Here is a 144,179-nt window from a genome sequence, read left to right on the forward strand (position 1 = left end):
TTGCCGAGGCTGGCCTTGAACTTGTGATCCTCTTGCTTTAGCCTCCTAGTAGCCAGGATTACAGGCATGTGCCACCATACTCAGCCTAATTCTTCTTGAAAGAGCCTCTTTAACCTTTCATCTGCCAAATCATTGACAATCATTAACCTTATTAAGTCCCATTTTCTTTCACCCTTTACTGGGTGATCTGAACTGGGCTCTTTGTTAGTGTTTCACATTGATCTCTGTTTTGTTGACTTTGATCCTTTTTCTTATGTTGGAAACTCCTCAAGGTTTATTTTTCTTTATTCTAAACCATATAGGACTTCTGATCTATCTTGTACACATTATCTATCATATTACCTTTTACTAATACAAAGCACCTATTTTTCTTTTTATTACTATAGATTTGTCATTCCAAATTAATCTAAGAGAACTATTGAAGCTTAGGAAAAGATATAGAAAGAAATCCTAGAAAGAAATCCTCTCTAGGCCGGTTTACCAGATTATTAGAAAATTGATTTAAATGGGCTGAAATTACATAGAATTGTAGTTAACTTCACTGGCAGCTAACATCACCTTTTCCACACCCAAACTTTTGCAATAACAGTTGAGGAACTGGCTTGTCATACAGTCTCATATCCAGGAAGTAAGCACTACAAGAAAGGGAGTAGGGAATGTTGATTCAAATGGTGTCCTTAGGGTTTCAAGATGACTTTTTTCTTATGTATTACTGAATTTAGAACACCAATATAAATATTCTTTTTGTGGACAAGAGACTATAATTTCTATTTCGTCGTGTGTGGTATGGTCCTGGGGATCGAACCTAGGGATATTGTACCTCTGAACTACACCCCCAGACCTATTTTTTATTCTTTATTTTGAAACAGGGTCTCACTGAGTTGCAGATGGCCTAAGTATCTGAGGCTGGCCATGAACCTGTGATCCTCTTGCCTCAGCCTCCCAAGTACTGGGAGTATAAGTATGTGCCATCAGACTTATAATTTAGAATATTTCTCTAATTTAGTTAGAATGACTTCTGAGATCTCTTTACATTTGTATATTGAGAAGTAATGTAATTTATTTTTTTGAGGTACTGAGGAAGGAACCCAGGGGCATTCTACCTTTGAGTGACACCCCCAGCCCTAATTTATTTTTATTATTTATTTTTGAAACATGGTCTCACAGAGTTGCAAGGGTCCTTGCCAAGCCATGTGCCACCATGCCCGGCCATATGTCATTTTTTAATAGTTATTCATTGTAGCAAATATTTGGCACATACTATATGCTAACCACTGTTATAGATTCTTGTGATAAAAAAAAAAAAGGGGGAGCCGGGCGTGGTGGCACACTCTTGTAATCCCAGCGCTTGGGAGGCTAAGACAGGAGGATCGCACAGGTTCAGAGCCAGCCTCAGCTACTTAGTAGGCTCTCAGCAACTTAGTGAGACCCTGTCTCCAAATAAAGTATAAAATAGGTCTGGAGTGTAGCCTGGAGGTAGAGAAGTCCCTGGGTTCCACCATCAGTAACACACACACACACACAGACACACAGAGAGAGAGAAAACAAAGCTGTTATGAGAGGATTGCAGTTTGAGGATGGCCTCAGCTACTTAGGCCCTTTGCAACTTAGTGAGACCTTACTTCAAAATAAAGTATAAAAAATAAGGCTGGGGGTATAGCTCAGAGGTAGACTGCCCCGGGTTCTATCCTTAGTACTACAAAACAAAAAAAATCAGGAAAAACAAACATCTATGACACTATGACATCCACTGCTCTGCTATGGAGGATTGTCCTTGTAGAACTTCTAGTTTAGAAAGAAGTCATGTTTGTTTGTTTATTTATTTATTTATTTATTTATTTGGTGGTACTGGGGTTTCTGGAAGCCCTTCTACCTCTGGGCTACACTCCCAGACCTATTTTTTAAAATATTTTTTAAAATTTGGAAACAGGGTCTCTGAAGCCAGCGAGGCTGGCTTCGAACCTGCGTGATCCTCCTGTCTCCGCCTCCTAAGCGCGGGGATTACAAGTGTGTGCCACCACGCCCGGCTGAAGTCATGTTTAAGTAAATTACTACAAATGATCATACTTAAAATCCAGACTGGGCCACAGTTTGTGTGTAATCTGGCCCCTCCCTGCCTCTGGGTCCTACTTCTACTACTTTCTCCATACTCATTTCTTCAAAGAGGCCAGGAGTGTTCGGATCTTTGTGCTGTACTTTTTGCTAGAATGGCTCCTTCTTGTCATTAGATCTGTTTTTTTTTTTCTTTTTTTTTCTTTTGCAGTACTGGTGATTGAACCCAGGGGCATTCTACCTCTGAGCTACACCCCCAGCCCTATTATTATTATTATTTATTTTTTTGGTGGTACTGGGCTTTCTGGAAACCCTTCTACCTCCAGGCTGCACTCCCAGACCTATTTTTATACTTTATTTGGAAACAGGTTCTCTTAAGCCAGCGCTGGCTTAGAACCTGCACAATCCTCCTGTCTCCACCTCCCAAACTCGGGGATTACAAGCGTGCGCCACCATGCCCGGCTCCCAGCCCTATTTTTTATTCTTTATTTTGAAACAGGGTCTCACTAAGTTGCGGAGAGCCTCACTAAGTAGCTTAGGCTACAAACTTGAATCCTCTTGTCTTAGTCTCCCAAGTATTGGGATTTCAAGCTTATGCCACCACGCCCAGCTGGGAGTGTAGATTTTGATAAAAGTCAACAGCTTTGCCTTGCTGAAGAAGTGAGCTTTAAGCAGAGGCTAGAGGGATGGATACAAATCAGAAGACGGCTAAGGGGAAAATGAAGTTCAGAGGTAAGTTTATGCATGAAAAAACTAGAACCAGAGAAACAGTACTGCTGGATGAGAGAGTGCTTGGGGAAAAAGGTTGTTGAAAAAGAGAGACTAAAATTCATGGTTCAGATCTCACAAGGCCTGATAATAGCAAATTAGAATTTGCAGACTAAACTAAGGTTTTTGGTGGGGAACAGATAATGCATTTTTTCCCAAATGTGCATTATTTTAAAACTTCAGTTATAAAGTGAAGAATGAATTGGAGAGGGGAGTTTAGAAAGGAGGCTTCAGGCCAGGTATGGCCTAAAATGTTCACACTTGTAATCCTAGTACATGGGAGGCTGAGACAGGAGAATTATAGGTTCAAGACCAGCCTCAACAACTTAAGCAAGACTCTTAGCAACCTAGCGAGACCCTGTGTCAAAACCAAAAAATTAAAAGGGCTGGAGGTATATCTCAGAGGTAGAATGCCTCTGAGTTCAATTCCAGGTACTAAAGAAAAGAAGGAAGGAAGGGAGGAAGAGTGGGTTACAGTACAATCAAGAAGACCAATTGGACTGCTTAAGTAGTCCAGAATTGTGCAGTAAGGGTGAAGACTGGGTAGGGTAGAAAGATATTTAGGTGTTTTGGTGAAAGAATTGTCTTCCCAAACATGTCTTAGTTTTATTTTTACAAAAACATGTGTTTTTTTTCTTACCTTATAAAAAGACTCTTAGCACAGTGTGTATCGGGGAGTATGAATATCTGTGTACATGTCAGCTAAGGACAAGTGCCAGAGGAAGACATCAATATTTAGTACTGGTTTTAGGTTATTTTATTTTATTTGTTGTGGTAATGGGGATGGAACCCAGCGGCATTTTACTTTTAAGCTGTAACTCCCATCTCCAGCCCTAATTTTTTTTTTTTTTTTTTTTTTTTTTTTTGTGGTACTGAGGGTGGAACTCAGGGGCCTTCTACCTTTGGGCTGCACTCCCCGACCTGTTTTATACTTTATTTGGAAACAGGGTCTCACTAAGTTGCTGAGAGCCTCACTAAGTAGCTGAGGCTGGCTTCAAACCTGTGCCATCCTCATGTCTCAGCCTCCCAAGCGCTGGGATTATAAGCGTGTGCCATCATGTTTGGCTTCCAGCCCAATTTTTTTTATTTTATTTATTTATTTATTTTTTATTTTAATTCGGTGGTACTGGGGGTGGAACCCAGGAGCTTTTGTGTGTGTGTGAGTGTGTGTGTGTGTGTGTGTGTGTGTGTGTGTGTGTGTGTGTGGTACTGAGGGTGGAACTCAGGGGCCTACTACCTTTGGTCTGCACTCTCAGACCTATTTCATACTTTATTTGGAAACAGGGTCTCACTAAGTTGCTGAGAGCCTCACTAAGTAGCTGAGGCTGGCTTTGAACCTGTGTGATCCTCCTGTCCCAGCCTTCCAAGCGCTGGGATTACAAGTGTGCGCCACCTCACCAGGCTTTATTCTTTATTTTGAAACAGAGTCTCACTGAGTTGCAAAGGGCCTCACAGGCTATCTGTGAACTGTGATCCTCCTGTCTCAGCCTCCCAAATGCTGGAATTACAAGTGTGCTCCACTACACCTGGCTTGGTTTTAGGTTAAAAGTCACCAAATATGAAATTGTGTCAAAGAGGCAAAGATGACACTAAACAAAAGCAGCAGAGATTTGTTATAGGTATATTGGGGGAAAGATAGGTTACTGAGGATTAAGAACAAAACAGCTGGGCATGGGGCCTGGTGGCGCAGGTTTGTAGTCCAGTAGCTGGGAGGCTGAGACAGGCGGATGGCAGGTTTGTGGATACCTCAGCAATTTAACTAGGTTATCTGCAACTTAGTGAGACCTTGTTTCAAATTAAAAGGGTAAAATAGGACTGGAGGTATATGTAGAATGCCCCTGGGTTCCAGTCCTAGTAACACACACACACACACACACACACACACACACACACACGAACAAAGCATGGAAAATTGTTGACTTGGTTGTCATATCTAACAGTTTTATTCAGTTATAGTATTTGAACTCTTTGTAGTAAGATCATCCGTTTGCCTGGTGTACTTAATAGTGTGGGCACCTAGTAAGTGATGTTAAATAGATGTGACCATGCCAGAGAATGAGAAAATTGTTAATTTGACTCTTGGGTAAGTATAAGTACTAAGTACTTTAGTTAAGTGAGTATAGCCTTTTGCCTATCAGTTTTAGTTTGGGATTAATGCATTAAGCAAATTTGTCATCATATTGAAGTGGTTAAGTCCTTGGAAAGTAAGGTTTTATTTTTTTTAATTAAAAATTTTTTTGTGTGGTTCAGGGGATCTACACCCCAGCCCTGTCTTTTATTCTTTATTTTGAAACAGGGTCTCACTAAGTTGCGAGTGCCTCACTAAGTTGTGGAGGTTGGCCACGAACCTGTGATCCTCCTATCTCAGCTTCCCAAGTACTAAGATTACAAGCATGCACCACCACACCTGGCTGAAAGTGAGTTTTTATTTTTATTTTTTGGTGGTACTGGGGTTTCTGGAAGCCCTTCTACCTCCGGGCTACACTCCCAGATCTTTTTTTTTTTTGGTGGTACTGGGGTTCCTGGAAGCCCTTCTACCTCAGGGATACAATCCCACGGGCTACACTCCCAGACCTATTTTTTTTAACTTTTTTTTAATGTGGAAACAGGGTCTCTTAAGCCAGCTCTGGCTTAGAACCTGCGCAATCCTCTTGTCTCCACCTCTCAAGCTGGGGGAGGGGGATTACAAGTGTGGACTGCCACGCCCGGCTTAATGTTACACCTCTTGATTCCAACAAATAACAAAGTCTTTACATTTAAAACCTCACTTTCGCTGGGCGTGGTGGCGCACCCTTGTAATCCCTGCGCTTGGGAGGCAGAGACTGGAGGATCGCGCAGGTTCCAAGCCAGTCGAGCTGGCCTTAAGAGACCCTATTTCAAAAATACAAAATAGGTCTGGGAGTGTAGCCCGGAGGTAGAAGGGCTTCCAGGAACCCCAGTACCACAAAAAAAAAAAAAAAAAGTGCAACATTTTTAGTTAAGTCAGAAACAACTTTTATTGGGAGCTATTCTCATGTGCGTTGAAAATATCTTTTTTTTTTTTCAATATTGGGGATGGAATCCAGGGGCATTCTACCTCCGAACTACACTCCCAACCCTATTTTTTGTTTTTTATTTTGAAACAAGGTCTTGCTAAGTTGTAGAGGGCCTCACTCAGGAGCTGAGGCTGGCCCAAATCTGTGATCCTCCTGTTTTAGCCTCCCAAGAACTGGGATTACAAGCATGTGCCACCATGCCCCTCCAAAATATTTATAATTTGCTTAACAGTCTTGTATGTAGTAAAATTTCCACAGATATTAATTTTCTTCCATATTTTTGTTTGGGAGATCATTGCCTAGGAACAGAATTACCTCCCCATTTGGAAAGGCATATTTGTGGAACATAGTATCTTTGTTCTGTGTCTAGAAGTTGCTGCCCCCCCCCCTTAATTTCAGAGTGGAATATAAATAAGAGTCTGTTGATTTTTTTTTAGGCCACTTTGATTCTGTGTTTTCTTCTCACCTTGTGTTAGCTGAGGTCAGGATGAGTGTCAGCCACTTTGTAAGAGTCCTGGTGATGAGAGATGTACTGACTTTCACATAGCACACCCCTGCATGAGAAGGCCAGTAAAGTTCTGGATTATTTTTTTTCCTTTGGGTGGATTACATTTGCCTGTCTGAATAAGAATTTTATTCATTTATACAGAAAAATGTCCTGGAACTTGTGTTTTTGCAGTGTTTAATGTGAAGACTTAAAATCATCAGTATCTGTTATGTTTATTTGGTAAGAAGTTGGCAGTAACATGTAAATGCAGGATTTTTTAATACTATCTAGTTATGAACATTTAAAAAAATTGGTGTTACAATTTATGAAATATTTTCAGCAATATTACTTAAATTTTATTATTATTGTTGTTATTTTTGTGGTGCCAAGAATTGAACCCAGGGACATTCTACCTCCAAGCTACATCCCTAGCCCTATATTTTATTCTTTATTTTGAAACAGAGTCTCACTAAGTTGTGGAGAGCCTCACTAAAGTAGCTAAAGCTGGCCATGAACCTGTGATCCTCCTGTCTTAGCTTCCCAAGTCTGGGATTGCAGGCTTGTATACTTAAATTATAATAATATTTTACTATAATAATATGACCCCTTATTCCTAGACAGTTGCTGTGAATTGCAAATTTTATATTCAGATTCTCTAGTTTCAGAAAGTTCATGTTCATGTTTTTGTTAGATTGTTAAAAATCAATAGCTCAACAGATATGATGGAAAACAATATTAAATTTACTTTCTTTCCTTGTTCAGTTTGGCTTAATTTTCTAAAAAATAATTTTGCATTTATATGCATATACATATATATCCACATGTACATATCTTCATATACTTTATGTAATTTTTTTTTTGTGTGTGTATGTAGTACTGCGGATTGAATTCAGGGGGATTCTACCTCTGAGCTACACAAAAATTTTATTTTTTGTTTTGAAATGGGCTCACTAAATTGCTGATGGCTTCCCTAAGCTGTTGAGGCTGGCTGCAAGCCTAAGATCCTCCTGGCTTAGCCTCCCAAGTACTGGGATTACAGGCATACACCACCACATGCATATATGTAATATATATATATATATTATATAGTATGTATGTATATATATACACATACACATATACGTACATATGTATATATGCGTATATATGTATATATTAATAGGTAAAATTACATATATTTTAATAGGTAAAATTTGTAATAGAGCTACTTGGTTTCAGAGTTTTTCTGTTATATTTGGCACTATGTCAGTAATATAGGTAGAAAAGAATGATTTATATATTTGTAGCCTCACAGTAAAATTGCACTGACCTTTAATTCTAGGAATTGAACCCAGGGAAAGCTCTGCCGCTGAACTACTTCCCAGTCCTTTTTATTTTTTATTTTTAGACAGTGTCTTACTAAGTTGCTGAGGCTGGCCTTAAACTTGTAATCCTTCTGCCTCAACCTCCCAAATTTATGGGATTACAGGCGTGTGCCACCCTGCACAGCTAGACCTTAGCTTTTAATTTATGCTATTTTTTCTCTTCAGGGCTCATATAAATTATGGAAACTCTTAAATTAAAGCAAATCTAGCCTGCATTTGAGAAATTGAATGTTGAGGATAGATATATTCTTTTCAGATAACTAGTCCAGTACAGATTTTTTAATTATAGTCAGGCATAAAGAAATATACGTTTTACTTTTTCATGTTCTCTTCTATCCATCATGTTTCCTTCCTTTCTGGTTGTATTTATTCTTTTATGACTAGTAAAATCACATCATATGTATTGGAGTGAAGACTTTTCCCTCATCTTAAAGACCACATAGATAAAAGGGAAGGACATTTAAAACAAAAATGAAAGCAAAACAAAACCCAAGAACTTGAAAATACTGCAGTTTATTGTGAGCAGTAGAAAGCTGTAGTACATATGAGGTTGGTAGGATGGAGTCAAGTCTTTCGTCCAACAGATAAAAAGTATCTATATTCATGGTCTGTGATAGGCTCTGATGATACAGGTGAGGAACAAAACAGGTGATAGCTGTCCTCATGGAACTTATACTGTGGCTGGGAATATAGCATTAAAGAATTAATTTCAAGTTAGAAGAAGAAGGTGCTATGGGAACGCATGGTGATGGTGGTCATGTGATTGTGTGTGTGTGTGTGTGTGTATGTGTGTGTGTGTGAGAGAGAGAGAGAGAGAGAGAGAGAGAGAGAGAGAGCGCGAGCCAGCGAGAGAGAGACAGACAGACAGAAACACTAGTATTTCCAGCAGAGTCTCCAGCAGTACATTGGAGTAGAGTTCAGAGACTGTGTTATGGCCTTGCAAGAACTAAAGAAAAAAGAGAGCAGTGTGACTGAGTGGAGGGATCAAAGGTATATTGGAAGACAGTGCAGATTTGGAAGAGTTGGTAAGGCAGGTTGAAGATCTTTTTTTTTTTTTTTTTTTTTTTTTTTTTTGCGGGTCTGGGGATGGAACCCAGAGGCATTTGACCTCTGAGCTACACCCCCTGCCCAATTTTTATTTTTTATTTTGAAACAGGGTCTCACTGAGTTGCGGAGGGCCTCACTAAGTAGCTGAGGCTGTCTGCGAACCACAATCCTTCCAAATGCTGGGTTCACAAGCGTGCGCCAGCTCGCCCTGGCTCAGGTTGAAGATCTTGAGCTTTGTGCCCAAAGCATGGGAAACCTTGTAAGGGAGAGGAGGAGGAGTTAAGAGAGCAGTTATCTGACTTGCTTTGTTTACACTGTTGGTGGGAGTGCAAACTAGTTCAGCCACTATGGAGATCAGTGGAGATTCCTTAGAAAACTGGGAATAGATCCACCATATGATCCAGCTATACCACTCCTGGGTATCTTTCCAAAGGGGTTGAAATCAGAGGACTACAGCAACATATGCATACCTATGTTCACAGCAGCACAATTCTTAATAGCCAAAATATGGAACCAACCTAGGTCTCCATCAACAGATGGATGGATTGCAAAATTATGGGAAATACACACAATGGAATTCTACCCAGCTATAAAGAACAAAATCATGCCATTCGCAAGAAGTTGGAAAGACATGGAGAACATTATGTTAAGTGAGATCAGCCAAGCACAGAGAGGGAAGGCATATATGTTTTCTCTAATATGCTCAAACTAGGGCGTATTAGGGATACCAGAGGGACTCCAGAAAATGGACAGGAAACCTCAGCAAAGCTAGAATGGAAGGGTAGGAGAGGAAGAAGACTGAGGTTAATTAATGGAGGAGCTACATTAGAAAATGTGTAAAAGTATGAATGTAGCATGGTCAACCTGGACACTCATTGTAGGGGGGGAAAGTGAAGTGGAGAGGGCACCAAGCACAGTCTGAATGTATGCCATTTTCAATATGATACACATAAAAATGAAAAAATGAAAAAAATAAAAGCAAAGATCCCTTTTGAGTGCATTTAAGGCACTTTGTTTTTATTTATTTATTTATTTTTGCGGTACTGGGGTTCCTGGAAACCCTTCTACCTCTGGGTTACACTCCTAGACCTGTTTTTTTTTTTTAATTTGGAAACAGGGTCTCTTAAGCCAGCATGATCCTCCTGTCTCCGCCTCCCAAGTGCGGGGATTACAAGCGTGTGCCACCACTTCCGGCTTTAAGGCACTTTATAGGCAGTTTAAAGTAGAATAGTGCCAAAAGGTGTGGATAAAAAAATGGCTTATTTGCAGCTGGGCGTGGTGGCGCACTCTTGTAATCCCAGCATTTGGGAGGCTGAGATGAGAGGATCTGGGTTCTCTGCCAGCCTTAGCTACTTAGTGAGAGGCCCTTGCAACTCAGTGAGACCCTGTTTCAAAATAAGGAATGAAAAAATGGGGCTCCCCAGTACCGCCAAAAAAAAAAAAGGCTTAGTTGAAATATACTTAAGATATAGATTCAAAGTGGAGGATAGGGAGAGAAATGAATGAGGAAAATATTAAATGTGTCCCAGGCACAACCACTTTACATATAAGTCTCATTTAATTCTTAGAAAAATAGTGGAGTAGTAGGTTTTGTGATTACCATTGTATGGAAGAGAACACCAAGACTCATTGCCTTCCTGATTCTGGCTTGAAGTGTTGGGCCTGTGGTGCCATCTCATAATTGAGATAGAAAACTGAGGATGGCCAAGTTTAGCTTTGCACGTGTTGCAGTATCAAGTGAGCATTTGCACATAGGATTTGGAGAAAGAGAGGAAAGGGGGGAGAGATGGGAAGGAGGGTCTGGATTAGACAGAGATTTAGAATCTTTTGTAGTTACTAATCCTGGGTAGTAATTATTGAAAAGGATAAGAGAAGGGAGGTAAGTTTGGAGCACCAAGGCCACTGAAGGTCAGATGATTGAGAAGGGAGTAGATTACTGTGAAATAATTTGTATACTATGTCAAATATTTAGCTATAATAGCCAGGCGTGGTCACGCACATTTGTAATCCTGGCATTTGGGAGGCTGAGACAGGAGGATAGAGGTTTGAGGACAGCCTGAGCTACTTACTGAGGCCCTTAGCAACTCAGCGAGACCCTGTTTCAAAATCAAGAATGAAAAATAGGGCTGGGAGTGTCTTTTGGAGGTAGAATGCCCTGGGTTTCATTCCCAGTACGGGGGGGGGGGGGGGATTGACTTTACTCTGAAAAATAGTGTTTGTTATAGTCTGCGGCTTTTTGAGCTTGAGGTGTCTGTGGGATGTACAGGACAGTTGGACTGTTCTCCCTTCCTCGCTCTATGTTTTTCTAAAAATTACTTTCCACAATTCTTCATAAGAAATTCTCTAGCCTTTTCATCAACATGGTTACTTTCTACTGGTCAGTTTATAAATGGCCCTTTTCTTTCCTTTTTTTTTTTGGTACTGGGGATTGGACCCAGGAATTTTACCTCTGAGCTTCACTTCCAGCTTTTTTAAATTATTATTATTTTGAAACAAGATCTTGCTAAGTTTCTAGGACTAGCCTCGAACCTGCAATCCTCTTATCTCAGTTTCTTAAGTGCTGGGATTACACACTTGGCTTCAATGGTCCTTTTCAAATGTAGATAGAGATATGCTATGCATGACCAGTGTAGAGTGGAAAGCCTTCACTTTAGCACATTCGGGACTCTGTTTCTGTGAATGTAGGTTCAGACTGAATTGGCTTTTGAAAGGAGGAGAACGTTATTATATCATGCTTCTTTTACCAACTGAAGTGTTTTTATGCATGCTGTTGCTAAGCCTTTATCTCTTGACCTTGTGGTCTCATTCTTCTTTTCTCTCCTTGTAGTTATGGCATCACAGCTGCAGGTGTTTTCCCCCCCATCAGTGTCGTCGAGTGCCTTTTGCAGTGCGAAGAAACTGAAAATAGAGCCCTCTGGCTGGGATGTTTCAGGACAGAGCAGTAACGACAAATACTATACCCACAGCAAAACCCTCCCAGCGGCACAAGGGCAAGCCAACTCCTCTCACCAGGTAGCAAATTTCAATATTCCTGCTTACGACCAGGGTCTCCTCCTCCCAGCTCCTGCCGTTGAGCATATCGTTGTAACAGCAGCTGATAGCTCGGGCAGCGCCGCTACGTCAACCTTCCAAAACAGCCAGACCCTGACTCACAGAAGCAACGTTTCCTTGCTTGAGCCATATCAAAAATGTGGATTGAAAAGAAAAAGTGAGGAAGTTGACAGCAACGGTAGCGTGCAGATCATAGAAGAACATCCCCCTCTCATGCTGCAAAACAGGACTGTGGTGGGTGCTGCTGCCACGACCACCACTGTGACCACAAAGAGTAGCAGTTCTAGCGGAGAAGGGGATTACCAGCTGGTCCAGCATGAGATCCTTTGCTCTATGACCAATAGCTATGAAGTCTTGGAGTTCCTAGGCCGGGGGACATTTGGACAGGTGGCCAAGTGCTGGAAGCGGAGTACCAAGGAAATTGTGGCTATTAAAATTTTGAAGAACCACCCCTCCTATGCCAGACAAGGACAGATTGAAGTGAGCATCCTTTCCCGCCTAAGCAGTGAAAATGCTGACGAGTATAATTTTGTCCGTTCTTATGAGTGCTTTCAGCATAAGAATCACACCTGCCTTGTGTTTGAGATGCTGGAGCAGAACTTATATGATTTTCTAAAACAGAACAAGTTTAGCCCACTGCCACTCAAGTACATCAGACCGATCTTGCAGCAGGTGGCCACAGCCTTGATGAAGCTCAAGAGCCTTGGCCTGATTCATGCTGATCTTAAGCCTGAAAACATAATGCTCGTCGATCCAGTTCGCCAGCCCTACCGAGTGAAGGTCATTGACTTTGGTTCTGCTAGTCACGTTTCCAAAGCTGTGTGCTCAACCTATCTGCAGTCACGATACTACAGGCAAGTGGAAAATACTAAAAAGCATGTGTTAGCCTGGAGATCTGTCCTTATAATTAATGTACATTATATAGGATTAATAACAGTTTATTAACAGATTCCAAGATAGAAATAGGCTGTGTTTTAGCTCATTACATGTGTATGTGGCGTTCCTACATGTAATGTTATCTTTCTTAAATTTCATTTAGCACTAGAAAAATCAACTCAGTCTGGTTCTGAAGGTTGTCTACTAGAATAATACTAGCAGCTGACTCTTTCTTTACTACCATTATACTTAATTTTCTCACTTTAAGGAGTCTTTAAATATAAAAAGATATTTATTTGTCATGAATTTGGGCATATGTTGTTGTTTTTTTTCCAAGCTCATGTCTTGGCAGGTAAAATGCTTTGGGAATGACTCCAGGTTTAACTCTAGCAGCATTTTATCCTTTTACATTTCTCTCTCTTTTTTTTTTTTTTTGGTGGTACTGGGGATGGAACCCTTCTACCTCCAGGCTACACTCCCAGACCTATTTTATATTTGGAGACAGGGTCTCTTAAGCCAGCGAGGCTGGCTTCGAACCTGCGTGATCCTCCTATCTCCACCTCCCAAGCGCGGGGATTACAAGCATGTGCCACCACGCCCGGCTACATTTCTCTTTTTGATATTCTTTTTTTTTATATAATTGTGGGAATTAGATGATTGCTATAATCTCTTCCATTTTTAGCATTCTGTATAATATTTTGAACTTACTTACTTATTATAAGGTAGCCTTGGCCCAAGTACCTTATTTTAGTGATTTATATTTCTAGATTGATACCTCTAATGTTTCCTTAATATAATGATTTTTGGGTCAGTACTTAAGTTGGTATATATAATTTTGTCTATACCATAACTAAGGCTCTTTTTAAATGTGCTTTTAGTTCTCAGCACCTCATTTAGTTATTTAGTTATTAATTTTAAGGAATCTGATATTGTTTAATAGTATCAAACAAGTATCCAATCAAAAAATGAAGTGGGCTAGGGATATAGTTCAGTGAGAAGCACTTGCCTAGCATGCATGATACCCTGGATTCTATCTCCATCACCAAATAAACAAAACCAAAATTCTCTGTGACAAGATAGAGCATCGTGATGGGGAATGGAATGATGGAGCAAAACTGCTTGCTTTATGGCAGCTGGGAAGCAAAGAGAGAGGCAAAGGGGTTGAAGTCCCAACGTCCCCTTCAAATTGACCTAACTTCCTTTCACTAGGCCCCATGTCTTAAAGCACTAGCTTCCAACAGCTCCCTTAGCTGGGGACCAAGCTTTTACATATGAGCCTTTGGCAGAAACTTTTGATTCAAACTGTTAACAGGTTCTGCTTAGTGGTGTTAAGTAGGTTCACAATGTTGTATGACTACTACCACTGTTTATTAAATACATGACACTACTATTAACTTCCAAGATTTTTTTTTTTTTTTTGTGGTACCAGGAATTGAACCCAGGGGCATTCTACCTCCAAGCTACACCCCCAGCCCTATTTCTTATTCTTTATTTTGAAACTAGGTCTAACTAAATTGTAGAGGGCCTTACTAAGTAGTTGATACTGTCTCAACCTCCTAAGTACTGGGATTACAAGCATGCGCCACCATGCCCAGCTCCCAAGATGTTTACTTTTTTTTTCTTCTGTGGGTCTGGGGATGGAACCCAGGGGCATTCAACCTCTGGGCTACACCTCCTGCCCTATCCTGCCCTATTTTTTATTCTTTATTTTGAAACTGGGTCTCACTAAGTTGCAGAGGACCTCACTAAGTAGCTGAGGCAGTCTGTGAACCACAATCCTCTGGTCTCAGCCTCCCAAATGCTGGGATTACAAGCGTGCGCCACCACGCCCAGCTCCCAAGATGTTTTCTAAACAGAAACTCTAACCCTTAAGCAATAACTCTATTTTCCTTTCTTCCTACTCTGGTAACATCTGTTTGATTTTATGTCTCTATGTGTTGCCTGTCTGAATAGTGTATACAAGTGAAATTTTATAGTATTGTCCTTTTGTGTCTTGTTTATTGATCACATAGCACTAAGCATAAGGTTGGTAGCATTTTTTTTTTTTTTGATACTGGGGATAGAAGGAACCCTGGGGCATTCTACCTCTGAGCTATGCTCCCAGATCTATTTTATTCTTTCATTTGGAAACAGAGTTTCACTCAGTTGCTGAGGCTGGTTTCAAACCTTCTATCCTCCTCTCAGCCTCCCAAGTACTGGGAATACAAGTGTGTACCACCATGCCTGGCTCCCAGTCCTATTTTTATTTTTTATTTGGAAACAGGGTCTTGCTAAGTTGGTATGGGCCTCAGTGAGTTGTGGAGGCTAGCTTTGAGCCTGTGATCCTCCTTTCTCAGCCTCCCAGGTACTAGGATTACAGGTGTGTACCATCATGCCTGACAACTCTATTCTTTTTAATGGCAAAATAATATTCTTTTTTAAATGCAGTACTAGAGATTGAACCCAGAGGTATTCTACCTCTGAGCTATATCCTCAGCCCTATGTTTTATTCCTTATTTTGAAATGTGTTCTCACTAAATTGCATATTTTAATTTTTTTGTGCGGTACTGGGGATTGAACCCAAGGGCATTCTACCTCTGAGCTCCACCCCTACCCCTTTTAATTTTTTGTTTTGAAGCAAGTCTCGCTAGTTTGCTGTGAGTCACTATTGCTAAGGCTCTCTTGAACTTGTGGTCCTCCTGTCTCAGCCTCCCTGATGTTGGGAATACAGGTGTGAGCCACTACACTTGGTTTGATTTACATTTTTCTTAAGAGAAATTTTTCACATACTTTTTGGACATATTTGGAGAAATACGTATTCAAGTTCTTTGCTAATTTTTTGAATTAAGTTATATTTTGTTGTTGTTGAGTTAGTTGTAAGAGTTCATATATTCCAGATATTAATAGACATGATTTGTAAGTAATTTTCTTCCAAGGTTGCCTTTTTACTTGTTGATAGTGTTGTTTGATGAATAAAATTTTTGAGCCTTTTGTTTTCAGTACTGAGGATTGAACCCAGGGGTATTGTACCTCTGAGCCACACCTCCAGCCCTATTTTTTTTAGTCTTTTATTTTTGAAACAGGGACTCACTGAGTTGTGAAGGGCCTAAGTAGCTGAGGCTGTCCGCAAACCGCAATCCTCCGGTCTCAGCCTCCTGAATGCTGGGATTACAAGCGTGCGCCACCATGCCCGGCTGGCATATTATCTTTTTTATAGCTTTATAAAACTGCCAATTATAGTTGGGTATAGTTGTTCACGCCTGTAATCCAAGTATTTGGAAGGCTGAAACAGGAGGATTGCAGATTTGAGGCCAGCTTCAACAATTAAACAAGAGCCTCAGCAAGGTAGCAAGTCCCTGTTTTAAGATAAAAATAAAAAGGGCTGGGGTTATAACTTGGGGGCAAAATGCTCCTGGGTTCCATCCTCAGTACAAAAACAAAACTAAACAAAACACACACACAAAAAAAACCCCCCAAAACTTCTGCCAGTTTTTACTTGAGCAAGGTAAAGAAACTCCAGGAATTCTTGGTTTCTGGTTTTATACTGCCCTAGGCAGTACTGGCTAGTTTTGGGATTTTTTTTATCTCACCTATTTATTTATGTCTTGGAAGATTGAGATTCCAACTACAGTTGCTTTTAATGCTTTGCTCTGAGCAATTCCACCAACACCCACAGGTACAGTACAAATGTACAATACACTCTGCAGGTGCACCCGATGAGGCTCAGCTCAGCATTCCCTTCCGAGTGCTGACGAACTAAGAGGATGTTCATAGCCCAGGGATGAGGGTTCATCAGCTTCCTGAACTTGTTCTACTCAGTGCCTATAGGTGTTCTGAAACTGTGTGTGCTGTCAAAGACAGGTAACAGAGAAATTATAAAATTGAAAAATAGGAGAGCAAAAAGTTGAGAATTGTTTCATGAAATCATTTTGATGGAATTATCAGTTAAAAACTTCAAGAAATTTGAAGGATAAATAGTTCTGGCTGCTTGGCTTTCTCTAATGTATAATTCACTTGAATAATTTCTCTATTAAGCCTGGTGTGGTGGCGTATGCCTGTAATCCCAGTACTTGGGAGGCTGAGACAGGTTCAACACCACCCTCAGCAATGTAGTGAGTCTCATCAGCTTAGTGAGACCCTGTTTCAAGACACACAAAACATGACTGAGGCAAAACATGCTCCTGAGTTCAATCCCAATTCCAAAAAACAAAACAAAACATTTTTGTATTAGGTTGCTGGTCTTTGTACCTTTTCCTTATTCTTTTAATCTAAACTATCATTTGAATAATTTTGTTTTTCTTTTAACTTTTTATTGGTGCATTGTAGTCACACTTTTTTTTGTTTTGTTTTGTTTTGTAGTACTTGGGGGTAGAACCCAGGGGCTTTTCTACCTCCAGGCTATACTCCCAGACCTATTTTATATTTTATTTGGAAACAGGGTCTCACTAAGTTGCTGAGAGCCTCACTAAGCTGCTGAGGCTGGCTTCGAACCTGTGCAATCCTCCTGTCTCGGCCTCCCAAGTGCGGGATTACAAGCGTGCGCCACCACGCCCAGCCTATATTCATACTTCTTAATGCAGTATAAGATGGTAGAGGCATACATACACACATCACCCAATTAGTCCTTCCCCAATACCCGCCCCATTCTCCCCCTTCTCTTGTTTGGCTTAGTGATTGACTTTGATATGTTTGTTAATATACATCATGAACATTAGAGAATTTCCCTCTTCCTCCCCCCCTTCCATCCCCTTAGGTCACCTTATTTGCTCATCTATAGTTTCTCCTTCATCTAGAGTTCCTCCTATGACCCGTTTTCTTCCTAGCTTTTGCATATTAGGAAGAGCATATTTTTTTGTGACTAATCTCATTTAGCATAATGTCATCCAGTTCCGTCCATTTTCCTGTCAATGATGTAATTGTATTTTTCTTTATGGCCGAGTAAAATTCCATCGTGTACATATCCCATAGTTTTATAATTCATTCATCTGTTGATGGAAATCTTGGCTGGTTCCACATTTTGGCAGTAGTGCAGCTATGAACATATATACATGCATTAGTTTGGTAGTTTGGTTTCTATTCTTTTGGGTAGATACCCAGAAGGGGTATTGCTGGGTCATATGGTAAGTTTGTTTCCATTCTTCTGAGAATCCTCCATACTGTTTTCCAAAGTGGTTGCACTAATTTGCAGTCCCACCAATATTGTGTTAGGATTTCTACTTATCTACATTCTCACCAGCATTTGTTGTTGTTTGTGTTTTGAATGATTGCCATTCTAGTTGGAGTTAGGTGACATCTCTATTATCAGTTGGCAGCAATATACCACACTGCTCTCTTCACTGGACATGGGTATGGCTAAATGATTTAGGCAGTGGAAATATATTTTATTCTCTGGTCCCACAGTAAATGTAGACCAGCTTATAGAAACAGTGCTGTTCGTTGGTCTTAAGTTTTAGTTTTACTTACGAGCCCAGTGCTTTTTTGTTCTGAACAAACTAACTAGCCTTTATTTCAAGCTAAGATCACTTTATTTGTTATTTATGGAAGGACAGGTTCTAGAAAAGGAAAGTATAGCTTTAAATTTATCCTAGACAATCTAATTTCCTCTAACAATGAAGCTACAGTTATACCTAAGCTACTAAGCCACACATGCAGGAAATTAGACTTTATATAACAGTTTTGGGTGTGATGCCTCTGAGATGGGAAGAAGGAAACAAATGTTCATGAAAATGACAATAAAATGTTTAGTGATCCTAACCTCAGCTTAAGCTGGGTGCCGGTGAAATAAAGCTTTATGACTTTGGAGAAACTTTCCAATATATATAGAAGTTTAAAGTTAGAAACCAGGCGTGGTGGCACATGCTTGTAATCCCAGCATTTAGGAGGCTGAGACAGGAGAATCGTGGTTCATGGACAGTCTCAGCTACTTAGCTAGGCCCTTTGCAACTCAGTGAGTCCATGTTTCAAAATAAAGAATAAAAAAAAAATTTAGGGGTGGGGTGTAGCTCAGAGGTAGAATGCCCCTGGGTTCCATCCCCAGTAACACACACACACACACAGAAATCAAAAGGCAGGGACTGCTGTTTTTACTACTTGACTATAGTAATTAGAGCCTATATTTGTTTTATTTATTTATTTTTCAGTACTAGGATTGAACCCAGTGCTTTGCATATGCTAGACAAGCTTTATTCTTTTTTATTTTGAAACAGGGTCTCACTGGGTTGCAAATTGCCTCACTAAGTAGCTGAGGCTGTCTGTGAACTGTGATCCTCCTGTCTCAACCTCCCAAATCCTGGGATTACAAACGTGTGCCACCACGCCCGGCTTAATCTTTATTTTGAAACAGGGTCTTACGAAGTTGGCAGCTGAGGCTGGCTGAGAACCTGTGATCCTCGTCTTAGCCTCCCAACTATTGGGATTACAGGTGTGTGCCAACGCATCTGGCTTTTGCTACCTTTTCAAGGACATTAGTTACTGGGTGGCCTGACCATTCTCTCATGACCTACCTTTCGCACTTCACAGTGCCTTTCTGGTGTGGTGGGAATGGCAGAATCAGTCTGATGTTCTCCAGCTGATGCTTTGGAATGTTCTAAGCCTAGTTTTTATTTTGGCACAAAGCCTTTTGTATGCTCCCTGCCAGCTATTTTTGGCACTGTCATACTTGAAAATTAATGATTCTGCTCACTAAGAGTAGAAAATTTTGTTCCTTTACAATTTTAGAAAAGCTTTTATGTTGTTTCTGGGTACTCTACTCTCTGCTTTATTAATGCTTCTGTTGTATGCTGTCTTAAAACCATGAAACCATACCATAATGCTTGGAATTTAATTGAACTCTGAAATTTCACCAGTAGTTTGTGGGTATAGCTAACGGCAATAGGAGTGTGTGTGTGTGTGTGTGTGTGTGTGTGTGTGTGTGTGTGTGTTTTACTGGGGATTGAACACAGAGCCTTGCTCATGCTAGGCAAATGCTCTACCACTGAGCTACATCCTCAGCTCTTTTAATTTTCTTTTTTGAGACAGGGTCTTGCTAGGTTGGCCAGGCTGGCCTCAAACTTGTACTCCTCCTGACTCAGCCTCCCCAAGTAGTTGGGATTACAGATGGGTTACACTCATTGGAATATCACTTTTTTTGTGTGTGTGTGTATGGTATTGAGAGTAGAACCCAGGGGCTTTTCTACCTCCGGGCTATACTCACACGCCTGTTTTATACTTTATTTGGAAACAGGGTCTCACTAAGTTACTGAGAGCCTCACTAAGCAGCTGAGGAAGGCTTTGAACCCGTGCGATCCTCCTGTCTCAGCCTCCCAAGCGCGGGGATTACAAGCGTGCGCCACCACGCCCGGCTATATAAAACTTTTAGTTTATACATTGCCTTAATCTTTAAGGTCCCCTAGGGTTGTGTTTCTTACTTGAAACATTAATGGAAATGATTTTTTCTAAAAGTACAAAAAAGTGCCAACTTTTAAAAGTTTTAACATAGTTAAGATAGAACTTTAATTTTTTTTAACCTTCATAGCAACCCTGTGTGATGGGTACTCTTACTATCTTCATTTTATAGATAACCTGAGGCATAGAGAGATTTAAGTAAAGTACCTGTAGCTATAAGCGAAAGAAATGGGATTTAAATGCTGACAGGCTGCCGGGCATGGTGGCGCACGCTTGTAATCCCTGCGCTTGGGAGGCTGAGACAGGAGGATCTCACAGGTTCAAAACCAGCCTCAGCTACTTAGTGAGGCTCTCAGCAACCTAGTGAGACCCTGATTCCAAATAAAGTATAAAATAGGTCTGGGAGTATAGCCCAGAGGTAGAAGGCCTCTGGGTTCCACCCCCAGTACCACAAAAAAAAAAAAAAAATGCTGACAGGCTGGTTATAGAGTGTGATGACAACCATCATGTTTTTTCAGAAAACATTTTTGTCACAAAGGGGTATTTATTGACCAAGCCATTTAAACCAATCATTTTATAATAAAAAGGAAAGTATCTGTGGTTATTTATCTGTAATCAAAAAAGTTTTCAGAATTGAAAACTTTTTCCAAAGTTTGGTATAAAACCATTGTTTTATTTTATTTTCAGGTCTGGGGATGGAACCCAGGGGCATTTGACCTCTGAGCTATACTCCCCGCCCCGTTTTTATTCATTTATTTATTTATTTATTTATTTATTTATTTATTTATTTATTTATTTATTTGTGGTACTGGGGTTCCTGGAAGCCCTTCTACCTCCGGGCTACACTCCCAGACCTATTTTTACATTTTTTAAATTTGGAAACAGGGTCTCCTAAGCCAGCGCGCGCGGCTGGCTTCGAACCTGCGCGATCCTCCTGTCTCTGCCTCCCAAGCGCGGGGATTACAAGCGTGCGCCACCACGCCCGGCTTTATTCTTTATTTTGAAACCTGGTCTCACTAAGTTGCAGAGGGGCCTCACTAAGTAGCTGAGGCTGTCCGTGAACCGTGATCCTCCAGTCTTAGCCTCCACGCCCAGCTATAAAACCATTTCTTGACGACATGACATGTAAACCATAGTAAGGCCAGAGTCTTTTATTTAATCAAATTAATATGCCTGCTTAATGTTTTGTTGAAGAAATGGCAATTTGTATGATAATGGGATACTGTCCTGATGAGCTCCATTGGGATTCTTATTTAACACGTTATTTATGTTCTGCGTTAGCTTTCTGAAATTCAAGAAATTCTGAAGTCTGAGACACATATGTCCCTGAGTTTTGGATAACTTAATTGTATACCAAAGATTGTTTTCAGTTCCATTATATAAATGTATTATTTGCCGGGCGTGGTGGCGCACGCTTGTAATCCCCGTGCTTGGGAGGCAGAGACAGGAGGATCGCGCAGGTTCGAAGCCAGCCCCACGTGCTGGCTTAGGAGACCCTGTTTCCAAACAAAAATGTAAAAATAGATCTGGGAGTGTAGCCCGGAGGTAGAAGGGCTTCCAGGAACCCCAGTACCCCCCCCAAAAAAATGTATTATTAGCTGATACTAGAAGACTTTAGTTGACATAGTTAACTTTGATAAGTAGTGTTTATTTTTTTAATCTGGTATTTTTTATTTTTCTAGAGCTCCTGAAATTATTCTCGGATTACCATTTTGTGAAGCTATTGATATGTGGTCACTGGGCTGTGTAATAGCTGAGCTTTTTTTGGGGTGGCCTCTTTATCCTGGTGCTTCGGAATATGATCAGGTAAGAATGTTTATTTGGATGCACATTGAAAGCCAGGACACTTCACCCTTGAATAACATAGGTTTCAACTGCATGGTCCGCTTACTTTTTAAAAAAAATTTGTGACAACTTGAAAAATCCCACCACTGAATTGCATAACCTAAGAATGTTGAAAAATTAAGAATTATGTATGGGCCGGGCGTGGTGGCGCACGCTTGTAATCCCCGCGCTTGGGAGGCAGAGACAGGAGGATCGCGCAGGTTCGAAGCCAGCCGCGCGCGCTGGCTTAGGAGACCCTGTTTCAAAATAAAAATGTAAAAATAGGTCTGGGAGTGTAGCCCGGAGGTAGAAGGGCTTCCAGAAACCCCAGTACCACCAAAAAAAAAAAAAAAAAAAAAAAAAAAAAAAAAAAAGAATTATGTATGTCATGAATGCATAAAATACATGTAGATAAATAATTTTAGCATATACTCCCATAAATTATAAAAATCTTATGTAAAAAGTTAGAATTTATTAAAGCTTACACACAAATACATAGACCATATATGATTCCATTCAGTTAAGAGGAATGTAAACAGGAAGATTTATTATTAAATTATAGCTACATAAACTTAACTGTAGTAACTGTAATAATTTCATAGCTATGACCTGTTACTGTTGTGTTAAACTCAGGTGCAGTGAATATCTGCTTAACCTATTTTGTCCCATCATTCCAAATGTGGAACACCTATAAAAAGTTAAATGTAGTATATAGCACATCATGTAATGATAGGAAGAAAAATATAATTATTAGTATAATATATAAGCTCTAGATTATGATTTCCAACCTATTTTAATGTATCCTTGTTAATTTTGTTGAAATAGTTGCAGAATTGAAATCTTAGACTTAGTTAAAATGCTGTGTGATGCTAATCCTCTCCACATGAGCAGTTTCTTTGCAGTAAATTGTGTATAACAGGAAAAAGTGATCTCTTAAGGTTCTTGCATGTCTTTCATGTATGTGTGTATATTATGTAATAATATGTATATATATGTAAAACATGAAATTATATATATATATATATATATATTTTTTTTTAGTACCAGGGATTAAACCCAGGGGCATTCTACCTCTAAACTATGCCCCTAGCCCTATATTTTATTTTTTATCTTGAAGCAGGGTCTCACTAAGTGGCAGAGGGTCCAAGTAGCTGACGTTGGCTGCAAACCTGTGATCCTCCTGTCTCAGCCTTCTAAGTACTGGGATTATGAGCATGTGCCACCATGCCCAGCTATATATGTTTATATATTAACATGTGTTATTGATAAAGCTTCTAGTTAACAGCAGACTATCAGTAGTTAAATTTTTTGGGAGTAAATATTAGACATGGATTTCCACTCATAGTGTTGGGAATTGGTACCCAGTCTCTCAAATAGAAGAAGATACTGAAGTTTTGTCAAAGAGGTGAATTGTGAATTCTCCTTTCTTGTACTTTTTTTTTTTTTTCTAATTCTATGCTCTATACTGGGAATTCCTTGAGGGGTAGAGATTGTTTCATTTCACCAGTGTATCTTCAGCTTGACACTTTGACATAGTAGATATACAAGATTTTGTGATTTTCTTTTTGAGAAATAGTTATCTGGAATGATTAAAAAGAAAAAAATACCAAAACAGTATTTTCTTCTATTCAGTTTATAACTTTGCTCAGTCTGTTTTAGTAGATGTAGCATTTACCAACTTCCAAAAATTTAACTCTTTGAAAAAGCACAACTTTGAGTAAAATATTGGAAAAAATGGGGTCACTCAGGCTGGGATAGAGTGTTGCTTAGCTTGTGCAAGGCCTTGAGTTTGATTCCCAGGTCTACAAAAACAAACAAACAAAACCCCACTCCTAAGTAGCCATTTACATTGTGCTTTGTAAGGGTTTTTCTTTCTTGTTTTGTGGTACTGGGGATGGAACCCAGGGATTCTATCTCTGAGCTGCATCCCCAGCTCTATTTTTTATTCTTTATTTTTTGAAATAGGGTCTCAGTGAGTTGCAAAGGGCCTCACTAAGTAGTTGAGGCTGTCTTTGAATTGCGATCCTCTTGTCTTAGCCTCCCAAATGCTAGGATTACAAGTGTGTGCCACCATGCCCACCATGCTTTATAAGTTTTTTTTTTGTAAATTTTTAATTTTTCTTTTCTTTACCTCCTGGGAAACAAGCTGGCTTCCTTATTTAAAAAAAAAAAAAAAACTGAGGGAGAGTAAATAATGCAAAACCACAGTATTGGTTGAACCATGTCATTGATTTTTTTTTTTTTTTTTTTTTTTTTTGCGGGTCTGGGTTGGAACCCAGAGGCATTTGACCTCTGAGCCACACCCCCTGCCCAATTCTTTCTTTCTTTCTTTCTTTCTTTCTTTCTTTCTGTCTTTCTGTCTTTCTGTCTTTCTGTCTTTCTGTCTTTCTGTCTTTCTTTTTGGTGGTACTGGGGTTCCTGGAAGCTCTTCTACCTCTGGGCTACACTCCCAGACCTACTTTATATATTTTTTATTTGGAAACAGGGTCTCTTAAGCTAGCGAGGCTGGCTCCGAACCAGCGCGATCCTCCTGTCTCTGCCTCCCAAGAGTGGGGATTACAAGCGTGCACCACCACGCCCGGCTTATTCTTTATTTTGAAACAGGGTCTCACTAAGTTGCGGAGGGCTTCACTAAGTAGCTGAGGCTGTCTGCGAACCGCGATCTTCCAGGTCTTAGCCTCCCGAATGTCATTGATTTTTTACTCCTTTTTGAGTCTAAGCTCCTTTTCAGAATCCAATGAAAGCTGTGGATTTTTTTTCAGAACATATGCACATAATTTTTTGCTTATAACTTGAGAGGATTCATGAATTTCTGATTAACAAACCTTGCTCCAAGCAATTACACTCCAAGAGTGTTATTCCTAGACCAATTATTTTGTGACATCACTTTAATCCTAGTAGATTGGTATAAATTTCCTAGGAAGTGGAAGCAAATATGATTGGGTTTAGTAGCTGAGGTACAACTGGGGTTTTCTGTAAAGAAATGATCTGGTAGATGTGAGAATTTTTGTATAGTGTGTTGATGTGAAACTGGGTAGTAGAAAGATACAGTTTTTCCTATGTTGAATAAATAGCATGTTTCTGTTGGGGATTAAAATTGGGGATAGTTTCTTTTGGTGAATCACTGGTAATATAAAAGGATTTATATGCAGGATCCAGCTGAGTTTTTTTTTTAAATAACTATATAGATACAATTTACAAACTATACAATTCAGCCAGTAATTTTTAGTGTGTTCACAGGGTTGTGCAACCATCACTGTAGTCAGTTTCATTGTCATTACTTCATAAAGAAGCCCAATACCTATTAGCAGCTAACCCCCAGTTCTCTCCCAGCTGTTTCAGTTACTCTACCTCTAGACAACCATTAATCTACTTTTTGTGTATATAAATTTGCCTATGCTGGCATATCATATTCATCACATATAATATGTGGTTTCTAAGCTGGGCATGGTGGTGCATGCTTGTAATCCCAGTACTTGGGAGGCTGAGACAGGAGGATTGCAGGTTCTAAGCTGCTTAGTGAGGCCTTCCACAACTTATGAGACTCTATTTCAAAATAAAGAGGTTTTTCTTTCTTGTTTTGTGGTACTGGGGATGGAACCCAGGGATTCTATCTCTGAGCTGCATCCCCAGCTCTATTTTTTATTCTTTATTTTTTGAAATAGGGTCTCAGTGAGTTGCAAAGGGCAACATTAGGGTTGAGTGTGTCACTTTGAGGTAGAATGCCCCTGGGTTCAGTTCCTAGTACCAAAAAGAAATGCCTCCCCCCAAAAGTGGTTTCTTTGACTTGCTTCTTTCACTTAGTATAATGTTTTCAAGGTTCTTCCCTACTGCAACTTGTGTTAGAATGTCACTGACCTTTATAATTAATATTCCATTGCATATGTATATAATATCTTTTGGCATTCATCTATTGATAGCTACTTGGGTTATTACTGCTGTTTGGCTATTGTGAATAATGCTGCTTTGAATGTTGTACATGTTATCAGTCCCTGTTTGAATCCTTTTGGGTACATAGCTTTGAGTGAAATTGTTACATCATGTAGTGATTCTCAGTTTAACTTACGAGGAACACCAAGCCCTTTCCACAGAGGCTATACCATTTTACATCCTCAGAAGCAATGCACAAGGGTTCATATTTCTCCACACCTTAGCCAACAATTTGTTTTTTTAGTACTAGATATGGAACCCAGGGGCATTCTACCTCCAAGCTACTAAGTTGCGGAGGGCATCACTAAGTAGTTGAGGCTGGCCATGAACCTGCAGTCCTCCTGTCTCAGCCTTCCAAGTACTGGGATTACAAGTATGTGCCACAAACCCAGCTGGTTTTTTTTTTTTTTTCCTCCCCTGGGTTTTTCTAAAAATAGTAGCCATCCTAGTGAGTGTGAAATGGTATTTCATTGTGTAGAGTTTGATTTGCATTTCCCTAATGATCAGAGATGTTGAGCATCTTACTTCGTATGCTCGCTAACCATTTTTATATCTTCTTTGGAGAAATGTCTATTCAAATCCATTGCCAGTTTTTTTTTTTTAATGTGGTTGCTTTTTTATTTTATTTTATTATTTTTTTGTGGTACTGGGGGTGGAACCCAGGGGCTTTTCTACCTCCAGGCTATACTCCCAGACCTATTTTTTATACTTTATTTGGAAATAGGGTCTCACTAAGTTGCTGAGAGCCTCACTCAGTAGCTGCGGCTGAGGCTGGCTCTGAACCCGTGCGATCCTCCTGACTCAGCCTCCCAAGCGCTGGGATTACAAGTGTGTGTCACCACGCCTGGCCTAATGTGGTTGCTTTTTGTTGTTGATTTGTAGTTATTTAAGTATTCTGGAAATTAATCATATTAAACGTGCTTTCTTCCATTTTATAGGTTGCCTTTTCATTTATTGATGGTCTTGTTTGATGCCTAAATGTTTTTTACTTTGACAAAGTTCAGTTTACCTACTTTTTCTTCTTTTGTGGTACTGGGGATGAAACCCAGGGGCATTCTCCTCTGAGCTATACCCCCAGTTCTAATTTTTATTCTTTATTTTGAAAGAGGGTCTCACTAAGTTGTAGAAGCCTCACTAAGTAGCTGAGGCTGGCCATGTAACTGTGATCCTCCTGCCTCGGTCTCCCAAGTACTGGGATTACAAGTGTGCGCCACCACGACCGGCTCCTGCTTTCTTTTTCTTTGATGCTTTACTTTTGATATCATATGCAGTAAATCATCACTAAATCCATTATCATATAGCTTTCCCTCTATATAACAGTGTAGTAATCTTTACTTCCCTCTGAGTATCCTGTAACTGTCCTTATACAGGATTATACTGTTTTGATTACTGTGGCTTTGTAGGAAGTTTTGCAACCAGAAAGTATGAATCTTCAACTTTGTTCTTTTATTTCAAGATTGTTTCAACTATATGGGACCCTTTCATTTCCATATGAACTTGGAATGATTGACGTCAGTTTTCTCAATAAAGCCAACTGATATTTTGATTCAGTTTGCACTGAATCTATAGATCAGTTTGTGAAGTATCACCACCTTCTCAGTATTAAATCTTATGATCTGTAAACCTGAGATAATGTTACATTTATTTAGGTTTTCTTTAGCAGTGTTTTGTAATTTTCATAGTATGTTTTATACTTTTGTTAAACTTATTTTTAAGTTTTTTTTAATCTTAATTTTTATTTATTTATTTATTTATTTTTTTTGCGGTTCTGGGGATGGAACCCAGAGGCATTTGACCTCCTAGCTACACCCTCTGCCCTATTTTTTACTCTTTTTTTTTTTTTTTTTTGGTGGTACTGGGGTTCCTGGAAGCCCTTCTACCTCCGGGCTACACTCCCAGACCTATTCTTTATACTTTTTTATTTGGAAACAGGGTCCCATAAGCCAGCGCGCGCGGCTGGCTTCGAACCTGCGCGATCCTCCTGTCTCTGCCTCCCAAGCTCGGGGATTACAAGCGTGTGCCACCACGCCCGGCTTTACTCTTTATTTTGAAACAGGGTTTCGCTGAGTTGCGGAGGGCCTCACTAAGTAGATGAGGCCGTCTGCTAATGGCGATCCTCTGGTCTCAGCCTCCAAAATGCTGGGATTACAAACGTGCGCCACCACACCCAGCGTTATTTTATTTCTTGATGCTATAGTTAATGGAACTTTAAAATTTTCACTTTCAGATTACTTATTGCTAGTATATTGACATAAGATTGATTTTTGCAGCTGAGTTCATATCCTGTAACTTCATTGATTTTAATAGGGTTCTAATGGATTGTTAGTTCTTATAGTTTTTATGAGTTTCTTATGATTTTATGAATTTAAAGTATACCTCTCCATGTTGTAAGAACTTCTATCTTAGCTCACAGTAGGTGATCATTAAATGTTGGTAGAATGAAATACAATACCTTCCCTCTACTAATGTGGGAGTAGAGAAGCTAAGTACTAAATTTTTGGTATGTGAGGTAAGTGCTGTGTCTGTGTAGAATAGGGGAAATTGATGAGAGCTATAGTGTTCAAAGAGGAGAGAGGTTTGAGTAGACTTTTCCCTAACCTTTCAAATTAAGTAATGTGTTTAAAAAGAAAAAAATGGTAATTCATGCATAGAGTTTTTAGAAACTATTCTGGCCTGTCCTCTGGACAATCTTTTTTTTAACTTAGTATCAAAAGTCTAACAAAAAAAGCAAAAGATTATACTCAAAAATTTCAAAACTTAGTTTCCTTTTAATTAGCAGTTGTAATAACATGGTAGTTACTAACTAAATACTAGGATATTACCTGTGGATGGATTAATATATTATGTGTTTACAGATTATTTATGGATTATATTATATTATTAACAGTTATATTGATTAAAGAGTTAATTTCTTTGTTATACCTTCCTTTCTTAGATAGAGCTAGTATTTTAGTGTAAAAGTCTTCAGTAATTCCTTTTTTCAACTCCAAATTGATGTTTATGGTTTTGTTTCAGATTCGTTATATTTCGCAGACACAAGGCCTGCCAGCTGAATATCTTCTCAGTGCTGGAACCAAAACAACCAGATTTTTCAACAGAGATCCTAATTTGGGATACCCGTTGTGGAGGCTTAAGGTCTGTCTTCCCTACTGTACTACCCGTTCCTGTACTTCCTGCCCTCTACTTGGAACTCAAATTTTAGTTATTAAGTTCTTGAGGTAGAGGAAGGAAAGAAGACGAAGGAAAGAATATATATATATTGGCAGGAGAAAATATTTGGAAAAATTATTCCATTGTACCCACTTGGTACAATGCAATCTTTGCAATCTGCCTGTCTTAGCCTTCCAAGTGCTGGAATTACAAGCGTGTGGCACCACGCCCAGCTTCCTCTGCAGCCTTTGAGTGGCTACAATTCTTCGTTAAAAAAACAAAATAAGCTGTGTGTGTGCTGCTTCACACCTGTAATCCCAGTACTTGGGAGGCTGAGGCAGGAGGATTGCAGGTACCAGGTCAGCTCTGCAATTTAGTAAAGTTCTGTTTTAAAATAAAAAATAAAATAGTGCTGGGGGTGTAGTTCAGAGTTAGAATGCCCCTGGGTTCAATCCCCTGTACCAAGGGAGAGGGGACTACATGCCAGTTTAGTTAGCTGAGAGCAGTACTCATCATTAAGTAATATGAGAACTAGAGAAATTTAGCAATGACCATTTGGTAGGGAATTCTCAGTAAACATGATAAAATTTTTTTTTTTTTTTTTTCGGTACTGGGGATGGAACTCAGAGGCATTCTAACTCTGAGCTACACCCCAGCCCTATTTTTTATTCTTTATTTTGAAAAGGGCCTCCCTAAGTAGCTGATCCTCCCATCTCAGCCTTCTGAATGCGGGGATTACAAGCATATGCCACCATGCCCGGCTGATAAAAGTTTTTTAACTCTCTACATTGAGGCCTTATTGAAACAAGTATATACTTTTGAGACTACTCCTTAATTTGGGAGATCACTGAGTAACTTTTTGTGTATTTGTGTGTGTGATATTGGGGATTGAACCAGAGGCATTCTACCTCCAGCTATACTCCCAAGCACTGTTTTATTTCATATTTGGAAACAAGATTTCACTAGGTTGCTGAGGGCCTCATTTACTAAGTTGCCACACCTGAACCTGTGATCCTCCTTTCTCAGCCTCCCAAGTACTGGGATTACTAGCATGTGCCATCACACCTGGCTTCTCTGAGTAACTTTATTAGCCCTCTGCCTCTTTCTCTGCAGCCTTTTTTTTTTTTTTTTTTTGTGGTACTGGGGGTGGAACCCAGGGGCTTTTCTACCTCCGGGCTATACTCCCAGACCTATTTTTTTATACTTTATTTGGAAACAAGGTCTCACTAAGTTGCTGAGAGCCTCACTCAGTACCTGAGGCTGGCTTCGAACCTTTGCAATCTGCCTGTCTTAGCCTTCCAAGTGCTGGAATTACAAGCGTGTGGCACCACGCCCAGCTTCCTCTGCAGCCTTTGAGTGGCTAGCATTTGAGGTATCAGGTCATTTCATAATAGCTTTAATAGAACAGTAATATTCCTTCTTACCCTATGTTCTTCAGGAACTATGCCGTATCATTGCTTGCATTTTGAAAAGGTGTAGGGCTAGATATCAAGGTCACATCTCTCTCCTGGAAGGTTTTCTGGTTGTTGTCTATGCCCCCTGTGGTTGGCAAGGTGACAACACTTGTCTCTTTGTATTCTGGTTTTAATTTAGAATAAAATGTGAAAATAACATATAGAGTGGAATTTTTAAAACTTATATTTTATAGACACCGGAAGAACATGAATTGGAGACTGGAATAAAATCCAAAGAAGCTCGGAAGTACATTTTTAACTGTTTAGATGACATGGCTCAGGTAAGGCAAGTTTTATCAACCCAGACATTTATATGTTTCTTTAATCAGAGACACACTTCTCTTATACTAAAGACAAATTTAATTTGTTATCTTTTTTGTACTTGTTTTCAGTTTTTACAAAAATATTATATGTATTGAAAGAATTTTAATCCTAAGAAAGGGTACTTATAGGATTACAGCTTGAGCATCCCTAAACCAAATACCTGAAATCCGAAATGCTCTGAAATCTTGAGCTCTTTGATATGATATGACCTGATATGACCCTCAAAAAGTATTTCAGATTTTGGATTTTTGTATTAGGGATGCCCAACTGGTAAAGTGTACAAATATTCCAAAATCTAAGAAGCTTTAAAATCTGGAATATTTCTGGTTTCAAGTATTTTAATAAGGGATATTCAAGCTGTGTGCATTTCTCCTTTGCTTTTGCTTAATTGGTCCTGTTATATATCAATATTTAAAAATATTGCATAAGAAATGTTTTTCTTGTCCCATTTTCTCTCCTAAATAATTAATTACATAAGAGCTAACATTTGGGTACTTAATCTGTTTCAAACTTTGTTTACACATTTTGCACTTATGCCATTTATTATTATTATTTTTTTAACTGAAGGTTGAATTCAGAGGCAGTGTAACTCTGAGTTATATGCCCAGCTCAATTTTTTATTCTTTATTTTGAAACAGGGTCTCACTAAGTTGCAGAGGGCCTCACTAAGTAACTAAGGCTGGCCACAAACTTGCAGTCCTCAGCCTCCCAAGTACTGGGATTACAAGCATGCGCCACCATGCCTACTTGAACCTGTGATCCTTCTGTCCCAGCCTCCCAAGTACTGGCCACCATACGCAGCACCATTTAATCTTTTCAACACTAAGAAAGTTGTATATTTAAATAATAATGTTCAGTTTTCCTAACTTGTTTGTTCCAAATTTATTTTATTTTTTGACATTTGGGATTGACCCCAGGGACATTCTGTCTTTTGCTATACCCCCATCCCTTTTTGTGTGTGTGTTGGGGGGGTACTGGGGATAGAACCCAGGGGCTTTCTACCTCCGGGCTATACTCCCAGACCTATTTAATATTTTATTTGGAAACAGGGTCTCACTAAATTGCTGAGATCCTCACTAAGTAGCTAAAGCTGGCTTTGAACCTGTGCGATCCTCCTGTCTCAGTCTCCCAAATGCTGGGATTACAAGAGTGCACCACCACGCCTGGCTTACTCCCAGCCCTTTTTATTCTGGGTCTCTAAATTGCTGAGGGTCTCGAGCCGGGCGTGGCGGTGCACGCTTGTAATCCCCGTGCTTCGGAGGCTGAGACAGGAGGATCGCACAGGTTCGATGTCAGCCTCAGCTATTCAGTGAGGCTTCCAGCAACTTAGTGAGACCCTGTTTCCAAATAAAATATAAAAAAGGTCTGGGAGTATAGCCCAGAGGTAGAAAGCCCCTGGGTTCCACCCCCAGCACCACACACACAAAATAAATAAATAAATAAATAAATAAATAAATAAATAGCTGAGGGTCTCTAAATTGCTGAGGTAGGACTTGAACCAAGTACTGTGATTATAGGCATGTGCCACCATACCTGCCTATATTCCTTTTTTTTTTTTTTTTTGGGTGGTACTGGGGTTCCTGGAAACCTTCTACCTCCGGGCTACACTCCCAGACCCATTTTATGTTTTTATTTGGAAACAGGGTCTCTTAAGCCAGAGAGGCTGGTTTCGAACCTGCACAATCCTTCTGTCTCCGCCTCCCAACTGTGGGGATTACAAGCGTGCGCCACCACACCTGGCTGGCTTATATTCCAAATTTTTAATGATAATAATTTATTCAGCTTTATTCTACTCTTTTTTTTTGGTGGTACTAGGGGTGGAACCCAGAGGCTTTCTTCCTCCGGGTTATACTCCCAGACCTTTTTTTTTTATATTTTATTTGGAAACAGGGTCTCGCCAAGTTGCCAAAGGCCTCACTAAGTAGCCAAGGCTGGCTTTGAACCCATGCGATCCTCCTGTCTCAGCCTCCCAAGCGCAGGGATTACAAGCGTGCGCCACCACGCCCGGCTTTATTCTACTCTTTAGGCAGTATAAGAAGAGTCTCCTCCTGTGAAAGTTATGATATTGTAATAAGAAGAACTTCTCCCAGTTTTTCTTTTCTTTGAATGCTATCACTAAAAATCTATTTTCTCTCTTTTGGAGAGAAAAATAGATGCATTAAGTACTTAAGCTACTGTTTAACTTACATGAAGACATATCATATTTCTAAATTTTCCTTGGAAGGTGAATATGTCTACAGACTTAGAGGGAACAGACATGTTGGCAGAAAAGGCGGATCGAAGAGAATACATTGATCTGTTAAAAAAAATGCTAACGATTGACGCAGATAAGAGAGTTACTCCCCTGAAAACTCTTAACCATCAGTTTGTGACAATGACTCACCTCCTGGATTTTCCACATAGCAATCAGTGAGTATGATACACCTGGGAATCTGCCTTCTAGGGTTCTTGATTGAGTTTTCATTTTATATGGAACTGTCGGGTTAGCAGCAGCTTTGTGTTTCTGGCTCACTAATGCTCTCTTTCCTCATTGAAAACTCACGAGATTAAATGTGTTTTTTTCCCCCTCTTTATGATTATAAAAAGTTTTTTCCTGTAAATGCTTCGAAAACAACTTTGATCTTTTGAGTTATTTACTGTCTGTTTAAATTTCAGTATTCATTTAGTGGTTTTTAATCTCTTTCAGTGTTAAGTCCTGTTTCCAGAACATGGAGATCTGCAAGCGGAGGGTTCACATGTATGATACAGTGAGTCAGATCAAGAGTCCCTTCACTACACACGTTGCACCAAATACAAGCACAAATCTAACCATGAGCTTCAGCAACCAGCTCAATACGGTGCACAATCAGGTATTAAGTAGATGATTTTGGAAAATAAAACTTAAGTGAGGTAGAAACAAAAGTACAGGGTGAGGTAAAAGAAAACCAGTCTTTGCTTCGGTTATCTTGTAACTTCATAAGAATTTTCTACTTGTCAAAAGTGCTAGAAGACAGGGTAGACTGATATACCTAACAGTCACTTGCTGGCAAAAATTAAATACACTGCTGGATGTGGTGGCGTGTGCTTTTAATCCTAGTACTTGAGAGGCTGAGACAGGAGGATCGCAGGTTAGAGGACAGCTTCAGCTACTTAGTGAGGCCCTCTGCAACTTAGTGAGACCCTGTTTGAAAATAAAAAATAAAAAATAGGGCTGGAGGTATAGCTTGAAAGTAGGATGCCATTGGGTTCAATCCCTAAAAAAAAAGAAAAGAAAAGAAAAGAAAAAAAATTAAATACAAAATACAAAAGTCTTAATTCATGTCCTCATAAGTCGTAGCATAGTTAAAAAAAAAAAAAGGGGTCTGACTGTTGAACTGCTTACTACTGTTAGTTGTACTAACTTTTGCCAAACGATTTCCTTTCTCTCTATTAGAAGGATTTTGTGTGTCATCATTTTATTGAAAGGTATTTTCAGTAATTATTGTTATTATTTGTGGTATAGGGGATTGAACCCAGGGGCATTCTACCTCTGAGCTATAGCCTTAGCTCTTTATAGTTTTTTTTTTTTTGGGGGGGGGATACTGGGGATGAACCCAAGGGCATTCTACCTCTGAGCTATATCCCCCAGCCCTATGTTTTTATTTTTTATTTTGAAACAGGGTCTAACTTAGTTGCAGAGGGCCTCACTAAGTAGCTTGAGGTGAACCTCAGTCCTCCTGCCTCAGCCTCTCAAGTACTGGAATTACAAGTGTGTGTTGCCATGCTGGCTTTAGTTTTTGTTTTGAAACAGCATCTTAGTAGGTTGCGGAGGGTCTCACTAAGTTGAGGAGGCTGAACTCAAACCTGTGATCTTCCCTTCTCAGTCTCCCAAGTACTGGGATTACAGCCATGCACTACCATACCCAGCTCAATAATTAAAGTTCTGCTAACTAACTATTGATATTTACACATAAGTTTGTATTTAAAGGTATAAGCGTCCCAGTTTCTTAGCTAGATCTATTTAAAAAATTTTTTTTTTCATATTGGAGATTGCCAAGGGTATTCTACCTCTGAGCTATACCCCCACCTCTATTTTACTTTTTATTTAGAAACAGTCTTGCTAAGTTGTTGAGATCCTTGGTAAGTTGCTGAGACTGGCCTGGAACTTATCATCCTTCTGCCCCAGCCTCCTGAGTACTGGGATTATATTCATGCGCAACCACATTTGGCTAGGTATATTTTTAATTTTTATCTTATTTTTTGTGGTTCTGGGAATTGAACTCAGAGGCATTTTACCTCTGAGCTACACCCCCAGACTGATTTTATTTCTTATTTGGAAACAATATCTTAGCAGGTTGCTGAGAGCCTCACTAAATTGCTGAGGTTGTCCTTGAATGTGATTCTCCTGTCTCAGCCTTCCAAGTACTAAGATTACAAGGCTGCACCACCACACCCAACTCGATGTGCTTTTCAAATGGAAGAACTTATGAGATTTAGTGGGATCTTCTATCCAGCAGTTTTGTGTAGGAGTAGTTGAGGTTTATATAGACATAACCAGTATAGGACCAAAGAATAACTATTATTCTTTGTTTGCCTATTTGATCTTGTCTTACATTTGGGGCCTGGGAAATTTCTTAAGCTGAAAGTTATCTCGAAGATAATTAACATTACATTTTAAAACTTTATTCTAAGTTTTTCAGGGTAGAGTCTATATATGTAAAACTATTGTCATCCTTTTGTTTTTAGGCCAGTGTCCTCGCTTCCAGTTCTACTGCAGCAGCAGCTACACTCTCTCTGGCTAACTCAGATGTCTCCCTGCTAAATTACCAGTCAGCTTTGTACCCATCATCTGCTGCCCCAGTTCCTGGAGTTGCCCAGCAGGGTGTTTCCCTGCAGCCTGGAACCACCCAGATCTGTACTCAGACAGATCCATTCCAACAAACATTTATAGTATGTCCACCTGCTTTTCAAAGTAAGTGGGGAAACTCCTGTGTCCTACGGTATTTTAACGGACTTGCCTGCTCTAGGCAGATCTAGTTGTTTAGTTCTCATGTTTGACAAGTTTATACTGTCTTGGGTAATGATAACTGAAATTGAGTGATTTCACATAATTAATTTTCTCTTTTTACACTTGTTATTTGTACGATTATGATACTGTCTGACACATAGCAGCTCAATTTACGGTTCCCTATTAGAACTGCTTCTTGTCAGTTTTCTTGCCCACTGAGGCCTTGTATCAATGTCATCATATATCTTGTATCTCTCAATACATAGAATATGTACATCTTGAAAAAAATTTTGTTTTAAGTAGAATTGCTATATCTTGAGTTTAATTTCCTACATATCATTCCATTGTAAAGTAAAATTATGTCTTTATTTACTTACTTAATTTAGGGTTTTTATTCTAAAATGTTAAAACCATGTTTAAGAATATAGAAACTTATTAAATTATACTCAGTAATAAAGATGATTATTTATTGAACTGAAAAATTCTATAAACTGAGATGCTTATATGGGGAAGGCATTAAGATTATCTGCTTCAGCTAAATGAATCATTCCTGTAAACTCTATTAACAGAGAAATAGAATAGCTGAAGAAAGAGGCCAACTCCATGTGTTGCAGCAGGATTTGAATTTTCACATTCCCATCTGTCTTCATTTTCTTATTACTGTTCCATAATCCAGTCTGTCCAGTTCATTTTTTCTAAAATATGGGAAATGTGCATTTATAGATTTGGTAAGCCTTTTAGAAGGTTATATTATTTTAAGGATATTTTTTAATAATACACTTGACTTTCCCAATAGAAAGTTAGTGTCAGTACCCTGGAATGAACTAGGATTCAGGCTTGTCGTAACACTTTATGTAGAGACAGGTAGCATTTTTATCTTTTTACTTTAGTTACTTATTGACTGTGACTCTTGTGTTTGTTTGGTTTCTCAGAGTCGGAGCAAGCAGAAGGAAAAGAGGGGCTGGGGGAGACTGAGAGATTACCGGGAGGACAGGAGAGCGATAGCGGTGTAAACCAGGGAGAAACTACAGGGAGAGCGGAGGAGCAGATTCCAAATCCGTAAATGCATATTTAGCCTAATTTACCAAATTACCTTTTACATATGCTTCATAGTAGTAAAATCTATACTTGGGGTTGTCAGCCGTTGAGTGATGCTTACAGATTTAGCAAGTTAGCTGCCCCTTCCCCTCCCTTTTCCAAAGTAAGTTTCAGTGGGTCACTTTTCAGATATGAGGCCCAGAAGTCTACTGCTTCTTCTCAGATAATAAGAGATAAGCGGAAGAACTTTTAAATTCCTTTAATAAAACAAAACCTAAGATGAAGGGTAAAGGGGGAATGTGTGATAGCCCCTTTTGGTAGAATTAGGTAAGTATATGCTTTGGAATTTTTTTTTCCCTATCTAGGAAGTCTAAATAATCTGAGGAGCTAGTAGTAGAGCAAATTTCAAAAGTTTTAAGTGAACAAGAATTTTGAAATTAAAATGGTGATAATACCTGGTATGTATTCCTGTATGCCAGATATGTTCTGAGTGCTTTAACAAACATGTTTAATTTATCCTCACAAATAACCCAGGAGGTGGGTAATGTCATTATCTCCAGTTTATCAGTGAAGACATCCTCATCTGCCCAAAGTCTTATAACTGTTTGTGGCAGAACCCTGATATGAATCCAGGCAGAGAGATTCATCATGTATGTATTTTGAAGTATGATTTCATATTGCCTTTTAGTATTGAAACTCAGATAGTTGTAAAGAGTTGTCAGTTGACTTGACAGCCATCACCATATGCTAGTTTTTGCTCAACAGTTTTCTATTCTAGTTTGCCTACTTTTTTATTTTTTTGGTACTGGGCATTCTACCTCTGAGCTATACTTTCAGCCTTCATATATCTTTCTTTCTTTCTTTCTTTCTTTCTTTCTTTCTTTCTTTCTTTCTTTCTTTCTTTCTTTTTTTGTTTCTTTCTTTCTTTTCTTTCTTTTGTGGTACTGGGGATGGAACCCAGGGTCATTCTACCTCTGAGCTACACCCCCAGCCCTGTTTTTTTATTCTTTATTTTGAAACAGGGTCTCACTGAGTTGCAAAGGGCCTTACTAAGTAGCTGAGGCTGATTCTCCTGCCTCAGCCTCCCAAATGCTGGGATTACAAGCATGCGCTACCACACCTGGCTTATTCTTTTTTTGAAATGGTCTTGCTACATTCCTGAAGACTTTGCTAAGTTGCTGAGGCTAGCATCAACCTGCAATCCTGCTATTTTAGCCTTCCAAGTACTAGGATTACAGGCATGTATTACCATGCCTGACTCACCATCCATTCTTTTATAATGTGTTTATATACTTAGAGAAGGGTAGGCCTGCATGCATTAGGAAGTTTTACTCTTTTTTCCACACTTTTGATGTTCAATAAAACAAAACAATAATCCTTTTGCGGGCAGGGCTCAGGAAGAACCTTCCCGAATTGTGTTGGCTTTTGTTACTGTGTTTCCACTTTGTGGAGGAAAGAAACAGCCAGTTTGAACCTAGCTCCACTGTTGTGGCATAGCCTAAATAACTATAGCACTTTAATACTTCAGAGTCACATTTGTAGGTCAGTACTATAAATTACTTTCCATACTATTCCAGTTGACCAAAATAGATACAGATATATTTTGCTTACGAGTAACTATCCTTCTATAATTTTGTCCCCTTTTACTTTATTGCTCTCAGAGCCATAGATAGTTTCTGTAGCAAATATTTTCTCCTAAATTTTGCCTCCTCAGTTCCTACCAATTTGTAGGATGAGGCTATTACAATAGCATTGTCTTGAAGTTAGCTGTATATCCTGGGACCATACAAAAGAATTGTGTATTGCTTAGCTTTCCATTTAGAAAGCATTGTCTAAGGAAGCATGGCTGGCAACTTTTTAATTTGATAACCTGGGTTTGTTACTTTTTACTGTTACATAAACTGCATTAAAAATATCATTAGGCTATTTATTGCTTTGTTCCCTTCTATGATGTGGGTTTTTTTTTTCTTTTTTTCTTTTGTAGTACTGGGGATTGAACCCATGGGCATTCTACCTCCAGGCTACATCCCCTGCCCTGTTTTATTTTTATTTTTTTAAAATAGGGTCTTACTCAGTTGATGGAGACTTACTGCTTGCTGAGGCTGTCCAGGAACCTGTGATCTTTCTGTCTCAGCCTTCCAAGTAATGGGATTACAGGTGTGCCATGCCCAGTTTACAATGTGTTTTTCTTAATGATAGCTTATTTCTAAATCACTCATAATTTACTGAAGTGGAAAATTATAAGACTGACTTGCTAAACCTAGCAGTATTCTTATTTGTGAGATATACTCATTTGGTATCACTATAATAATATTAAGAGCAAGTAGTTGTTGATAGCTTAGAAAGTTTCACTGATGGAATCTTCCAGTTAAAATATTTGTATCCTCACTTGCCGGGCATGGTGTCACACACTTGTAATCCCAGCATTCAGGAGGCAGAGCCTGGAGGATCACTGTTCGTGGCCAGCCTTGGTACTTAGGGAGGCCATTTGCAACTCAGTGAGACCCTGTTTCAAAAATAAAAAGACTAAAAACTAGGGCTGAGGGGTGTAACTTGGAGGTACAGTGGTCCTGGGTTCCTTCCATGGTACCGCCAAAAAAAAAAAAAAAAAAAAAAAAAAATTGTATCCTCACTTAACAAAACTATAGGCATTGGTAGATTGGAGACATAACAGAAACTTAAATTCTTTACACTAAAAGTTTTGATAAAAGCCGGGCGTGGTGGCGCACGCTTGTAATCCCCTTGCTTGGGAGGCGGAGACAGGAGGATCAGGCAGGTTCGAAGCCAGCCATGCTGGCTTAAGAGACCCTGTTTCCAAAAATAAAAGAGGTCTGGGAGTGTAGCCTGGAGGTAGAATGGCTTCCAGGAACCCAGTACCACCAAAAAAAAAAAGTTTTGATAAAGTAAATTTAGAAAAAACTTTTGAGAGTTAAGCATGGTGGGGCATGCTTGTAATACCAGTTTTGGAAGCTGAGACAAGAAGATTAAGGTTCACAGACAGTCTTAGCTACTTAGTGAGATCCTCTGCAACTTAGTGAGACCTTGTTTCAAAATAAAGAATAAAGCCAGGGTGGTGGCTCACTCAGGCTTGTAATCCCCACACTTGGGAGGCTGAGACAGGAGGATTGCATAGGTTTGAAGCCAGTCTCAGCTACTTAGTGAGGCTCTCTGCAACTGAGTGGCACCCTGTTTCTAAATAAAATAGAAAATAGGTCTGGGAATGTAGCCTGAAGGTAGAAAGCCTCTAGATTCTATCCTCAGCAGCGCGCGCGCGCGCGCGCGCACACACACACACGCACACAATAAATAAATAAAAACTAAAGGATAAAAAATAAGCCAGGCGAGGTGGTACACACTTTTAATCCCTGTGATAGGGAGGCAGAGATAGGATTGTGCCAGGCTTGCTGGCTTAAGAGACCCTGTTTCCAAATAAAAAATATAAAAATAGGTCTGGGAGTGTAGCCCGGAGGTAGAAGGGTTTCCAGGAACCCCAGTACCACCAAAAAAAAAAAAAAAAAAGATAGCCGGGCATGGCGGTTCATGCTTATAATCCCAGCATTTGTGAGGCTGAGACAGGAGGATCACAGTTTGCGGACAGCCTCAGGTACTTAGGCCCTTTGCAACTCAGTGACACAGACCCTGTTACAATAGAAAGAGTAGAGCTGGACATGGTGATGCACACTTGTAATCCCAGCATTTGTGAGGCTAAGACAGGAGAACTGGAGAATTGCAATTCGCAGACAGCCTCAGCTACTTAGGCCCTTTACAATCAGTGAGACCCAGTTTCAAAATAAGGAAGAAAAAAAAAAAATAGGGCTGGGGATATTGCTTGGAGGTAATATGCCCTTGGGTTCCATCCCGGGACTGCCAAAAAAAAAAAAAAAAAAAAAAAAAAAAAGGTAACTTGGAGGTAGAATGCCCCTGTATACCGGGATCCATCCCCAATACCAAAAAAAACCAAAAACCTTTTTTAGGTCTTGGTTGGCAAAAAGCGGGAACTGTCGTAAGCTCCCTTTTTTCCCAAAATGAGATAGTCCTGTTTATAGGACACATTCATTCAGCATTTGTGCAAAGAATGTAATTAAGAAGAATATTAAGACATGGTCACTGTTTTAGAGACAGCAGAGTTCTTGATTTTTGTATCTGTACTTTAACCACAAAAGAACTATGAGAATGCTGAGATTTCTAAAATAAGTAGAAAAAAGTTTCCATAAACCAAAATGTCTACTTTTTCAATATTTTTATCCTAGCCATAATTTCTTTTTTTTCCTGCTAGTTAAAAATAAAATACGTGAGCTAGGCATGGTAATGCACGCTTGTAATCCCCGCGCTTGGGAGGCTGAGACAGGAGGATCACGCAGGTTCGAAGCCAGCCTCAGCTGGCTTAAGAGGCCCTGTGTTCATATAAAATATAAAATAGGTCTGGGAGAATATCCCAGAAGTAGAAGGCCCCTGGGTTCCATCCCCAGTACCATAAATAAATAAATAAATAAATAAATAAATAAATAAATAAAATACTTGACTGTGAACTATATTTTTGAGGAGCAAGGAGGAACATCCTTTTAAAACATTCCTGACAAGAGTAGCTTAGATTATATATTACTGAATTTTTCATAATTTTTCTTAGCTGGGCATGGTGGTATATACTTATAATCCCAGTACTTGGGAAGCTGACACAGGATGATCCCAGGTTGAGGGTATCCTCAGCAAATAGTGAGACTTGAATCAACCTACCAGATTCTGTTCTAAGTAAATCAGACCAGGGGTATAGCTTGAAGGTAGAATCCCTCTGGGTTCAATCCCTAGTACCACAGGGGGTTGAGGGGGAGTTATAACTATATTCAGGTCTTTGCTTTTAACAGATTACAGTTTTCAAAACACTTATTTCCCCCATTAAGATGATGGATTAAGAGATGAATATAACTTATTAACTAAAGAGTTTTTTTTACCTGTTAATTGGGATGATATGTGTATTGTGTTTTAAATTTTATAACATTAAAAAAATTAAGCTGGGTGTGGTGGCACACACTTGTAATCCCAGCATTTGGGAGGTTGAGCAGGAGGATCGCGGTTCGCAGACAGCCTCAGCTACTTAGTAAGGCCCTTTGCGACTCAGTGAGACCCTGTTTCCAAATAAACAAAAAATAGAGTTGAGGGTATTGCTCAGAGGTAGAATGCCCCTGGGTTCCATTCCCAGTACTGAAAAAAAAAAAAAAAAAAAAAAAAGAATTTCCTTAAAGTAGCCCTCCTTGTATCATACATCTTTGCCATAATCTAACCTGAAGTGAACTAAATCTTCCTTAACTCCCAATACTACTACTGTGAATGAGTGTCTAGAACTAAAGTCTGAGTAGTGGAAAAGCTAAAAATAAACAAGAAAAACCACCCAAATTGTACTCTCAGACTCAGCTAAGTGATGACCATGGTACTGTTTTTCACCAGCTGGGCTACAAGCAACAACAAAGCACTCTGGATTCCCTGTGAGGATGGATAACGCTGTGCCAATTGTGCCCCAGGCACCAGCTGCTCAGCCACTACAGATACAGTCAGGAGTTCTTACGCAGGTAAAACCCAGAGCCGTGTGGCTACTCAGTATTGATGAAGCGCTATTGAGAATAAGGTGTTTTGTCCTAGAAAATGGTATTTGCTTTGAATGTAAGATCTTTCTTGGTTATGATTCAGTGGTCTTAAAATGAAACATCTGTAGTAGAAAAATATACTAATTTCTAAGATTATTGCAGTTCTGCCAGTGTCTTCCTTAGATTTTCACAGATAAATAGACAGACACTGAGAAATGGACATTTCAGCAAATTCACTCTAATTTTGTGGGATAAAGTCTTACTCCCTCAATATCTTAAAGATACATTTCACATTAAACATTTTTTTACTCTAAAATATAAGGCTCCTTTAGTGTTCCTTTGCTTACTCTTAGGATCGTAACACAGTTGAGAGGCTAAGTGACATGATGATGCCTCTCCAAGTACTATATTCCTTTATTCCTTTTGTTTAAGCAAGCTGTAGAAGACTTTTAAATTGTTATAAACTTGCCATGGAACATGAAACTAAGATGACCAAGAAAATCATGAAGTGTTTACATAACAGCGGTTGCATTTTAAATTCTCTATGTAAGCGTTGTGGACCATGACACAGTGGAAATTCTGAAATCCCGATCCCTGTATTGTGAGGAGGTGGAGGAATTCTTGGTCAATGCCTTTGTTTCATAGAACTGATCCTCTGAATCTAGCTCAAGAAAGATTCCTGTACTTTTTTGTTTTAGGCCATTGACACTCGATAGTGAGCCAGTGCTATGCAGAGTTGAAGGGGGAACAGTGGTGTTTGGTACCAGCATTTTAGGTGCTATGGATGTTGATTGTTGGTATTAACCTGGGGGGGGATGAGAACCCTTCTGAATCCAGATGTCCTGCCTCGGTGTTTGTTTCACTCACCTGCCTAATCTACGTTTCAGGGAAGCTGTACACCACTAATGGTAGCAACTCTCCACCCTCAAGTAGCCACCATCACGCCGCAGTATGCGGTACCCTTTACTCTGAGCTGCGCAGCCGGCCGGCCGGCGCTGGTTGAACAGACTGCTGCTGTACTGGTAATTCCCCTCACTTGATTGTGTCACTAACGGAGTTTCTTTGGTTTCTTTTTTATTTTTCCCTATTTGTTTTGGTTCTGTTTTCTTAATTTCCAAAAAATTTTTTAGCTTAGTCTTTGCAGAGGGCATGGAAGCATGTGCCATCTTGTGGCTGTGTTCTTGCTACATCTTTAATGTCTCATTGTTTCTTCCCCAACATTTGCTGAAGCACTGTTTGATGTTCAGTGTTGGTCTGTAAGGAGCCACTTCGATTCTTCGTTGCCAGCCTTGTGTGGTAAAAGCTCTTGGTGTAACCTCAGCTATTACCTTTTTCTGCCCTATTTTTACCCTCCAATCTTTGAGAATGAAGGAAATGGCCTTTAGTTTGGCTCTACTACATACAGGTACCTGGATGGCTAAAATTTGAACTCCTTGGCAAGTTAGCTTCCTTCTTTTAAAGCTTCTCAAACTTCTGTGCATGTAGATATGCCTAAGATGCTCTTAATTTATTGCTGTACTGGTTAACATTAACCTTCCTTCTGTGAACACCTGAAGCTAGCTCTTCTTGGCACTCATGGTCAGTGGCAGCTTCTGTCTTCCATTTAGATGTTCCTTTTAGAATGTGCTTGTAGATTGCATTCTTGATTGAAATTAAAGGCGAATTCATTTTTAGGGGTTTTGGAGAAATTATTTTACAAGTAGGTCTTTATACAAAAATAAAAACATGGTTAATAAACTACGCAAATACAATACCTTTATTATTAAAGTCATGAGGAAAAAGTCATTGAATATATAGCCACAGTTTTAGTAGTATCAGGCTTAGGAAAAACAAACTTTGAGGTGCATTTTGGGATATGTAACCTTCAGAGTGATTTTTGGATGTGTTTTAGTTTATTTGGGGGAGTTAGAATTGTTTATCAGATGTCCAGCATTTCATTATTTGAAATTTAAAATTAGGTAAGCAATTGAAAACCTAATTAATACTTTCAAATCCTGGTATTTCTCTTCTTTCAAAGTAGCTTTAATTTTTTTTTGTTGTTTCTCAAGTAATTATGTAAGTGAAAACACTTCCAGAAACACATTTGGTTGGAACTTGTTTGGTTTTCAGTTTAAAAGTCTTCATCATTTCCAGATTAATATTCTCATAAACATAAACCTGAGTGCAAGGGAGTCAGATATATTTCTGGGTTGGTTGATCCAAGTCACTGGTTTCAACTTGCTCACCTGTAGTTTTGAGGTTGGGAATGTTAGTTGACACTTCTCCTTTGCTTCTTTTCTTAAGTTTGCACTAGTCATTTGCTAAGCTTTGCATATTTTTGTTCTTCCTCTGTCAAAACAGTTCGTCGCTTGGAACGCCAGATTTCTGCCTCACTGGAATGTTATTTCTTGCTTTGTATTAAACTACATGCTTTGTCTTGTGCAGGTGTTGGCTTATGGAAAGACGCATGGTGTGACTTAACATACTTCTCTTATTTTCTGTTTTGTTTTGTTTTGTTTTAAATTCTGAGTATGGTAGCAGACATGTTTGCAGTTTCTCTGCTTTAAAGGCTTCTTGTTTGGAACCAGTATTTGTAACAAGTGGATCTGTTACTTGCAGAAATATTTTTAAAAGAGTGTGTTGATGGCCTTGCAGTTTGAAATTCATGAAACAGAACCATATGTACCCAAGTATTGTAGGTAATTGTACTGCAGAATTCAAGTTTAAAAAGGAAACTTCCAAATCTGTTCCTGTTTTTTTTTTCCAGAAAATGCTAGAATTTCTGTAAGAACTACAGAAAGCATATTTGTTGTACAGTCTACTGCAAGTGACATAGCTTGTTAAAAACTAGAAATGATATATTTTCTTGTAGTGATTAGTTTTTATATTGAAGAATGTTTCTAAAAATCATACATAAATGTTTTAGTTAACTTTTTTTTTTTTTGGTGGTACTGGGGTTCTTGGAAGCCCTTCTATCTCTGGGCTATACTCCCAGACCTATTTTATATTTTTATTTGGAAACAAGGTCTCTTAAGCCAGAACGGCTAGCTTTTTTTTTTTTTTTTTTTTTTTTTTTTTTGGTGGTGGTGGTGGTACTGGGGTTCCTGGAAGCCCTTCTACTTCCGGGCTACACTCCCAGACCTATTTTATATTTTTGAAACAGGGTCTCTTACGCCAGCGCGGCTGGCTTCGAACCTGAGCGATCCTCCTGTCTCCGCCTCCAAAGCGCGGGGATTACAAGCGTGCGCCACCACGCCCGGCAAGGCTAGAACGGCTAGCTTTAAATCTGCGTGATCCTCCTGTCTCTGCCTTCCAAGTGCAAGGATTACAAACGTGCGCCACCATGCCCGGCTTTAGTTAACTATTAAAACTATGATGCAAGGCAGGCGTGGTGGTGCACGCTTGTAATCCCAGCATTTGGGAAGCGGAGACCGGAGGATCGCACGGTTTGCTGACAGCCACAGCTACTTAGCGAGGCCCTTTGGAACTCAGTGAGACCCTGTTTAAAAAAAAAAAAAAAAAACAACTAAAAAAAACCCTAATATGATGCTTTCTGCATCTATATCTTAATATTTTACTTATTGCCTTAATTTTTCTCTATCTGTGGTTATAAATGATGAAATGAGTTTTCACTTGATGGCATGAGCTTGTTTGTCAAAGGATTTGACCTTTGGTTTTCTACATCTGGCTCCTTTTTCTAAGTACTACTCTTTTTAAAAGGAAATAAATTTGCCCTCTGTCTATGAGGTGAATTGACCTGATCTCTTATCTGGCACTCTGATTTTGGAATTTCTATTTTTTTAATCCCAAGGGAATTCTCTCAGCTCTTTCTCGGGATATATATTTTGAAATTATTGCACAAATGACACTCCCATCATTTAACAGAGTTTACCTCTGAACTTTCAGATGCCTTTTCTCTCCAGTATCATAGAAAACTATTAACTGCAGGAATCTTTATTTCTTAGCACCCTGGTGGCCAGTTTATAGAGGTAGCTAAGAAAAAACAGCATGTTCCTTTTGCTTTTCATAAGATAAGCAGCCATGAGCCCTTCTACCTTTGTTTTTTAATCTCTGCAAGTTAACAATCTACAAGCAACTTTTTTTTAAGATTCTTTTTTTTTCTTTCATCTAAAAAAACAGAAGAAAAAGGCAAGAATGAGTCAAGTCTGGATTTTTTTTTTGTGTGTGTTTCCTTACAGCAAGCTTGGCCTGGAGGAACTCAACAAATTCTCCTGCCTTCAACTTGGCAACAGTTGCCTGGAGTAGCACTACACAACTCTGTCCAGCCCACAGCAGTGATTCCAGAGGCCATGGGGAGCAGCCAGCAGCTAGCAGACTGGAGGCAAGTACCCTGTTTTTCTCTAGGAGATTTGCAAGGGCAGATCTCTTAGGGTAGCAGCACTTGATGATATGGAGAGATGAGGAAGAGAATAAAGGGAAATTTAATCTCTATTTGAAATCATGTTTTAAAAGAACACAGGGTAGGAGATGGAATTGTAAGAAACATTGAAAATGGAAAAATAATAGGTCCTAAAGTTGGGAATAATTTATTCCACATTTAAAGAAAATGTTGTGAATAGAAATGATATAGAAAATCCCTAAAATCTTATAATACAGGTGCCTGACTTTAAAAATAAAGCACAGGTTTAGTTAGTTGCTGTAAACACTTTTAATACTCAACTGGAGCCGGGCATGTTGGCGCATGCTTGTAATCTCAGTATTTGGAAGGCTGAGACAGGAGAATCACGGTTCGCGGACAGCCTCATCTACTTAGTGAGGCCCTTTGTAGCTCAGTGAGACCCTGTTTCAAAATAAAGAATAAAAAATAGGGCTGGCGGTGTAAATTGGTGGTAGAATGCCCCTGGGTTCCATCCCCAGTACCACAAAACAAAACAAAAAACTTAGTTGGTTCTGATTTTCTCGTGGTTTCAGGGTTTTCTCTTCTGTTTTTTGCTGTTGGTATAGGAATGCCCACTCTCATGGCAACCAGTACAGCACCGTCATGCAGCAGCCATCCTTGCTGACTAACCACGTGACCTTGGCCACTGCTCAGCCCTTGAATGTTGGCGTTGCCCATGTTGTCAGACAGCAGTCCAGTTCCCTCCCTTCAAAGAAGAATAAGCAGTCTGCCCCAGTCTCTTCCAAGTAAGTCTGTGTTAGAGCTGATGGGTAAAACCATGCCAGTGTGAGAGACACGTTCATTGCCTGGTACTGGGAGTCTTATGTACATGCGTTTGTTATGAAGCAGCACGTACTTGAAAAATGGAGCAGGAGCTAACATTTTCATCTAGCCATGCATACCAGTATATTCTGGTTATGATCCGCCTTTCTTTCTGCTGTGTCTTTGAATCCAGGTTGCTTTTATGTTTTATTATTATTATTATTATTATTATTATTTTTTGCCCAATTTACAGAATGAAATTTAACTCTGCTATAAAGGGCACACAAAATTTCTTTTGTCTTTTGCTGTTTCTGTTCCTGGAAACTGTAGCTAGTCTAATTAATTTTTCATTAAAACTTTCATAGTTAAAGCCGGGCGTGGTGGCACATGCTTGTAATCCCAGCGCTTGGGAGGCTGAGACAGGAGGATCACGCAGGTTGGAAGCCAGCCTCAGCTACTTAGTGAAGCTCTCAGCAACTTAGTGAGACCCTGTTTCCAAATAAAGTATAAAAATAGGTCTGGGAGTATAGCCCAGAGGTAGAGAAGCCTCTGGGTTCCACCCCCAGTACCACAAAAAACAAAACAAAACAAAACTTGCATAGTTAAAGCTGGTTGCAGTGGCACATGCCTGAAATCACAGCTACTTGGAAGGCTGAGGTAAGAGGATCTCAAATTGGAGGGACCAGTCTGGGTAACTGGGTAACTTGGTCTGAGTAACTTATTTTGAAACCTTACTACAAAACAAAAGGGCTGGAGATGTACTCAGATGTAGAGTGCCCAGTGCTACGAAAAGAGAAGAGAAAGCTTTCATAATTAAGTGTATTAGCTTAATGATTACATAAAAAAAAAATGAAAAAGGAAAATGGAAGCCAGGTGTGGTGGCACATGCTTGTAATCCCAGTACTTGGGAGGCCGATCGCAGGTTCACAGCCAGCCTCAGCTATTTAGCGAGGTTCCACAACTTAGTGAGGTCCTGTTACAAAAATAAAGAATAAAAAATAGGGCAGGGGTGTAACTCAGAGGTAGGATTCAATTCCTAATACTGCAAGAAAAAAAAGCAAAATGGAGAATTTGGGGGGGCCAAGGACTGAACAGTTCTTCCTTGTGAACTTTTCCTACAGATCCTCTCTGGATGCACTGCCTTCTCAAGTCTACTCTGTGGTTGGGAGCAGTCCTCTCCGCACCACGTCTTCTTTTAATTCCTTAGTCCCTGTTCAAGATCAACATCAGCCAATCATCATCCCAGATACTCCTAGCCCTCCTGTGAGTGTCATCACTATCCGAAGTGACACTGATGAAGAGGAGGACAACAAATTCAAGCCCAGTAGGTAAGACGTGAATGGCTCCTTGCCTCTTTTGGGCTTAGACTATCAACTTCAGTCTACCCTTGGTCTTTGACTATTGGCTTCAAGTAAGTGGCCCAGTTTTAAACGAAGAAAAGGACAAAATAAGGTATTTTGGAAATGTGGCCTTAGATGTCATCCAAGTCATTTACATCCCCAAACTGAACACTGTCAAGTTTTCTGTAATGTTAGATGTGTTCATTGGTTGAATGTCTTACAGATAGATGAGAAAACATTTATACCAAGTCATTAGGCTACCCTGGCTTAGACATGCTTCCTGCTTTAAAGACTTATTTTTGAAAACAGATACCACAAGAGAAGCATCTGAACAATAGTTTGTTAGAATGAGTAGGTAGATTAGAGATTTTTTGGGACTCATGTAATTTCTTAATCTGGCCTCTTTTGAAGAGGTAGAATGTTATTAGGGCTGCCTTTTTTCCTCCCTCTGCCATTTGGTCTGAAGGTAAGGAATTTAAATACCAGCGTATTTCCTCTTATCTTAGCACCCTAGTCTTTAGGTAGTTCCCTGAGAGGGAGTGGGTAAGTTTCTTAAACTCTAAGATACACAGCTTTCTTATAGTTTTGAATGTAGCCATTGAATTCATTTAGGGGAGACTAAAAAACTTTGCAGTGAGAGAAAGTGGCATAGCATTGGCAAAAATTGTGGATGAGGTACATGCAGCAGGATTGCTTTGACTGGAGCCAAGCCTCTTGAAAAATAAGAAAAAGTTAAAGGTAGCATGTTAGTCAGCTTTTCATCACCATTGATAAAACAACTGAAGAAAATAATTTAAAAGGAGGAGAGATTTATTTTGTCCCATGGCTTCAGAGGTTTCAGTCTCTCATCAGAGGGCTGGATTGTTTCTGGGTCTCTGATGAGGCAGACCATCATGTGGGGGAGCAAAGCAGAGAGAGAAGACAAGTGCAGCCTTCCAGGGTACGACTTCAGTGACCTGCTTCCTCCATTTGCACCCCCTCCCTTTCACGTCCCAAAACCTACCTTCATCCGGGCGTGGTGGCACACGCTTGTAATGCCAGCTTGGGAGACTGAGACAGGAGGATCACACAGATCTGAAGCCAGCCTCAGCTACTGAGAGTGAGGTTCTCAGCAACTTAGTGAGACCCTATTTCCAAATGAAATATAAAATAGGTCTGGGAGTATAGCCTGGAGGTAGAAAAGCCCCTGGGTTCCACCCCCAGTACCATAAATAATTAATTAATTAATTAATTTTAAAAAAAACCACCTCCAATCATTGCTGCCCTGGGAACCAAGCCTTCAACACATGAGTCTTGGGGAACATCCAGATCTACACTCTATCAGTAAGGTAGGAGCCAGTTAAAGACCTTTTTAAAAAAAGTTTTGATTAAAGCCAGTAAGAAGCCATTCATAGTATAGGGAGGTGATTGGAAACAAAAGTGATATTCAAAGAATATTATTGAAACAACTGCATGAGAATAACTAAGCAGCACCATGGAGTAGGTGTGAACTCTAAAGTCCTTCTCTTCTGGGTCTGAGTCCTGCCTTTACCATTTATTCTTTGTGTTACCTTAGATAAATTCCTTTTTCTTCCTGTGCTTCAGTTTCTTCATTTGCTGAAGGGGATCTACTTCATAGGATTGTTGTAAGGATTCAGTGAGATGTATGTGGAGTAAGAATATTGCCTAATAGATAGTAAGCACTTAAAAGTTACCATTACTGCCATTATCATTAATTTCACAAGAGACCATCTAAAGATGTGTTGCTTAAAAGGCACTTGAGTTCTCATGTATTTTCTTCTCCTCAGCTCTGGCCTGAAGCCGAGGTCCAATGTCATCAGTTATGTCACTGTCAATGACTCTCCAGACTCTGACTCTTCCCTGAGCAGCCCATATTCCACTGATGCCTTGAGTGCTCTCCGGGGCAATAGTGGGCCACTTCTGGAGGGGCCTGGCCGAGCCGTGGCAGATGGCGCTAGCACCCGCACCATCATTGTACCTCCATTGAAAACTCAGCTGGGTGACTGTACTGTAGCAACCCAGGCCTCAGGTAAGTGATATCTTTACGACTAGAATCTAATTCTCCTTTGATATGTGATTGCTTAATATTCTGCAAATATTAGCAAATACAATGTATTTATTACATAATATATAATTGTAATATAATGTTATATATTATAAAATAATATTTGCTCGAATATTAGTATTTAGAGTTGTAGCATAGATTTTCTGTCAGATCTCTGTGATGTGAAATTATTTTTTGCCTTCAGTTTCTCTTCATTATGTTTATTTTACTTGTCTTAAAATAAAAATTAGATTTTTTTTGCCGGGCGTGGTGGCACACGGTTGTAATCCCCGCGCTTGGGAGGCTGAGACAGGAGGATCACACAGGTTTGAAGCCAGCCTCAGCTGGCTTAAGAGACCCTGTTTCCAAATAAAATACAGAATAGGTCTGGGAGTGTAGCCTGGAGGTAGAAGGCCCCTGGGTTCCATCCCCAGTACCACCAAAAAAAAAAAATTAGATTTTTTTTTTTTTTTTTTTTGGTCAGCACAGCCTTATACATATCCAGCCTCACACATGACAAGAATGTATGTTGCATGGCAGGAAGAAGTAGACCAGTAGATTCTTCACAGATGATTTGATTGTTAGAAGAGGCATTCTCGATGAGAGCAGGACTTCATGATACTGAGCATGAATACAAAAGTATTTTGGAAAACAATATGTCCTTTAGATTTTTTTCCTCACCTAATGATGATGTTTTTTTTGAGGGGTGTATTTTCAACCTAATTACCTCCTTTTATCCTCTGTTAGATACTGGGGCTTAAGTTCCCTGATTCAATTATTGTGTTAGTTGGGTAATACTAGCTGCAGTAACATATCCCATATTCCCATGATGTAACAGGATAGAAGTTTACTTTTTACTCATGTAACTTTCCGTTGGTTCCTGGTTGGTAGGCCTGCAGTGAGTTCAGGACCATGGAGTTTAAGAATCTTCCACTTCCAGTCAGAAGGAAAAACAAAATTTGGAGGAGATAAACCTCCTTTCTTAGCTTCTTCAGCCTGGAAGTAGTGAACACTACTCATGGCCCATCACCAAGCAAGGAGACCCAAGAAATGTGGTCTCAGCTAGGCATCTTCTTCCCAGTGGCAGCTTCACACCAAGGAAGGGAGGATGAATCTTGGGGTCAGCAGAGCCACCTGTTCCATGCTGGCATAACCAGGGTTCTCATTGGAGGGTATGTGTTAAACCTCAGTGTAGTTCATCTCAGAAGTAGTTGACTGTCCATTGAAGACAACAGAGAACTTCCTAATGGCCAGGCTGCCTAGTAGATAATTCGCAGGACCTCTGTCCACTCTTGGGCCCAAAGAGTCTGCCTTACAAGTCACTGAATAAATGTTCTAGTTTTCCTACTGGGAAGAAACACAGAAGAAAGTTAAACTTTGTGTTTAATTGTCCTGTAATTTCTTAGAATTTAAAGATAGTAAGTACCCAGCAAGATAGAATCCTGCCTTCCTTTAAACCCTTTTGACATTTAAATATCTTTAAAATTACCAATGTTTTTCTTAGCTCTTCATTGTCATCTCTGCATTCGTTTAATCTCATCCTACATAAAACTATAGTCTCCTTGGCAGTAGAGACTGTATCTTACTCCCCCCCCACACACACACAGTGGTTCTTTGTATATAAGAGAGATTAGATAATGTTTACTCAGGTAAACCTTTTGAGACTCTTTCATGGAGCTTTGTGGAAAGATAGAAAAAAATGGATAGTACAGTTTCTGTTCTCCTAGTGTAGATGGAATTGAGGAAGTAAGATAAACTTGAGACTTTAACTCTTCACTTGTAAACATGATGTGATGTCCTCTAAGGTTAGTACCGTTACTAAGCCCTGACTCCTGTTTAGGTCTCCTAAGCAGTAAGACCAAGCCCGTGGCCTCTGTGAGTGGGCAGTCATCTGGATGCTGTATCACCCCCACAGGGTATCGCGCTCAGCGTGGGGGGGCCAGCACAGCACAGCCGCTCAACCTGAGCCAGGTAAGCGCTAGGGGCTGCTGCCTTCTGTTTGGGACCCCTCCTGTTGTTGCTCTCTGGAGAACCCTGCTTCTGGCTGGACTGCTGAATAAAGCCAAATGAAGCTCCTTCTGTGTCCAGCAGTTTGATGTTCTGTGGCCTGCGTCGTCTCTGCATGTTCTGTGTCTTATCATTTGCTCTGTGGATGTGTTCGGGATCTGTATTCCAAGTTTTCTGGCAGACCTTCCTACTCTAGCCTGGAAGATGAGAGAAATGTATGAAATTTAGAAGGAGCTTAGGATGCTAATTTAGCCATGCCTGGTTCTGCACTACCCCTTGCTTTGAGAGCAGATTCTTTTCATTTCTCTCCCAGGCCATACTAACCTGATCCGCACACTATTTACTTGAGTCAAGATAGAAAAGCTTTTTTTGGCCACTTAACTGGTTCTAATCCTGCCTGTTTCTAGAGTCTGGACATTGCCACCCCCGCCTCCCCTCTGATCCTCAAGACGGGGTAGTGAAGGTTACTTTGCTTCTATTTGTGTTCATTCTTTTCTCAGCCAAAACTCTGGCGCTTGTGTGATGTCTCCCAGTACTGAGAAGGTATCAATATGAGGGTGTGACTGTGTGAGAGAAGAGAGCACATGCAAATGTAAGTCCGAGTAAGTGCATGTGTTTTAGGCCCCACATTTCAAGAGGAATATGAAGAACTGAGAGGAGGACAAAAGAAAACAGTGGCAAGAAAAAAAGGTTAGGAAAAGTCAAAATCACTGACTCCAGGATAGGGTGAATTAACAGTGACTGACTCACAGAAGCACCCGTAGGGCAGCCCTGTGGATTCTTGATTCTCCCCTCTGTCATACGTGAGCTGGATTAAGATCTGTTCTGCCAAGAGGCAGAGGGATGGGTGGCCGACTGCTGACAGCGTTCGTTGCCAGTCTGGAAGACTCTGTGCGTGGCAGCCCAGAAACATTACACATCAGAACCTCCGCTCTTGACTTACTTGGCTTTGGTGCCCTAAACCAGTGACCTCAAGATTCCTCATTCCCTTCTTCCTCCTTCTAGAACCAGCAGTCATCGTCAGCTCCAGCCTCGCAAGAGAGAAGCAGCAACCCAGCTCCCCGCAGGCAGCAGGCATTTGTGGCCCCGCTCTCCCAAGCCCCCTACGCCTTCCAGCATGGCAGCCCACTACACTCGACGGGGCACCCACACCTGGCCCCACCCCCTGCTCACCTGCCAAGCCAGCCGCACCTTTATACATATGCCGCCCCCACTTCTGCTGCTGCCCTGGGCTCCACCAGCTCCATTGCTCATCTCTTCTCCCCGCAGGGCTCTTCGAGGCATGCTGCAGCCTACACCACCCACCCTAGCACCCTGGTGCACCAAGTCCCTGTCAGTGTTGGGCCTAGCCTCCTCACTTCCGCCAGTGTGGCCCCTGCTCAGTACCAACACCAGTTTGCCACCCAGTCCTACATCGGGTCTTCCCGAGGCTCCACGATTTACACTGGATACCCGCTGAGTCCTACCAAGATCGGCCAGTATTCTTATTTGTAGCTGGTGAGCAGCACAAGGGGCTGGGGTTCAGGGCTGCCTGCTCCTGGCCCTGAGTTCTTAATGATGGGCTATGGTGAACGCCTCCCTGAACTTGAAACTCCTTAGCCAACAACTTGTTCTGCAGGCCCACTGAAGCAGAAGGCTTTTCTCTGGGGAACCTGTCTCAGTGTTGGCTGCATTGTTGTAGTCTCCCAGAGTTTGCCGCTTTTTAATTCTTTATTTTTGTGACAGCATTTTTTGTATTTGGAAGAGCTCAGAAGCCCATCTTCTGCTGTTGCCAAGGAAGGAGAGATCATTTTGAAGTTATCCTTTGAAAAATACTTTGTCTCTCTGACCTGATTTCTAAAAATTCTTTTTTTTTTTTAAAAATTAAACCCTTCTTTATTTAACTTTGTTTTATTATGATAGCTGGTAAGTGGGAAAATGCTAGTAGATTTGAAACATGGTCACAAATAAGAAATCATTATTTTCTTTTTAAGAACCAAGATTATCTGCCTGTTTTATTTTAAAAGCAGCTTATGCAAGTTTATATTTTACTAATTCTCCTCAAAAATTTACCTTTGTTTATGGGACATTTAAACTTATGGTTTTTGTGTTGCATTGTACTTAACAGCCAGTTTTTTATAAAACTGGTTACATATTACATATTGAGATTCTCTTAGTTGCTCCTGCATTTAATACAAAGTGCTGTTAACAAGGTAGCTCACCATTTGCTGGAACTCTTGTGAGGGAATCTGTGCCCACTGTGAAGGCACCAAGTATACTAAACTTTTAAATGAAGCACCATGAATTCTTTTTAAAATTATTTTTAAAGTCCTGTCTCCGATTCAACTTTAATTTTATTTCTTGAAAAGCCATGAAGATGGTTATTATTGTATGGTGGTTGTTTTACCATATGTAAAAATCTCTTCCTATTATGAGATACTGGCGTTGGTAAACTTTGCTTACAGGTTGTTGGCACTGGTGAATTTTGCCTCAAGATTACTATGAACTTTCAGTAATACACCTTGTGTTTTTCTCATTTCTCTCTTCTGTTTTATGTGATGTATTTGGGGAGAAAGCTAAAGAATCTGAAACCAGATAAGAGCATTGTTGTGTATAGCTTTTTATACCTTAAAGTAGCTCCTTTGTATGCCAGCAGCAAATTGAATGCTCTCTTAAGACTTATATAATAAGTGCATGTAGGAATTGCAAAAAATATTTTAAAAGTTTAATACTGAATTTAAAATATTTTAGAAGTTTTGTAATGGTGGTGTTTTAATATTTTGCATAATTAAATATGTACATATTGATTAGAAAAATATAACAAGCAATTTTTCCTGCTAACCCCAAATGTTATTTGTAATCAACTGTGTAGTGATTACACTTGAATTGTGTATTTAGTGTGTATCTGATCCTCCAGTGTTACCCCGGAGATGGAATTACTGTCTCCTTTGTATTTAAACCAAAATGAACTGATCCTTATTGGAATGTATGTGAACTAATTGCAATTCTCTTAGAGCATATTACTGTAGTGCTGAGTGAGCAGGGGCATTGCCTGCAAGGAGAGGAGACCCTGGGAACCGTTTTGCACAGGTGTGTCTGGTGAGGAGTTGTTCAGTGTGTGTCTCTTCCTTTCCTTTCTCCTCCCTTCCCTTATTGTAGTGCCTTATATGATAATGTAGTGGTGAATAGAGTTTACAGTGAGCTTGCCTTAGGATGGACCAGCAAGCCCCCATGGACCTGAGCTGTTCACTGGGATCTATCGGAACAGGATTACTAGTAGCTATGTTGTGTCAAGGCATTGTTCTCAGTCTCCCTGCCAGCATCGAAAATCAGAACAGCAGCTTTTCTTCCTACTGCCACCTCGACCCCTTTCCATTTTGGATTCTTAGCAGAGTTCTCACAGAAGCACCTTCCCCATGTGGCTCTCACTGTGCATTGCTACCTTGCTTCTGTGAGAGTTCAGGAAGCAGGCAAGAGGAGTCAAGCTAATTTTAATATGCATTTATTTTCTTTCTTTTTTTTTAAGTATGTGCAATCACTTTTAGAATGAGATTTTCTTTTCCCATGTGGCAGTCCCTCCTGCAAATAGTTGACATTGCTAGTAAAATATTTGCTTGTTGAAAAAAAAATGTAACAGATGTGTTTATACCAAAGAGCCTGTTGTATTGCCTACCATGTCCCCATACTTTTGAGGAGGAGTTTTATAGTGCTGCTGGTGACAAGAAACTCACAAAAAGTTTTCTTAGCCGGTGAAGAATATTAAGAAGGAACCAAAGCCTATTGAGGCTTCTGAGGTTTCTTTTCTTTTCTTTTCTTTTTTTTTTTTTTTAACAACTTGTACATTCTTGGGGCCCTTCAAGCTGTGAAACTGTCCTAGTACTCTCAGCTCTTCCACGGATCTGGGTCAAGTAGAAGGTACTAGGGATGGGAACTTTACTGCCCATAAAGGATTTGGGTGAAGAAGGTTGGCCCTAAGGTACAGATGTGTTCCATCTGAGTTGAAAATTATATTCGAGGGATAATTCTAGGACTGGTTCTGAAGAGAGATGGTGTCAAGGAGGTGCAGGATGGAGATGGGAGATTTCATGGGGCCTGGTCAGCAAGCTCTGTACCAGGTTGAACACCAAGGAGCTGTCAAAGTATTTGGAATTTCTTCATTGTAGGGAATAAGGGCTTCCAAGATGGGGCGGGTAGCATACAGCCTACCATGAACATGTACTTTATTTTTTTTGTTTTCTTTGTAATCATTATATCGTGTGTTTACTGTTGGTCAAAACAGTCAAGCAGTTTGTATAGTTTGTCACTAGTGTTATAGTTTTCTGGTCAGCGTGTGTGATTCTGTGTTTCCTTTTTGCCAAGCACATTCTTATTTTCTTGTTTAAATGCAGGTCTGGTTTCTAATGGAAATTTTGTTGTTGTTGTTCCTTATCTTTCCTCTACAAGGGACAAGATTTGTTGTCTTTGTAAGAAATGAGATGCAGGGGAACTAAACAAACCCCTCCCCCAGCCACCTAGTTTAATAAGTAGATAGCATTTAAGATAGGAAGCTCCATGGGGAAAGATAATACCCAAGAGCTTGTATCATTATTTGAATCACCCAACTAACAGTGTGTGGCTTTAAAAGCCTTAGAGATTTTCAGGCTTAGTCTGCGAATTGACATTTCAGATTTACCAAGATAAAAATCCACCTGTCTGCTGAATGTGTATGCGCTCAGTGTGGCTTTTGATTCTGTCCCTGGGACTTAACATTGCTGGCCCTGACAGCTTGGGGGAAGCCCGTGAATGGAGTGAGCAGCTGGCCTGGGTCACGCAGCCTGACCTCTAGCCAGTTTAAGGCTCAAGTCCTCTCTCAGAACCGCATTTCCAGCTCTCCCCTTCCAGGTGAGAGAGCAAGTGGGGAAGGTTAAGTACAGCCACAGGCTCATCAGGACACTCATCACTCCAGAGGTTTTAATACTCCCAGGAGGTGAGACCATTGTCAGTGTAGCTGAAATGCTAATCCCAGAAATCAGAACTCTTTTTAACAGTTCTGGCCATTCTGAGTCTGCTTTTGTGATTGCTCATCCACCGTCCTCCACTAGAGGGGTGAAGCTTGACTGTCCTCAGCCAGGCAAGCACAGTGATGTGTGTTTTTATTCAGCATTGTTATGCAGAAATCCACCAGTAGAGATGGCTTGTTTTAGGGTAGGAAATGAAACTGTCTCTCAGTGAAAGGAATGGCCTAAGCCTGTTTCCTATTTTAATTTGTTTTAACTGATGGATGGTGCAGCATGTCTACATGGTTGTTTGTTGCTAAACTTTATATGATGTGTGGTTTCAATTCCGCTTGAAAAATAATCTCACTACATGTAGCAGTACATTATATGTACATTATGTGTAATGTTAGTATTTCTGCTTTGAATCCTTGATACTGCAATGGAATTCCTACTTTATTAAATGTATTTGATATGCCAGTTATTGTGTGTGCGATTTAAAGGGTTTTTTTGTTTTGTTTTTTGCTTTCTCCCTTTTCTGGTTGTGCGCTTCCTTTTACAACAAGCCTCTAGAAACAGTTTCTGAGAATTACTGAGCTATGTTTGTAATGCAGATGTACTTTAGGGAGTATGTAAAATAATCATTTTAACAAAAGAAATAGATATTTAAAATTTAATACTAACTACGGGAAAAGGGTCCATTGTGTAAAACATAGTTTATCTTTGGATTCAATGTTTGTCTTTGGTTTTACAAAGTAGCTTGTATTTTCAGTATTTTCTACATAATATGGTAAAATGTAGAGCAATTGCCATGCATCAATAAAATGGGTAAATTTTCTGATTCATCTGACTTTTTATTTCTGCCATAGGGTGCAAATGGGTTCAACAATTGACATCTTTGGGGTGAATAAACACATTGTATTTAAACATCACTAAAGTTTTAGCGATCATTTCATTCTTTATACAAATCTCCACAATGAAAATGAGTAGGGCTTTGTAGGGAATACTTCACAAGAATAGAGGTCCGGGGTCTGTCCTTTAGATCATCTGAATAGGACCCTTTGAAAAGGGTACTTCTAAGGTAAGCTAAATAAACTGTCCTAGCATGTTTCACCAAACATCGAAGGCAGAAGAATGAAAACAAGAGTCCCCAAAGGAAGATTCTCGTGTTTCCCTGTTGGCGCTCCCCCATTAGAGGTGTGGTCCCCTTAGAGAAGGAGCACCTCCAGTGGATATCTCTCGATTCTGAAGTGAAGCAGACCGAGGATGTGGCTCAGTGTAGAATGCTTTTCTAGCATGTGCGAGGCCCTGGGTTTGATCCCCAGAAGTGGGGACAGAAAACCCAGAAATTCCTGATAAAGAAATAGGGATTTGTTTAATCATGACAGGGTCTCTGAAAAAATGTTGTATAGCTGACTTCTTTTGACACAGGTGTTTCAGACCAGGTCTGTCTTACAGTAGCCAATGAATCTCTTTTGGGATCTTGTAGCCTTAGTTATAATACAGAAACAAGAACATTTAGGAATACTTTTTGAACCCTAACAAGAGAAGTGATTAAGTAGCCTGTTCTCTCTTAAGTAATTGGAAGGTCAGACTATATTTGCTTTGGTTTAGACCATAGCATATGTGGTTTTCATTTATTTTTCCCCCTAAATCAATGAGTGTGAATTAGAGTGATCTCGCTGGAGTTTTGAGAGAATATACCTGGAAGGCCATGCTGTCAGTCTTCAGGTGATTGAGTTAGTTTGTGAATGACCTGTTTTTTCTTTTCCTTAGTTAATAGTCTCTTCCTTGGGCTTAATCAGAAAGATTGGCATAGCCCCCTAAAGAAACTGGGTGGCCTATAAGGAAGTCTGCATTTTAGTGACGGAGCCCTTGTAAATTCAATCCATTTGGCTTGCTTCATGGAAAATTTTCACATGGGGTGAAATCTTAAGCTCTGGTTTCCCCATTAATCATGAGAGATGGCACCAGGCGCTCAGCACAAGGTGGCGTCAGTGAGCTATAGACGTCAATTTGACCACTTGGGCCTTTTTTCCCCATCCTCCTCCCTTCAAACCTCATCTCTCCTGCTTCCAGCTTCCTCTGAAAAAGGTAGACAGTCATTTTCTTATTGCTGGTGAAGGGAAGGATTAATAAAGGACATCAGTTTCGTACGAAGTCACCACTGGAAGTGTTCTCCTGAAACAGAAACGAGTTGGCTGTGGCTTCTCTGGGCTTGCTGCCTCCTGCAGCTCACCCCTTTCCCATAAGGCTACCCAGAAGGCCTCTCTGCCTTCCGATTTCCATCCCTTTCCCCTCCTGAGGAACCCGCGGCCTAGGCGGGAGGTGGTTAAGGCTTCTGGCTGCCGTGCAAGGGGGCCATCTGTGTTTGATCAATCCGGGCGGGAAGGAGGGGGTGGGGGTTGTAAAGAGACTGTGGAAGCATTCCAGAGTAGTGAGAGAGACCCAAGATCAGAGAGAGAGAGAGAAGGCACCACCCCCACCCCGCCTCTGCGCACCCGCCAGCTCCCAGGGAAGAGGCCAACAGCGCACTCCTTCCACTCTGGCCCCACTCTCTGGGCTGCCATGGGGCCCAGCGCGCTTCTCCTCGGCCTCTTCCTTCTGTCGTGGTCTAGACCCCTTCGAGGACAGCAGCACCACCTTGTGGAGTACATGGAACGCCGACTAGCTGCCTTAGAGGTGAGCCACTCTTTTCTCTTATATCCCAGCCTGCCTGGGAGGATTCTGCATCTGCTACTGGTTCATCCAATTTGTCAGGCTTCTGGGGATGACAAGATGAAGTTCCATAAGAACCTACAGGAATCTCTGCCTTTAATAAAGAAAAGCCTTAAAATTACAAGCCCTGTTCTTTCTCCAGGTAGAGCGATTCCAAAGCAAATGGACCTTTGTATTTTACCCCTGGGATTAGATAAGATCAGAGGACAGTGGAAATGAGGGCCAGGATCCTGGGGATGTATCCCAGGAAGAGTTTGATGATCCTGTTGAAGTTGGCAGCTCCCAGAGAATCCGCAGCTTCCTGCCCCTTCCCCTTAGTAGTTTGAAGTCCAAGGCATCTTAATTCCCAGGAGGAGAATTGTCTAATGGAGCAGAGATCTCCTACCCCCATGCACTTAGACTTCCCTAGAGCCCCAGATGACCCAGTGGTACCCATCAGGGAGAACACAGTTCGAAAGACTTTGACTCCATGAGAATCTGAGCTGGGCTCTGCACATTGAGCACCCCTGAACACATGGTTTCTTTGCTGTGGGAGTGGAGGGGATGTGGAAGCCTAGTTGAGTTTCTCCTTTTCCCATTCCTGACCCCCTGGTCTGGCCTCTTCCTGCCTGGGAGCTGTAACCCTGCAGCCCTCCCTATCCCCCATCCCTTCAGGAACGGCTGGCCCAGTGCCAGGACCAGAGCAGTCGACATGCTGCCGAGCTGCGGGACTTCAAGAACAAAATGCTGCCGCTGCTGGAGGTGGCAGAGAAGGAGCGGGAGGCGCTCAGGACGGAGGCTGACAACATCTCGGGGAGAGTGGACCGCCTGGAACGGGAGGTGGACTATCTGGAGACCCAGAACCCAGCTCTGCCCTGTGTAGAGCTTGATGAGAAGGTGACTGGAGGCTCTGGGACCAAAGGCAAAGGCAGAAGAAATGAGAAGTATGACATGGTGACAGGTGAGTGCTGGCAGCCCCAACCCAGAGCATATTGTGTTAAGTGAGGTCAGCCTGGTGCAGAAAGAGAAGGGTCATGTGTTTTCTCTCACACGGGAGCTAGGGAGTAATTGGGATATAAGAGAGACTTCAGGTCATGGAGGAGAAACTCGAGGGGAGCAGGGAGGTGGGCTTTGGGGGGTCAGTGGAGGAAACGCTTCCACTGACGTGCGAGAATACCAGTGCCAATCTCAGTGTCTTTAGCGAGGGAGCCCCCCGGCGCTGTGTGCATGTATGGTATTATCACAAGGGAGTGCAGAGTGATGTGGGACCTGTAGTCTTCCAGCCTTGCTTCTCAGACTCTGTTACTCTGTGACCTAGTATACTGTGGCCCCATCTTCTGAAATCTGTTTTAGGGGAAATCTCTAATGACGAGCCATTAAGGAGAGTGTCCGGGGCCCCAGGCGTCGGTGGTGCCCTCTCCTTCTCAGTCCTTCCTGAGAGCGGAGGTATCTACAGGGCACACGCCCACTCTTCTGCAGATAGCCCCCCTGGGGGTCCCTGCTGCCGGCCCTAACTCCTGCCTCGGTTTCCTTTCCCCTTGCTTTTCTCCTTCCCCATCAGATTGCGGCTACACGATCTCTCAGGTGAGATCAATGAAGATCCTGAAGCGGTTTGGTGGCCCTGCTGGTCTATGGACGAAGGACCCACTGGGGCCAACAGAAAAGATCTACGTGTTGGATGGGACGCAGAATGACACAGCCTTCGTCTTCCCAAGGCTGCGAGATTTCACCCTGGCCATGGCTGCCCGGAAAGCTTCCCGAGTCCGGGTGCCCTTCCCGTGGGTGGGCACAGGGCAGTTGGTGTACGGGGGCTTTCTTTACTATGCCCGGAGGCCTCCTGGGGGGCCTGGAGCGGGTAGCGAGTTGGAGAACACCTTGCAGCTCATCAAGTTCCACCTGGCCAACCGAACAGTGGTGGACAGCTCAGTATTCCCTGCAGAGAGGTTGATTCCCCCCTACGGGCTGACGGCAGACACCTACATCGACCTGGCAGCTGACGAGGAGGGCATTTGGGCCGTCTATGCCACCCGAGAGGATGACAGGCACTTGTGTCTAGCCAAACTAGATCCGCAGACCCTGGACACAGAGCAGCAGTGGGACACGCCGTGTCCCAGAGAGAATGCTGAGGCTGCCTTCGTCATCTGCGGGACCCTGTATGTCGTCTATAACACCCGGCCTGCCAGTCGGGCCCGCATCCAGTGCTCCTTCGATGCCAGTGGCACGCTGAGCCCTGAACAGGCCGCGCTGTCCTACTTCCCCCGCCGCTATGGTGCCCACGCCAGCCTCCGCTATAACCCCCGCGAGCGCCAGCTCTATGCCTGGGATGACGGCTACCAGATAGTCTATAAGTTGGAGATGAGGAGGAAAGAGGAGGAAGTCTGAGGCACCAGCCTGGTTTGTTTGAATAGCTTTCATTTCCATACATTTATATCCCTCTTAGGTTTCTTGCTCCTCGTTCTTCAAATGTAAACAAGTTGTGGCTCAAATCAAAATTTTAAACCAATGGCAACCAAACTCTCACGGCCCTTTCATTTCATACAGAACTCCAGATTTTATAGTGAAAAGAATAAAACCCCTAAATCTTCTCTCTCGCTCTCCTGCCCCCTGTCTACAAAATTTAGGCCCCAAATGACACAGGCCCAGAGCCCTGACACTCTTATGGGAGGAACAGCAAGCAGCCTCTGTGAGCGGGGAGAGAGGATAGAAGGACACAGCGCTGGCCTCTCCCGCCTCGTCCCTCCAGTGTCCGAAGAATGGGGCTTTCTCCACGTCATCTTGTATTGCAATCTTTTGCATTAAAAGGAAAATCCACCGCTCCTGTCCTGTGTGTGTTTGGGGCAGCCCTGAGGTCCACGTTTCCCTGTAGCTGTTTTCTTCCTCCTGCCCATGCGCACTCCTTCAGCCATGCTGGGGACTTGGCCGGGCGCCCTCAGCTGTAGCAGGGAGGAGTGCACGCGTTCCAGATCACAGTGTGAGGCACCCATGGAGCGGCAGCAGCCTGCCACTTCAGGAGGTTGGACAGAGGCTCCCTCCACGCCCACCATCCACCATCATCTGTGGCAGCCATCCCAGAACCACCAATGGCACTGTGCCCTGGCCGTGGGACGCTGGGGCCTCGGGGCAATGCTTCTAGTTTTCAATCCTTAGAGGATTTTTAGGCAGAAAAGGGATGTTACTTACTTTGAACCAGAGTCCAGAATATATGTGCTTTTAGTGAAAACTTGAAGTCGCACCTCTCAAGTGGACTCTGCCCCTGTCTGGACCCCCACTCCCATCTCAGCACCGGGCTCTCCCCAGGGCAGCTTGCACAATCCTCAGCCCGGGCTCTCCCCAGGGCAGCTTGCATAATCCTCAGCCCAAACGCTCTGACTTTCCTGCTGCCACAGCGTCTGCGGTTTGGGCCGGGAGGAGGGGCAGTGGCCGTCCCAGATGTTGGCCTCACCAGTCACCCAGCACATCTCCTTCCCTCCAGCAGCCCCACGCCCGCCCGCCCTGGCCTGGAACCTGCCCGTGGTGAACTTAACCCCTCCTGGCCTACTACCTGGCCTCGTGCTGGACTACAGAGGCAGTCTGGGGAAGACAGAAAGCACAGGAGGAGGGGAGCTCTAGGGATCTGCTGATCTCTGCTCGCAGGAGCAGGCTGGCGGATGGCCAGAAGCCTCGGCTTTTCAGGGGAGCCCTCTGGGTTATTTACCCTAACAAGCACGGTCTCCTCTCCACGGATAGGCGGCCCTGTGGTTCTCCTTTTGTCTCCTCTGCTTCTGTCCTCAGGCAGAGCTGCCCCTGACGTAGGTTGGTGAGGAAGGAGCGAGTCAGTGGAGCTCCTCACAAAGGCGCTATTGTGGGAGCCCGGGCGGGTGGGGCTCTCTCCCATTCAGTTCTCTTCTAATGTGGGGCTGGCAGTGGTAATCACTGCCTGTCAAGTCACAGAGGAGTCTGCCCACGGAACATCTGGGCCCGGCGCACGCACGGGGCACGGGAAGGGCTGTGGAGGAGGAGCGCTCGCTGGAGGCCTGGGGAGGGGGCCAGGCAGCGAGGGGCTGGCGGTATGAGTGTATGCATGTGTGTGTGTGCAAGTGTACACACAACTCTGGGGACTGTGGGGGGCACTGTTCATGTGTGTGTGCAGGGGCAGCTTGTCTCCTCCCGGGATGACTGGCTGAGGGGCCGTGTCTGCGAGCACCCTCACAGAGCACTGGACACCAGGAGTGGCTTTTCAATGGCCCTGACGGGAGAGCACCTCTGAGGTGCTGTGTGCAGACAACATTGGTGCGAAGGACAAGTATGCAAAGTGCATTTTGGATGTCTTGGCAGTTCCATGGGGATCGGGTCCTTCTGCCTCACTCAGGGTCTCACCACGATGCCATACCTTGGCCTCAAACCTTCGATTTCGATCCTCCTGTCTCAGCTTCCCAAGTACTAGGATTACACGGGTGCAATACCATGCCCAGCTTTTTTTTTTTTTTAGGCTTCAGATTTCCTTGGAAAAGTTCACTTAGGCTTTTGAGAAAGGGTAGAGGTCTCTGGGGCCTTGTCTCACTTTTCACGCTTTCTTCTTGGCATCAGTACAATAGTCAGTGCTATTTTGGAAGCATTTTGCAAGGTGAGTGGAACTGTGTGGGCAGATCCACTGAACTGTCCAAATTCATTAGACTAGATGATCTGCTCAAGCAAACAGCCTTGGTAGCTGAGTCCTGTCCTCAAAAACAGCCTCATCGACCCTTCTCAGGCCCTCCCTGCCTGTCACTTGGCCAAAACAGGCGCCTGACTCTGACTTGGTTGAACAAAAGACAGCGAAAGGCCCTACTGGGGGAGCGGAGTCAGAAATCCACAGAGAAGTGTCACGTCTGCCCCAACCCTAGGCCCACCAGCCGGGGATGGGGCGGAGGACCAGTGTCAAGGACCGGGAATGCCTGACGCAGTCGGTCCAGCTGTAGCGTTCCCATCAGGAGGCAGGGTTGAGAAATGGCCCCTCTCATCTCACATCAGGCCCCACGTTTCCTGCCCTACTTTCTTCTTGAGTGTGTGGGTACTGGGGATTGAACCCAGGGGTACTTTGTACTACTGAGCTCTGGCCCCAGCCCTCTTTTAATGTGTGTGTGTGTGTGGGGGGGGTACTGGGGATTGAATCAGGGGCATCCTATCTCCAAGCGACACCCGCAGCCTTCTTTATTTTGACCCTCATGTTACTGAGGGTCTCTCTAAGTTGCTGAGGCTGGCCTCCAACCTGTGACCCTTCTGTCTGAGCCTTCTAAGTACAGGGATGACAGGTGTGTGTCGCCACACCCTCCTCTTTCTTCTCAGTAGCCTCACCCTCCCTGCCTTTGAGAGAAACCAAAGCATCTGCTTGTTTATTTCAATGGAGGCTCCTGAGCCCATGTGTCAGAACCCTGGATGGTGGAGGGAGAGCGGCCATGTTCAAAATGAAGTTGTCAATGCAGCTGTTACTGCTGCCTCTGGAATTCAGCCCGAGCTTAACAGGAGCCGGAGCCCTTCACTTCTCCCCCCGCCCCTGAGTTTCTGAGTCCCTTCTCAATTGCTCTCCATGCACAGGTGCCCCTTCCCCAAGGCTCCTGGGAGTGTGCCTTTCGGCTACTCCCTATTTTTCTAACTAGTTTAGGTCAAAACATGCTCATTTTGCTGGGTCCCTGTGTATACCTATAATCCCAGCTGCTTGGGAAGCTGAGAGAGGACGATCACAGGGTTGAGGCCAACACAGTAACTTAGGGAGACTCTGTTTTAAAATAACTTTTAAAAGGGCTGCAGATGTATCTCAGAACCCTGGATGGTGGAGGCTTCCATCACCAAAAATGCCCTGGGGTTCAGTCCTCAGCACAAGACACACACACACACACACACACACACACACACACACACACACACACACACACGGCTCATTTTGAAAACTGTTGAGACTACACTGGTATTTCTCCCAGCCTTCAGGGTAGGTTTCTTTAAAGCCTGCTCTCCAGCTTTCCTCTGGCTGCCTGAGCCTGTGATCCAGGAAGGACTTGTCATTTCTCACTCTGGGGGTCGGGGGGGGGGTACTGTCCTGCAGCTCAGCCCCATTAGTTGGAACCTCCTCTGCCACCCCAGCCACCAAGTTTGGTAAGTTCTTCTCCATCTGCTCTACAGCTTCTGCTCTTGCAAGGCAAGATTAAATTTTTGTTTATGGATTTAATAACTGCATAGAAGAATCAAATGTGGAAGCCATGTATTATTTTAAAGGGCAGAATGAGAAAGTAAAAAGGAGGGTTCCTAGCTGCTTTCACTAGAACCTGGGTTACAACAGAGTCTGTAGTCGAACACTTCTCCTTTAGAACCTTCCAGCCTGACTTCTAGGGGTCTGTCCTGCTGAAATATTCTCCCAGATTTGGGCGTGATGGTACACACCTGTAATCCCAGTAGCTGGGAGGCTGAGACAGGAGGATCACAGATTTGAGGACAGCCTTAGGAAGTACTGAGAATCTTATAGCCTAGTAAGACCCTGTTTCCAAATAAAAATAAAATAAGGCTGGGAGTGTAGCTCTGAGGTAGAATGCCCCTGGGTTCCATCCCCAGCACCAAAAACCAACCAAACAACACACACACACACACACACACACACACACACACACACACACACATACACACTTCTCCCAGAATAGACATCCTTGCTCTGGCCATGGTTCTGTGGCCCAAGAGAAACAAATGAGATTCTTTGTCCTGGGGGTTTAGAATTGCAGGTCAGAGAACTGGGTGTGGTGGCACAGGCCTGTAACGCCAGTACTTGGGAGGCTAAGACAGGAGGATAGTGGGTTTGAGACCAGCCTCATCAACTTATCAAGACCCTGTTTCAAAAAATAAGAAGTAGGCTGGGCGTGGTGGCGCACGCTTGTAATCCCCGTACTTGGGAGGGGGAGACAGGAGGATCGCGCAGGTTCGAAGCCAGCCGCGCTGACTTAAGAGACCCCGTTTCAAAAAATATAAAATAGGTCTGGGAGTGTAGCCCGGAGGTAGAAGGGCTTCCAGGAACCCCAGTACCACAAAAAAAAAAAAGTAAAAAGGGCTCAGAGGTAGAATGTGTGTGTGTGTTTATATATTAATAATATCTACCCAAAAGGATCGTTGTGAGGATTAAATATGTGAAAACTTTGTAGTGGCACAGACAGAATGTGGCGGCTGTGAACCTGCATTTCCTTTAGGAAGCTTTTCTGGCCCTTTCTCCTTTGCCAGAAATAATTGAAATAATTGAGAGAGAGAGAGTGTGTGTGAGTGTGAGTGTGTGTGTGTGTGTGACATAGTGCTCCCAAGCTGGCTTTTCACCTCCACTACCTATTCTCCTACAGATATTGGGCTGCTCAGCGTGTGTCCCCAGTAGCCATCACTACTGGCGTCTTTGACTTCCTCTTGCTGTTGAGATTCTTCGACACCATTTTGATTGTGCTTCATCTTCCAGATATTTATTATTGTCCAGTTGCACATGATTTTTGTTTTATAGTTGCTGTGTGTTTCAGACCTGTAAATCCATGCAGTTGTCAAATGCATGAGCTTCTCTGCATCGACTCTCACTGCCCTTTGGCAGGAGGGAGAATGTGGGGAGAGCGCGGGGTCGGGGGAGAGGGCCCTTCTATTTCCATGCGATGGACGGAGCGCCTGAGGGTCCTGGCTCTGCTCCTCATTATGACCTTAGGTACGATGCCAATCCCTCTGGGCCTCAGTTTGCACACGAGCAAAATAGGATTGTATTCCTGGGATTTCCATCTCTTGAGATTGTTAATGCTTAATGCATAAAGCATTCAGAACTTCGAAGGAAGGACTCTTAGAAATCATCTACTTTAATTTCCTCATCTTCCCATTGTAGAAATTGAAGTTTAGAAGCCTTATCCCCAAGATCCAGAGAGTCAGGCACATACTTGATGTTCAATAAATATTTTGTAAATGAGTTGAGTGCCCAGTGCCCAGTGACATGTCTGTAATTTAACTTCTCTTGGCAACTCAGTTATCAACATCAATTACTATACTCTGCTGGGACACCATGATGCCTTCAGAATCAATTATCCATGGAGAATGTGGCTATTTATGCTTTTGCTTTTTCCACTTAGTGTTTCTTGTCTTTTCTCTCTGTGTGTCACCTGTCAGTTCTCCTTGTAGCCACCAGGTCCACTTGGAGGAATCTCCATCACGGTTTCTAATCACCTGTCCACTCTGGTCTGCTATAGGGCAGAAGCAAAAGGGCTTTGGGAGCCTTTAAGTCAGCCTGTGTGCCAGGTTCCTTTACTGGAGTCAGAAGAAGTGTAGCACCGTGTTCCACAGAGCAGAAGCATTGCCTGTTTAAGTTGGAAGAACCCTTCCAGTCATCTGTTCCAGCCCCTTTAAGTCAGACTCATGTACCCTAACCCTCTTGGGTTCAGTTCCTGCTGTACTTGGTGTTGGTTTACTCAGGATCTACAAAGCAGGCACACATTTTATGCTAGTAATGGCTGAGCAAGCAATGGTTTCTACCCCCTGGAATCTATCCAGTGACCCCAATTCTTAAGCATTTTCCCTATCCAGCACAGGTAAAGGAGGTAAAGAGACAGATTTGAATTTCCCTTCCTAATTATGGCCAAGCAAATTCCCTTCCTAATTATGGCCAAGCAAATTCTCTCTGTCCTTTCCAGTCCTCTTTAGTCCTGGTCGAGATGAAATGCTTTTTTCTATAGCATGTTGCTTAGACACCTAAGGAGAAGCTTTAAAAATATGAACTGGAAACACTTAAGGATAATTAAGTAGAGAAAGGGAGACATAGGGGACATGTTAATTGTATCACTGGATTTTAAATTGAGATAGAAGCAACCTCATTTAAACCAAACTTCAGTTTTCATTTGAAAGCCTGCAAATAACAAATTATCAGGCATACATTGGTATTTGTGTTTTGTGAGTTTTTAATGAGGGCAACCAAGGCAGAAAAACACTCTTAGGCTCCTTGATAGGCTTCCTCTGTGTCTGAGGATGGTGTAGTGGAAGGGCCAGGAGTGGGCAGGCAAAGGCGAAGAAGCTGGCCCAGACTCAAAAGGGGGAATGGACTCCACCTCACCTGGACTCCACTAGAGTCGTCGTCGTCTTCTCCTTCTCCTTCTCCTTCTCCTTCTCCTTCTCCTTCTCCTTCTCCTTCTCCTTCTCCTTCTCCTTCTCCTTCTCCTTCTCCTTCTCCTTCTCCTCCTCCTCCTCCTCCTTCTCCTCCTCCTCCTCCTTCTCCTTTTTCTCCTCCTCTTTTTTTTGTACTGGGGATGGAACCCAGGGGCATCCTACCTCCGAGCTCCACCCCAAGCCCTATTTTTTAGTCTTTCTGTTTTTTGAAACAGGGTCTCACTGAGATGTAAAGGGCCTCCCTAAGTAGCTGAGGTTGTCTGCAAACCACAATCCTCCGGTCTCAGCCTCCAAAATGCTGGGATTACAAGTGTGCACCACCATGCCCGGCTATTCTTTATTTTGAAACAGGGTCTCACTGAGTTGCAAGGGGCCTCACTAAGTAGCTGAGGCTGTCTGTGAACCACTCCTCCAGTCTCAGCCTCCCAAATGCTGGGATTACAAGCGTGCGCCACCACGCCTGGCAGGGCGTCCACTTCTGAGCGGTTATCAGCAAGCAGGAATGGTGCCAGGATGCAAAGTCAAAACCACATGACAGTCTGGGTGTGGTGGCGCACATCTGGAATCTCAGCTAACTCAGGAGGCTGAAACAGGAGGATTGTGAGTTTAAAGCCAGCTTTGGCAATTTAGCAAGACCCTATCTTGAGATAAAAACAAAACAAAACACACCATAACAGTGTAGAGCAAGACCCAGTGTTCATGGCAGAGGAGAAAATTTTGGGGTAAGACAAGGGTCAGGGTTGGGAATGCCTGCTGAGACTCTGAGGTCTGAGCAAAGCCCATGTGAGGAGCAGACTCTATGGGAATACTTCATTGTCAAAGCCAACTCAGGCAGACGTCTGATTAATTAAGAGCTTAATGGATATTGATGGAGTGTTTACTGTGTGCTATGTATTTATTTACAACAGTGGGTGAAACAAGACATTGAAGCTGGGTGCAGTGGTATGCGCCTGTAGCTCCAGTTACTGGAGAAGCAGAGGCAGAAGGGGCATTTGATCCCAGGAGTTTGAGGCCAGCTTGGGCAACACAGTGAGATCCCACCTCAAACAAAACAAAACCCCCAGAACAATAACCAGGGCACGGTGGTATATGCCTATAATCCTAGTACTTGGGAGGCTGCAACATGAGGATTGCGGGTTTGAGGCCAGCTTCCGTAATTTAGAGAGACCCTGTTTCAAAATAAAAACCAGAAAGGAATGGGGGTGTAGCTGGGAAGGTAGAATGCCCCTGGGTCCAATTTCCAGTACAAAGAAAGAAAGAAAAGAAAGAATGAGGGGAATAAACAAAAGAAAGAAAGAAAGAAAGAAAGAAAGAAAGAAAGAAAGAAAACAAAGAAGGAAGGAAGGAAGAAAGAAAAAGAAAGAAAGAAAGGGAGAAAAGAAGGAAGGAAAGAAAGGGAGAAAAGGAAGGAAGGAAGGAAGGAAGGAAGGAAGAAGGAGAAAAGAAGGAAGGAAGAAAGAAAGGGAGAAAAGAAGGAAGGAAGAAAGAAAAAGGAAGGAAGGAAGGAAGGAAGGAAGAAAGGAAGGAAGGAAGGGGAGAAAGAGAATGGGAGGAAAGAGGAAGGCATGGTCTTTTTCTGTGGAGAACCAGCCCCTTGAGGGTCAGGACAGTAACTTACTCTTTTTGGCTTCAGTGCCGACTGGTCTGGCTCAATGGTGTGTGGATTGAACAGGAAGAAGACAGACTGGAAGGCAGGAAGGAAGACAGGAGGGTCCTTGCCCAAGGCCTGGCCTCTCCTTCCCAGGATGTCCTCCGTGACAGTCGAGGGCCAGAGTGCTGGCGCCACGTCTTGCTGGGTCGATGCTCTAGCAGAAGCAGCTCCCTCTCCAGAGCAGCCGGGGCCAGAACTCAGGAGGGACCAGAGCCAGCTGCTGGTGCACATGGTTTGTTGTTGTTTTGTGTTGTATGTCTTCTGGGAACAGGGCCTTTGTGCCAACTTTGGGAGCCTGGACCCCAGAATTCACCTTCACCTTGGGCTACACCTTCTGGAGGTCGCCTGCCTGTGGCCCCTGCCACCCACAGCAATAATAACCAAAGGCACTGCTCACCCAGCCCCGTCCAGCCCCGTCCGTCCAACCAGCGCAGGTACTCAACCCTCCAGCTGACCCCCGCCCCCACCACTGAGCATCGCTTGAGAGCCAGGCTTCGTGCTGGGGCGGGGAGGACACAGGGCTTCTGTCTTCTGTCCTCTGAGCAGCTTACGGCTCACTGGGATGGGTGAGGAGCCACTTCAGGGCGGATGATAAATCCGAGTCCTGTTTCCCTCTGCTCTAAGTCCACCTAAGTGGCTTAAGATGAGTGCCCTAGAGAGCGCCCCTGTGTTGTGAGAATTCTAAGGAGGAGGCGGTCACAATCCAGCAAGGGGCGGCTCCAAGATGGCGGAGACAGTGTCGTCAGGAAACAGTGGAGGTTCATTGTATGAGAATATAAATTGCCTTTAAGGATGTAGAGAGACACTGAAGCCAAACAAAGACTCCAAACAAACAACACAAACCTCAATGAGGGCCACATTGCTGCAGGGAGACATTTGAATCAAAGTAAGTAGATTGGTTCAGTTCACAGTAAATACACTTTTTTTGGGGGGGGGGCACTGGGATTGAACCAAGGGGTGTTCTACCTCCAAGATACACCCCAGCCCTATTTTGTTTTTTATTTTTGAAGTGGTCTCACTAGGTGATGAGAGTCTCACTACTTGCTGAGGTTGTCCTGGACCCTGAGATCCTCCTGTCTCAGCCTCCCAAGTACTGGGGTTATAGGCATTCACCACCACGCTGGGCTCAGGGAAAGGTTTTCAATTTGCATTTTTAATTACAAAATAATTTTGTATATACAGAAAATAATATCCAGGGATAACCACTCAGACTTAAAATGTTAACACAGAATATTTGCTATAAATCTCTTAAAAAAAAATCAGCTAAGCTGGCCATGGTGGCGCAAGCCTGTAATCCCAGTAATTGGGAGGCTGAGACAGGAGGATTGCAGGTTTAAGGACAGTCTCAGCAACTAGTGAGACTCTCACAAACCTAGTGAGACCCTGTTTCAAAATAAAAAAAAAATTAAAAACATCTCGCTGGGGGTGTAGCTTGGAGGTAGAATGCCCTGGAGTTCCATTTCCAGTGCCAAAATAAATAAATAAAAATAAATAAAATAAATTAGCTAAAAAATATGACTCCTCCCTACTCTAATCTTCCCTTTCTCTTATCCCATAGGCAAGCATTATTTTTTTTTAGTATCATCTCATGCCTTTTTATGTTATTCTTTTATTTTATTATGTATTTATTTATTTTTGGTGGTACTGGGGTTCCTGGAAGCCCTTCTACCTCTGGGCTACACTCCCAGACCTAATATATATATTTAAACAGGGTCTCTTAAGCCAGCGCGCGGGGCTGGCTTCGAACCTGCGCGATCCTCCTGTCTCCACCTCCCAAGCGCGGGGATTACAAGCGTGCGCCACCACGCCCGGCATGTTATTCTTTTATTTTAAAACAGGGTCTCCCTGAGTTGCACAGGGTCTCATTAAGTTTCCAAGGCTTTCTTCGAACCTGAGAGCCTCCCATCTAGCCTCCCAAGTACTGAGATTACAAGTGTGTGCCACCACACTTGGCTTCTCATACCTTTTAAAAGTATATTTGTTGTACTTGGGAGGCTGAGACAGGAGGATCACAGATCTGTGGCCGGCTTTAGCAATTTAGTGAGGCCCTGTTTCAAAATAAAAAATAAGGCGGAGAGTATAGCTCCGAGGTAGAATGCCCCTGGGTTCAATCACACACACACACACACACACACACACACACACACACACACACACACACACTCACACACACACACACACACACACATTTGTTGCATAAACCATCTGGGAAACAACAGTTTCATCTTCAAATCAGGAATGTCATCCTAAGCAAAAGGGATAGGACTTACTCCATCTAGCCCCAAATGTTGATCTAGGTTTAACAAATGTAAATTACTCAGCGACAGAAAACCCTGCTTAACTGAAGGAAGAACAGTGAGCAGGGTGTCAGACTGCCTCGTTGTCTGCTGGTAGTGAGCTCCCGTTCCTCGAGGTGTTCAAGGAAAGGCCAGACGAATTTCGGGTTGAACATACAGAAGATGCAAACCTTGGGTACGGTATGTAATTAGATGCCCTTCACAATATTTTGCAACATTCAGATATTGTTCCAATTTTTTCAGCAAGATAAAAAGAGGAAGGACCAAGAGGGAAGAGGTTCAAAGCACTGGACTGGCTGGCCAACAGGCACGCCTCTGCACGCTGTGTGTAGGAAAGGAGCGGCTCTTGTTCTAGCTAATGGTAGACCTGAGGCTCTGCCCTCCCCCGCCACCCTAAGCTGACCTCAGGTGAGGTCCCCTGGCCAAGTGAGAGGAGGAAGTTGAGCCTGCCTTCCTGCCAGGCTGCTCTCCATCTATTTTCCTGCTCGGGCTCTTGCAGGTGGCAGGCAGTGGTTTGAAGCTGATTTGTTTGCATTTCTGCGGCAGGCAGCCACCCCGTGACTGGTTGTAAAGGGAGAGGTTTGCTTTGCACATAATTTAATCCCAGGCTTAGGTAATGAGCTTGCTCCCCTCAGACAAGGAGCATTGGCGGCTCCTCCACCCTCACTGGTGCTTGGTGGAAAGGAGAGCTGCCCTGCGGACCTCGTTAGGCTGCGCTCCGAAGCACGTGCTCACACGCGGGTGATTTACTGCGACCCTTGCTATTAACCTCTGGGTGAGACCAGCAGAATGAATAATGCTCCGGAGTGGATTTGTTAATGAATTTCCTTCCTGCTCCCAAAAAGATGGGGCTAGAAAAAAAAAAAAGGGTGTAGGAACAGTGAAAGACCTCCTCAATACTCCTCAAGTCAGGGTTCTTGATTCTGGAGAGAAAGTAATCAGAAATCACTTTTTAAAAAAATATCATATTCTGTTTTCAGTTAGGGGCTGTCATTAATTTCATATAGAAGACAGCTTGACATCTCTCCGGTATTCTTAAACCAGGTAAATAATCAACTGCCTTAAAAAAAAAACCCAAGAGGTTATGCTCCCAGGTTTAAGTAATCTTGGCTGGCTCTGATTTGCATATATATGATAAAGCTGGTTCTGTTCCCGAGGTTGACTGACAAGAAGCTGGACTCACAAGGAATGCAAATCTTTTTTTGGCAGGGAGTACTGGGGATTGAACATAGGGGCGGTTTACCTTCAGGTTATATTTCCAGCCCTTTTTATTTTTTGTTTTGAAACAGGGTCTTGCTGAGACATATATATGACCCAACAGTAAGGGGCTGATGTGTGTATATGTGTGTGTGTGTGTGTATTTTTTTTTTTTGTGTGGGTCTGGGGATGGAACCCAGGGGCATTCGACCTCCAAGCTATACCCCTTGCCCTATTTTGTATTCTTTATTTTGAAACCGGGTCTCACTAAGTTGCAGAGGGCCTCACTAAGTAGCTGAGGCTGTCCGCGAACTGTGATCCTCCTGTCTCAGCCTCCCAAATGCTGGGATTACAAGCGTGCGCCACCACGCTGGGATATATATATATTATATATATATATATATATATATATATATATAATCCTAAGCCTGGGATTAAATATATATATATATATAAATATATATATATAAAAATATATATATATATATATATATATATATTTTTTTTTTTTTTAACTGAGGATGGAATCCAGGGGCATTCTGCTTCCGAGCTACACCCCCATCCCTATTTTTTTATTCTTTTATTTTGAAACAAGGTCTCCCTAAGTTGCAGAAGGCCTCACTAAGTAGCTGAGGCTGTCCACAATCCTCCTGTCTCAGCCTACCTACAAGCATGTGCCACCACGCCCAGCTGGGCCATTTATATTTATTACAAATAAACCTCCAAAGAGAATACATAGATTTCAAATATTTTCTTAGGGTAAGTTTTAGAAGTCAACCTTCCTACGGTCTTTGGTATTCATTGCCCACTTCCCCTCTGGGATACCCTTCCCCTTTACAGAGGTAAAAGAAGAGGGGCTGGGCAGGAGTGGAGGACAGGGTGCGGGAGTTCTTGCTTCTTTGGGCTCCCTGGATCAACAGTCAACTTTCTGTTTCTTTGGGCACTGGTAGTTCGTTGTGTATGAACACTGCTAATTCTTGCACTAATTCAAAACTCTTTGAGGTAGAGGGAGGGATTGTCCTTGGAGTAAACCACAGCCCTGCTGATGCGGAGCTCTGGGACCATGTCCACCTTCAATTGCCATGAGACCACAGCACTGCGTCCTGGAACATTCTAGCGTGCTGGGCTTGGTTTAATGTTTCTCTACTCTTTCTGCTGTGTCCTGGGGTGGTGATGGGGATGACACTTGAAGCTCAGTCTCTGTCCACTAGGAGTCTCCAGTGAGCCAAGCCAGCTGAGGAGGCACGAGTGTCAATGATCTCCGTGTGCTTTTTCAGAATGAGACTGTTGGTTGCTGTCACCGTCATTTAGACTTGGGTTGATCTGTTTACTCCTGAGGCCTCGGCCTGCCTACGTGGGAAGATTTGCCACGTGCTGTTATTGGCCAGACAGCCCTGGAGATCTCTCTGAAGCCCTGGTTGGAAAAATCTCTAGACGTTTCCACTCTGAGTCTGTGGCCAGGGCAACTCCCAGATATTGGCTTTTGTAGGGAAGAGGAGAGGCAAGGCGTGCACTGGGGAGGCCTGGCTGAGGAGTGATGTTTGCAGACCCCAAAGGATGCTCGGCTCCTGCAGGCCTTCTTTTTTTCATTATAGAAAGTGTGTGTGTGTGTGTGTGTGTGTGTGTGTGTGTGTGTGTGTGTGGTTGCACTTGGGGGCAACTCCAGGTTTTTTTATTTTTCATTTTGAAATGGTCTCCCTAAATTGCTGAGGCAGGCCTTGAACCTGCAATCTCCTGTCTCAGCTTCCCTAGTCCTGGGATTACAAGAGTGTACTGTAGTGCCTGGCCAGGAGGGCTTCTTTGATACTGTGGGTCTGGGGTGGGGAGGGAGGGAGACAGGGACCATCTTTATATTTAGCTGCCCTGGTTCTTTTTTGCCTTGAACGGCTCTCTCTTGCCTTGGTGATTTCCCATCTGCTAGCCACGTAAAGTTCGTCTCCCTGCCCATGATCCCTCTCATCACGTCCAGCTCCCCTCAGTCTTGTGCAAGGCGCTGCTGGCTCCAGGGCTCAGGCTGGAAGACGTGCACACCCGCCGGCTGGCCCGGCGCCAGGCGAGAGTCGCCAGGGACAAACCACTGGCCTTTTGGCCAAGTCCCCTTCCTGCCCCTGTGGGAAGAACAAAAGGTCGGTTGCTGCAGACCACCGCGAAGCATGTCCTCTGGAGAGACCGTGCTGCCGGTGCGGGGTGGTGGTGTCTGCCTCCGTCTGCCTTTGGTTCCCAAGTCAGCTTAGTAAACAAAAGCTTCTCAGATGAGCCTGAGGATTCATTCTGAGGTTCTTCAAGCTCTCCAAGAATGCCTGGACTTGTGACTTTTCAATGTCATGACATGCTTTATGAAAATTCTTATGCCACTTATAAAGACAAAATAGACCCGAAGTTAGGCTTCTGGTATCTGTGTTCTCAGGGATCCTATGAAAAACTTTCTCCTAAAAAAGAGTCTAGGGCTGGGATGTAGCTCAGTGGCAAAGCGCTTGCCTTGCAAATGTGCAAATACTCTGGGTTTGATCCCTTGATTAAAAAAATAGCAAATAAGCTAAGAAAAAAAAGTCTGGATTTTATGCAAACTTGAGAAATCCTTCCTGGTGCCTCCAACAGCTGCTGTTGTGGAGCCCTTGGTCAATGGCAAAGCTCGTGCAGTGACAGTGAACCTCTTTTATAGCACTGGGAGACAGGAATCTCCACTGCCATCCCCATTTTGAAGAGGAGGAGGAGGAGGAGGAGGAGGAGGAGGAGGAGGAGGAGGAGGAGGAGGAGGAGGAGGAGGAAGCTTAAGGAAAAGTGGCTGGAAAGCTGAACGGAAATGCCAGCCTGATCCCAGAGCCTGAGCTCTGAGCTTTATGGAATCTCCCTGCGAGAGGCATTGTTCCAGGCAATGTGGAGACAAGAATGGAATGTGGTTATACAGATTAATTCCAATATTCCCAGTCAGTTAGTTTGTAATGGGCAAGGGTGAGGATCTCACACACAGACGTGCAGAAACCAATCAAGACTGGGCTGTGATGACCACTGCGACCCGAAGGCTGAGTGCAGAGGAGCAATTCTAGCTTAATGGCTTGGGCTTCAAGAGGGAAAGGAGGAGCGAGTTCATTTAAAACTGATGTTTAATTGAGTTTCCATGACACACAAGGAGTTGTGCTGAGCACTAGAGATACTGAAATTTAAAAAATATATATACACAGGATAGGAGCCTCCTGGCTGGCGAGGCCCAACTCCTGAGCTGGGGTGTTGTTGGCAGGAGAGGGTTGGGAGAGGGACACAGAGAGAACAGCTGAGTACAAACCTCACGGGAGTTCTTTTGGGAATGGGATCTGCCACAGGGCTGGGGCAGGGTGTGGCATGGACAGTGGCTGCAGAGGGAGAGGTGTGTGGAAGCTCAAATCACAAACTTTTAAACTCTAATGAAGAAATGGCTGGTTCTGGCACTCACTGAAGGCATTAAGAATGGCAGTTGTAAAAAGCTGAGTCTGGAAGCAAGGGCAGGCGGGGCAGCCGCTTTGGGAGGTGCCTGCAGGGATATAGGTGAGAAACTGGAGGTCTCAGTTTACCTATTCTGTCCCAGATGTGGAACACCTAAACAAACTTGTATATAGCATATAATATACTAGCAAGAAGACTATTTATGACCATAACCATATTAATATAGTGGTAAGGACTATACTATGTCAATATAATTACATGATTATATGACCATGTTAGTATAATATTGTTATGCTTAAAATATATTAGTTAATATGCTATCTATAAGCTCTAGATTATGATCGCCTGCCTATTGTAATGGACCTGTGTCAACTTCATTGACATAGTCACAAAATTAAAAACTTAAGCCTTGCCGGGCGTGGTGGCGCACGCTTGTAATCCCCGCGCTTGGGAGGCAGAGACAGGAGGATCGCGCAGGTTCCAAGCCAGCCACGCGCGCTGGCTTAAGAGACCCTGTTTCCAAATAAAAATGTAAAAATAGGTCTGCGAGTGTAGCCCGGAGGTAGAAGGGCTTCCAGAAACCCCAGGACCACCAATAAATAAATAAATAAATAAATAAATAAATAAATAAATAAATAAATAAATAAAATAAAAACTTAGGCCTTAATGGGTCAAGGTTATTACACTCCGAGTAAAGGCCAAACGCCATCACAGTGACCTTGTAGGTGAGGCCCAGGCTGACCTGCTGACTCTAGGACCCCTCCGCCCCGAGCCCCTCGGCCATGCCATCACGCCTACACCATGAGCCCCTCGGCCACGCCGTCATGCCTACTGCAGGCCCTTGCACTCACGCCTCTGGCCTGCTGCTCACAGTTCGCACCTTCATCCTTCTAACTTTGCTTAATGTCTTCTTTACATTGTAGCCTTCCTGGCCATTAAATTAAATATATTTTGGTGCTAGAGATTGAACCCAGGGGTATTCTAACTCTGAGCTACACCTCAGCCCTTTTTATTTTTTAGTTTTGAAGTGGTCTCACTAAGTTTTTAGGGTCTCACTAGGTTGCTAAGGCTGGCCTCAAACCTGCAATCCTCCTGTTTCAGCCTTTCTATTTCTTTTCTTTTTTTTAATTTTTAAAATTTATTTATTTTTAAAATTTTTATTGGTGCATTATATTCATACATCATATTGTGGTAAAAAACTTGTGTGTACAAACATGTACACATCACTGATTTAACCCCTACCTAATTCCCACCCCATTCCCTCCCCGTCCCTCCTTTCCTTGCTCGGCTTAGTATTCATACATCATAATGGGATAAAAAACTTGTGTAGACATACATGCACACATCGCCCAGTTAGCCCCTACCCAATCCCCACACCATTCCCTCCCCATCCCTCTTTCCCATGCTTGGCTTAGTGGTTGACATCTAATATTATAGCAATTTATAAAAAATTAACAATGATATTCTCACATAACAGATTCATTTGTCTGATATCAAGCTTTTGATCACTTAGAGATAACATTACAATATTTCTTTTAGCTTTCTTTCTTACCAGAGGATATTTTTTTCTTTTTTTTTAAGGTGAAACTATCATGAGTTTATTTTTTTAAGAAAAAATCTATCCTAACATGAAATACGAACTCTAAATACCAAAAACAATCACAAAAAAGAACAAAGCTAGAAGATGTACATTTTCTGATTTCAAACCTTATAAAGCTACATTAATTGAAACAGTGTAGTATTGCTATAAAGGCAGATATATAAACCAGTGGAGTAACATAAAAAGCCTAGAAATAAATCCTTCCATATATGATCAAGTTAGTTTTGACAAGGTTTCCAATAACATTTGGTGAAGGAAATAATAATCTTTTCACTAAATATTGCTGAAAAATAATAATTCCATGAAAAAGTATAAAATTGGACCCTTACCTAACACCTTATACAAATATTAACTCAAAATAGATAAAAGATCTAAATGTAAATCTTAAGACTATAAACTTTTAGAAGAAAACCTGGGTCATAAAACTTCACAACATTGCTGGGCGTGGTGGCACACGCTTGTAATCCCCGCGCTTGGGAGGCAGAGACAGGAGGATTGCGCAGGTTCAAAGCCAGCCACGTGTGCTGGCTTAGGAGACCCTGTTTCCAAATAAAAATGTAAAAATAGGTCTGGGAGTGTAGCCTGGAGGTAGAAGGGCTTCCAGGAACCCCAGTACCATTAAAAAAAAAACAAAAAAACAAAAAAACTTCACAACATTGAAATTGGCAGTGATTTCTTGGATATGATTTCAAAGGTGCAGGCAACAAAAGAATAAACAAACAAACTTCATAAAAAATAAAAAAAATGTACATCCAAAGACAATGTAAACAGAGTTAAAAGTTGCTGATAGAATGAGATAAAATATTTCCAAATGCTATATCTGAAGGTATATTAATATTCCAAATATAAATCCTAAAATTTAGCAACAATAAAAGCAAACAATACAATTTAGAGATGGGTAAAAGACTAACATAAATAATGAATCCCCAAAGATTTTTATATAACCAATAAACACATGAATATCACTCATCATTATCATAATATAACTAATCATTAAGGAAATACAAATAAAAACTATAGTGAAATACTACTTCACATTTGTTAGAATGGCTGCTTAACATGAATTACCTTGCTCCAGCCCTTTACCTTGAGTTTGTTACTCTCTTTACTTGTAAAGTGTGTTTCTTGTAAGCAACAGATGGATGGATTCTGGTTTTTAATCCATTTTGCCACTTTATGTCTTTTTATTGGGGAATTGAGGCCGTTTACATTCAGTGTGATTATTGAGAGAAAACTTTTAATTCCTAACAAGTTAAGATTTTATTTCTGTTTGAAATACTGTTTATTCTTCTTTGCTTAGTTGTCTGCTGTATGGAAAATCTTGTTTCTCTGGTTCTGGTGTGTATTACCTATTTCTTCTTTGTAGTTAATCTCCTTGAGTATTTTCTCTAGTGCTGGTTTTGAAGACATAAATTCCTTCAGTTTCTGTTTGTTATGGAAACTTCTTATTTCCCCATCTAATTTGATAGATAGTCTTGCTGGGTAGGAATTTTTGTCTGGAAGTTGTTTTCTTTCAGAGTTTGAAATATGTTACTTCATGCCCTTCTGGATTTCATGACTTGGTTTGGGAAGTCTGGAGTGATTCTAATTGGTTTGCCTCTGAATGTCACTTGGCCTTTTGTTTTTGTTGCCTTTAAGATTCTCTGCTTGGCTTCCACATTAGTCATTTTGACAATTATGTGGCATGGGGAACCTCTTCTCTGATCCTGTCTAAAGGGAGTTCTATAAGTTTCCTGGACCTGTATATCAAACTCTTGCTCTATGTTTGGAAATTTTTCTGCTATTATTTCTTTGAAGATATTGTTGATCCCTTTGGTTTCACCTTCTTTTCCCTCCTCAATTCCAATTATTCTTAGGTTAGCTCTCTTAAAATGGGTCCATATTTCTTCAATGTCAGATTCCTGCTGTCTGATTTTCTAAGTTATAAATTATGCATTCGTTTTTGGAGTGATCATCTTCTAGGAGTGAGATTCTATTCTCCATGTGGTCTAATTAATTGTTTATACTTTGAATTAAGGCCTTTACCTTAATTATTGCATCCTTTATTTCTTTTAGACTCTCTCTAAATTCTTTTTGAAGGTCCTGTATTATTTCTACAGTTATATTCCCTGATAATATGGGGTTGTGGGCATTCATTACTCTATTGTTGTTCCTCTTTCCCATGATTTCAGAAGTTTGTGCCTTCCCTGGGTCACTACAACTTCACTTAGGGTGCTCTGTATCTCGAGTCTGTGGTAATCTCAGCCACCACTACTCCTTTACTGGGTTGTATTGCAAAGTCTCAGACCCAGGAAGTTAATCGAGGCTGTGTGAGATTGTGGGGGTGCCGGGCTGAGCGTTTTTCCACGGGGAGCTGTGATGACTAGGGTGTGGTGTATCTGTCACCGCTACTCCTTCACTGGGTTGGACTGCAAAATCTCGGACCCAAGGAGATTATCAAATCTGCGCAATCCCTGGAAGTGCAGTACAGGGATTTCTCCTTTAGGGGGAGCAGTTTCACTCACGGTTATTGTGCGTTCTGATCAGGAGCTGTCGTGGGACGCAGTGAACTCACTGTCACTGCTGGCAATATGGCACTGCTGCTGCGCCCTCGGCCATGAGGCTTTCGTATTTCTTTTCTGGTTCTAAGCTCCATTCTGAGTCCCTGGAAGGCATGATGAGCTTGGCCACTGGGAGTTTTAGATGTTCTTTGCACTAAAAGAACTGCTAAATTACACATGAATGATCCACAGCTGCTCACTTCAGCTCCTTGTTTACCTTTCTTCTCTGGAGCCTGGTGCTGTGAGGGAAGATGGTGCTGGCGTGGCTCTGCCACCGCGTTGTGGGCTTGATTTCTTTTCTGGTGTCTGATTGTTCTTCTAGTCTTTTTTTCTCTGTCCCTTGTGTTTACATTTTTTTTTTTTATTTCTCTGCTGATAGTGTTTTCTGGCTATGAAAAGCGCTGATTTTGTGGCAATAGAGATTGAGTTTTAGCAGGACTTGTAAACTCTGCTTTTCTTGGTTGCTATCTTCCCGGAAGTCCTGTTTCAGCCTTTCTACTACAAGGGTTTCAGGCATGCACCATGGCACCTGACTTGGGCCATTTTATTTGAAATAGTACCAAAGCCTTTTATTTCCTGTCCCATGTCTATGTTTTGTTTTTTTCTCCCCCACCCAGCATATCTTTCACTTTTATTTTCTATCTCCTTCCTGTTGAATGGAGACTTCTTGAGGGCAAGATGGATCTGTTTTCCGCTTGGCTGAGTCTTGTACCTAACGCAGAACCTGGCTCGTAGTAGGATCAATAAGTGTTTAATGATGTGCCTGAATTTCAGTTATTCAGTGCATTACTGAGTTTCACAGATGAGAGTGACAGCAGTGAGGCTGGGAGAGGGGGCGAGGGCAGCAGTTGGGAGGGCCTGCCTTGGACCTGGGGGTCACTGAGTGTGGGGAGCGGGGAGGAAGCAAGACGCACCAGGGTGTCTGGATGCAGGGAGGGCTGGGGAGGTCTCCACACAACCACAGAAGTGGCTTCACATTGTTTGGGGGACTCCTGGGACTTTCATGGAGCCACTTCAGAGGCTACGGAAGGGACAAAGAGGCCTGAACAGCATCCAGACTCCAGCCAAGGAAAGCGGCCTTTGTCTATTTTGGTTTTGGGTTGGTTTCATTTTTAAATCACTGAGGTCAGCAGTTAGATTGTTATTGAATTCCATGTTCTGGATCTTTGGCTATGCCTCTAAAGCCACATGGTCTCATTTTACCTTTATGGCAGCTCTATGAGGGTGACACTCTTATCACCCTTTTCCTATAATCCAGGGAACAGAGGCAGAAGAGATTAGTGGCTCAGCTAAGGCCACACAGCTGGTGAGTGGAGAGCAGTGTGATTGCTGAGCCCAGGGTCTAAAAGGAAAAGAGATGACTTCAGGATGGATATCTGGAGTGAGATGGGGCTAAGAGTGGTCATTCCAGGTCACCTGTGAGACAGAGGGACACTTGCCTGAAGGAACTCTGTGTTCAAGAGGATGGGGAGAAAGGAGCTGCCCATCTGTCAGTTGGCCAATCAGGAATGAGGGTGGAGCCAGGCAGAAGTTCAGGCACAGGTGGGCCCTCTGCAGGTCAGGAACCTTGGGCTACCTAGGGAAGAGCTCTTTATGGAGAAGGCAGAAGGATAGGAGAGCACAGGAGCGTTCCTCCCTGTGAGAGCTCAGCAGCAGGAGAGAGTTACTGATCATGAAAACCAACCTCTGAGAGAGAAGTGCTGGTTCATGAAGATGTAAAATAAAGGAGCTAACCGGCTGGGGTGGGCGAAGCACCAGCCAGTATCTGGCTCCTGCTCGTTGCACAGTGGAGCCGCCCCATCTGAAGGGCAGCTGCCACCCCACACAGGCCAATTCTTGCCCTCAGGGAATGTGGACTCAGGGCTGCCTTGCTTCCAGAAATCTTTTAAAAGCCAGAACTCTTGAGTTTCTGCGTGAAACCCTCAGATTTTTAAATGCTGGCAAAAATTCCTGTAACACTGTATGATCCAAACCAATAAGCCACATCTGGCCTGTGGGCCGTGATTGTGTCCCCTGACAAGGACTTTTAACCTCTTTGGTTCTTGAGAAGGTGATAAAAGACCTTCAGACACTTTTCTGGGGAAGGAAAAAATGCCTGAACAAACATACCACATTTTGGATATCATTTCTGGGTGTCTCGGTGCCCCTGGAATGATCCTTTTCTAAAGGCACATTTCATAAACGCCCAAACAACAAGGGCCTTTAGAATAGCTCTGAGGTCTCGGAAGGCACAGGCTGACCCGGGAGGATGAGGTGTGCCTGGGTCTGAATGAGATGATGGTTTGCTGGGGTCGACCTGTCTGCTTCCTTTGCTGTTGGTCACATTGTCACCGCTCCTCCTTGGTCTTGATTAATTCCCTCTGTGACAGTAAATATGGGCCAGGAAGGTCGGGCAGGGGGCAGGGAAGCAGTGGAGCGGCCTGGTAGCTGGTCAGGAGGAGGCGGACGAGCAGGCGTGAAGAACAGAGGAAAGCTCGATGGAGAGGATGCTCTGGGGCTGGATATGGAATAATGAGGGAATAACTCATTTTCTGCTCTTGGGCAAAGAGGAAGGGTGTGGACTGAAAATCAGAACACCCTAAATGCCAAAGCTGTCTGCATCGGGGCCAGCTATTACACGCAAGAGGCTCTGCTGCCGGCTGAGCCTGTGCTCCCCCACTTCCGCAGGTGACTGACAGCGCCTCTCCAGCTCAGCCTGCTAGAGAATATGGGTCTGTCCCTGACTGGTTATAGGGAACCAGTTACTTGAACTCCAAGTACTTGTCAGATAGCATAAGACTGAGCTCCTGACAACTCCACATTTACCAAATGCTTGCAAAAACTGGTTGCAATAAATAGCATTAGTGAGCCAGGCATGCTTGTAATCCCAAGAAGGCTGAGACAGGAGGATCGTGGTTTGTGGACAGCCTCAGCTACTTAGTGAGGCCCTTTACAACTCAGTGAGACCCTGTTTTAAAATAAAGAATAAAAAATAGGGCTGGGGGTATAGCTCGGAGGTAGAATGACCCTGGGTTCAATCCTTATTACTGCAAAAAAAAAAAAAAAAAAAAAAAAAGAAAGAAAGAAAGAAAAGAAAAGAAAGGAAGAAAAAATAAAAAAGAAAATAGCATTAATGCAGGTAAAAGACATGTATTCCCTCCATTCCTCTGTATTGTGTCTTATCCACAAATAAGCCAGACCTTCAGAGTTGGGGAGGGCAAACAAATACTTTTTGGTTAGCTAGCACTTCTGAATAGGGCTTCTCTGTCATGTCACTGACCTAACTTCTTATGTACTATCATTAAGAATGTTAAGGACAGGTGGGCATGGTGGCACATTCTTGTAATCCCAGCATTTGGGAGGCTGAGGCAGGAGGTCATGGTTCGAGGACAGCCTCAGCTACTTAGTGAGGCCCTTTGCAACTCAGTGAGAACCTGTTTCAAAATAAAGAATAAAAAACAGGGCTAGGGGTGTAGCTAGCTTGGAGGTAGAATGCCCCTGGGTTCCATCCCCAGTACTGCAGGAGAGCTGGGTAGGTGTTGTAATCCCAGTACTTCAGAGGCTGAGAGAGGAGGACCACAGGTTTGAGATCAGTAATTTTAGCAAGACCCTCAGCAAGTTAGTGAGACCTGTTTCCAAATACAGAAAATTTTAAAAAAATAAAAAAAGGTTAGGGGGTATACCTTGGAGATAGAATTACCCCTGGGTTTCTTCCCCCTACCCCCTAAAAACGAATGTGAAGAATGAGGTTCACTGTATCGGCAAATTTTTACTTCTTGAATACTTGTATGGCAGCCTCCAGATGGTCCTCAATGTCCTTGCCTCCTAGCAATGCATACCTTTGTGTAATCACGTGTATGTATGTGTGTGTGGGGGGAGATACTGGGGATTGAACCCAGGGACATTCCATCTCTGAACTACACCTCTAGCTTTATTTTATTCTTCATTTGGAAATAGGGTCTCACTAAATTGCAGAGGGCCTCACGAGTTGCTGAGGCTGGCCTCAAACCTGCAATCCTACTGTCTTAGCCTCCCAAGTACAGGGATTACAAGCATGCACCACCAGGCCTTGCTGTAGAGTGTGACTTCTGAGGCTAAATCATACTGTGGCTTCAGGGGCTGGGAGTAGAGCACAGTGGTAGAGCACCTGTCTAGCATGGGTGAAAGCCCGGGCTCAATCTCCAGCACTGCAAAAATAAAAATAAAATGAAAAAGAAAATTAAAAGAAAAAAGTATTGTGGCTCCCACCATATTCTTTCTTCTGCTGCCCACTCTGGGACAAGTCGGCTGCCACGTTGTGAGGATGTTCAAGCCTCATTCGGAGAGTTTCCTGCGGCAGGGAACGGAGGCATGTTGCCGGCAAGAGCTTGCCAGCCTTGTGAGTGGACCATCTTGGAGGTAGCTCTCTAGCCCCAAGTTGGAAGCTATTTGGGGGAGGGAGGGAGAATAACATTCATAACTCTAAATAACAAGATTGTATTGTTTCTTCTTGATTTTTCTGTTTTTGATATTATCTATTGACTTCTCACTTTTCTATTTTTATAGCATGAAATATAAATTACTCCACAACTTAGTAGATTAAACAATAAGCACTTATTATCCCTCACAGTCACTTTCTTGTTCCCTTCTTGATATATTTTAGCATAAATCTGATTGACATTTATATTTGGTGATTACATTATGACGGTGCGTAGATGCTATTCATAGCAAAGCTATTCAATTTTCTTTCTTGAACTGTTTTATTCTTATTACACTGCAGATAGTTATTGTCTGATCTCTGCACTTAATTTCTATGTATTTATCTCTAATTCATGCTCAAACTTTCCCTCAATTGTCTAAACTTTTCAATACTTTTTTTTTTTTTTGGTGGTACTTGGGTGGAACCCAGAGGCTTTCTACCTCCGGGCTATACCCCCAGACCATTTTTAAATATTTTATTTGGAAACAGGGTCTCACTAAGTTGCTGAGAGCCTCACTAAGTAGCTGAGGCTGGCTTCGAACCTGCGTGATCCTCCTGTCTCAGCCTCCCAAGTGCGGGGATTACAAGCGTGCGCCACCACGCCCGACTAAACTTTTCAATACTTTTAAACTCTCAGATATTCTGTTAATTTCTTTCAATGGAGACAGCTGTTTGGAGAAAGCACCTGGAATGTTCTGGTGCTTTCCAGGCCTGCTGCATGGCTAATATTCTGGGATTTTTCTATACTTTCATTCTGGAGGTTCCCTTTGCCTCTCTTGTATTTTGAATTCTGTTTCTTGTAGTTCATTTCATTTCTTTTTACTTAAAAGCACAGTGACTTGCATACCCTCATGATGTGTCTCTCTTTGCAGTGACCGCTAGGAGCTCTGAACGCAGACCATGACCATTTAACATGAAGTGCACAGAAGCTTATGAAGTGCATTTTGGGCATTTTCACATTATCCTTGGATTTCTCCTTCTTCTTTCAACTTTGCTTTCTTTCCCATTCATGGCCTCATTAAAAAATAAAGAACTAGGCCGGGCGTGGTGGCGCACGCTTGTAATCCCTGCGCTTGGGAGGCAGAGACAGGAGGATCGTGCAGGTTCGAAGCCAGACGCGCTGGCTTAAGAGACCCTGTTTCCAAATAAAAGATATAAAATAGGTCTGGGAGTGTAGGCCGGAGGTAGAAGGGCTTCCGGGAACCCCAGTACCACCAAAAAAAAAAAAAAAAAAAAAAAAACCTCTTCGTATACCCATAGTCAATATATCTTTGTTAACGACCTTTTTTGAATGAGAAGGAATATAAATACATGCATTTTAACCAAAATAGTCAAAAGTTAGAGTATCAAAGAGTTGAACATAAGACAAAACTCTTCAGAAGGGGCCAAGATTGAGAAGTCAGAAATGAGAGGACACCACAAGCCACGGGGCCGGCAAGCTCAATACCTAGAGGTGGGGATGGGCTGTGAAGAACCAGGGTCGCACTAAGTAGCTGAGGCTGCCTTCGAACCTGTGTGATCCTCCTGCCTCAGCCTCCCAAGTGCTGGGATTACAAGCGTGCGCCATCACGCCAGGCTCTACTTTGTTTTTTTAAAGACAGGGTCTCACTCTGTTGCCCAGGTTGTCACCAAACTCCAGAGCTAAGGGCTCCTCCTGTCTCTGCCTCCTGAAGAGCTAGGACTGCAGGTGCATGACACGGGCCTGGCTCATTGAGTCTCCGCCTTCTTTTTCCCTTCTCTCCACAGGTTCCAGTTTCTCCGCCCATCCATTAACTGGATGGCCCACCTTCAGCACTCTTCTCTTTTTATCCTCATTCCTCCCTGACATCAACTCCTGCACGGCTTTACACCCCAGTGCTCCAATTACAAACATTTCCAACCCAGGAACCTCTTCTGAGTCCCGTGTGTGTGTGTGTGTGTGTGTGTGTGTGTGTGTGTGTGTGCGCGCGCGCGCGCGCGCAACCACCCCTGCACTCTAACCCCTTCTCTCCCTAGCTGAGTTTGCTGTCCTTTGGATATCCCTCTTAGATTCTTATTCTGGAAATGGCATGGTTGGCTACCTTGGTTTCTGAAGCAGGAACCAGGAGTGATCTCCGGCCCCTCTCACCCTCCTCCACCCCACATCTCCCAGCATAGCCCTGATTCTACCTCTTGCTCTTTCCTCAGCCCCACAGCCGCTGTGCTAGGTGAGGCCCCAGTGCTCCGGTGGCCTCCTGATGGGCTCCCCACTACCAAGCTCCCTCCTGTGACCTGTTCTCCACACCATGCCCAGGCAGGGCTAGGAATGGTACTCATCTGAGAGTGATGTCCTGGGTAAAACCACAGCCGTTCTCCTGCGTCTAGGGAAAATCCAAACTCCCCTTCTTGTTCTTGAAGGTTCTTCAGAGTCAGAATTGGTTCCTTCCATATCCCTCGCACCAGCTCTCCCCAGTCTCATGTGGTGCAGTCTGTGTTGGCTGCTTCTGACCTGCTCTTTCCTTTGGGTGTCAGTGCCACCAAACTTTTATTTTCCTATGCCTGAGGACTCTGCGTCCACCGTGGTTGCCACACTGATGGCTTCTCAAATTTCCAGCTCGGCTCATCGCTTGCCTTCCTACCTATCCTTGTCAGATGCTACCTACCCTGTGTCTGTAAACAAGGAGATGGAAGCGTAGGGTTCCCCCCCACCCCCCACAGCCCCAAGGCTTGGCACTTGGCCTAGTTTGAACTGTTCTAGATGTTAAGCAAATGTTTGTTTGTTTTGTGGTACTAGGGATTGAACCCAGGGGGTGCTCTACCACTGAGCTGCATCCTAAACTCTTTTTAATTTGTTATTTTGAGACAGGGTCTTGTTAAATTGCTTAAACTGGCCTTGAATTTGCAATCCTCCTGACTTAGCCTCTCGAGGAGCTGGGATTATAGTCATGAGGCTTGGTGCCTGGCTAGCAAATGTTTATTAAGTAAATAAATAAATGAATGGCTACATCCCAGAAAGAAGTGTTGTCAATTGTCTCTTACTTCACAAAGCCGCTGCTTGATGATAGCAAACACTTGTTTCCCCTTGGATCTCGGGTACACAGAGTTGGATTAACCTCAGCTCTCGGTGCTCTACCAGTGGTCCGGAGACACGCTGCTTCTTATCCATCCATTCATTTGATCCCTGGTTCCCAGTCCCACCTCTATCCTAATCTGTTTAATGTTGAATCTTTAAAAAGCACGTATGATTATGTTGTGAGCATGCATTTTTAATTTATGTGAATAGTATTGTGTTTTATAGCTCCTTATGTTTCTTGAATTTTCTATTCAGGACCATACTTTCAAAATCCAACCATGTTGCCTTGCATACATCTAGCTTCCTGCTTTTAACCATTTCTTTGGTCTCCTAAAACTAAACATTTGAATAGTATCTTTGTTCTCATGACTTTATTTATTTATTTATTTATTTATTTTTGCACTACTGGGAATGGTATTCAGGGGCATTCTACCTCCAAGCTACACCCCCCAGCTCTATTTTTTTATTCTTTATTTTGAAACAGGGTCTCACTGAATTTCAAAGGGCCTCACTAAGTAGCTGAGGCTGGCTATGAACCTGGATCCTTGTGTCTCAGCCTCCCACCACGCCTGGCTGACTTTCATTTATTTTTAAATGTGATCTTCATATCAGCATGTGAGGAAACCAGGAAAAATATTAATGTCTCCATCTCACCAGTGAGCAGCTGAGGCTCAGAGAGATTATGTGACTTGCTCAAAGTTATTCAGCATTTTTGTGGCAGAACCTGACTGCTGTTCCTGGTCTTTAAAAAAAATTTTTTGTACTAGGCTTTGAACCAGGAGCATTCTATCATTCTACATTCAAGTGACACCCCCAGACCTTTTATCTATCTATCTATCATCTATCTATCTATCTATCTATCTCTCTACCTATCTATTTATTTATTTTTACTTTGAAATAGAGTCTTGCTAAATTGCTGAGGGTCTTGCTAAATTGCTTAAGCTCACCTTGAACCTGCAATCCTCCTGTCTCACTGGGATTACAGGCATGTGCCACCGCACCGGGCTGGCTCCTGGCCTTGTACCATGACGCTCAGCGCATATGGGGAGAGCACGCTCCCTGCTCTGTACCTAAGTGATCTGAGCCTGCCCTGATGGCAAGGGCAGAGCACCCGGGCCAACCTTGCCAAGAGCCTCAGTCCTGCGGCTTCCTACCTCCTCAGAATCAGGTTGAGCGGTAGAGCAGCCAGGAGAGGAGGGGGCGGACACTGCATAAAGGCCATAGTTTCAGGGACTGGCATTCATGTGGGCCAGAGACGTGGGGTGACTGCTAATTTTGTACAGTGAACACTTGCCTTTCCCATCTTCCTTGGGAGCGGCCCACTGGGAAATGGCCCCTGTCCACCAGAGTCCAGTCTCCCGGACCTTCCGCACCTGCCCACTGCCATCACTGGCAGGTGCAGTGTGAGCGCTGTGAGTTCTGACAAGTGACACCTGTGCTCATTTTTTTCTTTTTTTAGACAATGAAAATGTTAAAGGACTATCTGTGAGCAAATCTCCTAGAAGAAACCAGGTGTGCCCTCTGTAAATCCCACTTGTGAGAGAGTTTCCCTCAGGTCACCCTGTCCTCTCCCCATTACTAGAAAAATACAAAAGTATAATCACAACTAGTATTTGTGGTTGATCAGAAACATGTTCATTACAAAGTACCTACTACCTCACTTAATGCTCGTTTCTCCAATACATCGTGTTACACTATCCCCTCCCTTTTGTTGTAGCACTAGAGACTGAACCCAGGGGTGCTCTTCCACTAAGCTACATCCCCAGCCCTTTTCATTTTTTATTTTGAGATGGGGTCTTGCCAAGTTGCTTAGGCTGGCCTTCAACTTGAGATCTTCCTTCTTCAGCCTCCCTAGGAACTGGGATTGTGGGCCTGCACCACCATTCCCAATCATTGACTCCCCCCCACTTTCGTTTCCTTTTTTACTAGGGATTGAATTCAGGTACTACAGCTTGAACTCATTCTTTTTCCAAGCTATACCCTCAGCGCTATTTTATTTTTTATTTTGAAACAGAGTCTCACTACATTGCTGACAGCCTAAGTTTCTGAGCTTGTTCTCAAACCTGTGATCCTCCTATGTTAGCCTCCCAAGTACTCGGATTATAAGTGTGCCCCACAATTCCCAGCTTATACCCTTCTTATAGATGAAAACATTGAGTTTGGGAGAGGGTAAATAACCTTCCCAAGGTGATAGAGCAAAAAAAGTATCACGATTCTGATTCAGCTCTACTCCTGATCCTCTGTCCACAGGCACCAAGCTTGTGTACCACACCTGATCAAGGGTAAGGGTCCAGTTTCTTGGGAGGAGAATTCCAGGTTGGTGCCCCAGACACAGCATGAAGATGATCCTATGAAAAGAAATTGCTCCTATTTATTCAGAGAGTAGACTACCTGGAGCAAGGGTATCATCCATCATTTAGCAACTATGCTCTGAGTCCCTGCTGGGTGTGCAGCCAGCTCTGTGTAAACAAGAAACTTCCAGGTCCCATGCCTTCAGAGTAACAAAGCCATTTCCCAGTGACTCATAGATGACTAATTAAAATATGTGCTCTCCTGGGATCTCTGGTTAATTCCTTCCCAAACTGGGCTGGGTGGAGTCGCTGAAGAATGGAAGGAAGACAGAGGAGGACATTGGGGGGGGGCAAGAAGCAAGAGAGAAGAGGAAAGGGAAGTTGGAGGAGAGTGAAGGAAAGGAAGAGAAGGAAGGGAGAGAAGGAAGGAAAGTTGACCTACTTTCCTTTAGGAAAAAAGGCAAATTTTCTAAGTCCCTAACAATATTACATTTGCTATGCTAGCATTTACAATATATGCTATGTCAACTATGTGATGCCATTAAGCTAAATAAAGACCTTGTGTTTCGAGTAAAATATTACTACACAGCTTTACAAGATAGGAAATTGAGACTGCAGAAGGGTCAGGGGCCATTTAACCGTGGAGATAACCTAGAAGGCCTGGAGTGACCTCGAGCATGGTGCGCAGTAGACCTGGATTCCAGTCCAGGCTGCCTGTGATTTGTGAGCAGGCCCTGCCTCTTGTTACTGAGCATCTTGGAGCCTTGACTTACTCTTCTGTAGGATGAGGATGTTAATGGCACCAATCCTTTGGGGGCACTTGAAGATATAAATGTGATAATTTATGGCATATAGAAAGGGCTCCGCAGATGCCGGCTATCATGTTTCTGTATTATTGTTATCATTCCCACCACTATACTAAAGCACCTAGCACTACTAGTTCTTAAAACAGTATGTATGCAGCAAATGTTAGTGCCACCCACACAGCCCCATGGCTCCTCTTCCCCAAGGCGGCACAGCCGCTGATTGTCAGGCAGGCTGGCTACAGCATTGGGTTTTATTGCTAGCACCCCTCCACACCCTCTAGCTGCCCTCCTCTCCACTGTGCACCTTACACATACAGCTAGACCTTATTGTGTGCCTCTGTGCCTCTAAAGTTCTTTTTACTTCAAAAGGGGTATTCAGATATCTTAAGAGCAATTGTTCAAAATATTCAATTACCCTCTATTGCTTAGGGAAGGACTTTGTGAGTCATCTGTATTCTAGCCTAGGATCCCAGGATGTGATGTGTCTTCTAATTACTTTTAAGTTTGAGTAGACAATCAAGTCTGTACACACGACAAACCAAGAAGCCTGAAATAATGGGCACAGCTAAATGTTGAAATTAATCTTAAAGCAAAGTTAATCAACGCATAATCATCTTTGTGCTACATGGTGATTAGGTATAAATGAAAGCTATTTGTGCAAATGAAAATAATCAGTAATATTTTGTGCAATCAAACCAAACACTTGCAGAGACTTTGAGGGGAGAACAGTAATCCTGAACGTGGGTGCCTAATACAATTACAGCTACCAGCATCTCTAAATTGCTTGTGGACGGGATTGGCCACTGAGTCCCAAAGATGCTTATGACCATGCCTGGCGGCTGCAAATATTCAATAAATGCTAGCGTCTCCTCTTCCAACTCTATTTTTTCTTCTTCATCTCCCCTCTCCCTATTATTATTTCCTAGTTTTAACTAAAATGGCAACAGGCCCATTACCTCAGTTCCTAGGGTTTGAGAGTAAGTAGTTAGGAACTAGGGGTTTTGGAGACCCCCGATCACACAACTGGGAAGAAGAAGAGGGAGAAGGACAAGAAGAAGATGAAAAGAGGAAAGAGAGAGGGGAAGGAGAGGGAGAGAAGGCAGGAGCAGGAGGGAGGAAGGAAACACTATAGTGGAAAGCTGATTTGGGGATTCATTAGACTACCTTCCTCAGATAAGAAGTGCAGCAAATAAAGGACCAGGCGACGGTCACTTGTAACAGCTGGGGACTGGCAGGCTTTCCGGGACAGAACGGCAACAATGGCAGAGGGAGAAAGTGCTGTGTGCACAGGCAGGGTGCTGGGGTTTAGCTACTGGGGGGTTGCTGCCTCGTCTTCAGTAACCCCTTTGCCTGAGAACCCTTCTTGCCTCTTCTAGCTAGTCAGCGCCACGGCTTCTCGGTACGTGTTGGTACGCGTTCATGTGGCCAGGACTGGGTTGGATTGCAAATGGATACTCGACTCAAGCTGAGTTCATTGGATTTCCTCAGAACCTGGAGTTGTGGTTCAGGAAGAGTGAGGTCCTGTGTGTGCCCAGAACTGGGAACATTAGAACTCGGGAGTTGAATGGTTGATATCAGGCAAAGAAAAGCAGAAATGGGCACTCTGCAGAGAGAAGAGTTAAATAGAGGTGCAGAGAGAAGCAGAGCGGAGAATCCATGTGGTCCTGGAGTGAAAGATAAACAAGAAATGGTGGACTGGGTTCCTGTGGGTTTCCGAGATCCTGGTTTAAATCTTTCCTAAAAGCCAGGTGTGGTGGTGCACGCCTGTAATCCCAGTACTTAGGAGGCCGACACAGGAGGATTACAGGTTCACAGCCAGCCTCAGAAACTTGTGAGGCCCTCTGCAAGTTAGAGAGACCCTGTTCCAAAATAAAGAATAAAATAGGGCTGGGGATATATCTTGGAGGTAGAATGCACCTGGATTCTATCCTCAATATAAAAAAATCTTCCCTAAGACCCATATCTTGGGGTCTATGAGTTACTGTGTATGTGGGAAGGGCACTGGGATTGAACCCAGGGGCATTCTCCCTCTGAGCTATACACCCAGCCCCCCTTTTCCTTTCTTTCTTTTTTGATGATGCTGGGGTCTAAATCTACAGTAATTTTACCTCTAAGCCACACCCTCAGCCTTATTTTATTTTTTATTTAGAAACACGGTCTTACCAGGTTGTTGCGGCTGGCTTCGAACCTGTAATCCTCCTATCTCAGTCTCCCAAGTACTAGGATTACAGGCGTGTGCCACCATGCTCAGCTTATTTTTGAAGCAAGGTCTTACTAGGTTGCTGAGGGCCTCACTAGATTTCTGAGACTGTCCTCAAACCTGCAATCCTCCTGTCTTAGCCTCCCAATTACTGGGATTACAAGCATATACCACCATGTCCAGCTTGTCACTCTGCACCCACGGGATTCATTTCCCTATTTTGTTTAAGCTAGCTCAGATGGATTTTTGTTTTTCTGCAACCAAAACATGATGCTTAGCCAATCAGATCGCTTTCCCGACACCTTTTACAAAATGAAGGGGAATTTGGATGGTTTTGTTGGGAGGTAATATCGTCTAGAATAGATTCTGTTGCTTGCTTTCTTCTTAAAGACTAGTGCCAAGCTTACTTAATTTTCTTTAAATCACGTTTCTCCTTCTCCTTCCTGCTCTGGGGTGATCAGGCCAGAATGCAGTGGGCAGAAGGGGTGGGACCAGGGTGCAAGCCTCAGCCTGGGCACTTTCTGTCTTGTGTGATGTTACAGGAACAGGAACCGAGCCCAGGACTTGTCATCTAAGGCTCAGTCTCTCCTTTCCTCAGCGGACTCTGCTCTCTGTAGAGGTTTCAAGGCCATAAAGAACCTGCTGCCACAGTTCTTGCTTCTGGACCTGGACAAAAATAGCCCAGTAGATTTTGAACTGGGAACAGGTCTTGGTGGGGCTTTGAAGCCAGAGGGCCAGCGAAGAGTACTGAAGGTAATGAAGAAATAAATATTGCAGAAATACAAATCTACTTTCATTTATTACAAATAGATGCAGTGCACCTGAGGATAACACCAAATGCAGATTTAATTAAAAAAAATAGTCCTTAGTTTTCTTCTTTGTCTCCCGTGGCAGAAAAACTCAATTTCCTAAGCAGTTTGGAGTTTTGAGAGATGCAGAATGATTGGTGAGAGGCTCCAGATGTGTTCTCTGTGTTGGAAGTAATTAAAAATCCAGGAAATATTTACATATCTGAGCTCAGATGACCAGCCAGATCCTAAGTTTGAGGTAGGTCAAGGCCAGATGAACATGGCAGATAACTGTCTTGCTGCTTAGAGGCTTCCTCTTAGAAGAAAACAAACAAACAAACAAACAAAAAAATGGAGGGTACATTTCACAGTCTCATCTCTGCACAAACCATGTGATTTTTTGTTTGTTTGTTTCTGGCAGTACTAGGGATGGAACCCAGGGCCTTCTACCTCCAGGCTACACCCCCAGACATACTTAAAATTTTTTTATTTAAAACAGGGTCTTGCTAAGTTGCTGAGACTGACTTCAAATCTGCAATCGCCCTGTCTCAGTCTCCCAAGTACTACACCCAGCTGTGATTTTTTTTTTTTTTTTTTTTTTTTTTGCGGTACTGGAGATGGAACCCAGGGGCATTGTACCTTGCAGCTACACCTCCAGCCCAATTTTCTAGTCTTCTTATTTTTGAAACAGGATCTCACTGAGTTGCGAAAGGCCTCTCTAAGTAGCTGGGGCTGTGATGGGGTTTTTGAACATGAAATCATAATACCACAGTTTGGGTCAGCATTCTCACCACTGTAATCTAAATACATAACATGCAAAATTTAGAGAAAGAAAGATTTACTGAGGTTCGTGGTTTCAGAGGTCTCAGACCATAGAGCCGGTTCCAAAGCATAAATGTCAGCAATGGTGTACTGAGGGACATAAATGACACTGCCGTCACATCAGGATGGCTGAAGGGCGGGGCGTGGGAGGAGAGAGAGAGAGAGAGAGAGAGAGAGAGGGAAAGAAAATGGGGCTTATTGACATGTATAGTCTTTCCTCAAGGCCATACCAATTACCTTCCTCCTCCAGCCAGGCCCCATCTGCCTATGTTACCACCCAACAAATTCATTCAAATTATTAATCCATCAATGAATTTACCCACTAATGAGATCAGCACCCTCATAATTCAATTATTCCACCTCTGAACATTTTGGCATTGTCAGTGCATGAGCTTTCCCAGGGGACATTCTATAGCCAACCATAACAACTACCCAGAAAATTGTATAGTCAAGAATGGTAGCCAGGGGAGGTGGCGCACACTTGTAATCCCAGCATTTGGGAGGCTGAGACAGGAGGAATGCAGTTCTCAGACAGCCTCAGCTACTTAGTGAGGTCCTTTGCAACTCAGTGAGACCCTGTTTCAAAATAAAGAATAAAAAAATAGCCCAGAGGTAGAATACCCCCGGGTTACATTCGTAGTACCACACACCCACACACAAAAAGAATGAATATTCTGGAGAAAACATTTCTCTGATTGTCTAACCAGTAAGTATTTGGTGAGCACCTGCTTGGCCTCAGTACTGAGCTGGGAGGAGCAAAAGACTTGAGACAGAAGAGAAAGCACACACCCGAGTTTGAGAACTTTCAGCTTTCATTCATGTGATCACGCAGCCTTTATAAAGCACCTGCCATAGCTGGTGTGGTGGCGCGTGCCTGTAATCTCAGCACTTGAGAGGCTGAGACAGAGGATTGCAGATTCGAGGACAGGATGAGACTCTTATCAACCTAGGTAGACTGTTTCAAAATGAAACTAAAAAATAGGACTAGTGTAGCTCAGAGGTAGAATTCCCCCGGGTTCAATCTCCAGTGCCACAAACAGACAGACAAACAAACAAAGCACCTGTCAGTGCCAGATGCTCTTCTGGACATTGGAATGCAGGGATAAACCAGGAGAGATGAGGGCCCTGTGCTCATGGAGTTTAAACTCTAACGGAGGTAGACAAAAAGAAAAAGTAAGTTTGTATATATATATATATATATATATATATATATATATATATATATATTACATGATTACACTTAAAAAGTAAGTATATATATATATATATATATATATATATATATTACACTATTATCCTGTTTTATTTTCTTTATTCTTTGGAAATATGCTGAATTCCAGTTTGGTTGAAAACACATTATAAACAGGCAAAGCAACACAAATAGTATAGGAAGCATACTAACCATGTTGATTTTTAGTATAGAAATATGCTGATTTCCAGAGAATAATGGAAATAAAACAGGATAATAGTGTACTGGGGGCCTGCTTCTGATCCTGGCAGCCAAAAGATGACCTGTTTCAAAGCTGACTTTTTCTCTTTTGTCCTTCCTCCTTTCCTTGTTATCAAATAACATGTTCTTGTCCATTTACTGACAGAAGGGGACCTGGCACCTGTGATTCTTAGTAAGAACTGACTCAAGGAAGACTCAGACATGAACAGTGTCCTTTCTGATAAGTACCCAAGGACCCTGGCCCTAGAATCTAAGAGTTGGCTCAAGGAAGACTCAGACAGGAACTATGTCCTTTCTGGTAAGACACCAGCATGACCCTGAAGAGCTGCCTCTGAAAAAGGACTTGATTCCTTTGTTTGGGGGAGAATCCAGGGCTCGTTCCTGAACTCTAAGTTCACTGATTTCTCTGACTTGCTAGCAAATTAATAAATTTCTTTTGTCTTCTTTCCAAAGGCTTGTCTCAATTATTTATTTGGCAAATTGGGGCCTAGAATGGGATTTGATTTATTAGAGGGCACACATATCCAGACAGCAGCCAAGGTGAGTCTAGAAACTTGTTCTCCCTCTCTTCCTCCTCTTCCTCCTTTTCCTCTTCTCCCCCCCCCCCCCTTGGGACTGAACCCAGGCCCTCGCGCTGCTAGGCAAGTGCTTCCCCACTGAGCTCCAGCCCCAGCCAGAGCCCTGTCTTCTCATGTCTAAGACAGTTTCCCATCACACTTACTCAGTGCCTCAGTCTAAAGCACATAGGTCTGAAGCCCATCTCCCCTTCCAGCCACGTCACCTCCCTCAAGTCCAGCCATTTTTTAAAGAAAAAATATCAGCCCTGAAGAGCCAAGAGTCAGGAAGGAAAAAAAGATGAGCACAGATTCCTCCCTCCTTCTTCAGCTGGACTTAGAACACTTATTTTTTCACTTTCTACAAGACTCTAGAGAGGTGATGCAGTAACCGAGATATGCTAAAAGATACAAAATTCTACACAAACACAATGGATTCTTATGACTTCATCTGTAGCCGCTGCAACCTGGGAGTGATATTATTTCAAGGAACTCATTCTTTAAAGAGCAATTCTAGCACTACAAAAGATGTTGCAGTTAAGACTTTTTCTTTAGAGTGAGCTGAAGACTTAAATATCATGTTAGTTTGTTTCCAGCTGCAAGTAACATAACTGAATACAAGTGCTAGAGCAGGAGGAGATTTGCTGTATTACGTGACGGGAACATCACGCTCAGGTAATTCAGAGCTGCTGAACCGGAACTTCAAGATGTTCTGGGATCCTGGGCGGCTTCTCAGGGATTGGCTTTTACTGATGGTTGTCAGATAGCTGCTGAAGCGCCAAAGATAACTGCATTAATCAGTTTTTGATGCTTTAATCTCTGGGAGCCTGATGACCCTTGACGAGCTTTTCTTCCCAGGGCTAGTCAATTGCTAGAGATGGTCAATTACTTGCTCAGGAGCGTGTCTTTCATATACAAAGGAATCCAGAGCCCGCACCCCTAACTACCTCTTTCATTGGGCTCTCACACACTGGGCCACTATCCACCTGCCTCAAAGACAGTTCCTATGTCCTAGAATCCACTGAAATGATTTAAACAAGCCAATCCTAGGCCTGCCTACCCGGCTTCTCTTGTTCCATCCTGAAAAAGGAGCCTTGCCTGTCTTGTCCCTCGCCCCCTCTCTCCTGACTATTCCTGGGATTCCTGCATAGCCTTGCATGGTGTGGTATGTGCCCTCTTTTTGGGAACTGTATCAAGCTATCTTTTTTTTTTTTTTTCCAGGGCACAGTGCTGCAACTATCTGTTTCGTAGTCATTTAACAGTTCCGCATAGGCTTCTTTGTCAGCGATGCTGGGGAGGGCTCTGCCCCCACATACTCATTCTGCCATCTCAACGCGTGGCTTCCTTGTTCTCTCTGGGCATCACCATCCACCAGCTGGTGAGCTGGGAAGAGAGAGTCATGGAGAGCTGTTGTGGTGGTGGTGATGCTGATGCTGATGGCCATGGGGTGGAAGTGGGGGGCATTCTGTCTCTGAGCCACACTCCAAGTCGTTGTCATTGTCCTCCTCCTCCTCCTTTTTTCTTTTCTTTTCTTTTTTTCAATACTGGGGGTGGAACCCAGGGGCAGTCTAACTCTGAACTACACCCCGAGCCCTATTTTTTTATTCTTTATTTTGAAACAAGGTCTCACTGAGTTACAAAGGACCTCACTAAGTATTTGGGGTTGACTGAGAACTGCGATCCTCCTGTCTCAACTTCCTGAATGCTGGGATTACAAACCTGTGCCACCACACCTGGCTTTTTTTTTTTTTTCTTTCCATTTTTTATTTTGATACTGAATCTGGCTAAGTTGTTCAGGCTGGCCTTGAACTTGCCATCTGTGTCAGCCTCCCTAGTGGTTAGTGTTACAGGCATGCATCACTGTGCCGGGAGGAGTTTCTTACAACAAAAGTCTCCATTTCAGTGGTATGGTTTGATGAGATCACCAGAGAAAAGATGTCTGGTGGAAAGGGGTCCTCAGGAGTTCCCAGAAGGAGGGGGGAACGTGACTCAAAGTCAGCAGGGTCCTTGATGGGGTCCTTGACTTACACAAGCCAAAAGAATTTTAGCACATGTCTGTCGCCCTTGTCCCCTGTTCCTTGGTGGGGGTGCCTTAGCACGCCCTGTCAGCTCAAGGTAAACAGGTCAACTTGGCAGTTGCTTGTCTGCACCAAGGCACCTGGCTCATCCTTTTGGACATGTGGACAAGTCCTTTCTCACAAGCAATCTTTTTAATGGCAATTGTCTCCTGTTGGCCTCACTATACCCGAATGATAAAGCCTATATTTTATTTTATTTTATTTTATTTTATTTTATTTTATTTTATTTTATTTTTTGTGGTGCTGCGGGTGGAACCCAGAGGTTTCCTACCTCTGGGCTATACTCCCAGACCTATTTTATACTTTATTTGGAAACAGGGTCTCACTAAGTCGCTGAGAGCCTCACTCAGTAGCTGAGGCTGGCTTTGAACCTGTGCGATCCTCCTGTCTCAGCCTCCCAAGGGCTGGGATTGCAAGCGTGCGCCACCACGCCTGGCTAAAGCCTATATTTTAAAACAGTACTATTGTTATAGAAATGAATGCTTTAGGGTGGTGATCTCTTGTTCCCATGAGAAAGATTTCACAGGAAAGCCTGAATAGGGGCGCCTAAGAGGTTGAGTTAGGAGGTGGGGTACAGTTTAGGAGGAAGCTGTGATAAAGGGGTATGCTCCAGCAAAGGGGTCTGGAGCAGGCTGCTTCCTGGAGTGGAAGTTGGCAGGAGTCTTCCAGGAGACCAGCTTTATTGTCTGGAAGCCTCCCCCATCTAGGTGCATCTGGGGCTCACTATCTCTTTGGTGCCACAGCTTAGTGACTGTGCTGTTCTGGCCATGTTGGAAACCTCCTCCGTGCCTATGTGAAGTGTGTGTGTGTGTGTGTGTGTGTGTGTGTGTGTGTGTATTGCCATAACTGCCAGAGGCAATCTCTGGGGAGTGAGGCTGGCCTCCTGAGCCTGCTGGGCTTCTCTAGCCCTATCTTCTTTCTGAGGAGTCCCAGTCCTGCCTCACCTGCTCATTTCTATCTAGCCACCTCCTACTGTCCTCAAATGGGGAGTCAGAAAGGCTGAGGTTCATTCATGGAAAAGCCACATGCGACTATGTGATGTGGCTATAACATTGTTAACCTGGACACTCAGTATCGGGAGGAAGGGAAAAGGGGAAACAGGGGCGGACGAGGGCACCAAGTACTGCGTGAAGGTACGCTCCTGTCAACATGATCCACATTATGATGTGAGACTATAATGCACCAAAAAAAAAACCCACAAAAAACCTCACACGAATTGGCCAGGCACGGGACACCTTCCCTGCACACAGGGGAGAGCGAAATCAAAATTAAATCTGACTTCTGATGACACTGGAATGGAAAAGACCTCGTGATACCAGAGATGGGAACTCTGACCCAGCGATGACAGAAATGAAACTAGGCCGAAGAACAGGCACACACGGAGCTCCAGTGAGGGCGTTTCACCTCGAGGAGGGGACAGCACTGACAGAAAGCTATCAGGCTGCTCCTCAGTCGGGCGGGGCCGAGCCTTCCGGCCCACAGCTGGGGTGCTATGCTTCGCTGGTCATCAGTTCTGGTTTAGCTCTGGAGAAGCCCTCATTATTTCAGAGGGCAACTGGGTTCTCTCCAGACAACTGCTTCCGTGGAGGGAGGTGATCTAGCATGGAGTGATTTGCCTCTCAAAGCTCCACTGTTTCTCGGGTCCCAGGGAAATGACTGGAGACTCAGGTGTGGCTCCAGAGGGCTTGGAACAGCGCAGTTGTGTAATATTTCTGCAAATTGTGAAAATATCTTACTCTTATGTTAGCATCCTCAGTCTTGAAAGAGGGATGAGATAGGTTAGGTAAATTTGGGGGAAATAAACCTTGCCTTTTCAGTTTTAGACACATGTTCCTTCTGTGACTAGCATGCCTATGTGCAGGGCGGAGTAGGAATCTGGCCTATACTCTCAGGCAAAGGGGATAGTTGGAAAACAAGGGCTGAGATGCCAAGACTTTATCCTGCTTTTAGGTATCCATTAGCAGGTCTAAGTGAAAAGTCAGTGATTTTTGATGAAGAGAGCCTGTGGGATTGAGCTCTTCCAGTTTTTGTGGTACCTATGTGTGTGCGCATGGGGAGGGGCTACTGGGGACGGAACCCAGGAGCATTTTACCTCTGAGCTACACTGTAGCCTTACTTTATTTTTTATTTTAAAACAGGTTCTCTCATGCCAGGCGTGGTGGCGCACACTTGTAATCCCCGCGCTTGGGAGGCTGAGACAGGAGGATCACACAGGTTCAAAGCCAGCCTCAGCTACTTAGTGAGGCTCTCAGCGACTTAGTGAGACCCTGCTTCCAAATAAAGTATAAAATAGGTCTGGGAGTATAGCCCGGAGGTAGAAAGCCCCTGGGTTCCACCCCAGTACCACCAAAAAATAAAAATAAATAAATAAATAAATAAAACAGGTTCTCTTTAAGTTGTTGATGGTTTCACTAAGTTGCTGAGACTTTCCTCCAATCTGCGATTCTCCTATCTTGGCCTCCCAAGTACTGGCATCACAGGCATGCATCGCCATGCCTGTGTTTGTGGTATTTTTAATGGGGAATAGTCATGACTCCAGGCCTCCAGAGTGTGTGTTCTCTTCATCCCTGTAGTGGTCCCTAACCCATACTGTCACGAGCCCTAAAAAAATACAAGTAAGAGAAAAAGATACAAATTAGGTTGATCTAATCAAGGAAGGCTTTCTTGGATGCCTGAGTTTCCAGACTGATCTAAAATTCTGGGATAGACTTAATGTGTGAAAGCCAGAAGGAAGTAGAGCCAAAGGAGAAGCAGAAAGAAAATGAGTTGTAGCTTGGCGAGGCTGGAAACGAGTGGACTTGGTACTAGTAGCCTTGGCCCGCAAAAGTTTGTTTGAAAATCCTGGTCTTTCTGGACTTTGAGTCATTTGCCTTTGGAAGGGAAGAGTCGTCTCATCAGATGGATCAACCTGGCTGCAAGGAGCCCCTGCATCCATCCCACTCAGGAGTCCTGGTTACAGGCACAACGAGACGTCTGTGACTAGGAACAGCGGGTCATAAGTTCTATTTCTGCCTCCTGCCTGTGACTCATGGATGACTCAAGGTGAATCTCTACCCATCTCCCAGTTCTAGCCCAGTCCGTGAAGAACAGAGCACACATCAGTATTTCCCTTCTGGCAAGGTTGGCTGTCTCTGCAAGGGCTGCCTTCTCTGCCAGTTCTCTCCCTCCATCCTTCGGCTTTTTCTTCACCTCCCACTTCCCAGCTTTATTTCCTTTTTTCTCCTTTACCAAATAGCACTGCTCCAAAGGAACCCAGGCACTGTATCCTGGGACCGCTCTGCAGGCTAACCCTGAGCGGCTATTAGCAACTCCATTTGCAGGATAAATAATGCCAACCTGAGCGCTGGCCCCTGTGGGCAGGGCGGATTTTCATTTTGCTGTGGGTCAGCTTCCATTCTACTGGGGGTTTGAATGTTAATAGGCATTTCTCTCCAGGCACCTGTCTCTGTTCTTTACAGGGCAGTCCTGGTGGGACCTTCCATTGGAATCCTACAGGGAGACTATTACTTTTCTCATTGTTTTCCTTACAAATTAGTTTTTGCATTTAATGGCTCTGGTTGCTGAGAAGATTTAGAAAATTGGGGCAAAGCATGGGGCAGGGAGAGCTGGAGAGCCTGTTATGGGAGCTTGGTTATTGGTTGCTTCTGGGAATCTGGGGTTTGGGATTTGGGTAGAATTAACTCTTCGTAGTTTCTTGGAGGACTTGGGGAGTGGGGGGTGAGAGCTCTTTTCCCCTGGAAGGAAATGCATTCATTGTTATTGCTTGTTTTAAGAAATTTAGAGAAACTGTATCCTTGGTATACAATAGATAGATTTAAAAAGTTCCCAATGGGATGTGAGAGTGTGTAGTGTTGCTCAGTTGTGGGAAGACTTAGAGTCATAGAGCTGGGAATTAAGCATGACCTGAAGAGTGTTTTTTTCATGCTCTAAAGCATACAAGTTTTTTTTTTTTTTTTTTTAAAGAGAATTTCAGGATACTCTGGTGCTAGGAACGTGGGTTCAGGTGTGTGCTGGGTGGGTGACAGTTCCAGGAGGACAGGGACAGGATGGAGAGGGCACTGGAGGAGGCCACAGGGCCTGTGAGATCATTGGCTAACTGGTGACTCATGTTTGGGTTAGGACGCGTTAGTCATCTCTGCAGTGAGCTGGGCCCAAGCCCTTCAGGCTGGAACCCGCCTCCGAGTGATGTTCCCACCAGGGGCTTCCAAGTGGGAGGATGGAAGTGGATGGTGGAATGAGCAACAAGAAAAACAACTGTTATTAAAAGAGAATTTGGGGATCAGAGAAATCAAATCGAGGTGATGGCACCATTAGTCTCCCAATTTGGGTGGAAGCCTTTTTGGTTAACAGGGAGATATGTTTTAAGAAAAATCAGGCCAGGAAGTAGGTGAACGGTCCTTCAGCATAATAAGGCCAGGACAATTATTTCCCAGAGTAGGGTCAGAGCTGTGTTCACGAAAGAATATCCATTCCTTACATATTCTAGACTGCAGTCTTTGAAAGAAAATTAATTGTTGCTGAAATGGGGTGTTTGCTTTCAGGTCGTTCAGGGGGAAAAAAGACTGCAGCGTTTACAGTGGACAGAAGCTGAAACGGAGTTCAAACACTCAGCATCCCTTCCCAACGCACAAGCTGCAGAGCCCTGGTCGAGAGGACGGTGCAGGTTCTCACCCAAGGGACAGGCAGCACAGAGAAGAGGGTGGGCGGAGTCTTGTCTCATCCCAGGAGAGAGAAAGAATAGCCCCAGGAAGGAAAGGCTTCAAGGGAAAAATGGGAGGAAGAGGAGAGTCAGAGTAGGAGGAGAATTCTACACAGGGGCCTTCCCACCCCTTTGGTGCAAATAATAGTAGCTATCATTTACTTGAGGACCTACCCTTCTCTAAACTCTTACATCACTGGTCTCACTTAACCCTCACAATAATATTATTATTAATGCACTATTATTATAAATCTCTGTTTGTAGACAGGAACCAAAGGACTGAAAGTTTCTGTGATTGCCCTAGGGAGGTACTGGTAGGAGATGGAACTGGAAGGTCACAACTTTCAGGGCCCGGGTTGTTGAGCTCTGTATACTTCTGGTGAAGAGCTGCTCCAGCCAAACTGTCTGGAAAGGGAAGATCACACAGTGGCCACCTGACACAGCTGGAGGATAGCATTGCTTCCCATGCAGAGGGACTGCCCAAGTGGCAGGTAATTCTCCTGCTCTTTGGAGACTTGGGAGAATAAGGGGCCTGATACGTGGGTTGTAGATTTGTTCTTAGCTGGGGATAGAGGTGTTGGTCTTCCACAACCCAGGGCAGCTGGCAAGATGCAGCTTGGCAGTGGCTCAGGACAGCAAAAGTCACACAAGGGCTGAACCTATTTTTCACTCATCCGTCCTCTAAATCAGTGCTTGTCCAGACAGCTGCATGTGACAGAAACACCAGGACCAGGCCAGGCCTTCCAGAGAGGACAGCGCCATGGGTGCCTGGAGGAGAGCACTGGAAGGTCTCTGTTCATTCATTCATTTATTCATTGATCAGCAGATGTTCATTTAGCAAGTACTATGAGACAGACATGGTGTTGGTGGTAAGGATACAGGGCCTGGTCTTGACCTCTGGCGTGTGTGTGTGTGTGTGTGTGTGTGTGTGTGTGTGTGCGCGCGCGTGCACGCGCACGCGCTCTACTGGGAATTGAACCCAGGGGCATTCTACTTCCAAGCTACATCCCCAGCCCTATTTTATATTTTATTTTGAAACAAGATCTCATGAAGTTGTTGAGGCTGGCCACAAACCTGCGATCCTCCTGTCTCAGGCTTCCTAGTACTGGGATTACAAGCGTGTGTCACCATGCCCGGCTATGGCCTCCAGGTTTTAACAGTGTAGATAGAAAAATGAGCAGCAATATACGATTGAGTGGGAGAAATGGGAGTGGGCCCTGTGTGCTGGCTTGGTGTGGGGTAAAATCAGGCGTGACTCCTGGAGAAGGTGCTATCCAGCTGCCACCTAAAAGTCAGTAGGAGTGGAGGCGGGCCTGGGGTGAGGGTTGGTGGCAGGGATGTGGGTACAGGTGAAGGCCCTCAGGTGACACAGAGCTGGGCATGCCCACTTCCTTCTGACCAAAAGCCACCAGAGATGAACCAAAGCAACATGAAGGCCTCGTGGACTCTACCTGGAAGTGTGGCCCTTGTCTTGGGAAACAGAGAGTCATGGGAGAATCTCAAGAACAGGACCAGCAACCCAGATGTATACTTAAGTCACTCTGGCTAGGATGAGAAGGGCAGTTTGGAGAGAAACCAGCAGGAGGCTTTTGAAGTTTTATGAGAAAGAGATGACAGGCCCTCGGGGCTGTGTAGGATACCCCAAACCCAAGGAATAAATTGAAAGAGATGTCTCTTTAAAATTAAAAGATTTAATTAGATTGTTTTAACGTCTGAACTTCCTCGTGCTGAGGACAGATGCTAAGGAAATGATCACTACCCAGCACAGTCTGCACACGCATATCACCTGGGTTTTGTTTCTGTAGATTGTAACCGCTGCTGCAGGATCTGTGGAGAATCAGTCTACCGGCTTTCTCTCCAGCCTGATTGAACTGACTAAAAGTCACTTTTCTTTTTTCCATGGTTTGTCTATATTTTCTTTTTCTTTCTCTTTTTTCTTGAGGGGAGGTATGTTATTGAGAATTGAATTTAGAGACATTCTATCTCTGAGCTACATTCCCAACCCTCTCTATTTTTTTTATTTTGGAACAGGGTCTTCTCCCATCATGGCCCAAGTACTGAAATTACAGGTGCACACCACTGTTCTCTGTTCTTCTTTGTCTATTTATTATGCAGGTCAGTGGCTGAAGGTGGCTAGCTGGGATCCAGGCAGATTCTTGGGCTGAGCTGCACAGAATTTGTATTCATGGTTTGGACCAGGCCTTTCTTCTCCTGGGATGTCCAGGGATCAGGGAACAACCCAGAAGTGCCAGTGTGGGTAGCTGTAGGGTTTAAAAAGCAGAACAGCTCAGAGCTAGAGGTGCCTCTAATGAGCAAGGGAAGCTGGACGGTTGCAGAAGAAACTAAAAATTCTATCAAATGTAAAAAGGTATCAAATAGATATGCTAAGCCTAAGAAGCTTAGTGTCTCACCCAACCAGACAGGAGTGCAAGTGGATCCTAGGATGGGAACTGACTTGCCTGCTGAACCAGCTAAGGGGAGTCAGACGTGGTGGCTTCTGAAAATCCCAGGGGCAGTAACCTCTTTGGTTTTTTATCAATTTCTTTATAACTTTATAATTTGCATAGATTTGACATTTTTTTAAACCTCTCTTTGCTTTGCTTTTCCGTAGGAATTAGTAGTAAAACCCTTAAAATGCAAAGAGCTATCTCTTGTTTGGAGGACAGTAGGGGTGAAATTCAGGAGACAGTGTCCTCCTGAGTGGGGAGAAGTTGCTAGAGGGAGGAGTCTGAAAGAAGGCGGTGGCAGATGGAGAAAAGAAAACAAATCAATCTGTGGGCCCAGGGAAGAGGGATTGTGGTTATTTTAAACTATGTCCACAACTTCTTAGACACTACTCCCTTCAAACCTTGTCACTTCCACGGTCCTCCAGCCATTAGAAGCAAGTGACTCCGTCTGGCCCATATTTGAGGGATCTCAACTTTCTTTTGATGACCAGAGTGTGGTGAAAGTGGCAGTGTGTGACCTAGAGAGACAATGCCCATCTGCCTTGCTCTCTCCTGGATCAATTGCTCAGGCAGAAGCCAACGGCCAGTTGTGAGGGTTCAGAAGTGAAAGGCTGAAAATAGAGTTAGGGAGTTTAGGAGGGAGGTAAAAACACCAACCGGGTTGTCAGAGACTGCTGCTTTATCAGACCCAACCCGGCACCCTTCAGGGAGTCAGCCGGCTGTGGGGGAAGAGATGGACGGGCCACGCATCTGGAGAGTTGCGCATAGTCCTGATCGGCCAGCTGAGTCATGTGGGGGATCAGAGGCACGATGTTTTATAGGCATGCTGATTCTCTCACATCTGTAGTCTCGTGATCTCAAGTATGTCTTGTGGCACCTGGACTCTCACAATATCTCCACTTCCAGGGTTCCACCTCCTGTCCCAGCAGTGAGATCACATGGAGGAGGGGAGGGACCCGACTTATCAAGAAGCCCATGGAAAGGCCACATAGACAGGAACCAACTTACTGAACTGTGTGAGGAAGCTGCCTTTGACGAGATACTCCACCCTCCATCATGCCTTCAGAGGATTTCAAGTCCTCGCTTTCAAGTGTTCCAGCAGAGACTGACCCCAGAGAGTGGGGAGAAGAAACAAATCTTTCCTGTTGGGCCTCGTATGAGTTTATGACACAAAGAAACTGTGAGGAAATAACTGGTATTGTCTTAAGCTGCTCAGTCACAGAGCAATTTGTTACACAGCAATAGCTAGCTGATTACAGGGATGAGGTTGGTCTGGTCTAGGAGTAAGAGGTGACTGTGAAAGTTTAATTGGCCAGGTGTGATGGTGCCGGCCTGTAATCCCCGTACTTGGGAGGCTGAAGCAGGAGAATCACAGGTTTGAAGAAAGCCTGAGACTCTCATCAATCTAGAAAGACCTTGTTTCCAAATATGAAATAAAATAGGGCTGGGGGTGAGATACTCTACCTCATTCAGAGGTAGAATGCCTCTGGTTCAATCCCCAGTATCAATCAATCAATCAATCAATCAGTCAATCAATCTTTAATTGAACTGGGAGAAGATGGTTCCTTTATAGTGGATCTTCCCATCTCAAAACTTTATCCAATTATTCACTCATCCGTCCATCCATCCATCCATCCATTCATCCATCCTTCCACACATTCATTCATCCATGTACAGAGTCATTTATCCATCCTCCCACCCACTAAATCATCCATCCATCTATTGACTCATTCATATATCCATTTCCCACTCACCTAAACCATTCAACCACTCATCTATCCATTCATCCATCCAATAAACATTTAAAGCCTAAGCTCCATGAGAACTCTGCTTTATTTTTATGTCCCCAGTATTCAGAACAGTGATGGGCACATAGTCAGCACTCAATATATATCTGTAAAATGGATAGATAACTAAATATTCCTCTTCTTAGAGTTCTTGACATAATGGTAGCAGAAAGATATCAATACTTGGAACTCACAAAATGCTATAATAGAGGTAGCATGTGTATCACAGAGGGCAGAGAAAAGGCATGTAACTCAGGCTCTCAGAACACAGTGGAGCCGGGAAAGATTCCGAGGTCTGAGCTGAGTTTTAAAGGATGAACAGAGTTGCCCAGGAAGTTGTGGTAGGGCTGGCACACGAGTATATGGCATATATTGATAGTTCTGAGTGTTTAGGATCCTTGATACCTTTTATTTGAAAGAATCTGGGGTGGTCAGAAGACACAGCCAAAGGGAAGCCTCACGACCTGGCATGAGGGTAGTTCTACACCTTAGTTACAGGAATCCAGTCTCTCTTTAAGTATCTCTGCTTTACCTCCATTTGCTCACACCCCCGTTCACCCTTTCTCTACCATGCTGTTTAGTTTCCCATCATCTTGGTCTGCTCATACTTGAGTTCATTTTGTCTCTCTGGTTCACACATGGTCGCCCTTCCAATCTCAGTTTAGGAATCATCTCTCTTATGACAGATTTTCCTGATAAGCTTGACCTCCCTGACCTTCCATCCTGTCTTGTCCAATACCTCCTGATGAAGGACTCTGCAATGGTTAATCTGGATTGTCAATGTGACTGAATTAAGAGACACCTAGGATTATGTGACTTTTGGTGTGTGGATGAAATAACTGGCAGGTGAAACAGTCTATTGAGGGAGAAGTCCCGCCCTACATGTGGACAGCACTGTCCAATAGTCTGGGGACCCAGATAGGGTAGGTGGAAGAAGGAGGAAGGAAGAAAGGCAAGCTCAATTTGTCCTGGGAGAAGGCACATCTGCTCTCACCTGGGACCTCAGACTTCAGCCCTTTTGTTCTTGTAACTGGACTCTCACCAACGTTCTCTGGGGAGTTTCCTGGCCCTTCGCTCTTGAACTGGGGCTGCACCATTGCCCACTCCTGTTCTGAGACGCCACCTTCTAGTCTGCTCAGCCAGCTGCTGGCTCCGCAGGCTCTCCTCCTGCAGATTGTCTTCAGTGGGACTACACTGCTTCTGAGGAAAGCTGACTTAACAGATTCCCCTTTCTAGTATACATAACCTGTGGGTTGTTATTCTCGAGAACCTTGTCTAATACAGATTCACCCTCTTGTGAGAACCCAGTTGACTGGTCTGATACAGTCATGAGTTACCAGCCTATAGTTTGCAACAGGTGCCTGTCCTTGATCTAAGCAGTAGTGGCCCAGGGACATGGGCTCTTCAGCAGAGAGTGATAGCACGGAAATTCCCTTGGCAGGGCTATGAGCTATGGGAGGATGTCTTAGTCCATTGTGTGCTACTATAACAGAATGCCACAGACCAGATAGCTTATAAACAACAAAAGTTCATTTGGCCCATGATTCTGGAGGCTGAAAAGTTCAAGATTGAGGGGCTGCCTCTAGTGATGGCCTCATACAGTTTCATAACATAGTAGGGGGTATCACATGGAGAGGGACTAAACTCATCTTTTTATCAGGAGCCCACTCCTGTGATAATAATATTAATCCATTTGTGATGGCAGACCCTTAAGGTCTAATTAACTTTAAAGGCCCCACATCCCGACACTGTTGCACTGGAGTTTAAGTTTCTAACACATAGACTTTGGGGTACTAGTCAAGTCATAGCAGAGGACACATGTCTGGAGGAAGGTTTGGATCTTGTAGCAATCAGCTTTTGGTGTCCTGCATGACATCTTGGCTCATGTATTAGTCTACTTTTCTGTTGCTGTGACCAAAAATACCCGACAGGGATAAGTTAGAGGAGGGAACTTTTACTTGGCTCGTGGTGTCAGAGGTTGAGTCCTGATCAGCGGGTTCCAAGGCAGAAACATCATGGTGGCAGAGGACATATGCTCGCTGGTGGCAGTCAAGAAGCAGAGAGAGGCAGGAAGGGGCCAGGGAGAGACAGTCCTCAAGGCCACACCCACCCCTGAACATAGCAGCATTGCCAAACACTTGAGGCTTCAGGACATTTCAAATCCAAACTCCAACAGCTCACCTCTGATTCCAGTTGCTGTGGTGCTGGGGGTTCTGTGCAAGCTCACGTTCACTACTCACCACTCCTGCCTCTGGGCATCTCCGAGGCGCCACAGGAAATGCTCCCCATGTGCGGGAGGAAGAGAGGCTAACGGACTCACACACATCCGCGCTGTCTTTCAGGTGGACTATTCCGGAAGCAACTCAGTAAGCATCGCCTGGAATCCATCCCCCTGGCCGGGCGTGGTGGCGCACGCTTGTAATCCCCGCGCTTGGGAGGCAGAGACAGGAGGATCGCGCAGGTTCGAAGCCAGCCGCACTGGCTTAAGAGACTCTGTTTCCAAATAAAAAAAATATATATGAAAAAAAGGTCTGGGAGTGTAGCCCGGAGGTAGAAGGGCTTCCAGGAACCCCAGTACCACACACACACAAAAAAGAACCCATCCCCCTGCTGTTGGGAGTGTGTCCCTTCCATAGCACACACTGGCTTTTCCTTTCTCTCTCCCTATTCCCTCCCTCCTGTTTTCTGCAGAACCTCAAGACCTCTGTGCAGTCAACTCTTAATTTTAGACTCTGCTCTCAAGGCAACCCAACTGAGATTTATTCTGAAGGCAATAGGGAGCCGTTGAAGCATTCTCTCTCTCTTTCTCTGATAATAATCCTATAATGAACTCTAGGCATTGTGCCGGGCAGACGGAATGTAAGTATAACATGCCACAGTCCCTGAACTTGAGGAGCTTAAACCTCCTCCCTTCCTGCAAACTTTGCAAAGTGTTTGCATTTCCATGATCCCATCTGGCCCTCTCTACAACCTTTCCAGGAAACTAGTGTCAACATCATTATCCCTACCTTAGAGGAAAAGCAAAAGAGACATAGACAGGTCAAAACAGTTTACAAGGTCACACAGCTAGCGAGTGGCCTTGTAAGCAATTAAAATCTTTGGCTGGGCATATGAATTATCTTAACTGCTCTGAGAAAGTGATGCTAAAAGCAACACATTTTCAATAATTTAATTATTCGCTTGCCTTCATTATTTTTTTCTTTGCGTTCTCTGTTTCTCCTTAGCTTTCCAAATATTGTACTGGCTTTTAATCACTGCTATATAATTTCTTCTGCAAAACTAGGTCAACGTACAATGTGTTAACACAGCTTTCCTTTTACAGTTTAAACACAATTTTGGTGAAAATTTAAAGTTAAAAGAAGAAGGAAAAATAAAACCCTTTGAGTGCCATTGCATAATTTTAAGCAGACCGCCAGGACTGGATTTGCCTGTGAGGACGAGCGTGGAGTGGAGGGCCGTGCCGGGGAGAGGCTGGGAGGGCGGGCATCCACCTTCTCTCTGTAGGCGCTCCTAGCCTTCCCAGGGCTTTAAATAACATCTGTATGCTTAGTGACTCACGCGTTGATGTCTCCAGCCCCAACTTCTTTCTCTGCTGAGCTCCAGACTGGCATATCCAGCTCCCTAATTGACATCTCTACTTGACTGTCTCACAGGTGTTCACACTTAACATGTCCAGGATGGAACTCTTGCTTTCTGTTCTTTCTCCAAACTTTCCTCTCTGGGTAAGTGGCATGCAGCTGCGCAAGCCAGAAACCTGAAAGTCATTCTCCATCCCTTCCCTCTCACCTTCTGCATACTCTATATAATGATCTTTCAAATATGTCTCACATCTATTTACTGCTTCCCCTCCTGCCCACCTCACCAGCTATGGTCATCTCTTGTCTGAACCATGCTTGTGCCCTATTTTATTTTTATTTACATTTTTTTGTGGTACTAGGGATTGAACTCAGGGGCATCCTAACTCCAAGCTATACCTCTACCCCCTTTTATGTTTTTTGTTTTGAAACAATATCACTAGGTTGCTGAGAAGCTCAGTTAGTTGCCGAGGCTGATCTCGAACCTGCAATGCTGTCTCAGCCTCCCAAATACGGGGATTTCAGGTGTGTGCCACCACGCCAGCTGGTTGTATCCTCTTAATGAGTCTCTCTTGCTTCCCGCTGAGGTAGAAGTAGGAGTGGAGGGAGTGTTTTCCTTCCTATTGTTTCATGTTCTCATGCAGAGGTACTGCCTTTACGTCTCCTGGGTAAGCTGAGTGGTGAGTTGAGGACTGGGGCTGAGCATGCATGGTTTATCTACTTCTTTCATGATGGGATGTGGCAATTTTGGTGCTGGGGATTGAACCCAGGGATGTTCTCTGTTTAAGCTACATCCTCAGTTCTATTTTATTTTTTAATTTGAAACAAGGTCTCACTAAATTGCTGAGGCTAACTTCAAACCTGCGATCCTCTTGTCTCAGCCTCCCAAGTATTGGGATTACAAGCATGTGCTATCATGCCTGGCAAGATATTGAAAAAAAATTTTTTTTTTTGGTGGTCCTGGGGATGGAACCCAGGGGCCTTCTACCTCCAGGCTACATTCCCAGACCTATTTTATATTTTATTTGGAAACAGGGTCTCTTAAGCCATGCACGATCCTCCTGTCTCAGCCTCCCAAGCGTGGGGATTACAAGCGTGCACCACCACGCCCGACTTGAAATGTTCTTAAAGAACAAACGACATTTTAGCAGTGATTTAAAATGAGGAGAATTTGTCAGTACCACTGTGGGGAAAGTCAAACATGGTGTGTTAGGCTTCCTTCCCTCCTCTGTTGTATGAAAAACAGCTCAGAATATTATCTCATGTAACTGTGCCCTGGCCACTTGCCACTTCTGTTCTGATTTGCTATATAAACTGGACTGAGAGAGTCGGGTATGAAGATGTATGGAGTACATGGAAGCCTCGCACAGAAGTCTCTTGAGGAGTCTATTGTACCCAGTCGACCGCCACCAGGTATATGGCAGCAGAGGCATCTTGTGTTCAGCATGCTACAGCTGAAATAAAGGCTTTTCTCATATTCGAGTGCTTGCATCTTTTATGGATGTATCAAATCAAATCTACAACGTTCCAGCCCTGGTCAATTGTACAACAATTACCAAAGAAGGCTATTTTTTTTTTTTTTTTTGGTGGTGGTGGTACTGGGGTTCCTGGAAGCCCTTCTACCTCTGGGCTACACTCCCAGACCTATTTTTTTTTAATTTTGGAAACAGGGTCTCCTAAGCCAGCGCAGGTGGCTGGCTTCAAATCTGTGCGATCCTCCCCCAAGCGCGGGGATTACAGGCTTGTGCCACCACGCCCAGCTTGAAGGCTATTTTTTTTTTTAACCCCAAAATGACTGTGCTTCTTGAAGGGAGATTTATATTTTGGTAAATTGGGACCTTGGACTCTCTGCTTTGCAAAAGCTTCTCAATTTATTTTTTATTTACCACCACATTATTGAACTAATAGGTCTTAGCTTTAAAGAAGTGTCTACTTGACTGGATGGATAAAATAGACAACCAGTAATCAGCAGAAACTTAGGGAGGTCACATAGATAGTGGAAAGAAGACCAGGCTGAGAGTTGGGCTCAGAGGCCATCCAGGTAGATCCAGAAGTCAGAAAAAAAAGGGTCTAGTGAGAGCTTAATGGGGGTGAACAACCCTCTGGGAGTTTAGAATCGAGGCTGCCTTAGAGAGAAACTAAACTAGCAAGGACAACTTCAGATAGATGTGGTGATCCATGGGAATACACTGAGAGATTATCTACAGTGTGAGAGTCAAGAATTTAGGAATACCCCAAACTCCACCTAAGGTATGTTAGGACTCTCGGGAAAGTAGGAATAAAATGTGATTGACTTAGTGATCAATAACCTCGCAACTAGCTTCTAACATTGCATCTATTTTAGGAGAAATCCTTGTCCACTGAGGAGGACTGGTCGGGCTCACGCCTCTGCAGGCGGTAAGCCTTCTTGAGCTCCTCTTTGCCATAGGTTCCTACTCATCGTGGCAGCTGTTCCTTAGGACACTCTCCACTCTCTTGATAGAGTCCCCCATCACAGGAGGCAGGACAATTCTGTGAAGGGTCCGAAGCAGTTCCTGGTGATGGGGAGAGGAGCCTGCAGCTCTGGGGCAGGATCCTTGGCTTATGCAAAAGAAAAGAATTTCAGCAGGAGCCATTCGGAGACATAGGAGTTTACTTAGGAAGGCAAGAAATACACATTCAACGGAGAATGTGGGCCACCTCCAAAGTGAGAGAGGAGGCGTGCCTGGGGAAAAGGAAAGCTTGCCCCCGAGCACGAGGTGTGCACGGGGTGGTGTCGGCCTAGTGAGCTTTGCCTTTTTGATTGTGGAGCACAGAGCAGAGAGGGTGATCTGGTTCTTCTCCAAATCTTCAGGCTGATGTCATCTAGTTGATGGAGAGCTCTTGGACTCTACCCATATCACTGGGCTTTGAACAACATCTTTCTCTAGACTTCTTTTGGTCCATATAAAACCACTGTTTGTAAGCTAGCAAAGTGTATCTTCAGTAGTTAACTGGACTTATATCACTCTACAATTTACTGGACTTTTTTTTTTTTTTTTTTTTTTGCGGGTCTGGGGATGGAACCCAGGGACGTTCTACCTCCGAGTTACACCCCCTGCCCGATTTTTTATTCTTTATCTTGAAACAGTGTCTCAGTGAGTTGCAGAGAGCCTCAGTAAGTAGCTGAAGCTGTCCCCGAACCGCGATCCTCTGGTCTCAGCCTCCCGAATGCTGGGATTACAAGTGTAATCCACACCAGTTCACGCCCAGCTACTGGACCTTTAAGATTCAGGTCTGAGGAAAACAGGCCTGAGGAGTGGAGGACAGGGTGATCATGAAGTCTTTACTTTTAAAGTTACAGTCCCACCGAGGGACACAGTCCCAGGAACATGAGGATCTGCTGGTGGCTTTTTCTCCTAAGTGCCCACTGTGCTAAGCCTGTCATCGGAGTTGAGTTGACATTCACAAGCCTGGTTATTTTTGTTTGCTGGTCTATAGAGCCAGCCATGTGTTTCTCGATGGTGTGGGGTTGCTGTGTGCATCTGCACGCTGACCTACCTGGCTGCTGCGTCACTCCCTTCTGCTTCTCCTCTCCTCTCCTCTTGCCTTTGGAGCCTCTTTCTGCCTCAGAGCCACACATTTTTATAACACAAATCTTATTAGCTTTTACATTCTCCATTCTACCCATCCCTTTGCCCCCAAAATAAAGAAAAAAATGATCCCCTCCCCCGCTCTGGAAAGCAAAGGGAGGAAGAAACACTAAATACATGAATATTTTTGCCTTTTTAAAAAAAAATAAAAATAAGAGCCAGGCATGGTGGCGTACTCTTGTAATCCCCACGCTTGGGAGGCTGAGACAGGAGGATCACACGGGTTTGAAGCCAGCCTCAGCTACTTAGTGAGGCTCTCAGCAACTTAGTGAGACCCTGTTTCCAAATAAAGTATAAAATAGGTCTGGGAGTATAGCCCGGAGGTAGAAAGCCTCTGGGTTCTACCCCAGTACCACCAAAAAATAAAAAATAAAATAAAAATAAGGTCCTTGGCTGAGGATGTAGCTCAGTGATAGAGTCTTTGCCTAGCATGCAAGAGACCCTGGGTTCAATCCCCAGCACCAAAATAAGTGAGTAAATAAGATGTAAGGACTTTAATAGTTATAAGTATTTCAATACAAGTATGGTTGTACATCATTAAATGACAGGGACACATTCTGACAAATATGTTGTTAGGCCGTTTTGTGGGAACATCGTGGACGTTCTTGCCCACACCTAAATGGCGTAGGTCAATGGCGTAACGTGGCTTCTTAGATGCCCTCAAGAGATGCAATAAACTCAGCACATATAAGGCTGCTGTTGGCCTAAGAGAGCATAATGTAAACAATTTTTAGTAAGTAGAAAGAGTATACTCTAAAATAATGATAAAAAGCGTAGTACAGTAAACACGTAAACTGTCACTTACCATCAGGTTTTCTGTACTGTATCTATGGATACGGGCCACAGTCTTACGGGACTGACAACGCAGAAGGTGTGTTTATACCACCATCACCACAGACATGTGAGGGATGAATTGTGCTGTGACATTATGGCATCATTACACAACAGGAATTTTCTAGCTCCATTGTAACCTGAACTGACAACCTTATTTGAACTATAATGCATAGTTTCAAAGTCTAATTATTGACCAATAGTAGGTCTAAAAAAAATCACAACAACCACAAAAACTAAAGTGATAATTATAAAGCTTAAGCAATCATGAAACCAAATTTACAATTAATATAATTGTTAATTAATGACTAGTGTAATTAAGCTATCAAGAACCACAGTCAAGTTAAAGCAATACTGATGTTGCATTGACAATAAAGTGCCATTGCTCCGAATTGCAGGGGTCCCAATTCCCTGGGACCTGGTACTATGAGGGACTCACCTCGTCGCTGACCTTGGCCTGGTAGATGACTCCCTGGTATGATACCAGATTAGAGTTCTCAGGACATTCACGGCAACTGACATTGTATATTCTAATTTTTAATAACTCCTAATGACCATTCAGTTGATTAGTGGAAAATAGTCCTTCATGATGTGCAAAATTGTATAGCATTAGGTATAAAAATAACTTGAACACGAGAGTGTTTCACCTGAGGACTTGTGTTTTGGGGTCTTTCGAAGCTCACTATAGAGCTGCTATCATACTCTGGGAGTCACTGCTCTGGAAATATTCTGTGAGCATATCTCAGCAGCAACAGCTCATCTTCCTTAGATGTAAATCTCCGAATCCCAAGGCAGAGATGCTGGTGGTCCCAGCTTGAGCCATGTGACTACTCTGGACCAGCTGTCCATGGGGTTGAGGGATAAGAAAGAGAGGAGGAGGGCTAGGGGTTTAGCAGTCTACCTCTGAGCTACACCTCAGCCTTATTTATTTATTTATTTATTTATTTATTTATTTATTTATGGAAACAGGGTCACACTAAGATGCTGAGAGTCTTGTTAAGTTGCTGAAGCTGACCTCAAACCTATTATCCTCCAATCTCAGCTTCCCAAGCACTGAGATTATGGGTATGTTCCACCACACCAGGCGGGGCCTCTTAATAGAGGTTTCTTTCTTTCTTTTTTTTTTCTCCTCGGGACTGTTCTGTGTTGCAGAGGGCAATTCCTAGAAACAAAGGGACTCCACAGATTATAATATCTACTAAAATAACAATATATACCGTGTCAAGATCATGAAATATCTATCATACCTTGATGATCTAGAGGAAATTGGAATCTCCATTTAATTTTTAGCCTCCAGATACCTGGAAAAAAAAATCTAGATTCATTTCAATCCAAGACAATAATATAACAATACTTCTAGGAAACATTCATTCTTTCTGTGTAAAAACACTCCAACTCTCAGCTTTTGGAGCCTTCTGTCCACTCTCCCGACCTCTCAGTCCCCTCGGAATCAGATGTCCTTCCAGATTCCTGGAGTCTGCAGGGCCCCAGCTCTCCCTGGTCCAGGTCACTGCCTGCATGCATTGCCCAAGCCGGCAGCTAGAGGGATTTGTGATCTGGTCTTTCTCAGCCTGGTCAGGACCCTACATTCCTTCCTGGCAGACTTCAGGGTTCTGTTTGGATGGGGTCCTTCTGGGTATCTGTCATGTTCTCCACCTGGCTCCCCACTTTAGGTCTGTTCATGGTCATCTTTTTGATGGAATTCCAGAAAGGTTCTGGAGCTGAGGGAAGCACAGAAAAGCAAACGCGAGCCTCCTCCTGCAGGCTGCCTGGCCCTCAGGTCTGTGCTTGGCCACACCAAGGCTCCATGTCCGTGGCATGTCTCATTTTCTGGTTACTGCAGCTCAGTTCCAACAGTATGTGTTGGAGGTTATGTGTGTGTGTGTGTGTGATGTATATGTGTGTGTGTGGTGTGGTATGTATGTGTGGTTTATGGCATGTATGTGTATTATATGGTTTATATGTGACATGTGACATGTACATGTGGTGCAGTGTACATGCACTTTTGGTATATGGTATGTAAATGGCATACGGTGTATGTGTGCCATATTGTGTGTGTATCTGGTATGTCATATGTATGTTGTGTATGTGGTATTGTGCTGTGTTTGTGTGCTGTGCGTTTGTGGTGTATATATGTGCTGTGTGTGGATGTGTCTGGTGCGATTTCCTCTTTTTTTCTTACCTCCTTTCCCCACAGTCCCCAAAGACTGAAAGCAAAGTCTTTCCCCACGTTAGTCACACCCGCCTGCCGCAGAGACAGCTTCCTCGGCTGCACTGGCACTGCAAAAGTTGGTTCTTGATAAAGGAATTCTGTGGTGATCGCCTCTACTTATTCAATACTTTGTCTTAAACATTCCCTAACTACTCCTAAGTGTTGGGCATCTAGGAGAAATTCAATAAACGTTTGTTTAATGCATCCTTTATGTGAATTAACTTGTTGAATTCCCATAACACTCCCCCAACGTAGGCGCTCTTATCATTTCCATTTTACAGATAAGGAGACCAAGTCATAGAAAAATTTAGTAACTCTTCCGGTGTCACACGACTGGTAAGTGGTAGAGCCTGGATTAGGCCCAGATATTGTGCCTGCGAGTCTGTCCTTTTAGCCAATTGGCAATTCTATCTCTCTCAAGATAATAGCTTGGCTCTAAAGATTAGTGTCTTGCTGAGAAATCTAATTTTAAATGTCAATAGCAGAATATTAACTTCTTATTTCTTTTTGCATTATTCTGTAACAATTTAATCTCTCCCCAGGCAGATGGATGCTTGGGACCAACCAAGGGAAAAGGTCAGATCCTCTGAAAGGCAAAAGAGAAAGCACATTAATCATTCCCCCCAATATTGCACTCTTTACAATAACAACAGTAAAAACAATAATAATGACATAGATGCATAAAGATAGGGACGTGACGGGGCAATCCGTGTGGCGTACATCTAAGTGCCGCTGTGGAAGAGGAGTTTTTGGCTAAGCAGATTCGACCTGATGAGCTCCTTAGCAAGGCTGTGTCTGGTGCTGGAGAGGTCCCCAAGCCACACAGCTGACAGCTATGTCGCAAGATATGGAGCATCCCCTAGACTTCCTGGCCTTGTAGCCTCTCACATTTCTCCCCTACAGGGAGAAGATGCCCTGGTTAGGTCACTCAAAGCTCTGGCCTGTTTAATAGCTGTGTTTTCTGTGGTAACTAAACAGAAGGCTGTCCTCTGGCTTGGTATGGAGGGGAACCTGGAGATACTGGGGAACTATCTTTGGCCAATTTGTGGAAGAACAAATCTCCTATCCTTCAGGATGGGAGCTGATAAATAAATACTTTCTCTTTCTTCCAGATACAGTTCTAGGCACATATAGTACTCTGCCCCTGAGAAAAATCCCCTGTATTTGCTTCTGAAAAATTTTAGTTTCTGAACCAAAAAGGCTGAGTGGATGGAGGGAATGGTGAATTAACCAAGACAAAAACGCTCTCATGGAAGGCATCTGGGAGGCCAGACATTCCTGGGTTGGCCTCTCTCTCTGAGCCTGGGTTTTTCCTACAGAAGAGCCTGGGATAAAGTTCTCAATGTGAGATATATATAATTACTGGAGATTGAACCCAGGGATGCGCTATCTCTGAGCTACACCCCCACCCCTGTTTTAATTTTAATTTTGAGCCAAGGTCTCACTCAGTCACCAGCACACTGACCTCTAACCTGTGATCCCCCTGTCTCAAGTACTGGGATTATAGAGGTGAGCCACTGCAGCCAGCCAACACGAGGATCTTACTGGAGAGAGAGAACCAGACAGCACAAGGGGGGAGGCAGCATGGAGAGAGGGCGAATCAAATACACATGTTGTCCCTGAGCGAGCTGCTTGCTAGTTGCGTGGTCATACAGGATGGCTGGAGAAGTCATCCGATGCACATCTCAGAACTGTACCTGGGGAAACAGGAAACATTTATTGATCAGCTCCCACCCATCCTTCTTCAATCAGAGATTGTTCATCCACCAGCTGGCCAAGGCTAGCTCCCCAGCATCTCCAGCTTCCCCTGGATACCAGCAGGAAGCTCTGGCTGCCTGGCAGGCGGTGCTGAGGGATGGTGATCAGGCAGGTATGTGCAGGTGGTCTCCACCCAGGAAGGATGACCACTGCTTAAATAGAGAGCTAAGGCCAAGAGTTCTGAAGAGATGTAAAAGAGGTCTCAGTGTTGTAAAACTTGCTCTCTTCAAACTGCACCCCAACCAGCTCGTTTCACCCCTCGGGGTGGTTGGCACCCTTTCCCTACAGGTGAGGGCCTGAGGAGATGGGGCAGAAGACTTGGTCTTTTTTTTTTTTTTTTGTGGTGGTACTGGGGTTGGAACCCAGAGGCTTTCTACCTCCAGGCTATACTCACAGACCTTTTTTATATTTTATTTGGAAACAGGGTCTCACTAAGTTGCCGAAAGCCTCACTAAGTAGCTGAGGCTGGCTTCGAACCCGTGTGATCCTCCTGTCTCAGCCTCCCAAGCGCTGGGATTATAAGCGTGCGCCACCACGCCTGGCTAGAAGAATTGGTCTTTATGGCCCCTTTTGGTTTAGATATTCTGTATGGAACAACACCTTCAGGTATGACCTGTGGAGAGAGGATGGATGAAAGACCAGAACAGCAGGTGGAAGATGACTTCCCAGTGGAAGGCAAGCCTGGATACAAGTGAAGGGGGAGAGGCTGGGGTAGAAGGCAGGCTCAGGCAGAGCCTGAGGGATTGAGAGGAGGTGCCAGAGCCAAGCCTGGTGGCACCTGCCTTTAATCCCAGTACTTGGGGGCTGAGGCAAGAGGATCTCAGGTCCGAGGCCAGCCTCATCAATTTAGTGAGGCTTTCATCAACTTAATGAGACTCTGTTTTGAAATAAAAAATTAAAAGATCTGAGAGTATAGCTCAGAAGTAGATACCCAATATAATTAACTAAATAAAAATATGCGTATTAAAAATTACAAGGTAAAGAAGACAACTGGAGAATGGATTTCAGGGGTCTGATATTATAGAGAAAAGAACTTCAAACTCAGTTTCTCCCACTACATGTTCACAACATAGATTACTTCTTTTGGGGGGGGCTGGGGATGGAACCCCAGGGGAATTCTACCTCCAAGCTACACCCCCAGCCCTATTTTTTATTCTTCATTTTGAAACGGTCTTACCAAGTTGCAAAGGGCCTCACTAAGTAGCTGAGGCTGTCCACAAATCGTGATCGTCTGGTCTCAGCCTCCAGAATGCTAGGATTACAAGCATATGCCACCAGGCCCAGCTCCATAGATGACTTCTTTAACCTTAAATATGGGATATTTCTCACCACCATCAGGCAGGCAATCAATTTTGCAGCGGTTGTCAATGGGACCCCCTCTAATCCAATTCAGTATGACTCTATCGACCTAGTGATAGCAGCAGATCCCATAGGCTGAAGGCTCAGTCCCCAAGACTGTCTCCAGTTCAGACGCAATTTCATGTCCAGGCCTCTGCAACTTCTGACCAAACAGGTGCAAATTGGGGTTTCCATGACCCCTTCTTTGGGTTAATTTGCTAGAGTGGCTCACAGAACTCAGGAGAACACTCACTTACTTACATTTACTGACTTATTATAAAAAATTAGCCAGGCATGGTAGTATGCATCTGTAATCCCAGTACTTGGGAGGCTGAGACAGGAGGATCACAGGTTTGAGACCAGCTTCAGTAACCTAGTGACACTTTTAGCAACCTAGTGAGACCCAGTTTCAAAATAAAAAATAGAATGGGCTGTGGGTGTAGCTCAGAGATAGAATGCCCCTGGGCTCAATCTCTAGCAACAAACACACGCACGCACGCACGCACGCATGCACGCATGCATGCACACAAATTATGGAATTCAAATAGGCAACCAGAGGAAGAGATGCATGGGGCAAGGTCTGAAAGGGGCTTAAGTGCCAGAGCGTGGTCCCTATGGAATTGGGATGTGCCACCTTCCCAGAACGTAGATGAGTTCTTATTCCTGTTCTGCAAACCTCCATGTGTTCAGCTGTCCAGAGCTTCTGAACCTGTTCTTTGGTTTTCTGGAGACTTGGCCTCATAGGCCTGACTTAATGCATGGACACTGGGTAGGAAGGTAGATGGACACAGAGTGTGCCATGATGCTAATAGACTAAAGGAGCCTGGAGAAGCCAATCTTTGCAGTCTTCTCAGCCCTGCTGTGCAGCATTCCTTCCTCCAGGGTCTGAGGCAGGCCCCTTCACAAATAGGGGGTCTTATGATCTACTAGTAGAGAATTTCTTCTTTTTTTTGCACTGGGGATGGAACCCAGGGCCATCCTATCTTCAAACTACACCCCCAGTTCTACTTTTTATTCTTTATTTTGAAACAGGGTCTCACTGAGTTGCAAAGGGCCTTACTAAGTAGCCGAGGCTGTCCAGAACATCATCCTCCTGTCTCAAACTCCCAAATGCTGAGATTACAAGTGTGCGCCACCACACCTGGCTAGTAGAGAATTTCTTGATGGCTACCTCCAAGACAGAAAGGTGAGGAAGGTCAACATTTCAATAACCTAATTTTGAGAAGAGAAATTCTAGTTTCTCTCTTTTTTTTTTTTTTTTGGTGGTACTGGGGGTGGAACCCAGAGGCTTTCTACCTCCGGGCTATACTCCCAGACCTTTTTTTTAATATTTTATTTGGAAACAGGGTCTCACTAAGTTGCTGAGAGCCTCACTAAGTAGCTGAGGCTGGCTTCGAACCCGTGTGATCCTCCTGTCTCAGCCTCCCAAGCGCGGGGATTACAAGCGTGCGCCACCATGCCCGGCTGAGAAATTCTAGTTTCTAAGGTCTGCCCTGGTGGACAAAAAGGAGCAGGGGAAAGTTGGAGAAAGAGGCTGCTTTCTGAGCCTGCTTCTGAGGTGCACCCCTACATTTTATCATTTCTATATATGATCTGGCTTTTACCTTTGTTACTCTGAATCTGTTACAAAGCTTCTTTAGGAACCAAGAACCAAAGGCCAACTACTTTTAAAAAATTCATACTTATCATCCTAGTTATTTTAGAGTAACAAGGGCTATCAGAGTTATGAGCCAGGAACTATGGATGGAAATAATATGTTTATGTCACTATATCACAAAGGGATAAGGGTGGAGGCAGAGACCAGCAGTGATCCAGAGAGAGAAAGAGGCCAGGGTGACTTTGAGCAGCAGAATGGAGTTGGAGATAGAAATAAAGCTTTTAGAGGTAGACCCAGTAGTGTTTGTAGATTGGATGTAAGGGAGATGATGATAGCCCAGGCAAGATTTATATGGAAATGACTTTGGGGATAATGTGGGGGCCCATTTTTCCATAACCAGGCTTGCATTTTCAAATTAATTCCCACCAGACTGGGGATGAGGAAGTAGGGAACTTAGTCAAACTTAGGTTCTAGGAATGGGGGCAGGACTGAGTTCACGTTAGCAGTGCAACTGTGGGGAGTTATCAAAGATGGAGGAAATGGAGGACTTCCTAGAAGAGTAGAATAGCTGGAAACCATTCATTCATTCATTCATTCATTCTTTCTTTCTTTCTTTCATTCATTTTTGCAGTATTGAGAATTGAATCCAGGATTGTTCTACCATGGAGCTATACCCTTAGCCTTTTTTTTTTTTTTTAATTTCCAGAATGGGGGATTGAACCCAGGGGCATCTACCTCCAAGCTACAACCTCAGTCCTATTTTTTATTCTTTATTATTATTATTTTGTTGTGGTGGTGGTGCTGGAGATTGAACCCAAGGGCATTCTACCCCTGAGCTACACCTCCAGCCTAATTTTTTATTCTTTATTTTGAAACAGGGCCTCACTAAGTTGCAGAGGGTTGCACTAAATCGCTGATGCTGTCCATGAACCTGTGATTCTCTTGTCTCAGCCTCCCAAGTACTGGGATTACAAGGGTGTACCACCACGCCCGGCACCCACAGTCTTTTTTATTTTTATGTTGAGACAGTGTCTCATTAAGTTGCCTAGGCTGCCTCAAACTTGAAATCCTCCTTTTTGCCTCAGTCTCCCAAGCAGCTAGGATTACAGGCTAGCACCACCACACCTGGCAACATTCTACAATTTTACAGGTTGATGTATTAGTCAGCTTTCTATAACTATGATAAAATACCCAAGATAATCATCTTGAAAGAAGAAAGGCTTATTTTGGCTCAGGGTTTCAGCCCGTGGTCTCTTGGTGAGCCTTAGTAGCTTAGTACATCATGGCAGAGCTTGCAGTGGAGGAGGCCTGTTCACCTAACAGCAGCCAAGAAACAAAGAGAGACAGGAAGAGACTGGGGCCTTCCAGAACACAACCCCAGGGACCTACCTAGGCCCCACTTCCTGAAGGTTCGACCCACTCCCTGTAGCATCACAGCCTGCACCAAACCTTCAACACATTGGCCTTTGGGGGACACTCAATATCCAAACTATGGAAATCAATTGGAAAAAAAATCACTTCTCATTAAAAATTGTAGTCCTCAGTTTTCAGGTAAAACCCCGCGTTTATTAGCTCTTGGAATTAATTGCTTTTTCTATATTAGACCGTACCATGATGCATTTCAGCACTGGAGCCCAGAAATACAGATCTTGAATTTACTCTTGGCGAGATCAATTATGCAAATACACATCTTTCCGTAGAACCACTATGTCAGCTTTTGGGGAGCTTTAACTCAGATGCAAGTACTGGGCCCAACAAAGGAACTACTACTGCCTGAGATCTGCCCACGGGCAAAGCTTTTTGTTGGTAGTTATTTGTTTTCATTCTTTTTCCTTGCTGTACAATTGGCAGTACAAATGGAGATGTACATCTGTCACTGCGGATCTGTCAGTGGTTTGCGGGTTTCCTGGAAATAATCTTATTTAATAGAGCCAGGTCTTTTTTTGTTGTTGTTTTTGTTTTTTTGCTGAGTTTTCTCCCTATGTATAAAGCTTTTTTCCCCCTCCCTTTTGTCAATAGGCTCTGATATCCTGGCACTAAAAGAATAAGAAAAATATCAACAATAGTAGTGCTTTTACTGATCACCAGGAATGTGCTTGGGACACAACCGGTCCAGTGGCGCTTGAGGTTAACCCATCATGTATTTATTCTATCATTCTTCCTGACCTTGGTTTCCTCCCTCTTCTTGGCCTACCTTGTCATGCTGTTCCCTAGAAAATCAGGTCACCCTGTCCCTAACTTTTCCCTGGTCAGTGATTTTTAGCCGCTTACTGAGCTTGTTTTGTGTGTAATCCTTGCTCAGCCCAGACATGCACACTGCCATTAGGGAGCATCATCAATCATCACTTAAGGACTGTAATATCCACTCTAATGGTTGGAACACAAAGTCACCCCTCCCTTGTGTCCAAGTGGCAGTTACAAGCTCCTGGAATAGGTCTCTCATTATCTTGCTAACAGCTTCAGTATCTCCCGAGTCAAGACATCAGATCTCTCTACTCATTGCATGTTTACCTTTAGAACGCGCCCATTCTCGTGCTTTCTCTGCTACCAGAGATTGGCACCTGCTCGCTAGCTGTGGGCTCTCCCTAGTGGGAACCAACTCTAGCCACTCGCTGTTAGGTAAGTCACTTAGTATATTTGAAGTACATTTCCTCCTTAGGCAAATAAGAGTAACATCTCCCTGTCCTTCTTTCTTGGCATTGTGCCAGGCCTGAAAAGACTTTGTGTGGGGTTTTCTGGGATGATCCAAAGTGATATCGCTTGTGAATAACCTTTACAATGTAGAAGACCCTGCAGAAATCTAGTAATCATTGTAATGACAAAGAAGTGCTTACATAGAGTGGGAGGTGTGTGTAGACTCTGTGTGGACAAAGATGCTTTACTTTGGCTTTTTTCTCCAGAGATTTCTTCCTTTCCTCTATTTTCTAAGTGTTTGTTTTCTTCTGGCTCCCTGTTTTTGCCACACTGTTGGATGTTGAGGGCATGACCGAGGTTAAACTCTCTCTCTCTTTTTTTTTGTACTAGGGATTGACCTAAAGACATTCTGCCTCCAAGTTATACCCCTTTTTAATTTTTTGTGTGTTTTGAAACAAGATATCAGTAGGTTTCTGAGAGTCTTGCTAACTTAATGAGGCTGGTCTGGAATCTGCCATCCTCCTGCTTTAGCCTCCCAAGTACTGGGATTACAGGCATGCACCACCACACCCAAATTTCAGTTGCTTTTTTAATTCAATAACCCCGTATTGAGTATGTGTCCAGTACAATGATGAAAAAGACACAGTTTCTGTCTTTAAAAAATTTAAAATTCCTATGGTATAAATAGACAAAGAAACAGGCACTTATAATACAGCAGGATAAGAACTATGGCAGGGTAAGTCTACTATGAGAACACACAGAAAGCACACCTGAAGTAGACTAAGTGAGGCCAGAGAAAGTCTTCTGGAAAGGCATTAGGAAAATTGGGTCCAAAGAAAGACTGGGAAATGCGGCTTCTTCAGAAAGGCTGTAAGAGTCAAGAAAGAAGGCTAGAGAGGCAGGCAGAAGCTACACTCTGGAGGCTATTGAGCAGCTGAGCACTACTGAAAGGTTTTATGCGGAGAGTGACACAATCAGATTTGTCTGAATGCCATATGGAGAACGCTTTGGAAGGAGGAAATATGGGACGAGGGAGATCAGTTAGAAGGCTGCTGGGATAAACTAGTAAAGAGATTATGATAGCCTGATCTAAGATAATGCTGGAGGGTTACAGAGAAGTGGATGGATTCAAGAGATATTTGGGAGATAAAGTTAATAATATTTGATGTTTATTTAGATATGGGAAATGGAGTAGACGAAACAATGTGGGGGTAATACCCTCATTTCTATCAGGAGAACCACGTGGATTGTGGTGCCATTCACTGAGATCAGATTTGTAGGAGGGGGACAGGCTGGGGTAGGCAAGATGATAATTTCAGTTTGGGTTGTGATTTATTTTTAGGGATTATGGATCATGTATAGATTGATTTATATGTTATATATACATAAACTTGGGTATTCTGCTATTTATATTATGTGATATTTGGCTATTGATAACTCCAGGAAGGGACTTTCATGGTTGCTGATGCCAACTAGACATGGGATAGATGTCAGAAACAAGGGCAACAAATTGCACTGGCTAACCATTAATTTTTCATGTGTAGTCAGCTTCAAAGGATTTATGCCAATCAGATTCTATCTCTGGAGCTTTAACCAACCAAGCCACTGAGCACTTACTTTTAGCCAGTAGTAAAAATTTGCCAGGGAGGGTCTTGTAGACTTTGACTGTGGTAGCCATTGGGCCCATGTGTAAATTGTTGAGAGGACAGCCTTTGGACCCCATTTTCTTTCTGAAAGGCTAAAAGAGAAGAGGCTAAAACAGGCACAGATTAATAGGGAACTGGGATACTCTGCCACTATCCCTGAGTCTCTGAGAGAGAAGCACATATAGAGAAAGAGAAGACGCTTAATTTATGTTCTTTAAGTACCACTTTGTTGAAGATAAGTCGTTCTTACTCTCTTTTTTCTCTGTCATATAATTTTCTACATTAGTTCTTTTGAATATAAAGCCAGAAAGGCTGTAATTTAGAATAGGAATTTGTACCAGGAGTGGGGTTTTAAGTGATAGAGCTTTTTAATACTAATTATGATATCATTGAAGTGAGTTATAACAAATATTTTAGTAGAATTGAAAGTTTGCGGTTTGTGTTTTTGGTGAAAAAAAAAACAAATAAATAACAACAACTAATTGCTACCTGCAGTGCTTTGAGACCCAGACCACAGGTATGGAGAGCTTGGGAAGCTTGATGAATAAATATAAAAAGAATGAAAGTTATTTGCTTATACCCTTTGACAAAGGCCAACAGCAAAGAGACAGTTTTCTATTTAGAATGCCTATTTATCAGCGAATAAGAAAAGCAGGCTGATTATGTAATTTTGGTGCAGGAAGCCCATTTTACCTATAACTAGAGCTCTCTTTGATTACTTAGAGTCAAGTTCAGAAACTAATGGTCCTTGCCAAACTGTGGTCTAGTCCTAATTTTCTGTCTCATTAAGTTTCTGGTGCTAAAGCTCTGATTGACAAAGACAGATGCCCAGGCCACTGAGAAAGGATTACTGGGTGGAGGAGTTGGGGAACATGACACCCTCACAAGCTCCTCTAAGGCATTTCTCACTCTGCCTTCCTTGTCCAACAAGGAGTCCTTTCCCACTGAGAGGTGAGCCTCACTGCTAGGGCTGAGATATGAAAAAGGAAAGGCAGATTAGGAAAGATGCATCCAGTGCTTTTCACCTGCGTCCCTTTGTACACTATAGTATCAGCCTTTAAGAGGAAAGATCAAAGAAGCTAATCCCGTGTTATAACAGAGAATGTATGGGCCTTGTCCTCATGATTCATTTCAACTATTAAGAATGGCAGCTTCCCAAGGACACTGGTTTTAGAGTAACAACCAGGGTTCTTTGTAACTTCAGAATTGATGATATGTGGACACAGATGCTTTGCTCTCGCTTTTTCCCCCCGGAGATTTCTTTCTTTCCTCTATTTTTTAAGTAAGTGATTGTTTTCTTCTGTCTCCCTGTTTTTGCCACACTGTTGGATGTTGAGGGCATGACCGAGGTTAAACTTACCATTCACTTGGTAGTTTGTAGAAAGATGAGAAGTCACGTTTGGAAAGAATCTGTCTGAGTGTTGTGGATTCTGGGGCAGGCATGCAACCTTTGAGATGATCTTGTGACACTTGCTGCCTCGGAATAAGGAGCAAGATATGACTTCAAGTTGTCTCCTGTGGGGAGAAGATCTATGATTTGTAGTTGTAAATGTGACCAAGTTAGAGGAAATCATCTTTGAAAAATGTCTGAATAGAGAAAAGGTTATATGTGCCAGGCAAGCCATAGAATTAAACCAACAGGCTTTCATTATTTGTCCTTTCCAGTGATGCTGGAAGATGTAGTTCTGTGTATCACAAGGTTTGCTCTCTTTCTAGTGTCATAGTGATGGGGTCTGGGATGGATACCTAACCCAGGTCAGCCAACCCTATGACTTCTGCTGTCTGGATTAAATGAATCGGCTCATCCAGGCAGACTTTTTTTTCTCCCAAAATTTGAACAAGGAGACATGGATCTATTACTTTTTGGAGTAAGCTCTGGAGTTGGGTCCTACATGCTGAGGGGATGATGAACAGGCAGAGGGAGGTGGGGGGTGGGAGAGGAGAATAGACTCTTGGGTAGGTAACTCTCAAGAGGGAGAGACAGAGCTGCTGCTTCTGCTCCCAGTGGGTTTCCCTGATCTCCAGATCCTCTCAGATCTGGCAATATGTTATTTTTTTGTTCTTTGAGATAATTGGGTTTCTGCTTTCTTACAATAAATCCCAAGATACAGTAGAACTAAAGCTCAGAAGAGAGATCAGGGTGAAGATAGGGATTTTCAGATCCATCTACATTTCCTTGGAATCAAGACCTTGGGAACAGATGAAATCACAAGAAAAAATGTTCTTGTTCTGATTACAGACACATTGTATAGTGCATAAATACATTGCCTAATATGAAATACTCACATATATTACTTTATCAGCGCCCTTCAAAGTGTCTCTATGAGGTGGCTACTAGGTCTGTTCTACTTTTACAAACCAGGAAAGGGGTGGAAAGGGTGATTCACTTTGCCTGCGTCGCACAGTCTAGGACCGTAGCTGTGAGGGGCTGGGGCTTTCGATTGAGCCCCCCTTTTCATTTCCTGAAGAAGATAAAGAACTCAAAACTCACGGGGCAGAGTTATACATTGTGGACCACAATCTGGGGAAAACAAGTCTAGTCCTGAGGACCAGTGTTGCCTGCTATTTGAGGAGAAGTTGGCAAGAAAGTAAACAAATGAAAGGCTATTGATCCCCAGAGCCCCTTGTTTTCTTTGAGGGTCTCCTCCTTCCCTCTCACAACGCCATGGTTCACCCTGCTGTGCTCCAGCCCCTCTGGGGACCACTGACCTGCCCGTCTGTGGAGCAGGGGCAGCCCTGTGCCCTAGAGCTCTCCCTCCTAGACAAGTCCTGGTCCATCAGGGCTCTGGGTAGTTCCCCTCCATTTTACTAGTTGGAGGTGGGTGGTGGGTAGGGCTGGCAAATGGTATTTTGTGGGAAAAGTGTTGCACAGTCAAATGTTTGGAAATGCTAAGTTAAACAAACAAAATGAGGTTTCAGAACCACAGTTCTCAGAACATTCAAAGTGTTAGTGTGCATGTTAGGGAAGACGTTCCCGAGCATCTCTGACCACAGAGCCACCTCCTAACATGGTAGCATCTTAGGCAGAAATGAAGAAGAAGAGAAAGATGCTGCGGTGGAGGAGATGGGTGGCATTCAAGAACTTCTAGAATCCACCCCGAGGGTCGGTGAACACCTGCTCTCCATTCAGCAACTGGCCTTGCATAGAAATCTCGGTAGAGAAGTGGGTGTTGCTTTGTGTGTGCTGTATGTGGTGCAAGCAACTCTGTGTGTGTGTGTGTGTGTGTGTGTGTGTGTGTGTGTGTGTGTAGCCATGCACCCATAGTTCCCGGCTCTCAGCTTGAAGGCAAGAGCCAGACTGATTTGTATCATTTAGCTCCTAAGATTTCCTATCACCTCGTATTTACTCAGGTATCTCTGGGAACTCCCTGTTAAATAAGGCTTACCCCCGCCGCCCCGAAGTGGCTCTATATTGTTATGGGTAGTGGTGAGGGTCATCAGTCTTAAAAGTTGAAGCCAGTTATGAAGATGTGCCTGTCTTAACTCCTTGGAGGGCGACTCTTTGGCCGCCCTACCTACTGAGGACATGTCGGTGGAACCTTTGCAAGTGAACTTCTTTCAACCTGACACTCTGTGTTTATTTTTTCACTTCTAATTACCCTTTCAACTTGCCCTGGTTTATTTTTAGAGGTTTCCCATTCACCTCATTAACAGCTCGTAAAAGCTCCTGTCTCATATTTCTACCATTTATACCCTTAATTAAACACAGTGGCCTTTGTTATCTCAGAAAACCGGCCTTGTTAGAATTTAGATGGGATGACTGGAAGCTACTTCGAACTGATTCTTAAACATTCCTTCTGTTCTCCCAATCCCTTTGTCTGCCTGGGTTGTTGGGGCACTGTCTCCCCAGGGTTCTCTGTTCTCTTTCGGTTGTTCCTTTGATAACCAAGGGCTGAGCACAGACAAGGCTTGGCTTTCCGACTGTTCTGTTTTGTTGGCTTTGTGTGTGTGTGTGTGTGTGTGTGTGTGTTGGAGTCAATCAGGAAAGTTTGGCTGGGATCTTTCCCAAGCCTTGGCATCTGATGTGTGAAAAAACACACCCAAACCCAGATACTTAATTAAATGCACACCAGGACCCAGGTCCCTGAGCCTGCACCTGCTGATCCTCCCCCTCATCAGGAGAAACACTACCTAATTACCCTTTCCTGCCGCCCACTTTATTTTCAAATCTTCCTAGTGGGACTGGCCAAAATACGGACAGCATCCATCATGAGGACTAGCGGCCTGCAGAGCGAGGGGAGGCTGGTGTGGGGCAGAAACAGCACTTTCCATCTGATGGCAGTCAGTGGTCTGGGCCCACGTTTCTGGGGCAGAAAGGAAGAGGCTTCCTGGCAGGGTCTGGGGACTTGTGGGGGAAGCCACACTCTGGCCAGGTTAGGACAAACCCAGTCAGTGTTCTGTGCCTGGGCCTCGGCCCAATCTGTGGTGGTCATGGTGTCCCTGGCAAGAGGCAAACTTTCTGTCACCTGTGCTGCTGGCCCTGTGAGGCCAACGGTGCGGGCGTGGGTATGCCCGGGCCCCCAGGGAGGGTAAGCAGTCAGGGTCAGACCTTCTATGCTGGAGTCTCGGCTTCTCAGTCAGCTATGGGCAAGGGGCTTTACTTTTCTACTCTCTTCCTTCATATGATGAGATAATACTGTAGAACCTTGTAAGGCTGATGGCAGAATTCAGTCAGATAATGTATATAAATGACTTGGCACAGTGACTATAATAGAAAACACACTATATATATATATATATATATATATATATATATAGTATTGTGGATTGAACCCAGAGACATTCTATCCCTGAGCTACACCCTAGCCCTATTTTTTTTTTCAAAACAGGATCTTGGCCAAGTCCCTGAGAGTCTTGCTGAGTTGCTGAGGCTGGCCACGAACCTGCCATCCTCCTGTCTCAGCCTCCCCCAAGTACTGAGATTACAGGTGTGCGTCACCACACCTGGCATCGTTTACTCTTGAGCTTGGTTTCCTAGAAACTATTCTCTGAAACCTAAGTTTGGTGTTCTGAACCTGGGTACCTGACCCTGGCCTTGGCTTGTGTGTCTTCCCTCTTGCAGATGGGGCATGTGCAGGGCAGTAGAGGAAGCAGATGAGAAGAGGGCTCTGATGGACAGGAGGAGGGGAGGGGAGGACAGGAGGGAAGGCAGAAAGAGCAAGCAAGGCCCCAGCATCCAACAAGGGAACAGGACCAGCACGGCTGCGGTCCTGGGCTGAGAGCACTGCCCCACCAGGGTCTGGGAAGGCTGGAGTTAGGCCCCAGGCACTGCCTGCGGAAAGGCAGGGGTGCCCTGAGGGCGGAGTCGGCATACACAGAGCAGGGTAGAGGAGGTAGATGTCTGGCTTTATCTTTATTATTTATTGATTGATTTGTGGTACTAAGGATTAAACCCAGGGCTTGACAATGGTAAGCGAGCACTACCACCCAGCTGCACCTCCAGCAACCCCTCCTTTTTCATCTTTGGTACTGCGGATTGAACCTCTGAGTTATAGCCTAGCCTTTTTAATTTTTTAATTTTGAAGCAGGGTCTTAAGTTACTGAGAATCTTGCTAGGTTGCTGAAGCTGTCCTCAAACCTGCGAGCCTCCCATCTCGGCCTCCAAAGGACTGGGATTATAGGGCTTAGTTGTGTTTGGCTTTAGAAATGGGTAGTGGAAACCTGTGAAGCACCTTGGATGCCAAACAGCTGCATTGTGAGTTTCACGCAAGGCAAAGTCCTTGGTAATTAAAAAAAAAAAAAAAAAACAAAAAACCTCTCTGAAAGCGCTAATCTTTAGTTTCCCCTCCTATGCGCAAAAGGGGCATTGATAACAATTTTTGGTTAATGGTGGGTTGTATACCACCCCTGGGAGGAAGGAAGGAAGGGAAGAAAGAAGGAAGGAGGAAGGAAGAAAAGTACTGCTACCTCTGCACTCCCCAGGTAGATAAGTCACCCCCAGGGCTAGGTAAGAAAAAGGAGACAAGGCCAAAATAAATAAATAAATAAATAAATAAATAAATAAATAAGCAAATGTGAGCCATAAATGGTTGACGAAGAGAAGGGGGTCAAAGGTTAAACCGATGGGACAATGCCATTGAAGTCCACAGAGGGCAGGGACCCAGCTTTGAAGGACCATCCCTTTGGGGATGTCAGGTCAGGTTGCACCAGGCCATCTAAAGGCCATCTAAGGGTCCTCGGCAATTTGGGGCTTAGAAGAGTAATGGCAGCTGGGGTGTGGGTCCGCCCGCAGGGGGCAGTGGGATGGAAGGTGCGTGTGGTGGCGAGTGAGGGTCTAGGGGAAGGGAGAGGTGTGAAGAGAGCCCGAGAACTAGGCCATGGGGCCTCTCACTTCTAGGAGTGTGTGTGTAAGGGTTGCAGTGGAGGCAGGCTTGGTGGTGCGTGCCTCTAGTCTCAGTACTTGGGAGGCTGAGACAGGAGGATCACAGGCCTCAGCAATTTAGCAAGACCCTTTCTCAAGGGCTGAGTGTGTGGCTTAGAGGTAGAATACCGCTGGGTTCAACACCCAGTACCACAAATATATCCTTCGGGAGCATGTACGCCTTCGCGCACACACAGACACAATTATATATAGAAAGGTAACACGACTGTTTGCCATGAAGGAGACCAGATTAGAGAGAACCCCAAGAAAAATGAATTGGGAGCACTTTCACTTTCCTGTGTGTTTTTCGGGAGGGTGTGGGGCTGCGTCCCTCTCAGCTGGCCCGCTCCCTCGGTGTGGATGCCCTGGGCAGAGCAGCTACTGTGTGACCCGCTGCTGTGGGAGGGCGGCTTCCCCTCTCCATGTCACGCTGATGTGCTTGGCTGAGGCTGAACCACTACGTGGCCTGGAACACCACAGCCCTCCTCTGCCCTCAAGCCAGGGCCTGCGCTGTTTTGTCCAGGATTCTCACCACTGAAACCCAAACACTTCACACACACAGAACTGAGAGGAAGAAAGGTTTGCTTAGGATTCTGGAGATTTTGGGCTCTCTCTCTCTCTCTCTCACTCTCTCTCTCTCTTTCTACACACACACACACACACACACACACACACACACACACACTCTCTGCACCAGCTGCCAATCAGGAGCTGGGGCTATAGGTCCTTAGGGCAAGATGGCAGGAAGCAGAGGGAGCAGGGAGGGGCAGAGATGAATACAGTCATGGCACCCACACTACACCCCAGGGACCACCTGCAAGCATGGCTGGCTCCTGAGTGTGAGGCAAGTTCTGAGGGACATTTTACTTTCAAACTACAGCATGTTCCCTGGAGAATGAGTTGGGGTCACTGGAACTTTTAATTCCACTGAGGCCGCTTGAATTTCCAGATGGCCAAACACCAGCCCATGTTATTTGGCCTTTAGCTGCTCTGGCTCTCAGCACCCCGCAGCCAGTGAGGAGGGAGGCTGGCTGCTTAGCTGGGGCTCAAAGTGGGGGAGCTCGCTCTAAGAGGCGGGGAGTGCAGTTTGGGACGGACACTGCCTGGTGCTGACATTCCCCCACCTCCACCCTCACAGTGAAAAATCCAGCTTCGTTCCCTCGTTTGTCTCTGAAGCAAGATGTGGCGTTTATAAAGGATCGAACCAAGGGCCAATCAGCTCCGAATGGAAATTCCTGAGCCTGGAGTTCTCTGGAGCAGCCATCTCCTGGCTGTCCCTCCGGCTGGAGTTCAGCTAAGGTTTCCTTTTGGAAACTCACAAAGCTCTGAGAAGTCTGGAGAGGCACAAACTGGAACCGACACAAGGCGCACTGACTGTCTTTCTTTGGCGCGGACGCCTTGCGTGTGTTTTTATAGTGGATGGTAAGAAGTGGGCGAAGGGCTGGAAGAACAGTTGGTGGGAGACCGAGGGCAGCTGCAGGCTCCACCTCTCTGGGGCACTGGGCATTGTGTCCCGGTCTTGCAGAGGACAGCACCTCCTCTTTCTGAGGCCTCGCTAACCCACTGGGCAGAAGCCAGTGCTGGTCGTCATTGTTAACATACACCTTCCAGCTGCAAGAAAAAGAGGTGGTGAGTTATTTGACATTTAAAAAGGCAGCTGGAATGAGTGAGATATCGACTGACACATTCATTAAATGTCACCACTTTTGTTTCTCCTTAATGTTCAGTGCTTAAGTTATTCTAAATTAACGGCGCAGCCACTTGATTTATTCTTCACAACCCCTCCTGCTCCCTTGCACCCTCCCTCGGCTCCAGGCCCCTACAGTGGCTTCTTCTCTTTGTTTTCAAGATACTGGATTGTGAAAGGTGAGCAGAGGCCTTGAGAGAACTCGGAGACTGCACTCCAGGGCAGGTCAGAAGGGGAGACGGCCATCAGACCCGCTTTACACACGCGGGATTGAGCTTCAGAGAGGTTAAGTGATCCGTCCAGGGCAGACTGCTGTCTTCCTCCATGTCCTCCTAACACACTATCACAACTGGGGTAAATGACAAAGAAGAGAAGCTTATTGGCTCATGGTTCTGGGGCCCGGGCTATCCAGGAACATGGCAGCAGCATCTGGCAAGTGCCTTTGTATGCGTGTGGTAAGGTGGTAGGCAGGCAAGAAAGTGTGTACTCAGGAGACAGAGAACACCAGGTGGGCTCAGCTTGTTTATTAAGATCCCACTCCGATAACTAACCCACGCCCACCACGATCACATCATCCACGCACAAGGGCAGAAACCCTCACAGCCTCATCCCTCTGACAGGTCTCACCTTTCAACACCGTGACTCTAGCAGTTAAACTTCAGCATGAGTTCTAGAGGAGACGTTCAAGCCACAGCAACGTGGGGAATCTTGGGGAGCCAGGATTTAACCCTGTCTTCTGTCTCTGGGCTTTTGGGTTTACCAAACTCAGTGTCAAAAAGAAGAATCCATCCTTGGCAAATCTGGCAGGAACCAGCATTGCAGGACAGGGAGCCCTTGGGATTCAATAAGCTGGAAAATCCAAGTCCTCCCCCAGCGTCACCATCAGGGAAAGAGTGAGCCAAGAACAGGAGGGCCGAGGCCAGGACGAGCACAAAGCTCTCTGCATGGCAAGCCAGGCATATTTAGAAAAGAAAGTCACTGGTAATTAAGGAAGACAGTATCTGAAGCTTGTCTGGTTCTTTGACTTCACAATCTATTTTAACTGCTGTGTGTCATTGTCAGTAATTTCTCCAGGGAGATGAAAGACCAGGGTACAAAGGGCCATAGCCCTTTCAACTGTGATTAGCAAGTTCTCTGTCATCGCAGGGACTCGCATTTCCCAAACCCTCAGAATTTTCAGCCACAGGTTTTTATTCCTCGCTGCTGCAGCCTGAAGGGTCCTCACGAACCCAGCTCAGGCACAACCTGCAAGATGAAGCCACAGCCAGAAGAAATGTTACATATCTCAGCTGAGCCCGAGGCACCTGCCCACACTGGTTCTCTGTGTCTTTCTGGATAATCCCTGATGTGTCACCAAACTTCCCCAATTTGTGCACAGAAAGGACCACCTCAGGGAGAAGAGACACCTACCTCCTCCTTTCCTTACCTAGGACGTTATTTGCCCTCAGCTGGGGTCCCTGCAGGAGGAGAGTCAGCTCTACTAGGGTAGGGAAAGAGATGCAAAGGCAGGGAGCCAGCTGGCTTGTGGAAGGGCCTGAGTTTTGGGGGTGCATCTGAACCCTCAGAATCCTGTATGCCCTTTCCCATGGTAGCTCACCATTGGATTGCCTTTTTATTCAAGTCTTCTGGCTCAGGTTTTGTTTGGAGCGGCAAAGTGAGGAGCCCTCCTGCCTTTGCTGAGCTCGGTGCTGGGTACTAATTACAAGACTTTCCCCTTTCCTTGCACTGTCCATTATAGAACATGGTATGGTTTGAATCTAGGGTGCCCCCAAAAGCTTGGCTTGCTCCCCAGGTGGTGGTACTATCAGGAGGGGTGGGACCTTTAGGAAGTGGAGCCCAGTTGGCAGAGGTAGGTCACTGGGGACATATCCTTGACCTGTATACCGAGGCCCCAAATTCATCCGTGACTACTTTGTTGTTTTGCCCTGACTCATCCCATCACTGCTTTGCTGTCTCCTGTGATTAATCATTTTTTACAAATGTTTTGATTACAGCCCTCAATAAAAGAAAGGCGCTGGTGGAAGGAGAGCAGGAGGTCTCCGTGTCCTCCACAGACGCCCGTTACCTCTAATACTATTTCTGACTCCATGTCATTCATGTGAGAGACTTCTAATCTCATTGAACCATCAACAACACCATCAGCAACATTATATGCTGTGATCCTTAGTGCAGGACCAAGCACAGTGATGGAGGTCAAACCTAGCTAGCCAGAACTTTTCACTAAACTCAACTCTTGCCAATTTGCTTTAGAAACAATCTCTCACAACTGCAAATGTTCTGGCCCAGTTCCCAACCTGCCAACAAAACTCAATTTTGCAGTCCATCTTCTCTCTCCTGCCCTGCCTCGGCCCCAGAATGCTCAAGAACCAAAGCTGGACTGACTTTTATCATAAGAGGCTCATCTCTTTTTCACATGCAATAGGTATTTACACATCATTCACTCAACAAACATGTGCTGACCATCTAATATATATCAGATAACATGGTAGAGCGAAGGATACACAAGTTAATAATAATAACAACTAATATACACTAAGCACTTACTACATGCCAGACACTGTCCTACATGCTTCACATGCATAATCATTCTCTCTCTCTCTCTCTCTCTCTCTCTCTCTCTCTCTCTCTCTCTCTCTCTCTCTACCAGTACTGGGAATGGAACCCAGGGGCATTCTACCTCTGAGCTACACCCCCAGCCCTATTTTTTATTCTTTATTTTAAACAGAGTCTCACTAAGTTGCATAGGGCCTCTCTAAGTAGCTGAAGCTGGCCACAAATCTGTGATCCTCCTGTCTCCACCTTCCAAATGCTGGGATTACAAGCATGCACCACCATGCCCAGCTGCATAATCTCCTTTAATTCTCCCTCCAGCCCTCAGAGATTAAGTAACTTGCCCAAGGTCACACAACTGAACTCAGGTGATTAAAATTAAGAGTTCACATGCTCAAGCATGAGCTAAGTGGTCTCTTTAAAAAAAAAATAAGCCCTTCCAGGAGTTCACAATTCAGAGAAAGAGATAGAAAATTTCTAAATAATGTGATAAGGGCATAGAGTAAGGCCTCCTGGAGAAGCCTTACCCAACCCTGTGCATATACCCTTCAAGGCACACCTCTAAAAGTCCCCTCTGAAACTCCAGCCTCATCTCCTCCCTGACAGAACCCCGCAACTGCCTCTTTTTTAGAACCATCAGTCAGGCACACTAATTTGATCCCCTATATCAATTATATCAATTATTACTCCAGGAACCACTTAAGAGTTGTGGGATCCACCCATCCCTTACACCCAACCCCAGCCAGTCATCCTACAAATGTGTTCTGTGTTAATTAGCTTTCCATTGTTGTGACAAAAATGCCTGAGAAAACCAGCTTAGAGAAGGAAAGATATGTTTTGGCTCGTTTTCTGAGCCAAGCTTGGTTAACTGCATGGCTCTGGGCCTGTGATGAGGCAGATCATCATGGCGGAAGGGCATAGCAGAGCAAAGCTGCTCACCTCGTGGTGCCTGGAATGAAGTTGGAATATCTTACAGGATATTAAAAAAAAAAAGTTAACTCAGAATGGATCAAAGACTCACACATCAACTCAAGATGGATCAAAGACCTGGAAATCAGACCAGAGACTGTGAAGTTATTAGAGGAGGGCATAGGTTCAACAGTCCAACATATAGGCACAGGCAGTAACTTTCTCAAGACCTCCAAAGCACAGGAAATTAAAAAAAAAGAAGTAACAAGTGGGATGGCATCAAGCTAAACCCAATCAGAGTGGCAAGCATAAAGAAGTCAAATAACAACAAATGCTGGTGAGGATGTAGGGAAATAGGAACTCTTTTACACTGTTGGTGGGAGAACAAACTAGTTCAACTGCTATGGAGATCAGTGTGGAGATTCCTTAGAAAACTGGGAATGGGCCGGGCGTGGTGGCGCACGCTTGTAATCCCCACGCTTGGGAGGCTGAGACAGGAGGATCGTGCAGGTTCGAAGCCAGCCTCAGCTACTTAGTGAGGCTCTCAACAACTTAGTGAGACCCTGTTTCCAAATAAAATATAAAATGGGTCTGGGAGTATAGCCCGGAGGTAGAAAGCCTCTGGGTTCCATCCCCGGTACCACCAAAAAAAAGAAAAAAAGAAAGAAAACTGGGAATGGATCTACCATATGGTCCAACTATATCATTCCTGGGTATGTTTCCTAAGGGGTTGAAATCAGAGAACTACAGTAGCATATGCATACCCATGTTCACAGCAGCATAATTCGCAATAGCCAAAATATGGAACCAACCTAGGTCTCCATCAACAGATGAATGGATTGTAAAATTATGGGAAATACACACGACAGAATTCTACTCAGCAATAAAGAAGAACAAAATCATGTCATTCACAAGAAGATGGAAAGACCTGGAGAATATTGTTAAGTGAGATCAGCCAGGCACAGAAAGAGAAGGGACATTATTTTTTCTCTAATATGCTCAAGCTAGGGAGTATTGAGGATACCAAAGGAACTCTAGATAATGGAGGGGAAACCTGAGCAAAACCAGAAAGGAAGGGTAGGGGAGGAAGAAGACTGAAGTTAATTAATGGAAAAGCTACACTTGAATATGTGTATACATGTGACTATAACATTCTTAACCTGGACACTCAATATTGGGAGGGAGGGAAAAGGGGAAGCGAGGTGGGGAGGACACCAAGTATTGTGTGAACACATGCCATTGTCAACATGATCCACAGTATGATGTGAGACTATAGTGCACCAATAAAATAAAACAAATTTTTAAAGAATGGGAAAAAGACCCATACATAAGAAGTTAAAACTTCTTGTTCCCCCAGAAAAAGCACTGGGGGAAAGCTGTGTGACATTGGATTTGACAATAATTTATTAGATATGCTACCAAAGGAACAAGCAAAAAATTGAAGACAATTGAACTTTAAATTTTATCAAAATTAAAACTTGCTGAGTATGGTGGTATATATCTAAAATCCCAGCTACTTGGGAGGCTGAGGCGGGAGGATTGCAAGTTCAAGGACAGCCTGGGTGACTTAGCAAAACTGTTTCAAAAAAAAAAAGAAAAAAAGAAGAGAGAAGAGAGGAAAGAGAGAGAAGAACAAATGAAAGACAGAGAGAGAAAGAAAGGAAAGAAAGAAAGAAAGAAAGAAAGAAAGAAAGAAAGAAAGGAAGGGCTGGGGGTATAGCTCAGTGATAGAATGCCCCTGGGTTCAGTCCCCAGTACCCCTCTCCCAATTAGAAACTTTTGTACATCAAAGGACTGATCAACAAGATTAAAAAGCAGGCCAAAGACTGGGAGATAATTTTGCAAATCATGTATCTGATAAGAGATTAATATTCAGAATATATAGAGAAGCCTTACAACTCTACAATAACAACAAGCAACCCTACTAAAAAATGGGCAAAAGGCTTAAATAGACATTTTTTCAAATGAGCTATACAATAGTCAATTAGCATATGAAAGGACGCTCAAGATCGCCAATTATTAGGAACAGCAAATCCAAACCACAATAAGACACCACTTTATATCCATCAGATGGCGACCATCAAGAAAACAAATGTTGGTGAAGATGTGGAGATAAGAACTCTGTGTGCTGCTGATGGGAACGTAAAATGGTCCAGCTACTGTGGAAAGCAGTGTGGTGGCTCCTCAGAATAGTAAGCATAGAATTCTATGATCCAATATATCCACTATAGGTATTTACCCAAGAGAATTGAAAGCAGTAACTCAAACAGGTATTTGTACACTCACGTTCACAAGTCAAGAGGTGTAAGTAACACAGGTGTCCAGTGGTAGATGAAAGGATAAGCAAAATGTAGTGTGTACGCACAATGGAATATGATTTCACCATAGAAAGGAAGGCAGTTTTGACACACGCTACCACAGGAATGAACCCTGAAGACATTATGCTAAGTGAATTAAGCAGCCACAAAATGACAGACACTATGATTCTACTCATTTGAGGCAGATTCACCGAGACAAAGTAGAATGGTGGTTACTGTGTGCTGGGGGAAGGCAGGAATGGGGAGCTATACTTAATGGCTATGAAGTTTCAGTTTTGCGAGATGAAAGAGTTCTCTGGGTGGATGGCAGCCATGGTTGCACAACAATGTGAATGTACTTAGTGCCACTGAACTCTATACTTAAAAACGGTCAACATGGTAAATTTGGTTTTGTGTATTTACTAGGAGTTTAAAAAGGCGAAGGCAGAGCTGAGAAGAGGAAAAAAGTTGCACACATGGGTGAGCACGAACTTTTGTGGATAGAGTTATATTTAAGCAACTTGGACGAGCTTGTTCTGAACAATCACTTAGTGATGGATCTGCTGTTGTTCCTCAGCTTTGCTTGGGCATCTCTCCTTTATTATTCACATCACTTTAGTTTTTTTTTTTTTTTTTTAACCTCTAAATGTTGATGGTTCCTAAAGAACCTCTTTCTGAGGCCCTCCTGGCCTGCTGGGACTCACTGAGCACGTCAGCTCCTGTCCTCGCATGTCCTTGCTGTGAATTAACAAATCACGCCTGACCTCTCTACCAGGCTGCACCGTCTGCTAGATTACCTCCAGCAGCTCAGACTCAGTTTGGCCCAGATCGGACTCATCGTTTTCCCTTGCTCTGCTATTTTCTAGTTTCTGTGGAAGGAAGGTGGAGAAACCCTGGTTTCCAAGCGTAAAGACATTCAACACTTATGATCCCTCCCTCCAACCTTCTGTCTTCCAGCTCAGCTCTGTGGCCACCTCCTCTTGTGCAGGTGGCCTTTTCCCTGGGACCTCCTGTGCCTGGCTTGGCCTTCATCCCCGCAGTGGACAACTCCAACTGCCTGCTGCTCTCGGGCCTCCAGTCTCCCCTGGTACACTGGCTTGCTGTGGCGAGCCAGCCAGGGAGAGGCAGACCCTTTCTCCCTGCTAAGGAATCAGGCATGGAGATGCTGCTCACCCTGAAGGGGAGTGGGATGGGGCACAAATCAGAAGGTCCTTGATGGCTTCCGGCTAAGCAGTAGCAGGGAAGGGGAGGTGGGTAAGTGGATGGGTGTGGCAGCTAGGCTGATTCTCAGCGTTAGGCAAGTCCTGTGTTCCCAGGGGCCGGGTCCTTTGGGAGCAGGCGGGTGCTAAGGTGGCAAAAGAGGCGGGAGAGCTGGGTCAGTTCTCAGGAGAAGTGGCTGGGGAACTCGGCAGGAGTCGGGGCTAGAGCCTGGTGGTGCGGGACTCAGGGAAGGGGACAGGAGGGTCTTCATGCAGAAAT

The 144,179-nt window shown here is 43.6% G+C and overlaps 2 protein-coding genes across 5 annotated transcripts; both read left to right on the top strand.

The window, feature by feature from the left end:
- Positions 1-11,582: 11,582 nt before the first annotated feature.
- HIPK1 (homeodomain interacting protein kinase 1) lies at positions 11,583-54,332 on the top strand (the record flags this gene model as incomplete). 4 transcript variants are annotated; one of them, XM_080691234.1, is made up of 15 exons in its annotated part: positions 11,583-12,658; positions 21,725-21,848; positions 28,812-28,931; positions 30,595-30,681; positions 32,949-33,133; positions 33,411-33,573; positions 35,429-35,654; positions 42,171-42,292; positions 43,195-43,329; positions 46,486-46,628; positions 47,252-47,431; positions 48,569-48,775; positions 50,575-50,816; positions 52,672-52,802; positions 53,844-54,332. In XM_080691234.1, 15 exons carry the CDS (start codon positions 11,583-11,585, stop codon positions 54,330-54,332), a joined length of 3,630 nt encoding a protein of 1,209 aa, XP_080547360.1. The 4 variants fall into 4 exon arrangements, with proteins under 4 accessions (XP_080547360.1, XP_080547361.1, XP_080547362.1 ...); XM_080691235.1 differs by having other exon boundaries at positions 46,489-46,628; XM_080691236.1 differs by having other exon boundaries at positions 33,411-33,471.
- A 6,026-nt stretch (positions 54,333-60,358) lies between these two features.
- On the top strand, positions 60,359-62,869 carry OLFML3 (olfactomedin like 3; the record flags this gene model as incomplete). The annotated part of the gene is made up of 3 exons (XM_080691245.1): positions 60,359-60,472; positions 61,163-61,448; positions 62,049-62,869. 3 exons carry the CDS (start codon positions 60,359-60,361, stop codon positions 62,867-62,869), a joined length of 1,221 nt encoding a protein of 406 aa, XP_080547371.1.
- Positions 62,870-144,179: the final 81,310 nt, after the last annotated feature.

This window comes from Muscardinus avellanarius (genome assembly GCF_963383645.1).
Source record: "Muscardinus avellanarius genome assembly, chromosome: 3".
Lineage (NCBI taxonomy): Eukaryota > Metazoa > Chordata > Mammalia > Rodentia > Gliridae > Muscardinus > Muscardinus avellanarius.